The 139,721-nt window shown below is 40.8% G+C and overlaps 13 protein-coding genes across 23 annotated transcripts in view; 9 read left to right on the top strand and 4 right to left on the bottom strand.

The window, feature by feature from the left end:
• LOC142948344 (E3 ubiquitin-protein ligase SMURF2-like) overlaps positions 1–5,946 on the top strand; it is a 50,350-nt gene extending 44,404 nt beyond the window's left edge. Inside the window, exons 15-20 of the mRNA XM_076090320.1 lie at positions 360–538; positions 985–1,122; positions 1,288–1,408; positions 1,514–1,715; positions 2,344–2,419; positions 2,516–5,946. Of these exons, the coding sequence (XP_075946435.1) occupies positions 360–538; positions 985–1,122; positions 1,288–1,408; positions 1,514–1,715; positions 2,344–2,419; positions 2,516–2,615 (816 nt within the window). The 3' untranslated portion in view covers positions 2,616–5,946. The remainder of the gene's footprint in view (positions 1–359; positions 539–984; positions 1,123–1,287; positions 1,409–1,513; positions 1,716–2,343; positions 2,420–2,515) is intronic.
• Positions 5,947–7,126: 1,180 nt separating this feature from the next.
• On the top strand, positions 7,127–20,179 carry LOC142948347 (uncharacterized). 6 transcript variants are annotated; one of them, XM_076090325.1, is made up of 10 exons: positions 7,127–7,335; positions 8,113–8,191; positions 8,501–8,582; positions 8,696–8,762; positions 8,922–11,977; positions 12,080–12,184; positions 16,322–16,510; positions 17,795–17,849; positions 18,598–18,643; positions 18,903–20,179. In XM_076090325.1, the coding sequence occupies exons 5-10, from the start codon at positions 11,411–11,413 to the stop codon at positions 19,240–19,242; spliced, it is 1,302 nt and encodes a 433-aa protein (XP_075946440.1). In that variant the 5' UTR covers positions 7,127–7,335; positions 8,113–8,191; positions 8,501–8,582; positions 8,696–8,762; positions 8,922–11,410; the 3' UTR covers positions 19,243–20,179. The 6 variants fall into 6 exon arrangements, with proteins under 6 accessions (XP_075946440.1, XP_075946438.1, XP_075946441.1 ...); XM_076090323.1 differs by having other exon boundaries at positions 7,127–7,514; XM_076090326.1 differs by lacking the exon at positions 8,113–8,191 and having other exon boundaries at positions 7,127–7,514.
• Positions 9,479–29,424, bottom strand: LOC142948343 (centrosomal protein of 95 kDa-like). Of its 2 annotated transcripts, none has more exons than XM_076090317.1 (21): positions 29,234–29,424; positions 28,266–28,394; positions 27,530–27,637; positions 27,147–27,257; positions 25,596–25,713; positions 24,775–24,893; positions 23,890–24,095; positions 23,176–23,242; positions 22,742–22,809; positions 22,352–22,548; positions 22,096–22,198; positions 21,774–21,891; positions 21,479–21,684; positions 20,968–21,063; positions 19,601–19,751; positions 14,275–14,444; positions 14,056–14,130; positions 13,696–13,848; positions 13,008–13,154; positions 12,816–12,887; positions 9,479–11,281 (listed from the first exon to the last, which is right to left on the bottom strand). In XM_076090317.1, exons 1-21 carry the CDS (start codon positions 29,256–29,258, stop codon positions 11,105–11,107), a joined length of 2,616 nt encoding a protein of 871 aa, XP_075946432.1. In that variant the 5' UTR covers positions 29,259–29,424; the 3' UTR covers positions 9,479–11,104. The 2 variants fall into 2 exon arrangements, with proteins under 2 accessions (XP_075946432.1, XP_075946434.1); XM_076090319.1 differs by having other exon boundaries at positions 25,596–25,710.
• Positions 29,425–29,982: 558 nt separating this feature from the next.
• LOC142948702 (hepatic lectin-like) lies at positions 29,983–39,467 on the bottom strand. Its single transcript, XM_076090837.1, has 9 exons — positions 39,380–39,467; positions 33,891–33,992; positions 33,582–33,798; positions 33,191–33,194; positions 31,846–31,933; positions 31,485–31,577; positions 31,151–31,290; positions 30,910–31,010; positions 29,983–30,531 (listed from the first exon to the last, which is right to left on the bottom strand). The coding sequence occupies exons 1-9, from the start codon at positions 39,465–39,467 to the stop codon at positions 30,378–30,380; spliced, it is 987 nt and encodes a 328-aa protein (XP_075946952.1). The 3' UTR covers positions 29,983–30,377.
• Positions 39,468–47,067: 7,600 nt separating this feature from the next.
• Positions 47,068–50,219, bottom strand: LOC142948701 (uncharacterized). Its single transcript, XM_076090836.1, has 7 exons — positions 50,078–50,219; positions 49,405–49,497; positions 49,165–49,308; positions 48,614–48,756; positions 48,379–48,479; positions 47,847–47,971; positions 47,068–47,126 (listed from the first exon to the last, which is right to left on the bottom strand). Exons 1-7 carry the CDS (start codon positions 50,217–50,219, stop codon positions 47,068–47,070), a joined length of 807 nt encoding a protein of 268 aa, XP_075946951.1.
• A 10,914-nt stretch (positions 50,220–61,133) lies between these two features.
• LOC142948340 (putative ATP-dependent RNA helicase DDX5) lies at positions 61,134–68,837 on the top strand. The gene is made up of 13 exons (XM_076090314.1): positions 61,134–61,312; positions 62,415–62,604; positions 62,697–62,793; positions 62,913–63,046; positions 63,351–63,416; positions 64,038–64,179; positions 64,295–64,455; positions 64,822–64,994; positions 65,509–65,619; positions 65,791–65,852; positions 65,952–66,011; positions 67,520–67,741; positions 67,996–68,837. The coding sequence occupies exons 1-13, from the start codon at positions 61,272–61,274 to the stop codon at positions 68,451–68,453; spliced, it is 1,917 nt and encodes a 638-aa protein (XP_075946429.1). The 5' UTR covers positions 61,134–61,271; the 3' UTR covers positions 68,454–68,837.
• Positions 68,838–68,970: 133 nt separating this feature from the next.
• Positions 68,971–74,222, top strand: polg2 (polymerase (DNA directed), gamma 2, accessory subunit). Of its 2 annotated transcripts, none has more exons than XM_076090316.1 (8): positions 68,971–70,518; positions 71,029–71,130; positions 71,735–71,835; positions 72,321–72,506; positions 72,868–73,005; positions 73,125–73,205; positions 73,377–73,477; positions 73,571–74,222. In XM_076090316.1, the coding sequence occupies exons 1-8, from the start codon at positions 70,035–70,037 to the stop codon at positions 73,734–73,736; spliced, it is 1,359 nt and encodes a 452-aa protein (XP_075946431.1). In that variant the 5' UTR covers positions 68,971–70,034; the 3' UTR covers positions 73,737–74,222. The 2 variants fall into 2 exon arrangements, with proteins under 2 accessions (XP_075946431.1, XP_075946430.1); XM_076090315.1 differs by having other exon boundaries at positions 71,029–71,134; positions 71,730–71,835.
• A 654-nt stretch (positions 74,223–74,876) lies between these two features.
• Positions 74,877–85,368, top strand: srp68 (signal recognition particle 68). The gene is made up of 16 exons (XM_076090313.1): positions 74,877–75,014; positions 75,473–75,539; positions 76,127–76,240; positions 76,568–76,763; positions 76,850–76,932; positions 77,051–77,160; positions 77,323–77,402; positions 77,740–77,880; positions 80,855–80,953; positions 81,120–81,184; positions 81,442–81,595; positions 81,942–82,036; positions 82,174–82,303; positions 82,537–82,612; positions 82,737–82,789; positions 83,666–85,368. The coding sequence occupies exons 1-16, from the start codon at positions 74,927–74,929 to the stop codon at positions 83,891–83,893; spliced, it is 1,779 nt and encodes a 592-aa protein (XP_075946428.1). The 5' UTR covers positions 74,877–74,926; the 3' UTR covers positions 83,894–85,368.
• Positions 85,369–88,712: 3,344 nt separating this feature from the next.
• On the top strand, positions 88,713–103,748 carry evpla (envoplakin a). The gene is given in 23 exon segments (XM_076090748.1): positions 88,713–88,771; positions 93,335–93,434; positions 93,525–93,679; positions 94,291–94,414; positions 94,585–94,716; positions 94,881–94,922; positions 95,142–95,303; positions 95,434–95,541; positions 95,692–95,787; positions 95,925–96,035; positions 96,533–96,679; positions 96,792–96,943; positions 97,044–97,141; positions 97,300–97,472; positions 97,657–97,832; positions 98,085–98,223; positions 98,328–98,521; positions 98,859–99,009; positions 99,135–99,218; positions 99,463–99,570; positions 99,665–99,757; positions 99,882–102,568; positions 103,058–103,748. Coding segments are annotated over 23 exon segments (5,982 nt in total).
• A 476-nt stretch (positions 103,749–104,224) lies between these two features.
• ten1 (TEN1 subunit of CST complex) lies at positions 104,225–107,205 on the bottom strand. Its single transcript, XM_076090312.1, has 3 exons — positions 106,901–107,205; positions 105,930–106,087; positions 104,225–105,404 (listed from the first exon to the last, which is right to left on the bottom strand). The coding sequence occupies exons 1-3, from the start codon at positions 106,987–106,989 to the stop codon at positions 105,265–105,267; spliced, it is 387 nt and encodes a 128-aa protein (XP_075946427.1). The 5' UTR covers positions 106,990–107,205; the 3' UTR covers positions 104,225–105,264.
• Positions 107,195–112,042, top strand: LOC142948337 (peroxisomal acyl-coenzyme A oxidase 1-like). The gene is made up of 6 exons (XM_076090311.1): positions 107,195–107,367; positions 108,060–108,219; positions 110,405–110,565; positions 111,383–111,490; positions 111,702–111,821; positions 111,918–112,042. Exons 1-6 carry the CDS (start codon positions 107,259–107,261, stop codon positions 112,040–112,042), a joined length of 783 nt encoding a protein of 260 aa, XP_075946426.1. The 5' UTR covers positions 107,195–107,258.
• A 569-nt stretch (positions 112,043–112,611) lies between these two features.
• On the top strand, positions 112,612–118,440 carry LOC142948699 (peroxisomal acyl-coenzyme A oxidase 1-like). The gene is made up of 9 exons (XM_076090834.1): positions 112,612–112,665; positions 113,224–113,393; positions 113,687–113,849; positions 114,315–114,505; positions 115,326–115,505; positions 116,168–116,273; positions 116,527–116,670; positions 117,086–117,292; positions 118,062–118,440. Exons 1-9 carry the CDS (start codon positions 112,612–112,614, stop codon positions 118,110–118,112), a joined length of 1,266 nt encoding a protein of 421 aa, XP_075946949.1. The 3' UTR covers positions 118,113–118,440.
• A 7,635-nt stretch (positions 118,441–126,075) lies between these two features.
• LOC142948336 (peroxisomal acyl-coenzyme A oxidase 1-like) lies at positions 126,076–139,451 on the top strand. 4 transcript variants are annotated; one of them, XM_076090308.1, is made up of 14 exons: positions 126,076–126,237; positions 127,337–127,496; positions 128,916–129,076; positions 132,016–132,123; positions 132,335–132,454; positions 132,544–132,659; positions 133,157–133,326; positions 133,622–133,784; positions 134,020–134,210; positions 135,016–135,195; positions 135,765–135,870; positions 136,118–136,261; positions 136,677–136,883; positions 137,139–139,451. In XM_076090308.1, exons 1-14 carry the CDS (start codon positions 126,129–126,131, stop codon positions 137,187–137,189), a joined length of 1,986 nt encoding a protein of 661 aa, XP_075946423.1. In that variant the 5' UTR covers positions 126,076–126,128; the 3' UTR covers positions 137,190–139,451. The 4 variants fall into 4 exon arrangements, with proteins under 4 accessions (XP_075946423.1, XP_075946422.1, XP_075946424.1 ...); XM_076090307.1 differs by lacking the exon at positions 128,916–129,076 and adding an exon at positions 130,792–130,952 and having other exon boundaries at positions 126,077–126,237; XM_076090309.1 differs by having other exon boundaries at positions 126,077–126,237; positions 128,985–129,076.
• Positions 139,452–139,721: the final 270 nt, after the last annotated feature.

The raw sequence follows: 139,721 nt of genomic DNA, 5'->3' as shown, positions 1-139,721 counted from the left end.
TTTTATAGGCGTATAAAACTTAGTAAGACATGTGATGATAAAGTATGTATCCAGCCAGTCATCGGATGCAGACAGAAACGGGACATTTATTTGTACACGGGTGCTGTTTTGATGTCTAAACTAGAATAAAATGAAATAAAGAGAGATTTTATGAGAGATTTATCGTTATGGTTAGTTTCATAATGATTTATTTAGGTCAATGGATTTTTTAAAGGAGCAATGGCTCTCCTCTCCTGTATGTAACTCTTAGGTCCTGGCATTGCGTAAAAACTGAAGCTGTGTAATCTGAATCTGATATACTAATAAAAATATGACATGAATGACAGCCTTCATAACAACATCCCTGTTTTAATGTGCAGGAGCACCTGTCGTACTTCCACTTCGTGGGTCGCATCATGGGCATGGCGGTGTTCCACGGCCACTACATCGACGGAGGCTTCACTCTGCCCTTCTACAAACAGCTGTTGGGGAAACCGATCACGCTGGACGATATGGAGTCTGTCGACCCGGACCTCCACAACAGCCTTGTCTGGATCCTGTAAGACTTTTTTGGATTCTAGGCAACCCATTATTTTTCTAAATTCTCTCACTGGCAACCCAAAAAAAAAAGAAAAAAGTTGGAGGAAATGCATATGGAAGTGATACTGCTGTGATGATATTTTGTAGATTTGTAAATTCATTCAGAAAGCGGTTGTTTGCAGGTGTTTCATGTCGTAACAGGAAAGAAATTCATACATATATACATACAAAGCATAGGGACTTCTACTTAAGATGCACACACAAGCTGGACCACACTGTCATCTATTGACTGTGGCGCCCTCTTCTGCCAGTGAAGCTAACGACATCTCATCTCAAAAATATACTTCCTTGCTGGAGCCCGAGCCCGAAAAGTGAAATTAAGAGAAATCATTTCTGCAGAAGCTGAGAGCTGATTGTTATTGCTGCATACCTTCTCTCTCTAACCTTGCCCTCCCTCATCTTCAGGGACAATGACATCACCGGCGTCCTGGACCACACTTTCTGTGTCGAGCACAATGCCTATGGAGAAATCATCCAACATGAGCTCAAGCCCAATGGCAAGAGTGTCCCAGTCACAGAGGACACCAAGAAGGAGTATGTCAGGTGAGCAGGTTCAGTTTCAGCCCACACACGTAACATACAGCATTGTCACGACAGTAATTCAGTGTCATGGGGATGAATCTGTATTTGCAGTCCCTCAAGTGTTAAATGAACTGACACACTCCCTCTGTGTTTCCCCCTCTCACTCCTCTCTCATGTTCTCTGCAGGTTGTATGTGAGCTGGCGTTTCCTGCATGGCATCGAGGCTCAGTTTCTGGCTCTGCAGAAAGGCTTCAATGAGGTTATTCCTCAACACCTGCTCAAATCCTTTGATGAGAAAGAACTGGAGGTACAAGACGAACAACATCTATTTCTTCCAAGATACAGTTATTACCTGAGGTACACTTGTCTCTCGTAGTCTTAATTAAGTTTCTATCTCCCTCTTTACCTTCAGCTGATAGTGTGTGGTCTGGGAAAGATTGACATCTCTGACTGGAAGTCCAACACCCGTCTGAAGCACTGCACCGCCGAGAGCAACATCGTCAAGTGGTTTTGGAAAGCCGTGGAGTCGTTTGACGAGGAGAGGAGGGCCCGACTGCTGCAGTTTGTTACCGGCTCGTCCAGAGTCCCACTGCAAGGCTTCAAGGCTTTACAGGGTACTTATCTGTCTCTGTGTATGAGGACATGTCTCTGTGTATGAGGACATGTCTCTGTGTATGATGATGTGTCTCTTAGCTGGCTCTCGATCTCCAGTCCTTAAGGTTTTCTCAATCTTAGCTTTAGAGAGTTGAGGTCCTGCCCTACTTCTGGTTTAGCTTCTGTTCCACCAGCTTTCACTTCTCACAGAAGGATTCTTTCATAATAAAAAAAAAAATGATCATTTTCTGTCCATATTCTAAAATAGACGGGTATCTTTTATATCTTTGTCTTGGAAAGCCTGCAAGTGGACAAGGCTGCTAGGACACGGTGTCGCGCTCTTTGTGGTGGAGTTCACTGCTGTCATTCCTCGTTCAGCTTGACCGAACCTTACACTTCACTTTAATTCAATGTATTTTGATTTAACTAATGAAAGTGACTCTGGTGCATTCAGTGTACACAAGGAGCATATTTTTGAGCAGCAAAAGAAACCCTCTGATGAAACAGTGGTCCGTCCTTGGCTAATGCAACAGAGGCTAGATTAAAGAGGTGTCAGGACTTTGTTAGTGGAGATGATGGTGGGTACGTTAACAGTGCAAGTTGATGCTGAACTACACCTGATGCGTCCCGTTTGTGTTTTGACTGCAGGTGCTGCAGGGCCCAGACTCTTCACCATTCATCAGATCGATGCCAACGCCAACAACCTGCCCAAAGCCCATACCTGGTGTGTGTCACATACACCTGCAGGCACACAAACAATACCTCTGTCTCTCACAGCTTCATTCATATGATTCTCATTCTTTCTCTCTCTTCTCTCCAGCTTCAACCGGATTGACATTCCGCCCTACGAGAGCTACGAAAAGCTATACGACAAGCTGCTGACTGCGATCGAGGAGACCTGTGGCTTCGCAGTGGAATGAGAGATGCGTTGGAGAGAGAGAGAGAGAGAGAGAGTGTGTGTGTGTGTGTGTGTGAACATGTGTGATTGTGTGCAGGACTCTGATGGACTATTATTGTCACGGCGACGCACCGACAGGCTCACTCGGAGCCTGCAGTCTTCCTCTTCTCTCACCGCTCTCCACATTCTTCCCTTATCGATGTCTTGTTTGAACAGCTGCTGGAGAGTCCTCCCGTGTCATTTAATTTGTATTCATTTGTTTGTTTGGGTTTAGTTTTGGTGTAGTTTGTGTGAAATACGGAGAGCAAAGTACCAGCTGTTCAGTTAAGAGCGGCTGTGAGTCGTGTTGTGAGTGAGCAGGTTGTTTTTGACGGCTCCTTCTGCATTCGGAAAAAGAAGCGGCACCGCCCGGTCATCTCACTTTGAATATTGTCAGATCAGGAAGTAGTTTGTCAACTTACAGTTTAACGTCTTACAAAAGTGTTTTCCCAAATTGTCCCTAGGCATCTGAGAGCAGTGAGTCACTATATTGTTTTGCAATTTAAACTGATTGAATTGTTCCTTGTCATGCTACTGAATCTTTAACACTGCAGATAGCCATATCTTGCCCTTATTAGCCATCTTAACCTCAACCAATACACCTTCCAATCCTCATGGCGGCAGAGTTGGTGTGCTTTTATTTTGTAGTAGCGCCACAAATTCATCCTACCTCTGTGTAATTCTTTGATATTTGAAGGATTTCATTCCAAAATGGTGTATTGATCGCAAATTCGCTGATTCAGAATACTTTTTTTTTTTTTCTTTTTTTTTTCTTTTTTTTTTTTTTTTTTTTTTTTGCAACGATGCTTGATAATTAGTCTGATTTTATTACCAGCAGTCATTTTGTAACTGCAAAACCATATCATTGAAATTCTCATGCAGACTGTCTTGGATGTGGGTCTGATGTTTTGGGGTCGAGCTCATGGTGGGTTGTTAAAAACAATGCGGGACGATGGAGGAGTGTGTGAATCTTATTTTTCTACCCATAATCACTGCAGTGTGGCCATAAACGTGTTTCTGCATGCTTAAACATTCGTGTGCGAGGAAGTTAAACAGTTTATAGATGAGTTCCCCATCATCTCTACTAGCACAGTGTCCCATATTTACAGCTGCAGAGATGATTGAACCTCACTTTTCGAGCCTGGTTCGTCTTCCTTTTCTCTCACATTTGTCTCCGGCAGTTACAAGTATGCATGTTTTTCTTTATTTCTTTTCTTTTATCCAACTCAGAATAACCCAGCACACCTCCCGTCAGATCATATTTTAAAGGGGCACATCTGTCCAGATGGGACCAGGCTTGATGAGGAGCTGTTCAAGTCAGGTGTCTATCTTCAGTCCCATCCTCAGTTTAAAAAGGCAGAAGTATCTTTCTCTCTCTCCCTTGTCACTTTAGAGCACTTTACAAACTGAGCAGCGATGGCAGGAGTGCTTTCGTCACGTTACATTTAAATGTATCATTTAATTTGCTATGTGACTTCATTAGAAATACACGGAGTAAAAAGTATCTATACACCTGTCATCTTTGAGTATATATGTACAAATGCATAGCTATTTTGTATATGGTTGCTTTTTCTTTCTGTTCGATTTAAATGCAAGCATGTTGGTGTCTGTCACGGACCTCTTTGCATTCTCAGGTGAAGTTTTGTTTTTTGTTTTACATTTATTAGGCTCGTGTGTGACGAGAGGTAAATCTGGTTCTAATGAAAACTATATTTCAAAGGCTCAGTCTTTCAACCCATGATGGAGCCTGAAGGTTGGCAGTTCAAAGTGATATTTTCTTTTGGTCAATCGCTTTCACTTATTCACACACACACACACACAGACACACACACACACACACACACACACACACCTTCATAGGAGGACATGTATGGCCATATTTGCTGCTCTGGAGGTCTGTGTCGCTGCTGGTTTCCAAACGGCAAAGACAACAATGTTATTTCATTTGCACAGGAGCGGTCTGGTTGCAACATGAATTTTTTTTAAAGCGACTGTATGCTGATGGTGGCCTCAAACCTTTAGAGCTGCAAATGTTGGAGGTTGAGTGCTGCTGAGCTGCTGGGTGCTACACGGTGAAAATGTTCAACCAAAACGAAAGGTCCCCAAAAACCAGTGAGGAGCAGCGCCATCGCCACAGCCTCCAACCAAAGAACCTCTCTGCATGAATGGACGCTGAAGATATGAAGCCTATTTATTTGCATAATTATTACTCTTTGAACACTTTTTGAATTGGAAAAATCTGTTAAATGTTCTTTCTTTTTTTTTAAAATATGTATACTGCCTGCATTTACTTGTAACCATGAACAGTTTGTTAGCTGATACTCAATTTTGTAGTGATCATGAGACAAAACGGAGAAACAACATGAAATTGTCGTCTTTGTACAGTTAAATAGGATTTATTTGATTTTACCTTTAATTACCGGACTCGGAGGCAGAAAAGAAATGCATTCTACATTTTGTTATTTTTTTGCACACATTATGCATACTTGGGCTCCAAGTTATAATCAGACACTTCCTTCTATTTACCGAATACTTAATGGACTGATCAAGTTTTTTTATTTTTTTATTTTTTTTTTAATAATGTAGATAACACACATACATATATTCACACACACGTTCTTGAGATGCACACATGTATGTTTGTCCAGTGCACACAGTCCACTTCTGCTCCTTGTAACTTTTTGTTGGCACCATGTTTTCTGGCTGGTTCAGTCTTCAGTGCAAACGTTTTGGGGGTTGAGAGCTTCCAGCCGGGGGAGTTCCCACTTTTCCCCAGTAAAGCGGCAACATCGGTCAGACATTTTCAAGAATTTAGCAGGTTGTGAAAAGGTGAAGGAGAAAAAAAAAAAGGTAAAGCGTTAACTTTTTCAAGCTTTGAACACCTGCGACAGGAAGAGATTTGTGTCGAGCCTGATCTGATGAACCTGAATAGCTTGAGAGCCAGTTCTGACTTTTAATTGGTTACAAACCAGAGCAAGCTGTGTAATGTTCAACTCTCGCCCCACAGTTTAAGTACAAATTAGTGTGAGAATGACTTTATTAAATTCAGTACAAAACAGTAAAAATAATCGTTTTGTTTTTTTTAAAACGGCACCATGTTTTATTTCTTTTGATTTCCTATCTGTTTTTGTATTTATTATTACAGTATACTGTATGTGTTCATAGTTTTTCACATCAGCTGCTCTGTGAGCGTGTAACTGACACCTGTACATAAGTACAATAAAGAAGCAAAGTAATAAACTTCTTGTACCCTTGCAGAAAGCTGAGCAATAAAACTATGCTGTTTGGACCTCACAGCATTATGTTTTATAGAACCATGTGTACTCCTGTCGTCTTTTCTGCTGAAAGTTTAAAAGGCTAAAAAGTAAGTGAGTCGTTGAATCTACAACACATTTTATAGGATCGTCATGTTTTTTTTATTTGTACTTTTTGTAATGTAAGCAGTAACAATAGCTGTCAGATAAATGTAAAGTATTACAGTTTCTCCCTCTGAATGTAGCGGAGTAGAAATATTTAATGGCATAAAATGGAAATACACAAGTAAAACAGGAGTAGCCTTGCCACAAAAACTCTAGGCTACTTAAAGAACAAGTAGTTATTTTTTACTAATGTTCACCTTTCCTGAAAATGGCCATTTGAATAGTTAATGCTGGATTTTATGTGTTTTGAGAGACATGCTGGCAGAAATTCAAAGGAAAGTGGTTTTGTCCAGGAGATCTGATGCAGGGATGAGATTTCGATGCCAGGACTGTTGGCTGGATCTGTTCCTTCACTCCGAGTGTTATCAGCTCCACCAGCAACTGCAGCTTCTGGTTCCGCCACTGGAAGGAGGGAAATGAATCACGTCTTGTTTTCTTAGGTTTGCTAACTTACAAATTAGTCAGAATAATGATAGATGCCTAGCTACCTTTGTCTTGTTATGTGTATCAAAGTTAAAAATAAATGTTCTGACTTATTGCAGACGGGAGGATCTGAAAAGTCTAAACGGGAAAATAACAGACTGTATGAAATAACATGGAAAATGGTTAATAGAGATAATGGAAGAATTTGAAGACATTAAAGAAAGACGTTTAAGAACTCCTGAACCAGATGTAATAAAGACAACCAAAAAAGTCACAGGTTTCAGGTTCTTGAAATGTGTTTTAGAAGAATGAACATATAATCAGCATTCATTGTTGGTGTATTTCTGTCAATTGACTAATTAATCATCTATTTTTTTAATCTCTACAAATAAACCATTGACTATGATAGAATAACATCAATTTGAAAGGTGCCATCCTGCATGATGAGGTTATTTTAGTTTAGGTGACGTCATGTTAAAGGTATTTACGGTAACATTTTTATGTAGACCAATAATTCAAACGCAGTGTTGATTTTTCCTCAGAAAATATTATGATTGTGAATTAATTATAATTTAAAAAAATGTGAATGGTCCCAAATACATGTTTTGTTTACATCTGCGGGAGACAGGTGACGTTTGGTTCCTGCAGCACCGGAAGTGACGTCAGTACGCTGTGAATAACAAACATGGTGGATAAAAAGTCGGTTATTGAGAACTCTTCCGGTAACAGAAGGAGGATCGGAGGAAGGCCAGCGAGCAAAAAAGAGAAAGTGACAAAAGACGACAATAACCATCGGTTAATACGTTAAGAAACAATGTGGGATTAAAGCAGAGTCAACGATGGCTTTATACTACTGGACATGTAGGTTAGCTCTGTGTCGTTGTAACTGACTGTAATGTAAACTAACGCTAACGGAACACAGCGTGGAAACGTGTTATCAGTCATATCCCGTTATGTGTCCATAAACCCGCTAGTTAGTTAACTGACTCTCTGGTTGTAACGTGTTACCTTCGGACCGGGAGCTCTTCTACTGAAACCTGGTGAGACACAGGCCATGTGTGTACACGTGTTTTCATTTTAGTACCGCTTACCACTGGTACAATGTAACTAAGGACAAGTACTACCCAAGTATTTTACTCGTGTACATTTTTGGGTACTTTTACACTTATAACTCCACTACATCTCAAAGGGGAAATAATGTACTTTTTACTCCAGTAACGTTACATTTATTTGACTACATTTAAAGTTATACATACCATTCTGAAAGTATTCTGCACAGTGATTACTTTTAATTTTGGTACTTGAGGTATATTTTAATGCCAATACTTTTTATTTTAATACATTTTTGAATGCAGGACTATTTCTTGTAACAGAGTATTTCTACACTGTGGTAGTACTGCTTTTACTTCAGTAAAATATCTCAGTACTTCTTCCACAACTGCCACTCTCTCATACCACGGTGCCAACACTTTATTTAATTAGTGAAGACCTTTCTTATTTGAGAAGTAAAAAGTATTTTTGGACTACAATGTAATGATGAATATCAGTATGACGTGTTAATCCCACAACCTGCTGATATACATGCACGTGAAGGTGTAATGTAATGTATAGCCTCGTTTTAATTCGTTGTCTGTTTAGTGAAAGTGTGCATCACGAAAACCAGTTGACGATGAGTTCACCAAATGAAGTTGAGCGGAAAACTTGCGAAAATGGAAAGGTAAATGTGACTCAGAATATGAATGCCTATCTTTCGTATTTCCGTCAAATAAAGGAATAAATTATCCAAAAAATGAACTTTAAAATTTAAACAATATGCATACTTAATGTAATAAAATAATTTAAAAAAACTATTTTAGCTGCCTGTGTGACAAACATTTGAATTTACTCTTTTTTTTATTATAATATAAAATAAGTGTTTTTGATTTTATTTGTGAAGCTGTAGTGTCCGAATGTGCTATATAAATGAAATTGTGTTGCTTGTTTTGGGTTGTGCTGACGTGTTGCTGCTTCTTTTCCTGTTCTTAAGGAGTCCGGGATTAAAGACGCTGCGTGTCAAAAACCAAAGAGTCAAGACGAGTGGAAGACAACCAACCCGTCAGAAAATACAGGTGAGTCACCTTCACTTGAGCAAAGTCCTTCTCCTGCAAAATAATCTAAAGATTGCAAGCAAATTGTTAACATGTAAAGTAAAGTAATACGTTTAAAATGGATCCACACCCAGATATTCAGGAAGAATTCATCACCTCGTTAAGCGTGGGAGACGGGCGCTACCTGGTGGATTTGGGGAGGTATGCCGATGTTATTAATGCCAATAACGATTCAAATTGAGTTATTTGTTAAAAATGAACATGTCACCTACTTCCTCATGAAGATTTCCTGAGTTGATACTCTTAACAGAACCCGTTGAAAATAAGCTTGCTCCTACGCCTCTTTTCTGACTCCCTCAGCTCGTCAGAGTTCATCGTTGATGAAGAGTGCATCCTCCAGCTGTTCAAGTCATGCCGGGAATGCAGCAGACAATGTACAGTTAGGAAACGTGTCAAAGGGCTGAAGCTTGTGGTGAACCAGGCGTGCTGCTTCTGCGAAAGCCGCTCTAAATGGACTAACCTGCCGGACGATGATGACAATGACGAAGACGATGGCGATTTGCAGATAAACGGAAAAGATACAGCACATGAACAGACCAACTCAGCCAAGCAGTAATCCTCGTAGAGCGTTGTGGGACAGTGGCTGTGTACTGAGATCATGTTGAAGGAGCAATATGTTGTTACAGTGGACTAAGCGGCTCGAATTCTGGTTATTGTCACACGTCGGTGGAGTTTGGCCGTTATTCTTTGGACTGTCGTGAAGCGGTCCTCAACTTCCGTGTATGCTTTTACCATTTTTATTTCCACATCAGAGAACCATCGGATTCAAGTGAGAGGTCTGTTAACCTGCACACCACAGCCAAGTGAGACAACTTGATTTGAATTGGCAGGTAAGACAGAGTTCGAGTGAGCCGAGGTAGAGATGCATCCCTGAGGGAAGATGGACTTTTCAAATTTATTCTTACTTCAAGAGGTCATTCATCTTTTGATTAGCTTCCATCCTTTGTGCCAATATGTATTTTCAGAAAACAAGCAGCTGCTCAAACAATTGTCAAATTTTCAAGCAATATTGAACATTGTTTTAATGCCACATCCTATTCATTGTGAGTTGTTAAACTCAAGACCCCACATGTAATCTGTAGCAGGATATTCTGTCTGGGTAATGCATGTTCATGCCCAACGTAAAATGCATGCAGGCTGCATTACGATCGTATGCCATCACATCTTGAGGTGATCAGGATCGGATCTGTGCCCGGCGTAAATGCTATCTGTGCAGGTAGATCATATTCTTTAAAAAAAATACTGCCTATTAAGATGGACACTCTCCCTGCAAAAAAAACAACTACATATAGTAGCTAGTAAGTCTTCCCTCGCAGAAAGTGAACAGATAACATGTTGATCCCAGGTGTAAGCTTAAATAAACATGTGAGCCACGATTAATAAATCATTTTGGATTCCTGTCCACAATCGAATCGAAACACCTTTTTTGCATCATTTAAGGCCCAGTTATAGTAAATCTGTCATCAGCATTCAATAAGTACAGGTATAACTACAGATTATACATTTTATAAATTCATTATCATTTTTAGATTTGATCTTCAGCTTTGGAATTTGAAATGTCAGACTTCATGTTATTGTCGTGCTACAAATTGAAAAGCCTCATTACAGGATTTGTTCCGTAACTTTATACGTTTGATACTTTTGTATTGGATCAGCCTTAACCTCAGTAAAATACAAAAACAGTAACCTGTACCGAATGCAAATCACTTAACCTGCAACTGAGTTCAGGATCCCACACATTTAATGGATGACGATAAAGGGGCATTTGTGCGCTCATTAGATACATTAGGACAGTGCTACCCTTTGTGTTGGTTAAAAACTACAACACGTTTAGTTCTGACAGAGTGAAAACAATCAGTGTATCTGAAGAACAGGAGGAGTCATGAAAGACTTGATTATCTTCGCCACTGGTGATCGGACAGCACAACACCAGGTTCATTAAAAATCAAACATTAAAGCTTAAAAATAAATAATCCACTGGAAGGGTTAAATCACAAAAGCAAGACATCACACGAATAAGGGGGAAAAACGGAAGTTAAAAATGTCAGTGTGGGACATTCATGCTCGTTAACTTTGCATCGGGGATCCCTGTTTGGCAAGAGGAAGAACATGTTCACTACAATATCAGCACAGTGAGGGAGCCATTTCAAAACATTCTTATCAAGTACTAAAAACCCGTGGAAGGAGGATACTTGGTCCAAGATGTCGTTAAGGTCACGTAGAGCAGCTGAGGTGAGAGGAAGTTAGCTAAATTAGCCAATAGCTACATGTTGTGGAGTGTGTTCAGTTCATTAATAACCATCAGGACTTGTATCTTAAATTCCTATTTTGTGCAAATCTCTGAGGGAAGATCTCGAGGAGACAGTATTGTTCAGCCAGAATGTCGTACCCTTAGTTGTGAAAAGCAGAAACAAAGTATTTTGCAGCATGTTCCTATGATGTTAATCCAGCCTGGATTGAGCGGAGTTTAAAACAGCCCCGCGTCAGTGCAGATAGCTAGTGTTGTACTGGAAGGACGCCATCTGGACCCGACTGCGCAGCGCCTGGACCTCCAGGTCCTGGAAATGGTCGTCCTCGTCGTTCTGGATGATGATCTTCTGCAATTCACCGATTTCACGCTCCATCCTGGAACGCAGCTCTCGCTTCATCTTCAGCAGAGCCTGTGGGAATGGCAGTGAAGAAGAAGCACTCAGATTGTGTTTAACTTTAGTGAAAGTAAATAAGTCTCAAAATATATTTTGAGTACATGTTTATATGCCATATATACATACATACATACATACACACACATGATGGCAAATGTAGTCAATAGAGGAATAAATTCCTCAGTGTGTGAACTATCGACAGAGCCGTGCTGGCAGTGCCTACATGTACCAGAAAGCATTGCGTGCGAGCGTCTGACGCCCAACAACAAATCCTTCCCGAAAAACCCGGTAGCTCGTGGAGGTGGGCATTTCAAACGCGAGTGTGTCCAAAAAGTTAAAGGCGTCTCAAATACTGAGACAAAAATGCCGACGTGGTGTATCGTGCCTGGATGCTCCAGCTACAAGAAGAAGAGAGAGGAGCTCGTGAGCGTGAACTACCACCGACTACCGACAGATGTTGTACGCTGCAAACAATGGCTCCGAGCGATTAAAAACCCGAAATATGACGAGAACGCACCGACCTCAGCACTGGGGAGTCTTCGGGTGTGCTCACTGCATTTTGCAGCAGATGACTACAACCGGGACATGCGGTCAGAGCTGATGGGAGGGCCCATCAAGAAACTGCTGAAGACATCCGCTGTGCCCGCTGTGTTTACAAGCGATGTGGGCCGTGGCGAAGCAGAGCCCCGGGAGGAGCGAGGCCGGACAGATGTAAGCGGTTTATAGCCAACGTTAGTAGAACACATTGCTAAAAATGCCACATTGTGTCATGTACTGTTGCTGATCATCGTTATTGTTACTCTGCCATCGTAGACTGAAGAACAACCCGCCTGTACTTCTACCGTCAGTGCGTCCAGCTGTGAGACAGAAACACGGTCAGCTGCTTCAGCCCACGGTCACGGTGGGCTCGTGCCTGAGGTAAGACATTACGGTAATGGAGATTCTGATTTGGGCTTTCATTAAATAGTGATGCGTTATAAACTTTAATAATGGTGTCCACGTTTATTTACCGTTTTAGGAAATTGTTGCGTATTTTATTTATTTTTTAACTAACCCCCAAGCATGTCCAAGAGGTATTACTGTAGAGTTCTAGCCTGGCTGCTGTCCAAACCAGGACACAATAGTAAGATCTCCGTGCTATAATAAAAGCAGATAAAAACATTCAGTAGAGCTGTCTAGAGCTTTTATTGTGAAATGTAAGAACGGAAAGAGTGTAGCTGTAATGAGCTGCAGTTTACAGTGGGAGGCAACACAGAGTTGGCTGTCTTGGTTCAGACTAGGTAGCCTCTGCTAATATTTTATTACCATCATAAGTCTTCAATAGACGCAATCATTAGCAATTACATTGTGCAATCAGCATTTACTTAATAAGTTAAAGCAAAACACTTCGTCTATTCTATGTAAAACACACCGCTTTCTAACACGAGAGTCCATTCAAGTTGGTGATTTGTGGCATTTTAACTCATTAAAAACATATTGCTCATGTTGTGCACGAATAAGATTCAAATTTAAAGATTTTTGTGACAGCGGTACTAAGTCAAATGTTTACCTTTTCTTGAGATTTTTTCCGGACCTGGATATCCTGCCGCTCTTGGGAAAGTTTTTCAGCAAGTAGTGAAAACTGAAAGAGAGGAAGTGCATTAAAGATTCATCCTGGAATGCATGAGTAGGTCCATTTTAAAACTATACAACAGTGTGTGTGACTTCCTGGTTCTTATATAGGTCTGTGTGTGTGTCCTACCTGGTCTTTGTAGTAGTTCTCCATGGACTTGATCTGGTCCTGGTGTCGTCTCTGATGTTCCAGCCGCTGCTCCTTAGCGTAGGCTTTCTGCTCTCTCAACCGGACTTTCTGTAGCTCCAAACCCTCCTCAAACAACTGCTGAAACATCTAGACAGACACACAACCACACATCACGCAAAAGACTAACGCCAGATGTTCCCATGGTTTGTGATTTAACTTATATTACTTAATATCTAAGGTTATTTACTCTACAGCTCTGATTCCTCTCAAGCACCCACACAAATATGTTAAAACAGGGACCTAACTTGCCTAATAAAGTTTGGGTTTCAGAAGAGATGGACAATGTCAACAACCTCAAGTCCATTGCATCCTTGTAGTTTGTGGGAGCCATCAAAGTTGCCAAACATCAGCTGCTTTTCTTAGTTTTTTTTATCATTGAGTATTTTATATATTTGGGTTGTGAACGGGACTGTTGGTCAGACAACACAAGCAAATCCTAGTTGTCATATTAAGCTCTGGAAAGATTTGACCTTTTTTGTGGCACTTTTCAATGCTTTGAAACCTTTAGATTTTATATACAAGACATTAAATAAATAAATTGGATGTAATTCTATATTTGAGTAATCGTTAGTCGCTGCCATAGTCCTAGAACTGGAGTGCAGAGTTGCGACCGGCCTCCACTACCCACCCTCTCCTCCTTGGTGCGAGCCCTCATCAGGCGGGCGCGGTGCTGGACATGGTAGTCGCTGTGGTACTTCTTGGCGCGTGCTACCTGCTGCCTCTGTTCCCTCTGTCTGTTCTGGGTCGACTTCTGCTGTTGGATACGCTCTTTGAAATCCCTCTGGAAGATAAACATGTTCAGCTTGCAACTGGTCTGCCGTGTTTCACAAACACCGCTTGTCCAGAACAGGCAGGTGAAGTCTGTCTGCATGTGGGTGCACTGTTTTGTAAAAAAATATGATGACACTCTAAACATCCATTGTACCCGTTGATAAGGTTACTTAAATGTGAAGGGACCTTTTGAATGTGTTTATGTGTTGATGCTCACCAGACGCCTGTTGTGGTCCTTGTCTTTACGGATGATCTCCACCAGCAGGTCATGTTTCCTTTGGGCTTCTTCCACCTGACAGACAAGCAGGCGTTTACATATTCATTCATCAGTCCTTCCACCACATCGTAGATTCCAGATTGTAAAGAGCACACAGACACCACAGTCAGGCCCATTTGTCCTGCACATGGCAGACTTGCAGTGGCCACATCGTCCTACCTGGCTTGAGAGTTTGCTGCGACGCTGGCTGTGAGGGGATGACAGGGCATGGAGTCTGTCCACCTGCTGCATCTGCTGCTCCCACATCCGACCCAGGGCGTGGGGGGAGATGTGAAGGTGGGGCAACTCCTCAAGGAGCACAGGAAGGAGTTCATTCTCCTTCACCTTCACTGCAGAGAGAGGACAAGAAAAGGAACATTACAACCATAGTATAATCAGACTACAATTGGTTGAAATCTGCAACCTCACAGCTAGAGGTCACCTAATCCACACTAGTCCTTTTTAAAAAGGGAGCTCCAAAGTTAAAATGTCATCAAATAATAATCTTTGACCAGTCACAAGAACCTTTCCTTCATAGGTTAGCTGCAGTTTACAATAGATTACTGTTCAAGATGACCCAACTATGACCATACAAAGGTTCATATGGTACTGTGCAGTTTTGGGGAAATTTAAAGGAAAAGTCAGCAAAAATTGCATTGTAACAGATTGATAATTTCTTTTTTTATATATCCGTCACAGATTTCATGAATTTACCATTAAAATAATTGATATTGTATGAAATTTTCATTGCAGTCATGTTCAGGATGACCCCCGACTATGTCCGCGTAAAAACCCCATGGACATAATCAGGTCAGCCTAACAGGAATCCTTCGAGAATGTCATACAAAATTATGAATATCTTATGTCATGTGAGCTGACTGCCTTCATTTTTTTTTTTTGGAAAAAAAAACATGTACAGTAAAATAACTTGACATTTGACATGGGTGTAGTCTGGGTCATCCTGACTGGAAGTTGCAGGTAACCTGTGAAGGAAACCTTTTCTAAACAGGTCAACGGTGATTAATTGATATTTTAACTTCGGAGCTCCCTTTTTTAAATACAAAACAGTAGAGAAGAAAAAATATATAGTTTTATTATCAATGGACTTCATATAGCCTGATGTGCAATATAATGTCGTCTTTACTTGGTATATCAAATGTGAGAAATACAGATCCTTCGTCCTTTTTGACCGTTCCAAGCTCCCGTACCGTAACACCACAAATAGACGAGCATCAAAACCCAAGAGGCTGATTGACCGCTCTTGAGTGCGGCGAACATTTCGATAGTAGACGTAGACTACGCCAAAGGATCGAGCACACCTAAACACTACTTCCTGAAACCTACAGCTGTTCGTATAGTCCTGAAAACACATGTACAGTAGATGGTGGTCGGCACGCCCCCAGTGTACTGACACAGAACAGTGTACTGCTTTGAATGGGGGCAACTAAAAGAATGCCCTACCTAAAAGCAATATTAGTTTAAGTGTTAGCGATATAAAAAAAATATTTTCACTGCTTTACCTTGCCGTCTGACACCCCTTTCATTTGGCACTATATTTTTTCAACCGTAGAACTACCGTAGTCCTATGTATGAGCGCAACTGTGCCACGCACTGTATTACGCCGCAGCCCAACTGTCTGGGTCAGGTACTTCAAGAAATGCAGTTGCGCAATCAGACCGAAATCCAAATTCACTCTTGTAAATGTCTAAAAAGATGGTGCGTCCTTGCGTTTTTCCGGGCTGCTCCAACAAAGAAGTGTCCTGGTCACCATATCGATTTCACCGGGTTCCGCTGCATGAGATTGGCCTTAAAATGCAGTGGCTAGTTACACTGAAGATAGACAGCGACACTCCGCTGGCAAAATTGAGACAACTCCGCGTTTGCAGTGATCATTTCTCCGAAGAGGATTATTTGAGACCACGGCCAAATAAACTAGATAGACACTTGCTGAAACGCACCGCTGTACCCAACCACCAGGTAAGATAGCGCTGAATACCAACATATACCAACCCATGACAGAAATGCTTATGCTTTATTTCATTCATTAAGAATCTACCATTGCAGCACACCTTTTAACAAAATATTTACCGTATATGATGTATAGGCTCTAGTGGGGGCAACTCGTCTTTTTTTGGTTTGTGTTTATGATTGAGATGTAGGCCTACATGCTGTTTAAAAGAAATGCATATAACGACTTAAGGCTCATTCATGATTTGTATGTGCACAGGCATGTACTTCACAAAGCACAATACAAGAGAAACACGAGCAGCTTTCTGGCGTCCCAGAATCCACTCCGAAGCAGCCGCCAGTAAAGAGCCACCAGGCCTCCAAATTAGCATCACAGCTGAAGCTTGAACTGTCTCCCCCCAGAGAACCACCATCAACCTCTGGAGCTCACCCTGCTATTGAGTCAGAGGTAAGCTGATGGCTGCTGTCTGCAGTTCATTGCTACTTCACCAAAACGTATGAAAGTGTTACATAATGAGGTGTAATGTTTTGTAGTATTTCAACTTATTCTCAAGTTATCTTGTACATATTCTGACCATTGTGAGTACACACTAGTTTGTGGCATTCTTTCCAACAATTAGTCCATATTCACACATGATAAATAATAATAAACTTCTGCTGTCTAATAATCAGTCATTATTCAATGACATGTAGTGAGAGACACAACCTTGCTGTGAAGACACATTGTCATTAGGTCCTTCTGGTCTGGGACGTTTTTTTAATCTTTTATCTTCGGAAAATGGTCTGCAAGACACCGGTGCTCAGTAAGAGGAACTCTGCACGGTTTGTGATGCAGACTGTATGTGAGGCACTGGCATCCTCTGATTCAGAAAGATCCTAAAATTGTGTCATAACCGAGTCCTACTCATAGCAGCAGTAGCTCTACAGGTCCACATCTGCACCACCACATAGCTTGTGCTCTTTCTTGGCCTCCAGCTTCCACAGACGTTTCCCCTCTTTCAGCCCCGTTTAGTCTCCCTCTGCAAAACGTCTTCCTCTGTATACTCTGGTTCATAAAGGTATCCTCTTGTCTCCACAGTGAACGGCATTTTTTTCGTTGTTGTCATAAGCATGAACTGTTTATTTTATTTATTCCATAAACTCAGACTTCTTCTCCACGAAGGTCTGACCCATACAGCTGATCTGCTGAGTAATAAAACAACTTAAAAAGTACAGTGGACAGCACATTGGACAGCACAGTGGCATTTATGCGTAGGAATATGGAAGTTCTACAGTTGAGGAAATGTAGTGCCAAAGGAAAGAGCTGTCTGATGGTAAAGAAAAGCAGTGAAAATATTCTAAATATGGCGTACACCTAAACCGATGTTGATCTTTTTAGGTGGGAATTTATTGTAGTTGGCTGAATTACGTTGCTGCTGCTGCCCCCGTCCAAAGCAGTACATTGCTCAGCTTCCATGTTGTTACTCCTGTCTGTCTGTCCTGTTTGTAATACATTGACTATGGATAAATCATACAACCTCACTTCAGAGAATCAAATCAATGCCTTTAAGATAAAACGTGTGGGTATGCAGTGTTAGAGGGAAAAGTTACATACTAGAAATATAATGGTTGCCCTGAGGAATGTGGCGGATATTTTGCTTCCATGCCATACTACTTTCTGTTTGTAGTAGCAAAATATTTTTGTATACAACCAGTTGTTTGAAGTGCATCTGTTTTGTGTGGTATTTTACAGCTGCATGACACCTGGGCAGTAATTGACAGACCACCAGGCCAGGTCACAAGCACAGGTGAGCCAGTGAATGATCTTCACCATCTATTGTGGTTAGGAGGTGCATGTGTGATGAATAAATAATACTAAAGGTTCTCTTGTAGCGACAGCTTATTACGGTGATGTGTGGCTGCTGTGATGTTCACGGGGGACCTCGTTGATGCAATGCAGACGATGAGCAGTTAACATGTCTTAAGATTTGTGGCAGAGACAGGTATTCATATAAGAACGTCTGCATTTATTTATAGCAAACTGATGGTCTGTGCACAGTGTCTTGTATAGAAAACACTATTGAATGCGCAGACTAAGCCCTTCATGAGCATACTTCATGTCATACAGCAGACCATTCACTCGAAGCAGCAATACATGAACGTTGAGGATTAGTCAAAAAGAAGAAGAAGAAGTATTGCTTCAGAGGCCCTTAATGGTTTGAATGAAGACTTTTCATTGACATGTTTTTATGAACATCTTTTGCAATTCACAAAGGAAGCGTTTTTGACATCTCACAAAACAGATGTGCCAAAGGACACACATCTCCTGCAGTTACCATGTAGTTTTCTCTCTGTATACTCCTTTAAAACATGTGTTTGTCCTGTAAGTTTCTGATGTTCCTCAGCCCGGTGAAGACAGTTTGTCAGTCTGCTGTTGATGTAGTAAAAGTTGTCCAATAGAGTCCTCTCTATTATAACTTCTGTATTTTTTTTGGTTGGTTTTAACTTGAACAAATATAAAGATCCTTTTGACTGATTACCGATTTGAATTCACAGGCATTCAAGTAAATGTACCCGAGACGTGCACTGCCACCATGGAGAAGTAAGTCAACGAATAACTTTGATCATGTTCCCATAATGAGGCGAGTAAACCATGTAGCTTAAAATAAAAGGCAGACAGTTCGGATACAGTACATCAGGTCAGAGCTTCAGCTTACCCAGTTCAGTTTTTAACGCCTTTAACTACTGTTGCACCTGCAACATCCACAGAGACAACTTGTGCATGTTTCCAGCTGTAGCCGTGCTCCATACAACAAGTGTGTCATTATCATTTCTCCGCTCTCTCTTCTGCCCCATAACAGACCAACAGTGCAGCACATTGTTGATGAGGAGGCCATCCTGCAGCTGATGAAGAACTGCCCGATGTGCGACAGAAAGTGCCGCTGTACCAAACGCACCTGCGACCCTTACTTCATAGTCTACCAGAGCTGTTACTTCTGCAATTATCAACGCAAGTGGGCCAACCAGCCTGAAGCCAGAGATATGAACATCCAAAAGGCAAACACGCCGCCGAAGAAGAAACTTCGGCCAAAGAACAAGGCGTCTGTAAAGGCTGCCAGGACTCAGTCGTCACAGCTTCTTAGTAAAACGAGCACTCCTGAATCCTCAGTCTCAGAGCCCCACTGCTCATTAGAGACCTGAAGTGTGTTCACTCTGTCTTAGATGGGACTGACTTACATGAAACTGGGCACGAATAAACTGAGTTTCAGATGTGCCTTAAGGTGGAGCATTATTATGCAGTTGGAGATGTTTGACGAGGACGAGAAATATTGTAAAGTTTGTCTGTTGAGCTGAAGCTTCAGTCCAAACTAATAACATTTTGTCTGCTAATAAGGAACACAATCAGAGTAAAGCAGTAAGAGAGGCGATAAGCATGGCTTTGCTTGCTGGTAGTGGAAATACTCATTGTGTTGTGGAGAAAAATCCTTTTAAATACTAATCATATGTGTACAATAATAATAGAAAGGTCCATGTGGTGAATATACAAGTCTTGACCTACTTGAAGGAGCTTTCCTGGGGGCCTCCTGCCGTCTCCGTCCTGCTGTTGTTTGTACATTACGTTGTGAACTACGCTGGGCCTTCGTTCTCGCTGGGGACAGTCTGGGGGCTTCGGAAACATCCCTTAGTATGCCCTCTCTGTACTGGCGCTCCTACAAACACACAGTCACAGACACGCTTAACTGTTAGCAAACTATGTATTATTATTTCCCATTTGACATTTAATATATAAGTTTATGCCAACTGTTGGAGGTAAAAATGTTCCCCTTCAGTTTACTCTAGAACACAACAAATGACGTGATATTTATATTTTTATAGTGAAATGAAAATTGAGGAAACTTTATTTGTGTTTGAATGCATCGTAAAGTCTTTAATGCATTTTATACGATACATTATTCTATCTGAACAAATGTGCTTTCACATATTGATTTTAGTAGTGCAGCAAGTACAAGTGCACATTTTATTTCACTTCTATTATCTCAAGGCTGTGATTTGAACCGTTTGAAAGTCAGGTCACTGTTGCATATCTGCCTGTAGAACACCTCGGTTACAGTAAAATCTGTTAAAGTGATCAATGTGATCTTTCTCTTGAGTCACTCATTTCCACATAAGTAAAGAACCAAGCAGCCATAAACTAGCACAGAGCTAGTAGTCACAAACTGATGCTGTTATTTTAAGCAGAAGTTAAATAGATGGAACACAGTCACAACAGTTAGAACCAATGAAAATCATCCCCTGACTCATATACTGTCTAAAACCCTATTCGCTCGGGACTACCATTACCCGGGGGGGACTCTAGTAATCTGTAATAATTACGGAGGTCGTCTGTGATCTTAGTTACATGCGAGTCTGTCATGTCCATAATTTGTTAAGTGGAAACTTACACTGCAATCTAAATACTATATTTCTCCAAACATAATACTAAATGACTATGATGAAAATAAATGTTTTGATAGCATCTCACTACATGGTATGGAGACCCATTCTCACCGGATCAAGAGGTCTTTGGGAATATTACATGAACATAAATAGGTCTATATAATCATATTTATATTGTTTTTTGCAGATAAGAGGATGTTACACAGAGCCTTGACATCATATCTTGGAGATAATGTCTGTGAATTTGAGTAAAATACAGACTTTGCTTATCCCCTGCAAATGCGCCACACGAGATAGACTTATGGGGGTGGTATTTAAATCACATGAGGTCACTATTAAGAAAGCCAGTCTTTAAAATCTTGTGATGAGAATTATGTCAAAATGAGAAACAGACTAAGCTCTGTAACAACTTAAACAGGGTTGTTCTGTAGAGAAAGGAGGAGGGCTGAGAGTATTTATACTATACTAGACGTCATACTAGTGACTTACGGCTTGTTGAGCCTTGAGGCGTGCCTTCTCTAGATCTGCCCGTTCTTTGTCTTCATATCTTTTCAACTCCTCCTCATAGGCCTCATTCTCCAGATACTGAAAGAGAAAGATTCACTTTTACTTTAAACATAAATGAGATCATGAGTAGAATCATTTAATAACTGAGATTATGATTATTGAGTGATGAAAAAACAAGGAAGCAAATACACAATGTCTTCTTTTTCCTGTTTAAAATATGCAATTTATCAAGCCTAACTTGGTCTTTATTGTCCTTAAATTACAGCTAAAATCCTCCCAGTCAGGCTTCAGTGAAGCATTTTATTCTATTGAGCAGTCTGCAAATTACAGCCAGTTGACATCGTCAGCGTGGTGGAACTTATTCTTGAGTTCAACTAAAGTAATATGCTGTAAACTAAACTGTGTCTGCAACGTGCCCCATTAATAAACACGCCTTGCCTATATGGTACATTTAAAGTGGCAGCACTAAGGAAAACAATAGCTATGGTAATACCTTGCTATGTTTTCTGTGAGACAGTCTGTGGTGTAGCTCTCCTCGCTTTGAATGATCAGAAGCTGCAAGGTTGGTTTGTCTCCCATCATCCAGACTCAAGGCCTCTGCCATGGCATCTTCTAACTGTCCGTGCAGGGAGCGACGGACCCGTGGAGGGGAGGGGGATAAGGAGCGTGTCCGGTGGGTGGATTCGCCGTCAGGGTTTCCTAAAACGAATACATGTTACAATTCAATACATGTATTTTTAGTGTCAGCAGCTCTTAAAGGATAATGAATGTGTTAACTGTGTGTTTACCTGTGTGTTGTCTGGAAGTCCTGCCACACTCCATGATGCTGTCACTGTGGTGGGACTGCTTGTCCTCGTCTCTGACTTCACTGGACTCTCCGCTTTCCCCCAGAACTTGTTTGAGCATCTGTAGCAATTACACGTTGCAAATGTAAAAGTGATAATTCACAAATATGTATTTAACCTAAAGCAAACTGCATTGAGCTGACCACAACATACTCCAACCCAACTCCAAACAAAACAGACGCACACTTGCAGAAAGGATCAAAATAGCTTTTGCTTGAAAATATTAATTTAATATGCTGGTACCTTATACAAACTACACACACACCTGATCGAGTTCCTCAAGTCGATGGGAAAGGTTTTCAGATAAGTGATGCAGCTCCTCTTCTGCTTGCTTGTTCCTCTGTCTGCGATACGACAGAGGCTCCTCCCTGCTCAGGGAGACGATTACAAAGACACCAGACAGCAGAGATAGTTAAGACAGTCAGAAACATTGTCCCCTCATAAAATAATAATGTCAACGAGGACATGCTATTCCTTAATCTGTAGCTTCCTACTGTTCTCCGGCACTCCACCTGTCTTACCTGAGGCCTGTCCCAACTCTGTGATCTATCCTGCTCTCCAGTTGTTTTAGTGTATAACCTAGATACTCCTCATCTTGCTCTTCCTCCTCGGTGTCTGGCGGAGAAGGGGTTGTGACTGTCCTCCCATCCTGCAGGGTGAGGAAGAGCACATCTGGCTTGGTGCGGAACAAAACCCTCCTGGGTTCCCCATTGGTCGGCTGAAATTAGACAAAAAGTCATTCAAGTTAATTTGGATTATGCTCAGGAAATATTTTCAATAAGTCACTTTAGACAGAGCAACCCGGGTTGCTGGAGATAACACAATACTTAAACAATACGGATCCAAACGTGTCTGTGTGGGTTTGAGGTTGCTGTAAAACTGGTACAAGTGAAGGCATGTTACTCTCTTACCTCAAGTGTCTCCCCCTCTACTTCTGTCCCGGCTCTTTGCTGACTGGACAAAGACTTTTCCCTCGCACCTGGAAATTGAGCAAAACACAACATCGAGAACAAAGTCACACTTCAATCTGATGGGCGATTTCCACTTGATAGCAGTCACACAGGCAAAGCAGATTCAATTCAATTCAATTTATTTTTATATAGCCCAAAATCACAAATTTGCCTCAGAGGGCTTTACAGTATGTACACATTTGACATCCTCTTGTCAGATAAACAGTACAATGTGCTAGATGCCCCGGAGATCCACCATGCAGTCATAACCATCAATCCAATCAAGTGCTCAAGCTTTACTCCCACAATGTTTGATGTGATTCAAGATATCAAACCGTTTAACCCCTTGACATTTTAAACTGAATAAGAATAAAAGGTACATTTATTTTACTCACATGGAGGCTGGGGAGGAGGAGACTGTAGTCCGTTGGTAACAACTGTCTCAGCTGGCGGATCAGAGGTCTGTGTGAGAAGGAGAAAAGAGCAAGAAATTAATGTCTGTGAAGCTGAGCAGACACCATTACCATTTAGCTACAGAGGGACACAGCTTAGTACTGGACATATTGTGCACCTCAAAAGAAGGTACATTTTCTAAAATCATCTATGTCTCTCATGGACCACCAGAGACCAGACACAAGACTTTTAGAACATAATGACACTGGTGACGGGTCAAGTCACTACAAAGGAAGGAGAGGAACATCTTAAAGCCATAACTAAGCTGCGTGCGTAAGTAGCCACGCAATACCAAGCTGTTGTGCATGTCAGGGCCTGCTATTAAGTAAGTGTGCTGAGTCAGTCAGACGGCAGTTCCTGGTTTCAGTAATTCCCTTATGAAACTATAAATATGTGCATGTCTGTACTTTTTCTGTGATGTATTATATTATCTTGAATAAGGTATTGCTTAACCCTTTGAATGATCAGTGAACATATACAAAACAGAACAGCGAGACAGTCTTGCATTGATGTCACTGCAGTAATATATCTATATAATATATTGCCTCTAGAACTTTGGGAAGATAAAGTCTGCATGTCCTTTCCCTGCATGCAAATAAGAGGTCAATTGGCCGTAAAACAATTGAACCTCATCATGCTGAATTGAACAAGGCTACCTCTGTAGTGACAGGAGCGGCTCCTTCCTCTGCCTGCCCTTGGCTGAGGCCAGCAGCTGTTGGCGATTTGCTGGGCGAGTGTGGATCTGTGTCGGGTTCGCGGGGGGTGTTGCTCTGAGCGGGAGGCTGCAGAGCGATGGCTGAGGACAGCGGTTCAGTCGGTGGAGCGTCCTGGACGTCCAGAGGACCAGAGGTGGTGACTGCGTCTGAGGTTTGGGGAGGGACGGACAGTCATGGCAGATTAATCTTGCGATTTATTGAAAGAGTTACAACAGCTGCAAATTAAAATCTTAATAATGGAGCGCCTTGGTCGTCGAATGGTTACAGCGCATGCAAAATAGCGTCAACATTGCCAGTTCGGTTCTGAATTCATCAAAATATGCAGTCAATGACTATTTATCACCAAAGATATAAAAATCTTACATTTCTGCATGTTAAAATGTCTATTTTAGGAGTTTTCTGCATCCAAGCTTTGACTGAGATTGATGAAAATGTAAAAAATAAATAAATAGTTTAATAATAAATTAATCAAAATATCAATGATACTTGGAGGCAACATGATGTGACAGAGCAAACATATATCTGTAATTATTTTGGTTTATGTAGAGAAGGTTAGGCTGTGGTTTGCAGTGAAGCAACACTACCGGTTAGGTAACTACTGTGACAACCAAACCAACAGCATTAAATCAGTCCATAAAACAATGTGGGCGCTCTCAAATGCCTAAAATAGTTTCAAACAGCAATGCAAGGTCATTTGAGAAATCTTCTAGTCAGGGAACATGATTTCCTGACACACCTTATTGTAAAACATTTGGAAATCAAGGGGGAGACAAACCATTGATATGTATGCATATAAGTGGGGTAGAGATGGGCTGCGCGTCTTACCTTCTAGTTTGGCTGTGAATGTGCGTGCTGAGACTCCCAGCCCAATGAGCTCACTAGTTGATCCCATCTCCTCAGCATTCCAGGTATGGAGGGAATCTTTACTGGAATGGACAGCGGACCTGAATGATACGACGAGATATTATTTACCCAAAGTTCACACAAGTACTGTACAATAAATTACGGATGTTTTCGAACTGACAGATTTAAAAAAAAAAAAAAAAAAAAGGAGTCAATGAGTACTCAGCACCAAAGACATTAAAATCATTAGTTTTGCATGGTAAAATACGAGTTTTCCAGATCCACGCCTTGTCTTAAATTGGGTCATAGCATTCCTGATTCCAGCGCCGTCATTTGACGTTGCAGTGACATAGCTGATGGCAAGGAAGAACCACAGAATAGTTCAGCTTGTATTTCTCTGGGTAGTCAGGCGGCATGCTTAACAGAACTACTTTGTTCTCTTGTGTTGCACTAACTAGTTACGTTTCCAACAGAGGAAATTGCATCGCAAAATATGAGTGTAGAGGATGTTATGGATGAGGATACATTTTACAGAGTGAGAACTCCACTTTATCTGTAAATATAGCAGGCATTGAGGAACCTATTGCTTCAATGGAATACATTATCCCTTTAATATTTACACTACTGCTGAAGGTTTGCCTAACTGGCTGTTGTGTCAACAGGATGTACAGGCCGGATACGCCCTGAAGCTGAATGATATGGTCGCACTCACGTGGAACAAATGGGCCTGTGAGCAATATTTATTTAACTCCAATGCAACTCATCTTAGTGTTTGGGGGAGTATGTGTAGCAGAAGATCTTACTCTCCACTGGAAGACAAAGATCCTCCATCCAGTTTAGTCTCCTGCTGTGTGGCATTGCAGCTTGTGGGCTCCTTGGTTTCATCCGGCACATCCTCACTCACACTGTCATTCACTTCTTCTGAAAGAAAAGATGAACAAATGACCACGAGGGAGAGAGAAAACAAAAAAAAATGTATATATAGAAAAAAAACACAAAGAGAAAGCAATACTTGTGATCACGACACGTAATGACTTCCATGGAATATTAAAAGAGGAACGAACACATATGGCCTTTAATTCTCACTCTCAGTATTACACTGCTGTTCAAAAAGACAAACCTCAAAGACACAGCCTACAAAGTCTGACAAACAACTGACACCATGTTGTAGTTCTGAGCACTAATGTAAACTCAAAAGCCAAATACAGCAACTACTAACCAGCCGAAGCACTAACAGCAGAAGCACAACTCTTCATTGTTAGACACTGAAGAAAGACATCGCACTGCACCAATGTCACCACAGCTCAGTACACGGACAGCTGTTAGCGACATTCTACTCGGTACCAATCTCAGTATTGCACATCCAGGACGTTTAATTAGGCCATTTAGAAGTTCGGATCACTTGTGTGTGCAGACACAGTCATTAACTACTAATTGCTGTTTGGCAGCGGTCTGAGGGACGGGCCACTCATACAAAGGCATGCTCAGTTCTGGCACATGAAGAGAGCCGATTGTTCTCTGTCAAACTCCGGCACCAACTGGTTCTAAACTGGGTTCAGGACACATTATATCCTATTCATGCTGAAGGACAAACAAGCAATCTATCCTAAACAGAGACTTATGTCTCAGTCCGTAAAAGTAAAAGTAGCTGATTCAGGCAAACTGAGGACACTCTGGCCACTGCTCTGTGAAGCATGATGAGATTTAAAGATGTTGTATTGTACGTATGATTGATTGATAACAGTTCTGATAATTAGGGCTGCCCCCTCTAAGTCAATTAGCCAACTAATCGGTCGATTTAGTCCTAGTCGACTATGATTTCTTCAGGAGATTAGTATTTGTTTGTGCTTTTTCATGATGGATGACTTGTTTCCCAGAAACTTATGAACACATCTCTGGTAAACACAATAATTAGAATGGTGCTTTTGTGTGATTGTTTGTAGAGAAACTTAGGCATTATTATTAGTTTTACAGATCTGTCGATTAAATCAACTAATTGATGAGACAGCAAAATCGTATGAGCGTTAGTCGACTAACAATTTCTTTGGCCCTACTGATACTCTAATGTTTATGTCAAATCAACAAGTATTTTGTTGTGCATTGATGTAATGTAATTAATTAATTAAAACTAGCATGTCACCGGCTTTTTCGAGTTACTAAAGCTGAATCTTTCGGAAAAACATTTTGGCAAGTTTCTATACATTATGAAGCTTCAAAACATGTGATTAAAATTATACGGTACTGATTTGTGACATAAAACAAAGCCCTTTTGTGTGCAAAACTTTTGTTAGAGATAAAAACATATAATTATCTGTCAGGTTGATGAAGGAAACGTGACAAAAGAATCTGCCTACCACCGTTCTGTGACTCCTCGCTTATCTCCTCCTTGAGATATTCCAGGAGGCCATCGAAGATTTCCAGAAGGTTCTTGATAGACTCTTTGTCGCCTCTGACGACATTTTCTCCTGCAAACACACAGCCATTATTATTATTCTCAGGGCTCATCTGTTTTATTGCTGAAGAACATTTGTCCTGCAATTGTCCTCGCGCTTCTGCAGCCCCCTTCATGAAATTAGGAAAACGGGCCATGCAGCCCAAAATAAAGATACTTGACGGGGAAATTCCGATCTCAAGTCGATCCATGTTTGAATTTACGTAGCAGTTTATCATAGTTGCTCTTCTCTTATAGATACACATGACTTAATGTTGTTGTAAAGAGTGATCGTGTTCATCATACCTGTGATGTGTGAGAGACTGATCTGGAGGTAATCCAGGGAAAGTGAATCAATCACAGACTGAACGTTATGGACGTTATCCTCTTGACTGCATGGCGCTGCAATGTAATCTGAACAAATACAAACGCAGCAACGTGAATAACCAAAGCATGTACGAGACCAAGGAAATGCACAACAATGCCAAGGGCCACATGCATTCACGCACTTCCTTGAACACAAGAGGGCCTTCACTTTAAGTCTTTCTCGAACATAACAATGTATTAAAGAGCTCAGCGACATTAACAGTCGCATGATTGCATGTTTAATGGTCTTAGGAAACATTCCTGATACACTAAGCACACTCAGGCGATCATGCTCTAAAGTAAAACCTCACGGCTTGTTAACCGCCAGTGGTTTTGGCCCTTTGATTTGAATATCAATGACCTTGTTAGGGCTAGAAATTATGGTTGTTTTCATCATTAATTACTCTGCTGACAATTTGCTGAATTAATTAATCATGTGGTTATTTTGTCAGTTTGACCAGCAATACTAAATCTGTAGATACTCAGCTTATTATCGCATTTGACAAAGAAAAACAGCAAATCATCACAACGGAGAAGTTGGAAATGGAGAATATTTGCCGATTTTACTTTAAAAATAATAACCTACACAATGACTTATTGAAATAGATGCCTACCATGTTTCTGTTGATCTACGTATCGGTCGATCAACCAACTGTTTGGCTGGTCTGAATCTTACCTGGAACTTTCTCTCCCAAGATGTTTTCATACAGAGCAATGAAGACATTTGCATCACAGTCCGTCAGTTTCCTCAGCCTCAGCTTTATGGGACACTTGCTGAGTAGATCATTTGCCACATCTACCCAATCTGTGGAAGAATGCAACAGTCTTCAGAATCATCTAAAAGAGTGAAGTCATCATTTGACTTCAATATCTAGAAAGTATTTCTACAGAATAATAAAAATAGAGAGGCATGGAATGGTTAAACAGAATACTTTCTTAATAAAGAAGACATCAGTGTATCATGAAGAAAGACTTGACTTCTAGAGCTCATTATGGAGACATTCACTGTGTTTTAACGTCTCTCACCAGGTTCAGTACCTCCTCTAGGGGTGATAATGGTCACTCATGATGCTCATCCGCGGCAAACTTAAGTTTGAGAGCGGGGAGTCATCTCTCCCCGTCTCACACACAATAACTACACTTTATATTTCAACGTAACGTTATGTATTGTACCTTATTTGTGTTGTATGTTTCTCGAGTCTGCCAATAAAGATGAATTGAACTAGCTAGCTTCCGTTAAAGACTACTGGTGAATGACATAGTTCTCAACAAATAACACCGGTGGCCATGGGTTTGGGATGTTAAAACAACAGACTATTTATTGTTTACAGTTCATTGCCTGCTTTAAATCCCCTCTGACGTGTTTCACCATAACTTCACCGGTTGAGTTCACTCAAAAGTAGCCAGCTAACGTTGCTACTTCAGCGTGCTAACGGGAACATCATCAGATAACGTTAAACTGAGAGCTCCAGTCAATCTTTAAATTAAAAAGTATATCTAAAGTGTAGCCCGTGTATGTTATTGTGATGACAGGATCGGTGACAGCAGCAGAGCTACAATAACCTGAACGTTAGCTGAAAGTTAGCGTTGACGTTACGTGTCGCTAGCTTTCTCCGGGTCTGGAGCACGGTCTCGGTGCCTCACCTCTCTCTCCCTCCTGGGTTCCCATGAAACAGCTGTCGACGAGAGGCAGCTGGAGCTCAAAATCTACGGACTAAGTGAGCTGGAAAAGAGTCTCGTGTAACCCGGAGCCCCGACCTCACAGCTGGGGTCAGTTCTGGTGTTTGTTGTGGGTTTCTGGGAGAAGGAACTACCGTCTCTCGTTTAAAATTGAAGTCTTGTTTGATTGGACGTTAGGCTCGTTCTTTGTTTCCGGGTGTTCCCTTTGGTGAGCGCGTACCGCCCTCTGCTGGTTAGTGTGTATAACGCAGGCAAAAGGCCGCATTTTAGCCTCCTTTAATCAAGTCAACTGACAATATCAAAGCTGAAAATACAAGCTGAGCATCACATTTCTCACTTATTGTCCCCAATACTTCCTCACTCACTGACTAACCTATGAAATAAAAAGCTTACAAGACGCATTCAAATCTACCTTGAGAGATATGTAGGTGAGAAATTGAACTGCCACAGTGTGGACAGTTTCTCCAGAATAAACATCTATTTCTCAATAGCAGAAGTGAAGACTGGCCTTTAGAGAACGTTCACACGCTACTGTGTGAGATATAGATCTGTTTTTGAACTAAAAAGTGCAGGATGTCAGTTATTTTTTTCTTTGACCATTTAAGGTGAAGAGAGTTCAATTTAAAGAGGTAAAGAAATTAGATCATCAAACATATAAGCAAAATGTTTTTTTATTTTTACGATGAATTGAATTCAGTATTAATTTGGACCACATCTTCACAGTGTTTTCTATATTATTTTTTATTTCTTATTTGCAATCAACCACAATAGTATAGATTCAAAATGGGAATTCACATTTGATTTATACAGTCACCTTCAAAAGGTAGCCAGTCGCCTCTAAATGCCATTTATGTACCCTACAGTGTACACAGCAGACTGGTACAGGCTTTTTTTTATAGTATATGTTTTAGAAAAACAACCATGATTAATTGTTATGGTTATTACTTGTTATTATTTACACATATGGTTTTCCTTGACATGTCAAAACTAAATGGAATGCAGCCATCATTAATGTTAATATTCACATCCGTGCTTTTATTACGGTGACGTGTTTGTGTCTATGATGAGCACATTCATGATTAACAGTCTGGTGGGTTTGGATACAAAGTTATTGAGCCACCACCTTTTCACAGATCCAGAAGTTTTTGTTATTACATTGTTCATCATTCCAGCTGTTTTCTTCTTCATAGTACTTGATTTCTCCACAGTCTTCCTCTTTAGATTGATAGCTATTGGGCTCCCCATTGTGCCAGTAGCTGAAACTAAACAACAAACAATACATTTTTTAACAGAAAACACAACCAAAGAAACCACAAAAAAAGGCCAAATGCTTCAGCCCATGAAGAAAGTCATAAATATATTACTGAACTGAAGTGCCTTTGAACAGTGAGCTGTTTGCTTTGCTTAAAAACAAAAAGCCAAGTGATCCATAACTTCCAACTCTAGAATATATCAACAACATACAAAAAAATCAAAAGGTGGCGCAGGATCTCTTCCTCACTCGGTGGAGTGCTGCCACTTCTGGCTGAAGGGTTTATGAAGATGGCTACCATTGTATTCGGTAATATTGCCCTAATATAGCAATATTAGATTATTAACGATTGATTTAATTAAACAAGGAAAAAAAGTAAATTATGAACCTTGTTTTCAGTGCAGTCCCATCCACCCATTTCCACACCCCTTCTGTCTCTCTGTCAGTAAATCCAATCCACGTGAGCCGTTTGAATTGTCTTGCAAATTCCTTGTGTACAGTAAAATAAAAACATTACCAAACATAACTGAAATATAATCAATTTCAGCCACCCTCCATCTCAGTGAGCATTGATCTGATCTCACACTTTTTCTCTCATGTCTCTGACAGGCATATTTCACTTTACACACCTGCTCTTCTTTGCTGTTGATGATCATCAGGTCTGCACCTCTTTGCAGACAGTCATCTCTGCTTTCCTGCCAAGATTTCTCAGAAGAAGAAATGTAATAGAAACTGGGACGTAAATAGACCCAGCCTTCTAAATAGCGATCTGTTATGGATAACAACAAAGACAACCTTAATATCTCTCTCTTGCCAGGAGTTGTGATTAGATTCGAGGTAGTGATCTGCTGAGGATAACGAATAATAAAAAATAAATGTTCACATTTTAGTCAAAGTGAAGTATTTTGTATTTTTTTTCTTTCCATGTCATAAAGGTTTATTCAGGTTCATCTTCATACTGACCAAAGGTGCTCAGCTTCCTCTTTAAATCTTCTCCCTCTTCAGTCAGATTTTTGATAATGGCCTCAAAATCTGGCGTCCTTGCACTGGAACTGTCTGAAAGCCCAGAAAGATACGCTTTTGCCACTGTATTATCACCGAGGTTATGGTAGCATGTGAAGAGATCCCCACCCTTGTGTTAGTTCCACTTTTAAACACACTATGTGTGCGTTTGGTCGGGGGATTAGTTAATCTGATCTGTTTTCAATGCATTACTTCTAAACCTGAGTCGGTTACACGGTAACTGCTTCGGTCCATTATATATTTAAATATAGGTCACAGGAGGCACAGGGTGAAATAAGAGAGAAAATGTAAAATCACTCACAGAGAGAAAGACGCAGTCCAATGTTGGCAGCAGCCTGTAGGATGCACAGTAGTCCGAAGCTCACAGCAACCAGTGTGTAGAGTTTTTCCTCTGTGTGCAGAAATCAGAAAGACTCATGCAACATTATTATGATCAGGCAGCAGGCGTGATGTTTATTTCACTTTTTGTACACTGTCTCTGTATTCAATTGATTACAAATTTGTATTCACATGTAGTTTGTTGCCTGATTGTTTTTGTTTTCTGAGGCAGAACCCCCGCCTGATTCTGAAAAAAATTCTACACCCAAATAGAACAAGATACAGAAAGTATGATGCTGTCAGAAAACATTAAAGTTACTTACTCCTGGATGAAGCGTCCAAAGTCATTTCTGCCTCCTCTTTCAAGACACACCTCTAAATATTTGACAAAGAAGTGTAATAGCTGCACTATTCTGTAGGCTGCTCCTCCTTCTTCTCTTGTGAAGACATGAATCTGCTTACCATATTAAGCAACGCTCTCACAGCAAGTTATTATTATCGCCGCTCACACTTCTTCATTCTGTCTTTGCTATCTTTCTTGCAAATTCACGACGGTTTCCTCCGCCTATTAAAATGAAGTGGGGAAAAAAATCAAGAGGTCAGCAGGAGGCACACACGATCATATTGCAGGTGCTTTGTGACAATGATCTGCACAAAACGTTGAAATTCACACTACTCTGTTCACTTTTTCTTCAAAAAAAAAAAAGCGTGACTGTATCAAAGTTTCAAACCTTTAATTGCATCATATCATTTTACTGGTCAATTCACAATGAGTTCTTTAATAACAATCTAGAGACAGTGGGATTCTCAGAAAATCTCTTGATCGTCATAATACATAACAAACATAAGATTGTGGTCATGTTCAGATCACAAAAAAATTGAGAAACCAATGTATGTTAGTTCCCCTGAAAGGTTTTGAAACAAAAAAGCTGCACTAAACAACACATGGAGTGTCCATAGTGTAAATTATTTTTCAAAATTCTTTATTTAAACAGAATTTCACAAAATGTTAAAAAAAAGGGCTCATTTGCATTTGTTCATCATAAACAAAACACTGCGATTATAACTCTGGATTTATCTATGATCACAGTCCTTCTGCCCACAATTAAACCTTCAACTATCAACCTATAATAAATGCTGTAATATCATAAGAGCCATTGTGTCATAAAATAATCAATTTGCAATTATTTGCAAACTATCAGAGCATGTTTGGCCTAAAGCACATCAGTTTAAACAACATAGACCTGTTGGGTGTCCTGCTTTTAACCAGGAGTTTCTGACAATTCTATTCCTCACCTTTCTGAAATGTATACGCAACAACAGCTAACCTGTCTGAAACACATGACACAATGGCCAACATCTTGTTGTTAAACCACACTTCGTGGACTTCCTCAGCAGAGGAAGCCCAGCAGTTGTAGCGGAGATAGTTCAGTTGTTATCACGTAGTTTGTTTGTAATATGGGTGTGAAGCGGTTATCCCTGTCCCTGTTCAAAGAGGGTATCGGTCGGTCGGATGTGGGTGTCCTTGATCTTTCTCCAGCCAATCACTGACTCCCGGTTATTGGCCTCTGGACCTCTTTCCAGGCGACACGGTGACCCTTTTTTTGCTGTTGAGAGTAGTTGAGAGCAAATGATGATTGATGGGATCTCTGGGTAACAGCGATTTACAACAGCCAGCAATTCCACAGCAGTTTCCTCAGTACTAAGTTCTCTGTTTACCTTGAGGGTCTCTTTGGGGGCTTTTTCCTTTTGGGCAGGGTTTTTTGGAACTGATCTCTTTCTTTAGTCAGGTTGGTGTTACTGGTCTGTAACTGGTCTCTTTCTTTAGTCAGGTTGGTGTAACTGGTCTGTAAATGGTCTCTTTCTTTAGTCAGGTTGGTGTAACTGGTCTGTAACAGGACCATCTCCATTTCCCGCTCAGAGTTGCCTTTGCTGTCTGTGTTTGACACATAAACAAACAAATAAAGAGACACTGTCAACCAGTATTTTCATCTCAGGGCTTCATCAGCATGCTAACAAAATACTCACACAGGCAAACTGAAGTTATGAGTCCAGTCAGAAGGAGGAGACACAGCAGACCCAGAACCACTGCAGCAGCTCTGCAGGAACTCTTCTTCACACCTTCAACACCTGAAGGGTCAATGCAACATTTGTCATTTGCTTGTTTGTATTCCAGTGTCAAATAAGATAAAGTCAAGTCAGCCTTTGTATTGTCGCTTCTCATAATACAACACACCAGAATTCAAAAGGATGCCTGGATACAGTAGTGTTCACACAAGTAGGGGGAATTGTGTTGGTGTTTAATGGTGGTCAAATGAGCAAAAGTCACCCATTGAAATGCAACTATGCAAAAGCATGGAACCTATATATTTTTTGTATGAGTTGACATAATTTATATTCAAGTATACAATTTCATATGTGTATGAATTTTCTTCATGCACTGGGTGTTAATAGTCCCTTGCTGCTTGACTCTTTCCACATTATTGTCTCTCACAAACATCTTTTGGTTTTTGTATTCCTTTAAGACAAGTTTTTTTAATTTTCTTTTCATTTCTGTATGTGTGTGCCCATGTGTACATTTTTTTTTACATGTAATGTGTTTATTACCTGAGAATGCAGGTCCACTTCTGTTTGGCCCAGGAGTGTGGATCAACACATTTCCATAAATATTTTTTAGACATTATTCTGTCCCTTTCCATCTTGCTGGGATGTCCTGATGGTCCCTCTACATTCACATAGACATTCATCATAGCAGTTCATCTATGATGTTCAGCTGTCCCGGTGGTGCAGTTTGGCCCTGTGGTGCCTGGAGCCATCAGAGTCTGCAGAGCATGCTTTTGAAATGCATCGTTCTGAACTGTGCACAGAATAACTCAGAGGCAGTTTCTGTTGATGATATCTTTCTCACATAATCAGGAAACTGACGGTGGTGTGAAATATTTCAGGTGATCAACTTTACCCAGTTGACCTATTAGTTGCAGCTGCGTGACGGGGCTTTCCATTTTGGTTTTTCCAAATATCTTGAATGTCAAATTTAAAACATCCATCATTCTATCTATTTGTAGACTGAAAGACAGACATGGTCAGAAGGCCAGTATTAAGCTGCAGCACGGACTTCATTAATCATTAGTCCGTCATTGCACCATAATGTAATGGTAAATAATCTTCTGCTTTTCCACACAACCAGGTAAACTGTTACCCAAGTTTAAAAAAGTGAACTCTGTTGAAGTATAGTTTCATAAAGGCTGTCAGTGCATTTTTGTTTTAATTAAAAGCCCAAACTCTTGGAGATGTACCACATCCGAATCATTCCATGATGGCTTATTGATTAATTTCAGTCGCAAAACTTCATTAGCCATTTATTGTCCCAGAGGCTAAATTAGATTTTTTTAGTATTCCTCTTCTCCCCTTGATTAATGCCAGGGAATCATCTCACTCACATTAGAAGACAAATGGTTTATTATTAGACGTGGACATGTTGGTAAATTAATTAGTTATCCGTTGGATGGTCAGGTGGTGTTCAATCACATAATCACATAATATGCAAGAAACCGGTTGATATTTTTGTTTCAGTGGTGCAAATTCACAGTCGATCAAATTCACAACAACTTGTGCTTGGACTTTTTTTATTGTGTGTGTATATATATATGTATGTGTTTATATATATATATATATATATTTCACTGTTTAATCTTTACAACAATCACCAATCTGTTTTTTTCTTCACGTAAAGAAAGATTAATGATGTTTAATGTCCTCACTTTAATAATTCATTCATCAAAATATAAACGAGTCACAAAAGGATTTTTTATTAAAAAACAGCACAAAAGAAACTGTGAAAAGAGAAGTTACAGAATCATGAAAATGGAGAAAACAAACTCTTTTGTAGGTGAATATATTTTTTGTTAAAGTCCACAAATATGGGATCTATACAGTATTTATAAAAATGTAAAATATTTTCGGGATCACTGAAAACTCGTAGCACCAAACTCGGCCTCGTGTAGAAACTGCTGCATCTTGGTTCTGACCCACGACTGTTAATATTTTACATAAAACAAACTTAATGTGATGCATTGTCAAAACATAAATGTAACTCCAGCTGAATATAAGATAATATTTATAATTTTGCATGCAAAGAATGCTTCACAAATGTAAAGATGTTCTGCTTTTCCCTTAAATATGTTATATTGATTCATGTATTGTGTGAAATACAGGAATTCTTCTTGATGTATTAGATTACAGTAAAACAAGTGAAGATAAGTGCTTCATCTCAATCTCAGATCACACTCAAGGTGTTTAATTGGTTTGTGGGACAGTTTCATAAAGTCTATGAAAACATACGAGAATGGTACCTTGGCATTTAAGTATTTATTTACTTATATATTTATAAGATTGTGAGCTGCTTTATCAAACCAAGTAGAACGTTTCACCAAAATGGAGAAGCATCTCCAGAGGTGTTCACCCTGCATCTTCACAATCACTTATATAGACTTTGTTAAGTATGGAAACCAACTCAACTTTAATTTGGAGGAATCAAACTCACTATATCACTCACTTTCACCGTCAAAGACTCGTCAGAAGGTGGACTTATCAGGCGACAGACTTTAAAAGCATGCAACTTTAGAACTGAACTGGCTGACATATCGTTTTAAATCCTGTGGCAGAATCTCATGTTCCTTTAAACCAGTGGTTCCCAAAGTGGGGGTCGCGACCCCTAGGGGGGGCGCGGTGGTACTACAGGGGGGTCGCGGCTTCATCACCAACCCACACACACAGACGCACACATACACCGGTAAAACAATATAAAATAACCGACGTGACATGCACTGTGTTCCAACCACGCCACCAGAGCGGCTCATGTCACAGACCGACTGTGGCAAAACCAGCGAGAGCGAGAGCGAGCGCGCGCCCGAGCGAGAGAGCGCGAACGAGCGAGGGAGAGAGAGAGTGAGGGAGCGCGAACGAGAGAGAGACACACAGCGACACAGAGCGAGAAAGATACGGAGCGACAGAGAAAGATAAAGATAAGAGAAGGAAGTATGTACAAAGATGGACAGATTTGTGACTGGTCTAAAGCGCAAAAATATTTTATACAGTTCATGCATTATAATGCAATTCATTAAAAACCAAGACAAATTTGGGGTCGGGTTGCGGGGGGGGGGGGGGTCGTCCAATGTTCCTATATCATCAAAGGGGGTCTTGACAGAAAAAGTTTGGGAACCACTGCTTTAAACTATGTTTGACTAGATGGGAATTGGATTTGTCTAAAAATGCAATAACAATGGGTCCGTGTACGTTTTGATAGTCTGTTTTACCGTTCAGTCGAAAAGACGACAATACGGAAATACCATGGTTTTCTCGTTTTTCGTCTCAAACCGAAAACGGAAATGGGCCGTCGTATTTCCGTTTTTGGTTTCTGAATTCAAAAACAGAAAAACCACAGAACCAAAGTCAAATAACGAGCCGAGTTTCGTTTTTGAAAAGCACAACAGGTAACCCGGAAAGAAGAATATTTCAAAATAAAAATGAAGGCAATATAATGACCGTATCCAAGAAATTAATAAATAAATAAATAAACCTGGGCCGATGAGAGTGTGTTAGCAACAGTAGTTGACTACATGCTGTTTAATATGAACGTATCCATGTACACAGCAATAATCAACTTTTCGATTAATCGGTGCATTGTTTGATGCAATACAGTTCGTGATATAGTCAAAGTCATTTTTGTGTTCACAATGTTGCTGTTGGCACTGATATTTGTTTGTCCACTGTATTGTGCTGTTGATTTAGTGAACGCAGAGTGTAGCCTGTAAGGACATTTAACATTTAACAATAAACAATAACATTAAACTATCACAATCAGCACAGTGCAAGAAATAGAAACATGTAAAAATTTACAATAAAATATAAAATACAGAATAAAGTGCACAACATCAGGACTGTAAAACAAGTGAAGTGTAAGTGAAAAGTTAAAAGTGATGAGTGTGTTGAAATAAAGAAACAGGGATGTGCAGGGGAGAGACCAGAAGGAAATGTCCTGGGGATGACAGAGTCAGTGGGGGACCCGGGCTTTGTTAATGAGCCCGACTGCGGACGGGAAGAAACTGTTTGTGTGGCGTGAGGTCTTGGTTCTGATGGACTGCAGCCTCCTGCTGTCACAGTTCAGCTCCACACCCTCCTCACTCTTCTTGTCAGTCACTCCCTCCTCATCAGTCTAAACTCCCTTCACCTGTTCACTCACCTGCCTCTGATCAGTAATCAAGCCCCAATATAGACTCCTGCCTCCCAGACACATTTGCCAGATTGTTCTTTGGTTTTCCATGCCAGACTCTCCAGCACGCTCCCACGGATTAATCGCCTGTTGCCTGCCCCTGTTCTACCTGCCTTGCCTGACTCCCGGTAAACCCACCAGCCTTCTGATCCTGACTCTGATTAACTCTGCCTGCTGTATCTGGAAGTTTGTAATAAAGCCAAAGATCCCTGGAATCTTGTGTGTTGCATTTGGGTCCATATACAACCGGTTACACCTGCCAGATGGAAGGGGCACAAACAGATCATGTCAGGGTGAGAGGGGTCGGCTACAATCTTACGTGCTCGCTTCAGGGTCCTTGAAGCGAACAGGTCCTGGAGGGATGGCAGATTGCAGCCAATCACCCTCTCAGCAGAGCGAATGATGCGCTGCAGCCTACCCTTGTCCTTGGCAGTGGCTGCAGCGTGCCAGACCGTGATGGAGGAGCAGAGGATGGACTCAATGATGGCTGTGTAGAAATGCACCATCATTGTCTTTGGCAGGTTGAATTTCTTCAGCTGCCTCAGGAAGTACATCCTCTGCTGAGCCTTCTTGGTGATGGAGCTGATGTTCAGCTCCAACTTGAGGTCCTGGGTTATGATGGAGCCCAGGAAGCGGAAGGACTCCACCACGTCGACGGGGGAGTCACACACAGTGATAGGGGCTGGTGGGGCTACGTTCTTCCTGAAATCCACAACCATCTCCACTGTCTTTAGAGCGTTGAGCTCTAGGTTGTTCAGACCGCACCAGGTCACCAGATGGTCAGTCTCCCACCTGTAGGTGGACTCATCCCCACCAGAGATGAGTCCAATGAGGGTGGTGTCATCTGCGAACTTCAGGAGCTTGACGGATTGGTGACTACATACACACAACATAAGTGCCTGTAGTTATCTGGATAATTTGAGCTCTGTTGGCAGTTTGGGTGGACTGTATGTGAGGATGTGCGCAGGCCATAGTCAGGTCGCTCCATAAACCATTATGTACTTGAAGGTGAACCATGTCCATTAAACAAGTTCAAACAAAAACACAGCCTGTAAATGGCTTTTAGTGTAAAAATAACTCAACAAACTGACGTCTCAGAAGCCGACAGATAATATTTGTGAAAATGTGAACTCAAAAATACAAAGAAATGGATTTTTCCTCAGCTTTTCCACACTGAAATGTTCTTGAAATTCTGAATTATCCATTAAGATCTTTATCCATATTATTAAAATGTTTTCTGTCACACCAGACACTGCGGCGTCGCTCCTGGCCTCAGGTAGATTCACGTAGTCCATAGTGATCTCAGATTGCTCTTTATGGATAAACCTGGCCATGTTTACCAGCTGACTGGAGAGGGACAATGCTGAATAGAGAACGTGTTTTTCCTAGAAACACACTGTCTAATCCACTTCTTCTTTTACATTTTTGTTTATTGTGACACGTCATTGTTCTTCCTCATTTTCCCTCGACTTAAACAGCTTCTTCGATCGCTTCTCAAACCAGAACACTTCAAAGAGGACTCTTTTAAAAGATTTACTTTGTTTTACATAAAAAGTTCATTTGACTTTTTAAAATTACCACAGAGTTTAATCCACACAGTAATTAGTGTCTTTTTTTTTATACAAACATCTTTCTTGTTTTGTTTTTTTTAGTTATGAATTAACTTTCAGATGAACTGAACTGTTTGGAGAACAGTCTTTTTATCCTTAATTTTTCTTAAATATTACACAACTATTACACCTGAAAACATTACTTTTTACTACTACTAATACTTCATCAGCAGTCAGTTCAGTTTGTGAACAATTGCATGCAATTAAAGACAAACTTTGTGTGAAGCCTAAACCTTCCCCTCTTCAAATTATCACCAACAGATCATACAATTGAAATGAAGGACTTATGTGCAAATTAAAATATCTGATAAAACATTACATTAGTGGAAGTGATATTCCAATGGAAAACCTAAAATCTGCGTGGAAAGACATGACGTGTATACTCTAATAATTCATGTGGTCTATGTAGATGTGACATGTGAGGCATTTAGAACAAGAATCACAACATGTGCCATGTCGAAACACCAAACGTCATCACTGGTAGAGCTCGAGATGACAATTCCAAACTTTCAACATCGCTGCCAGCTCTGGGACCTAATCTGTTTCCTAATACAAAGCAGAAGTGTGCCACAACAGAGCAAAATATCTTTTACTATTAAATTGTTATCCCCGATGAAGCTGAAAGTCTCTTGTCAGGTTTTGAACCAGTGTTTTTCCTTCCCTCCATCTGTCTCCTGCCGTGGTCAGAAATTATAACTATTATAACTCAGGCTAACGCAGTGCTAAAGGAAGGGGGAAAAAAGCAAAAGAGCATCACACACGTTACTGATTGATAGAGAGTTTCATCTGAGCTGATATACTGTGGCGTTCTCAGGTAAACTTTATCAGCTAGGACAAGATGTATAAACAACACAAACAGGAAAACCACCATTTCCTACACATAAACTGATTTTTATTTTATTTAAGTAACATGCATATACAGTTTTCTAGAGTGAGCTGAGAGTGATGTGACGAAAGCCAATTACACTTGTATGCTGTACTTAATTAAATTCTGATATGGCTTTTTGAGGTTCAGGGTTGATATTGTGTTCAGTACCGGTTTCCCTTTATGTGATCGATCTATATCTATCTATCTATCTATCTATCTATCTATCTATCTATCTATATATATAATCTCATCTCTGTTTTGGCAAACAATACCTGGACAGCAGTAACAAAGAAGACTGTTTACATTTCTATTGACCTTTTCAGTGCAGATGAAGATGACAGTTAAGGCAATTTGAGAAATTATACTGCATAAGTACAAAGGTAAAGAGAAGATGAAGAAATGGCATATATAAAAGGTTTTGATTTGTAAAAGTATTAATAGCTTTTAAGTCATTCAAGTGAGACAGATTAAAGTGTGAGTCAGATGTCTTTTAACAGAACTGTTCCTCTATTTGACTTCCTCTGAATCTGTTAAATAGTTGGGTTTATTAGCTCACTCTTGACAACAGACCGAAAGACAGAAGACACAGTTTACTGGTTAAACTGCTCTGAATTTGACTCCTCTCCAAATATCAAGGAAGGAGGATGCAGCAAATGGAGGTAGCAGATTATGCCAACGAGCGACCAAGACCTGAGCGCAGTGGGGGACAAATCAAACAGGTAATTACGCACATCATTGTATTGTATATGAACTGTTAAATAACACAGATTGAATTGTACTCTATCAAGCCGCTAGCAGCATGGCCCAATACCCTGTCAAATGCCAGTTATGTTGTTTATATATTCGCCCACTGAGTATATTTACAAAACTTTTACTGACAATTTGTCAACAATAGAATACCCGCTCATAGCAATGCAATAGTTATGTTTAGCACTTGATTGTGGTGTAGGTTGAATGTAGAAAAAAATCCTTGCTGACTTGAATGTTTGCTGTTCAATATTTGCCCAGAACCACAATCTTTGCCTAAATTTAACCAAAGTGTTATTATTCCTTAAAGATGACCTCCCAAGACGTTAACTAGTGTCTATTATCACAGTCCTGTAATGTACGTTAATTACTTCAAAATAAGGAAGCAGTGATGGGACCATGGGACCTCTAAATGCTGACATAACATTATAACATGCTATTGTTAGTGTGCTACACGAATATGAGTTTGTCATGCTTAATGCAAGCACGTTTAAAAACTCGACCCCAGTAACGAGAGTTATGAGAGTCCTTTGTTATGACTCGTGCATTTTTGTAGGTTTGGCCCGAGACCATTAGACCAATATTGGAGAAGGGTCTAGCTGCATTGTCTGGCAGACTATCTATCCTTCCTACACAACCTCCCTCACCACCACCCCGGACATCTTTTCCTAGCCCTAACTGTAGCTGCTGTGTCTCCAGACAGACCTACAAGCAACATTGTGTTCATCAAGCTCATATAAAGTTCACTATGCCCCTCCCCTGAAAAGTGATTGACATAAAACCATTAACTTGTATACAACCTTTCTGATTGTCACTCGTGTTTCTTGCCCCATTGAGCGTCATTGCAGCGATGGCAATAGTTAACTTGGAAATAATAAATGCCAGAGACAATTGACAAAGCTTTAAAAATAGTTCAACTTTATACACTAAAAGTAAACGTGCTAAAAAGCATAAGAATGATCTATGATGCGTCAACAAGACATGGCAGCCTCACACAGCTGCCACTGAGGTTACAGACTCTTATTATTGTTCTGTGTATTGGTTTTGCAGAGAGAAGAAGACTCTGTCATCTGCTTTTCCTCGGCTTTGGCGTGCTGTTTATCATCCAAGTCATTCTCAGCGTTTCTCTACGCTTTACATGTGAGTTTCTTGGCCTTGCGTAACTTAAAATGTGCTAAGACAGTTGAATCAACAACACAGCAATATTGCAAATACACTCTCAGTGAAGTAATTTGAGATGTTGCTGTCAAACCTGTTTCACAATTTGCTGTCAAACAAAAACCTAAAGAAAATATTTAGATTTAAATGAATTTATAATTTTTTTTTATGTAACATTTTTTTAAATATATACCCCATCAGTATACTCAAGCAAGGAGTGCAATGCAACTGATGTCAGTGACCGAAACCAGGTGAAGGAGGTGCAAACGGATTATGAGGGAAAGAGGCCTGGTCACTGCAACGGACTTCAAGAAACAATCAACGCCTTGACCGGAGACAAAAACCTGCTTGAAAACAGAAACGCTGAACTCACCAACATGATACAGACGGTACAGGAGGAGAACAACAGGTTGAAAATGAACCTGAGTGGTGAGAACAAATCAGTCTCCTGACTTCTTCATGTCTTCCTTTCATTCTTCATCATTCTTTCATTCTTCATCTATTTCTTTCAGTTTGTTTACGGTCACGTCTCCTGCTAATACCCAGCGCTTTGTGTTTATTTATTTTTTATTTTTTAAATAACCAATGCCATTCAGAATAGCAAATATGAAAGCGTTAACTGTATGGGCGTTGGATGCATGTTAGGGACAGTTAGTGCCTTGTAGTGTCTTTTCTGACCAGGAAACCTCACAGTCGGGAGTTTTATGTAGGAAATGATTAGTTATGCTTACAGTTTCAGTTTTCATTCTACAGAAGATGTCTTTATTTAGTTGTATTCTGTTATGTAGGTACTAATTATGATTAGTGTTTTATTGTCACAGACGCATAATAAAATATTGATTGTCTTTAAATCAAATTATTCGTCAAATATGGAGTTCTATTCTAACTTTACTGTGCTTGCGTACGTAACATGTGATGTGTCGTTTGTTCATTTCGTCCTCTAGAACCCAGTAATTGTGTGTCCTCGCAGCCGTGTCCTGCAGATTGGAGGGAGATCAACTCCAGATGTTACTTTCTCTCCACTGAGAAGAAGATATGGGAGCACGGCAGGAAATACTGTCAGAGTAAAGATGCTGACCTCGTGGTGATCAGCAGCCAACAGGAACTGGTACGGGACAATAAATCTGGGTCTGGGTCTGATTGTATGCCATTCTGGATGTTAAAGTCATAGTTTAATTGTCTATGATCTTAATCAACAGAGGACCTTGTACCGCCTGGATGGGGATGCTGATCTCTTGTTCTGGATTGGTCTGTATGACAAAACTGGGACCACTGGCTGGAAATGGGTTGATGGATCTGCCCTGACCAAACTGTAAGGCCTTTAGATTAACTCTGTGTTTTTCTGCTATAGGCAGGTTGATTCAAATAAGACCGCAGTATAACAGTAATCAATGCTGCAGTGCCTGGCTCTATAGAGATCTCCACAGGTCCACAATTTTGGAACAGATCTGAAAAAGCCCAATTATTTTCAAAGAGGGCTGATCTGACAGCAAAGGCTTTTTGTATTTCACTTTATTTTTTAGTTTTTTTTTTTAAGGATGCATCGATCCAACTTTTTAAATGAATAAGCTGTATGTCTCTCTGTGTGGAATACATTAGGATCATTCTTTTATGTGTAAGAAAACATCAAGCTTGACTTACACCTTTCTTTGTAAAACAAAATGTGACAAAAGAATACATTATTGTACAGAATTGTTGTAAATTATCAAAATGATAAATCATACACTAGCAACTTCAAAAAAATATCTTGGCAATTAAAAGGGATTACAATTTAAGTGTAAACATGTTTAATGCAGCAACATATTGGTAAAAACAGGAATTAAAATTGCTTCAATTTAAGCATTTTAAATCCACTCCGACCCAATGTGAATAGACCGGAGGACAATTAGACCTGAATGTGATTAACCTGAATAGACCTCGTTAAAGAGAGGACATCAACACTAGAGAGGGGGAAGTTGAGAAGGGGGATCTGGGTCTAAAGTTGACACACAAACAACATCCAATGTGAATATTCAAGCTTCATCTCTCCATCACTGTACTGTCATTTAGATTTTGGCAATCTGGTCAGCCGGATCGCAGTCCCAACAAGGTAGAGGACTGTGTGGAGATGTACCACCACAACCCAGTGCTGGCCAGCTGGAATAACGCCCCCTGTGGAGTCGAGCGTCGCTGGCTGTGTGAGAAAGATCCATGTCCACTGTTGGAAAGGGCGTAAGGTTATGCGAATCTCCCATAGACTTAATGCCCTGGTCATAAGATTAGGTGTCAGAGACATCATATTGCAAAACAATGAACATAAAAGACCAAAAACAAACACAAAATGTAACCTGGAGTCAATGGGATCTGTGGCTCTCATATGTAGGCCCCAACTGCACAGTGTTCTAAACGAAGTGCAGTTCAACACACACACACACACACACACACACACACACACAGAACTCTCCCCCTCGAGGGGACTTCCAAACGGCCATTATACGCAAGGGGCTCTGCACGTAGCCTCTCGCTGGGTTTGCAGGGACTTACAAGATGTCCTTGTAAGTCTATGGTGTTTCGCACGAAGGGTTGTGCTGCGGTGATTGATGCATAACGTGCTAATCCAGGCTCTTGTCATCTCCCGCCTGGACTACTGCAACTCACTACTTGCCGGAGCCCCGGCGTCGGCCATCAGACCTCTGGAGCTTGTCCAGAAAGCTGCAGCTCGCCTGGTGTTCAATCGCCCCAAGTTCTCCCACACAACTTGCCTTCTCCGTTCTCTACACCAGCTACCTGTAAGAGCTCGCATCCAGTTTAAGACTCTGGTGCTAGCCTACAGGACAATGAAAGGAACAGCTCCTTCCTATCTCCAGGCCATGGTCAAGCCCTACACCCCCGCCCGACCACTTCGCTCTGCTGCCTTGGGGCGATTGGTTGCCCCGTCGCTCAGAGGTCCCTACGGCCGATCAACCCGGTCGCGGCTGTTTTCTGTCCTGGCCCCCAGGTTCATTCCTGGTGGAATGAACTCCCCACTGACGTCAGGACAGTAGAGTCGCTGCCCATCTTTCGGTGCAGGCTGAAAACTCACCTCTTCAAGAAGGCCTACCCTTAGCCTTCCACTTAGCACTTACTCAGCATCTATTGTATTCATACTAGCTTATTGTATTCATATTAGTTTGTGGCACTTATTGCATTCGTTTGTTTCTGTAATGTACGTTGGCTCTGGTTTATGCTCTTAGATGCTTGTTTGAAGAAAGGACATGCACTTATGACTTCTGGTGACTAGTTGTTCTCTCGAAAACCGATGTTGAATACACTTATTGTAAATCGCTTTGGATAAAAGCGTCTGCTAAATGACTGTAATGTAATAACGATAACCTCAGGCAATGTTTAGATTATGTGTACTCAGGGCCCCTGCATGTTCGGGCCTATTTATCACAAGCAACATCTTCTCACTCACATTCACACAGGCCCATGTTCACAGCAAACCACGACCAGGGCACGGTCGGGGACAGTATTGCCATATATTATTTTAATGTGTCTGAATGATCATATAGTTATAATTTGTCATTTGTGTAATCAAACAAGCCACAACCCTCTTCCATATGAATTGCATGTCAGTACTGACACCCTTATTTATTCCCATTCACTCTATAGTTAACTAACATGGTCTAAATGCAGTGAAACAAGACATGAGGTAAAACAACAAAGGAAAGTCATATATGTCTGTTTTGTTGCTTGTGATTGCTTTGCAAAAACTTTAATAAAACCACAGCCTTACCATTTGTAAGTGACTGGACCCAAACTAGAGAGACTGAGTTTTTTTTTAGACCAATTTGACTCTCTTCCCCTGTCCATCAACCGTGTGATACAGAAGTGACGACTGACTCTACCAGAGGAACTTAAAGGTGAGTATTCTGGGTGAAGACTTGGCAGTGTTAGTCATAGAATGGTGAAAAGTTCACAATAGGCAATAGTAAAGTACAGACGTTCTACATAACTATTCATACTGGGTGTTAGGGTTACATCCTACCGAGAGCGTCTATAGGGTGTAGCCGTACAAGACAATAATTCCGAAAATCCTAACGATTTAGCTACGGGGTGAGATAAAAGACGTTCTGATACCTCCGTGAGGAAACTAACTCATGCAGGAAGGACAGCCGTAAGGAGTAACCACCGTGTTAGGTGCGCAAGCCTGTCCCGCTTTCCCCGGGGCGGGATCCGTTCGCGCTACAGTTTGGAGATATGAGTCCCGTAGCACTCTATGAATTCATGTTGGAGTGAGATACTCATCTTTATTCCATAATTATACACAAAAAATCTGTACAAGATAATTGTGCTGTTTTTAAAAATAATTTATGGGAATTTGGAGGCAGCAGGTATATCAACGTGCACGGAGGGCCGGACGTGGGGGGGTGGGGGATCAGTGTGAGCCCAGCAGTAAACTTTGTCTTTGGGGCTGTCCACATGGCTCCATGTGCGTCATACATGAAAAAGATGAGATTTATCTCTTAGAGAATGGAACAAAGTAGACATTCACCCACTGAGTCACTGAGGAAGGTACTTTCTCTTGAACAGTTATGGCCACTGTTTGGAGAAACTGTTCTCCATCAGGATGTTGAGTAAGTCCTCACCACCTGAGGGTGCAGCAGAGCAAAACATGTGATGCAGAGAATCACAATGTGGGAGCTGAATTATGAAAAGAGTAAAACCTGGAGAGGATCATGGACCTTCACGAGAGCAGATGCAAACCTAACTTGATGAATTGTTGTATTGGAAGATATATACAGGCAAAGCTTGACTCATGCAGAAATGAAATGTGTCAATACTTGTATGTAGAAGGAAGAGAAGTTAAAGTAGAGCAGGAAACTTAAAGTAACGGAACGAATCATTTTTATTCATACATTTATTAAGCAGTGAATTAAAATATGAATAACTATTTATTTTAATGAGCAGAAGAAATTCCATATACTTGTATATTTTAAATAGAAAACACAAAATAATAATCTGTTGGCATAATTGAAACAAAATGATCCAAAGCAGTCAATCAATCACAAAAACATTTAAAAATGAAAAATTATATTTTATGGATTATGATTACATCGTTTTTAGGTTCAGATTTTGGTGAGCCGACAATAATAATACACATCATTTATCATATTCATCATTTAAAGCAATGAACCAGGCTAGATATGTATGTCCACATTAGACACTTTGCTTATATAGTAGCTTGCTTAGCATTACGTTCGTGCTGTCTTGTCAACTTTAGCTGAAACTGGAGAACGCGATACAAAGTATCTCCCTGTTTTTTGTCATTGTTTTGTTGGTTTGGAGTTATGAAGGCAACGTCTTCTCACATATCCAGAGTTTCTTATGGTCACACCGGTCATCATTCCAGTTCTTTTCCAAAATATGGTAGCTAATTTCTGCGCAATCTTCATCCCTTAACTGATGTCCATTTGGCTCCGAAGGGGCCCAGAAGCTGAAACCCCAAAACAATAAAGGAACTTCCATTTTTAAAGAACGCACACCAAGAAACAAGAAAGCAACCCAACATCAACTCAAAATCATAATGTTTCCTTAGAAACAGTGTTTTATTGAGATTGATAGAATTATCAACATAGATTAAAGATCTAAAGTCTATCAGCTGTGTAATTTGACTGACAGAAGTCTTTAGATCTGTATCAGATTAACCCTTTGAGATGCATCATTTCGTTTTTTAAGGAGTCCCAAAATGTTGTTGTAATGTTCATAAAGGTTGGTGGGTTAATAACATTTAACAGTTTTTGTTAAACTACCACAATAATGAAAGAAAGATGAATAGAGCGATAGTATTGGTAAGTGGCTGGCCACACTGCACCATGACAACAGATAAGTTAAGTAAAGTACCTTTTGGTCAGCGGAGTCCCATCCACCCATTTCCATCTCCCCTCTGTCTCTCGATCAGTGAGTCCAATCCACACGGGTTTTTGGAGACGTCTTATGAAGTCCTTGTTGACAGAGAGAAAAAGACATCAACATAACTACGATATGCACAGTTTCATGCTGTCATCCACTTCTGTGACATTGCATTCATTTAGTTTTTTCGCTCTTCACACACACACACACACGTACAGACAGAGACCTGCTCTTCTTTGCTGTTGATAACCACCAGGTCTGCAAATCTGTGCACACAGTCCTCTCTGCTCTCCAGCCAGGACTTCGCCAGTGAAGAGATGTAATAGACACTACTGCTGAAATACACCCATCCCTGTTTGGTATACTGATCTGTTTCAAATTGAAAAAAATAATAATAATTTAATTGGACAAAAATCTTGAAAGAAATTAGTAAAAATAGTTAGTAAATACAAAGTTAATTGATTAACAATACATTTGCATTTTGACAACAAAGGGCAGAGATAAAATAGATTGTACCAGACAGGGTGTAAGTGAGTTGAATCAGAATACACAATAGAGTTGCCTCGGCCACTAAATACCCATGAGCCTCATTCAAATACTACAATGTCAAGATTTAGACCTGAATCCATCAACAACAATACTAAATACCTTTACATTGGTTTTCAGCTGAAAAAGGTGATTTGGAGGTTAAGTTACTCTTTGATCACGAAGAAGAGTGATAACATTAACTGAGGTTTAAGTTATTAATTCGGCCTGCTAATTAAGAAATAAACGTACCCCGAATTTTTCTCTGAAGATCATTCCTCTCTTTGGCCATGTCTTCAACTCTTTTTTGGAGCTGGTCTTGTACTTTAGTCAGGTTGGTGTAACTGGTCTGTAACAGGACCATCTCCATTTCCCACTCAGAGTTGCCTTTGCTGTCTGTGTTTGACACATAAACAAACAAACAAACAGAGAGACACTGTCAACCAGTATTTTCATCTCAGGGCTTCATCAGCATGCTAACAAAGTACTCACACAGGCAAACTGAAGTTATGAGTCCAGTCAGAAGGAGGAGACACAGCAGACCCAGAAACACTGCAGCAGCTCTGCAGGAACTCTTCTTCACACCTTCAACACCTGAAGATAGAAGTCATGCATTTTATTTCTCAATGGAAAAACACAGGTGTATTTACAATGATAAAATGAATGATGGCTGAATTCCACTCAGTGGAGAATCACTGGTATGGTGCGTACTGACTCACTGGAACAATAGCTTGCAGTAATGAAACTGAGCCTTCATTAATGTTCTTAGTTCCAGCTTTGCTTCTCCGCCTGCTCTGACAAGTCAACATGTTAACTGTGACAAAAGAAGACTGATGTGAGAATTTCCTTTTTCTCTATTTTTGCTCATCAGTGACCATGTTGTTCTTCATGGCGTTTTATGTTTAGCTGTAATCCTTAAGTTTTTTAGCGCTAATAAAAAAAAACATTAATCACAGTAAACCAGACTCTCACTCTCCCCTTCCCCTTCACTCTCTTGCTCTTTGACCCTCCACATTATCGTTCCTGATAATAGTCTTTGTTTCACTGTAAAAAATATTTAGTCGTTCCTGTGCTGCCTGTGTGTGAAGAATGTTCACATATTTACATGAACCTGCAGTCAACATCCTAAATGTGTACACATGACCAGTTTGGATGTATTTATTACCTGAGAGTGACGGTCCAGTTCTGTTTGGCTCCAGAGTGTCGATCAACATATTTTCATAAACACTTTCAGAACTTTTTGACAAACTCTTCCTTTTGCCTGATGATTCCTCTACATTGGCATAGATGTCCATCAGTTGATCCATGTTGTTCAGCTGTATTGACTGCACAGTTTGGTCCTCAGTGTACCAATGTCTTGAGAGTGTGCTTCTGATATGACAAATTATCGTTCTGAGATAAACTCAAACGAAGCGACAAACACAAATAGTAACACAGATGGCAGCACACCATTCACGCATGTGATTCTCAGCTTACTGTGACAGGAAACTGAGGGCTGGTGGGATGAGTTATTTTAGTTGACCACTTTTACCTGTTTGGTCTTGCAGGTGCATGATGGGAATCAAAAACTATCATTGCTAAGAATGAGTAAATGAGTATTCAAATACATGTGATGGTAAAATTATAATGATGGACGGATAGACGGATAGATAGATGAATGGATGGATGGATACTCTTTACTTAAGGGAAGTTGAACTTCTAAAAATCTATGACCACATGAAGTTTCTTTTGCCAGTACAGCATGTACTCTATTTTTGATTTACTTAAAGACAGGAAAGAAGACAATAACCCTCACAGTATATATGGTGTTGTATTACTACTATAAGAACTGAGTTTAACAATCCACTACCACAGTTGTATGTAGTTGGACATAGTCAGAGTAAAGAAGAAGGTGAATCTGCAGGCTTTTAGTTAATAATAGTTGAACAAAGAAGAGGGAAGTCATTACAGTAATTATACTGCATCACAGCCCAGTGATTTCCTCTCTTTTCTTCCCTTTAACAAAACCCATATGAGCTCTTTTTACTTCCCTGTTTCCTAGGGCAACTGTACAGTATATAATCCTATAAATGCAAAAATATTGTGGGATTGTTCCAGTCCAGAGTTGAATTAGGTGAAGTGAGAAGACAGCATGACTGAGGATATATATGCCAAGCCAGACCTCACCAAAAAAGTTAAATTTCAGAAAGGCGTGAAGGAGGACAGAGACACAGACGTCTGTGATGACATCGACAATGTGAGGATTTATGACAACTTCAGGGCAGAGGAGAGTACGCCACCGGAAAAATCAGAGGACAACATCACTGAGCAGCCAAGTATTTATCTGTCCTACACACATAGCATGTTGTATTTACTGTAGGATTAGACAAATGAGACATAAAAAAAACAACTGAAGTTTATCTATAAGGCAATTTTTAAACATGGAAAATAACTAATTGTTCAAGAGTATGGTCACTAATTCTCAGCTCTCATCAGTACTGTTAATTTGTGCCCACAGCCGTTTCAGTCAATGTGAGTTCAGAAAAGAGGAATGTGTTCGGAGCCGCTGCGATGCTTCTGGGCCTGCTGTGTCTTCTCCTCCTGGTGGCGGTCATTGTCCTGGTGGTCCTATGTATGTTTTACAAATGCATCTATTCTAGCCAATGGTTGTAAACGTATAAATATATATATATATATATATATATATTATATACATATAAATAAATATATATGATGTAAAATATCTGAGCCCTTCACATGTTGGACCCTTGCTGTGGCAGATATTCTAGAGAGAAATCGACTGGAGGTGGAAAATGCCAACATGACCAGCAAGAGAGAGGAACTACGGACGAGTTTCAACGAAATGAAAAGCCTCAATGTCAACCTGACCAGCGAGAGAGAGGAACTACAGACAAGATACAGTGAAATGAAAGGCTTCAATGTCAACCTGACCCTAAAGATGAACCAGTTAGAGGAGGAGAAAGACCATTTGAAGGCAACGAACAACAACCTCACCAAAGAGAGAGATAAATTACAAGACCGGCTGGATGGTGAGTGAAAATAAGAGGATTTTAATCAAAAGGATAGTTTGACATTTTGTAAATTAAATCTAAGCACGTTCTTGCCGAGAATTTAGCCTTACGGTAAATAGCTGGAGCCAGCAGCCAGTTAGCTTAGCTTAGCACAAAGACTGGAAGCAGGGGTAACAGCTAGCCTGTCTCTCTCCAAATATGTAAAATAAAATCTGTCTAACACTGAAGCTAAAGCTCATTAATTAAAAAGTTATATAGCCCAGCGTTTGTTTAATTTGTTGAAAAAATAAGTTTTTTTCTCTCATTTAAGTTTTTAATCACATACAAAAACTAGGCCTGTCAGACTGCAAAAACTAACAACAAACAACAAACAAAAACAACAAAAAGGAAACATGACAAATAACCATGAAAATAAACAAAACCACAGAATTAATTAAATAAAATAGAAAACAAAGTTTTGCAGAATGAGCCTTGCTGCTACAATAAAACCATTAATGACAGCCTGATCTCTGTTTTGGTAAGGCCTGGTGGCATAAGCGATTTGTCTCTGAGTAGACATCATTTTGGGGATTCCGGTAAAGGCTGTTTGAGTCGCCCTAGTTTATTCCGTACCACCTTCCAAAAAGGCATCACCTTCAAACACCCCCACAGAGCATGTAGAAAAGTGTCCATTTACTTTATTACATTTCCAGCATTTGCGATCCTGCTTTAAGCCCATTTTATACATTTTCGGGGGTGTAAAGTAATACCTATGTACAATTTTGTAATGGATAAACTTGCTTCTTGCATCCCTTATAGACCAGCCTACATTTGATATTAATTGTTTCCATACATCTTCTCTAATCTCATTGCCAAGATCCTTTTGCCATATCAATCTCAGGCCTTCGCACATATTTGACATTTTCCTATAAAATATAGAGGCAGAGTGTAATGTACGGGAAGCACTAGAAACTCTTGAATCTTATTCTCTTCTGTCTCTTCTCTTTTCAGTCCAAACACTGACCCTATGCTGCTCCTCAACTGTAAATACTTCCAGAAATCCATTCATTTCAAATGCTATGTTATATATTTCCATATTTGGAAGAGCTAGTCCCTCACTAGCTCGTGAGGCAAAGAGTTTTTTCATACTAATTCTCGGCCTTTTGTCATTCCACAAAAAAAAACTTAATTAGATGATTATATATTCCCTCAGAAATGGTTTCTGGTATCATCATAGAGATGTAATGAAATTGTGGAACTACCACCATCTTAATGATGTTATTTTTTCCACATAAAGTAAGATTTATCAATTTCCATTTGTTTAAATTTTACTTAATATTTTGCATTAAAGGGACCATATTGATAGAAATTATATTTTCGATATCTGAACACAGCCTAATACCCAAACATGTCAGTCATCTTGGGATCCATTTAAACTGGAATGTATCGAGCATTGATCGATTACATCCTCTTGATATCGGCATGCATTCCGATTTTTGCCAATTAATGTTATACCCTGATATTTTTGAAAAGGATTAAATTGTAGATAGGACATTAGGAATTAACATCAAAGGGTCCTTGATCAGTAGTAAAATGTCATCTGCGTAACAGACTATTTCTTGACTGGGAGCAATCGCCAGGCAACCAGCAGAGACTCCAGTGTTAGGGCTACTGTCCCGGCCAGAAAATAAACAACCTAACTCCCATAAAATGGCTATTGTCATTTTTACACTTTGATTTTTGTTTCATCTTCAGTGGTACGGATAGGCAGATTGTGTTACCCTCAAACAGAGCCAAGCTAGCTGTTTACCCTGTTTCCAGTCTTTATTCTTAAACTAAGCTAACTAGCTGCTTCATATTTATAGTGCAGACACGGCAGTGGTATGAATCTTATCATCTAACTCTCAGAATTAATATGGAGAAGCTAGTTTCCTTTCATGTTCAACTACTCCTTCAACAAATTTTCACTTTTAGCTTACCATTGTTTAGATATTTAGCTAATTCAAACAGATGAGAGATGACCAACAGACAGTACAGGATATAAAAGCAAAAAAGTGATGTTTGCCTAATGCTCTGTATTGTGTTTTGTCTTTTATCTTGGCATGGGGTTATATACAGTATTATTTGACAGAAGGCGAATAATTTTTTGTTGTTAAACAGAGAGAACATGCTGTCCCAACAAATGGACAAGGTTTGGCAATAGTTGTTATTTAACATCCACCTCAATGGAAAACTGGTTTGACAGCAAAAAGAACTGTAACGATGATGACTCACAGCTGGTGATCATATCAAGCAAAGAGGAACAGGTGAGTGGAATAAAAAAATGTCTCTTTCATTTGAACTTGAGTACTACTCTTTTTCTTTTACATTTTTTGTAAATGCTACCAAAATACAAAACCTGCTTCCCTTCACAAACTCATTCCATTAATATTAGGAGTTACATTTTACAGTGTTATTGATGTTCAAGATTTGCATCAGAAATACATGTAAACAAAGGAGCCAAACAAACCTATGTTTTTTAATAACGGAGTGAGAAACATATATGTTCACTTACTTTAATTTTGTTTGACAAAAGCAGGCATTTGGCCTTTTCAAAAGGTGGAAGTAGTAAAAAAAAAAAGAAAAGGTTAGTGCAGGAAAGCAGGTTAATTTCTTCCTTAAATGTACGAAAAGGGAAAAGAAAGTCTGTAGTGACTTCTGCAAAGCTGCAGAACAATGTGAACAATTTAAGAAGGAGATAAAAAAGGGGAAATGATGCATTCAAACCTGTGAATATTGTGGAAGCAGACAGCAGACATTTTGACACGTCACAGTGTGAAAGGCACAGGTGTTACTAATAACATTAACAACGGCTCCGTTGAAGTGGTAAGACATGACAGTGTGACTGTGAGCCAGCATGCTCAACTCCAGGACCCTGAAACTCAAGCAGCTAAATGTAATTCAGTCGTCATTCATTATATTATTTACACCAGTGCTTCTCCTACAGTGACATGTCAGGTAGGTGTCATCAGGAAGGCACCTAATCTCTTTGGAATAACAATAAATAAAGAATAATAAATAATTGATCATTATCTTTGAAATCTAGGAATTCATCAGCTCGTTTAAACAGCGGACGTGGATTGGTCTGACTGATGAAGAGAGCAAAAATGTTTGGAAATGGGTTGATGGAACGCCACTTACCGAAATGTACGACTTTTTCCAATTTCTTATTCATTGACTGTCACTGTGCCACGTTCAAATTGTGTGTCAGAACAGGAAAAGAAACAGTGCCTATTCTATTAACTGATCAATTTACATTAAAGCTCAGGGCTTCCAGCAGTCTTAACTTAACACAGAGAAATGATCCAGAATCTGACTCTCACAGAAACATGAGCTTGTTTGTTTATATTTAATTTTTTGTTAAAATGATAATGATGTGGGACCTCACCTCATTATAACGTGCTCTGAGAGAACAATGTTAACAGTATTCATTTGTAATGGTTTAAATCTTTGTTCATCTCTAGGTACTGGAGAATCAAGCAGCCGGATAATGAAAACACGGAAAACTGTGTTGAGATTTCAACGGGTTATTCAATTACAAACTGGAATGATTTGCCCTGCTGGTACAGATTGCACTTTACCTGTGAGAAAATACTTGAATAAAATCAAATTATTGTTAAATGTACTTGTATTTATAGAGCACCTTTCTAGTCTTCCGACCACTCAAAGTGCTCCACACGACATTCACCAGTTCACACATGCATTCACACACTGATGGCCGAGGCTGCTGTGCAAGTCGTCACCTTCCCATCAGATCTAAACTCACGAACACTCACACACGGATGGCACGGCATTCGGGAGCAATTTGGGGTTCAGTGTCTTTCCGATGAGTGGACCACCCCGCTCTTCTTCTGAGCCAAAGCCACTCCATTATTTATTATTGTGCATTCTTGAACTGGTTCCACATTTGTTTTGCTCTCAGACATGGACTATGTCAATACTGTACATTCTGCTCCTCAGAGTACAGGGGTGAATCTCTGTGCTGTATTCTTTATGTACAAGAAAGACCCTGAGCTCTGAGTTCAGTAATAATAAATTCAATTTATTTTTGTAAGGGAGCCTGACCAGAGTAGCTAGGAAGGTATAAGGAGGCAGACAAGACAAACTGTGTCCAGGTATAACAACAACTGGCCCCATGCTACACAGGCTAACAAATAATATGTACAAACAAAAGAAAACAAATAAACTGTTAATATCATTATAACTGAGGGAAACCTAACTCAAAGTAATGGATCCGATATTTACATCTGATGCACACCTGGCGTCCATTTTATTGCAAGACAACCTATATTAGCTTGCCCTCAAGTGGACAGAGGTACACACTGACATCCAACCCCTTTCACAGTCAAACAGCTACTGCTTGGGTAGACCCATCCATCAGCTGTACCATTCCTGCAGGTAAACTCTCATTCATCAAACCAATAAACATTAACAAACTTAATGATGGTAATTGTAAAAAGAAGTGTTCATGATATATGAACTATGGGGAAGCAACATGGTAATGATGGTGAAAATGGGGACAAATGACCCATTCTCACCCACTTTGTCAAAGTGAACACCAGTGGAAACATCAGAACACAATGCAGATCACACTAACAGCACAGTGCATGCTGGGAAGCCATCAGACTACATGATGCTAAGGTGCTCTGGCACACCTGCAGTGGGTGGCTCAGACGAACTTGTGTTCGTTCAGGTCCAGTTATGCTCGCAGCTGTGTTTTAAACCTTCAAACTTGAAGTTTAATGGACACGTTCTAACGCGCAGTTCTGCTAGTGAGAAGCTAAAGAGCAACAGCCCTATGTAGTTTTGATGCACAGGTATTAAAGGCTCTGGACATCCACACAGGTGTTTTGACTTTGGCTGATTAGACCTCTAGTTGGTTGGAGTTCTGCTAGGGATCACGTGACGTCCGCATGAACTATAGGTCTAATTAGGCCACCTGTGTGGGTAGACTGTGGGTGAGCAGGGGCTGTAATGCTGGAAGAGTAGGTTATCTGAACAGGAATGTACTACAACACATTCACCACATATGACTTGTCATAGTAGTGTAAGTCGTGCAAATGTCACTTTATGTAAATAATTTCTTTACATTGTAGAGCAAGACACAACAATTTCTGTGCAAAGATAAAGATAAACTAAAGCCTTCAAAAGTAATCATGAAGAATATTTCACTGTGAATATTAGTGATTCCACTTTTGTTTGTTTACATTTTCTGTTCTAAATGCCTGTTATGACGGTTTCTTTATCAGGTCATAGTTTTGTTGTTGTATGGCACAAGATAATTACCATATCAACACATTCACCACATATGACTTTTGGATATTTTTCTGAGTGAAGAATAGAGAAAATTGTTGAACGTAGACCCTAGATCTTTTAAATCTATATTCAAAATGTCATTGGTTTGTCTCAGCCTCCTTACAATCACTCATTGTTGTCTCTGTTTTGGTTAATTTATTGTATGTTTTGCTTTTCTGTTAACAATAATTGGTCACTGAAACGTGACCATTTATCTCTGGTTATAGACAACAAATCAAATGTCAAAGCTCACTGATGACCAGGTAAACTTAAGAGGAACAAGCAGATGCCAAAACTGTAATTACTCCCAACTTCCTGTTTCTCTGCTCTTCCCCTTTTGGCGTAATCAGTGTGGATGTCCATCCTCATTCAGAAAACAGACACAACTATTATATCAAGATTTAAAACAAACTCTGCCATCAATCGTTAAGTTATATTAGCCATAAAATGTCGGGGGACCTGTACGCTCAGTCTGGCATCATCAACCAGGTTTACTGTGATCAGGACGACACGGAGAATATAGTGAACATCTATGTCAGCGCTGAAAGCCTGAGAGTGTATGACAACCCCTGGGTGGAGGTCACGTCACCAAATGCACCACCTGCAGAGGCTCAGCACCCAGGTACGGAAACGACGAGCATGAGCAACGGATTTTATTCTCTTCATTTTTTATGTTTCAATTTCATTTAATGTGTTCAGTGTTCACCTTCAGTGTGGTTTGGTAGTGTGGTGCAGCAGTGGTTTTATGTTGATTTTGAAGAGGTGTTAGTGAAATTTTCTTGTATTTTATTAATTGCAGCATTTAGTACTGTAGAGCTAAAAACAGTAATAGATGACTGTATCCTCAAAATGTATTGTTTCTTTTTGTCAGTCATCACCAGAAAAAGGAATCATGTCAGAACTGTTTCAATGTTTCTGGGTGCGCTGTGTCTTCTCCTCCTGGCCGGGATTATTTTTCTCGCAGTCCAAAGTGAGTTTTTTCTCATTCTGTTTTGGTGTTAGTAACAAGAACGTTAAAGAAATCAACACTTCACATGTTGATGAATGTGATGATAACTTGTAGGAATATTCAGTTGCTGTTTTGTTGTTCCCCCAATAGGGAATAAAGACAAAACCAACTGGAGAAGAGAGAGAGACCATTTATTGGCAGATAATGCCAATCTCAGGAAAATAATTGACCAGTTAACAGCCAATAACACTGAACTCAGCAGGGAAAAAGATGGCGTGTGGAGGAGGTTTTGTAGTAAGTAAAAATGCTGTGTCTTCACAACAATCTATTACCATACAAGGTCCTCTGTTTCAGACATATTTGGGTTTGGCCGGCTGTAGCTCAGTGGGTTGAGCGGGTCGTCCTTTAACCACAAGGTTGACGCCAACTCCTGCTGTCTGCATGTGTCCTTTAGCGACACACTGGACACTATGTTGCTCCCCGGGGCACCTCACAGCAGCTTCTAAATGCTTAGGATGGGTTAAATAAAGATGTCATACTTCATGTATGTACCTGAGCGTATGACGATTCTAGTAGAGTTTACGTAATGTGACTGACGGCTATGATTTCTAGTGTTGTGATATGTGGTGGCATTTCAGATAGCAAATAAACAAAACACAATACACACCTATGGCAGACAACACAACGGCACCTTACAAACTATTTGTATTGATCCTAACCCTGGATGAATGTAAATGTACAATTTTGAGGTACTTGCCATTTACTCAAGTATTTCCCTTTTATACCACTTTATACTTCTACTTTTTAATCCATTACATTTATTTGACAACTCTAGCAGCATTGCAGATTTAGCTTAATGCAACAAATAAATCAACAAATACAGGATCAAGTTTTTTAATAAATTAAGCTACTCTGTTATATAATGTATATTATTTAGAAACGGGCTCCTCTGTTTGACTACTTTTACTTTTGGTTCTTTAAGTATATTTTGATGCTATATTTTGTACTTTTACTAAAGTAACATTTTAAATGCAGGGCTTTTATTTGTAATAACGTATTTCTACGTGTGTCCCAGATGTTTCTGTCCAAAACAAAGGCCTTTTTACATCTGTCAGACACCTGAAATGTATAGCAGAGCTGGTGATATTGATTAACATGAGGTGTCTTTTCTGTGCTCTGAACATGTGATTTAGTGTTCTGCTTTTGAGTGTTTGGACAGTATTTTGTTAAACGTAAAAATGTAGAATGTCAGTTTGGCTCTTTGTATTAATTAAGATTTTAGGGCTTAAAACTTGAACTCCGTTGTGAAAACTCAGCAACAACAACGATAAAATACTGTAATGTCTCCCTTTGAAACACAGAACGGAAGCCCCAGAAATGTAAGAACCTGGATGATTCCTGATGCAGAAAATAACTGGGATTGGTCTCCTGATGATCACAGAGAAGTATGTGTTGAAATTGTTGTTCTAGGACATTTTAGAATTATTTCCTTTTTTATTGGGTTGTATCACGTCAGAGTGGACATCCTGAATGTAAAGGGGTACTCAGTTTTTGTGACTTTACATTAAACAAGTGTGTGATGCCTGGAAATGTAACTTTCTAAAAATGTCTTTACATTGTAGACCAAAACACATTCGTTCCTGTGCAAGGCTACTTGCTGTGTTATAAAGCATACCCCAGATCAAAATGGGTCATTGTTAAGAGTCTTAAGTGAAGCTTAAAGCTTCAAAAGCAACCATTAAGAACATTTTCATTTCTCAACCACTGTGAATACAACATTTTCCTGTTCTAAATGCCTGCTATTGTAGGGTCTCTCTATCAGATGTAAAGGAGGTAATATATGTGTTGCAGATTTTGTATCAAATTTTGCATCTGCATGACTCACTATAAATGTATTTCCTCAATCTCTGTGTCCTCATTTTAGTTGATGTGCTTTTGTGGTATTGCACATGAAAAATACCATTTGTAAAATAAAAGGGGACCAGATTAATTGTCAAACTACTCCTTTGTAAAATAGATGTTTTGTTTTAAGAGAATCTCAAACATAATTATAATCACCTCATATGTTGCCATTATTTCAGAAAACAGCTTGCATGTTTTATATATTTAAAATATATATATATTTTTGTTATTTTAATTTTATGTGGGTGTTTTTGTTCTCTCTCTGCAGGTATCAGCATGTCATTTACATCAACCAAATGAAGACTGTTGTAACTTGTGATGGAAAAGCCACATGATGAAAATGGAGATCAGTGGGATGTTCAAACATTGTGTGCCAGAAGAATTTACTGAATACAACCAATTTCCACATTCTGTCACTGTTCTAATTGTGTTGCATTAGCACATTTTAATAAATGTTTGTTTGCACTGGAGAGTTACCTGATCATCTGACTGGACTTTGTTGCTGCTTTGTTCTTCTGGCAGAATATGTATTATAGTAATAACCACACACAGAAAAGGCTGAGACTCCTTCTTCCACCATGATTTTTGAAAAATACTTCATATTTGGAATATGTACCTGGATGAAAGTTGAAAGACTCATGGCCAACACGCTATGGTCCTTTAAATTAATTACAAATTTTCAACCAAATCTCTCAAAATCTCTTAGTATTTGAGATATTCTGGTAATTGACAGTGAAACAAAAAAACAAATAGGACCAAAAGACTTGACTGGAATAGGCGAGTTAAGATTAAGCGTCCATTTGTGCTGCCAAATTGTACATGACTTAAAAAAAATACAACACAAATCGTACAAAGACAAAACATCATATACAACTATTGTAAGCCAAATATTTATTTTTCACATTATATATATATATAACGTTATATCACCCTCTTCGACTGAATAACGTCACTGGTGTGCAGACACAAAATAGTACCACGGGTGTGCCAGTTGTGTGACGCGCATTGATACAATGTTATCCGCCCAGTCTGACCTCACATCCGTCCCTCTAGACAGATTTTTGTCTGCCGGCATTTTCTTTTTGTTTTGCTTGTGCCGACTTTAGCTCTTAGATTAATTGTGTTGTTGACCGGGTACAGGGATTTATACAAAGTCTGCTTCTACCACAGTAGTCTGCTGCACAATGCCTGGATTTTCAGACCGAGATCGTGGCAGAGATAGAGGGTAAGCGAAGGGTCAGCTCTGGGTTTCTTAACGTGAACGGTTGACGTTAAGATGAGCAGCTTAGCTGTCATGTCCGCGCTCTCATAACAAGACCGTTGTCTTGTAACGCTAGTTTATATCGCCACTACTTGTTATTTAGCTGCAGTCGTGTATTAAAAAGAGAAACGCTGTTTTTATGCGTTTAAACGTTCTTGCTCTGGCGTATCTGTAATGTTTTGCGTTTCCCTGCCTATTGGAGGTAAAATGGCAGCTAATGACAGCTCTGTGTCGGCCTGGTTGTTGTCATGTGACGCAGCGGTGTCTCTTCTGATGCACATTTGAGACGGAAGTTTTTTTTGTCGCAAACGAGCAATTTATTTTTAACGAGTTAGTTTTCTAACGACCCTAATAACCCTGTCATGCTTCCTACAGGAGGTGAAGCTCAGCCCCATAATGTTCTCGTTGTATCGTGAATATAACGTTAAATCTGTCTCCATTCAGTAATATGACAGTTTATCATGAGCCCTACTTACTGGTGAGTGTTTACCTATACGGCAATAATCAAGAGCTATACATTTAGACTTGGGACTGTGCACAGTGTTGGATTTGTCTATATCAACACTTTGTACACTTGTTTGCTTGATAGCAAACTATTAAGCGACTGTTTTTATGCCAGAGATGCTCAGTGTTTAAAAAGCAAATAGTATTCAGTTCCATGTTTGCCTCGTGGGTATAAACTCTTTTTCTGTTTGGAAGATTGTGCCCTCATACACAGATGGTGATTAAACTGTCTTTAAAGCTGTTCACTAATTTATAGTCCCTATCCATTTTGTGTGATTTCTTTATGTGGCGCTAGAAAATTTGGGAGGAAAATGTATTTGATTTAGTAGTGCATGTCCATACATTTGGAGGACTGACTGATTTGGAGTAATTTTTTTGTGTAGATATCCCTAACACCAAACCCTATGCTACCTATCAAGCAATATCCTCATTTCGTCTTTCAAGCCATACCAAGGCCTCGAAGAACAAGCTGAGGTGATCCTGATGATGCATGGTGATCATCAGGTTTTACTTTTACTGGCTGTGTAGTACGAACCACATGTGTCCTGCTCTTTTACACAAGGTATAGTGGAGGACCTCCTCGTTTTGGTGGTGGTGGTGGTAGTGGTGGTGGTAATAGGAGCGGACCTCCTCCGGGGAAGTTTGGCAACCCCGGTGAGAGGCTGCGAAAGAAGCACTGGAACCTTGACGAGCTTCCAAAGTTTCAAAAGAACTTCTACCAGGAACATCCAGATGCAACTCGCAGACCACCTGTAAGATTCACTTCTCGTCGTGTCTCTTTTGAATTAGTTTTTACTCATGTGGTCTTGCGAATATGTGTATTGACTGTGTTCTTCAATTGCAGCAAGAGGTTGAACTGTACCGAAGAAACAAAGAAGTTACGGTCAAAGGCAGAGATATCCCCAAACCAATTATACAATTCCACGAAGCTGCATTTCCAAGTGAGTAGAGACGAATGCGCCACCACACAAAAATTACAAATATTTCTTTACCTACTACTTGTGTCATTGACAGAAGTTTTAAAGTTGACAGTTTAACTTGCATCATCTTACTTTTGCAGGCTACGTCATGGAAGTTATTGTCAAACAGAACTGGACTGATCCAACTCCAATTCAGTCTCAGGGGTGGCCAGTGGCCCTGAGTGGCAAAGACATGGTTGGCATCGCACAAACTGGTTCTGGGAAAACCCTAGCAGTAAGTGAAGTACTTTTTAATTATGATTTTTCAGAGCTTTTCTACCCAGCACCCATATGAGATTAATTTGTTGTCGCCATTCGGTAATTAAGACATAACACTTTTGCCAAGAGTGATTGGCTCAAGATCGAACAGATTAATGTGAATACAGAAACAGACATTTGAGATAATACTGCAACGGCTGAGGGAAGAAATAAATCCTGCTATGTTGTGGAAGGTAATGACTACCAGGAACACTGATACATATGCACTGTGATTTGAGGTGTATATTTAATGTCGGCCCTTTTGTTTTTATTTCTTTCAGTACCTTCTGCCTGCAATTGTGCACATCCAACATCAGCCATTTTTGGAGCACGGAGATGGACCTATTGTAAGTACGCTTAAAATGATTTGTCCGAATGTGTGATCCTCTATTAGTGCCGGATACTATTGAAAGTCCTTTTGTTTTATTACTATTTTGGAAGAACAGGAAACAGGAAAACTAGAGGCCTAGATGATGCCCAGGCTCCATGTATCAATCTGTATATCACTAATTAGACAGAATTCAATACTGTGTGCCCCAAAAAATAAATAAAAAAACGGTGAAGCTTATATCTTTAATGTTAACTAACTTTGTGTTTCACCTGGCTGCAAGAATCATTTTCTCTTCGGTGAATAAGTTGCCCAAGCAGTGCCATAATGTTATGGTATCAGCAGGGTTATCTCTCTCTTGGGAGGGACCAGATATATTGCTTGAGTTTACAGCTTGGCATGCTATACAGAGCCAGTAGAAATGGGGCAGTTGTGGTCTTGGTCTACACAGACCATTCTTTGTTGGTTGTGTTAAAGGTACTTCTCTCTGTCTAAAGATTGTCCTACATGAATGGATGAACATAAAAGTAGTTGTAACAGCCCAGTATGCATGAGTCTTACCTATTCAATCTATTTATTTAATGTTAAGGATGCAATACACAAATATTGATTCTGATCATTTATATCCATCTTTCTTTAGTGCTTGGTACTGGCGCCAACCCGTGAGCTGGCTCAGCAGGTGCAACAAGTGGCTGCTGAATACGGCAGGGCTTCCCGTCTCAAGAGCACCTGCATCTACGGGGGTGCCCCCAAAGGACCCCAAATCAGGGACCTTGAGAGAGGTATGCTTACTTTGTTGCTCTCACTATTTAAATAGATTACTCAATTCATTCAACTTTGCCATTAGGGATTTGCTTTAAGGTTAAATATATAATACTATGTTTTCTTGTCTTTTAGGGGTTGAGATCTGCATTGCTACTCCGGGTCGTCTCATTGACTTCCTTGAGTGTGGAAAGACTAATTTGCGTCGTTGCACCTATCTGGTGCTGGATGAAGCAGACCGCATGCTGGACATGGGATTTGAACCTCAGATCCGCAAGATAGTGGAACAAATTCGGGTATGTTGTGTTATTTTCACACAATTGACATTATTATTATTGAGAAAATCTCAGAGTCAAGTAAATTGTCACATCACAAACATGACTACTAACCAGCTGTTATGTTTATGAGAAATATTTTGCCCAGTACCCAAATAAAATAAAGACTTAAAAACAAAGTTCTCCAGAGAGAGGAATTCAATTCATACCCACACAAGTTGACCAAACAGCCTGTGATCAATACTCGTTCTTCAGAACTCGATCAGATTAACTGATACTAAATATAAGACTAGTACATCTTTAAACGTGTTAACAATTATATATGAGGGTTACATTTAATTTGAAGCTTCAAAATAGGGTTGAGGTCCTCCTTTTTGTCCTCACCAGCCAGACCGTCAGACCCTGATGTGGAGCGCCACCTGGCCTAAGGAAGTTCGCCAGCTGGCTGAGGACTTCCTGAAGGACTACGTCCAGATCAACATTGGCGCGCTGCAGCTCAGTGCCAATCACAACATCCTGCAGATAGTTGATGTTTGCAATGACATGGAGAAGGAGGACAAGTGAGTAGATGATTCCAACCTCTTTCTTAGCATCGGTCAGTCAACTGATGTGATGTCAAACCTACTCAAGTAGAACAGATTCTGTATTTAATCTCAAAACAGTTGCTGAATGTACTTGCATCAGTAGAAATGTAAGGATCAACAAAAAGGCCTGGAGGATTGCCTAGGACAATTTAAATGCCACATGTGGCTTGTAAATGCAGCAACTAAAAGATAATTAAATGCATAGTTTTGCTAATGATGGAGGTAGCTAAGCAGTGTTCTGATTCATTTCCTTAAATAACATTAGAAAATTAACTTTAGTCTTTGTTGTTATTTTATACCTGCAAATAAATACAGCAATCTCTATCGGGGCAGGTTAAATTGACTTGGTGCAAGTGGATATCTAAAAACAAATAACATTAATGTTGAACCCTGAAAGTCTGTTGCTGTGACGGACGATTTTTGTCAAGACAATTTAGCATTTTGTCAACTAAGTTTTGTCTCAACGTCCTCTTTGCCTCGTCTCTGTTAGACTGATCCGTCTGCTGGAGGAGATAATGAGTGAAAAGGAGAACAAGACCATTATTTTTGTGGAGACCAAAAGGCGTTGTGATGAGATCACCAGGAGGATGAGAAGAGATGGGTAAGGATCTCCTCGTTCCTCCCCTCAAAGAGTGTCTCTTTTCCTTATTTTAACTCTTATGTTCATCTTGAAAGTTAAAATTGAGGCTACGTTAAATGATGCCTTGTTTTTCCCCTTATTGCTCCTACTTGTTGTTGCATTCGGGTTTATTGTTCAATCCATCTGTCACAGGTGGCCAGCAATGGGGATTCATGGAGACAAGAGCCAGCAGGAGAGGGACTGGGTCCTTAACGGTTAGATTTGATAAATCACATCGCAAGTTACGATTTTAAAATATTTAACCATCACAGGCTGCTCTGTAACTGAATTAAATCCCGTCCATCTCCCTTCAGAGTTCAGATATGGCAAAGCTCCAATCCTCATCGCTACAGATGTGGCCTCCCGTGGCTTGGGTCAGTATGCCATTGAGTATCACCACTTTCTTATCAGTGTTACACTTACTTTAAAGAAAGTGGTTTTGCTTTCTTTAACTTTTCTATGCATTTTCTGAGTTTTTCTCACCTTAAGGTGGAGTCTTTGTGGCAGGCGCTAGGCATGACAGTCCCAGGCCTCGAGAGGGAGAAGGATGACATATTGGAAGTGCTCAACTGGCTTGCCACCCAGTGGGCCTAGAGAGGTGAAAGCTCTTGTGTGCCAGTGAACTTCAAAAGGCTGCGTGGCTAAGCCTTTGGCTCTATGTTGGTGAAATACACACACATCTGTTCTCTGTCCATGGATTTCACCTGACAAACGGCATCCAGCTGTTTCCAACTCAAACGTTTAAAAAAAGAAAAAAAAGAAAGATATGCTTGATGTTGTGACTTTTGCCTTGCATGCTGTTGTGTTAGAGAGCGCTGTATTGCAAGTCACTTGTTTGAGATTTGGAACAATTGTTACCTTTCGGAGCTTGTATCACATAGCATGGGTGCTTGAGAGCCTGTCTTAAGCTTTCAGTTGTTTTCTTTTCCCGTCAAAGTGCTGGATTTCTTGAAATGGAGAGAGCAGTTTGAAATCTTTTATTTGTCTCTGAAAATTGACGAGACCTGGCACATGTGTTTTAGGGGGTAGTGAGAACATCTAGTGAGAGGAGAAAGAGAGTGAGACAACTCAAACCAAAGTTCCTCCCTCGCCTGCGTTTTAAAGTCATGTCGAGACCTGCCAACGAGAGACATTTTCTCAAGTGAACACTGGCTTCTTGGAAGATCTTGCCTTGATGAGACGGATGAAGTGGGTGGGGGGAATTGTGCCGTGCTCGGTGAGGGGTCCCACGAGGTTCATGTCTTGGGCCTTTTACATTTTATTTTTTTTTTTTTTTTTTTTTTTTTTTTTTTTTTTTTTTTTGGAAGGGGCCCCTGTTCAAATTAGCACTTGGTCTATTTTGTCTTGGCAAGACGTGCAGTGCGGCCTTTAATATCAAGCTTCTTTTGAGAGTGTACTGGGAAAAACGGACCTGCAAAAATGTACCCCTGAATGGTCCTATATTGGCACATGAGGAGGCCCCAGTGCATATCGTGGCCCGACTGCGTAGAAGCTCCTGGATGTCACTTGACAATTTGTGGGGGATTTCGCTGCATTGGGAAAGGACTAGTGAATGCATACTCCTTTATGGTAAGACTTAAATCCATTTGTTTTTTTCTCCCTTGGTTAACAAAAGGGAGAGTGAATGTCGTTTGGATCTTTTTGATTATGGTAAGCAATTGGAGTGTGCATCGTTTCTCTCTTCCCACAGTAGTATTCCCATGGAGTAGATGTATGCACAATCTTATGTTGTTTTTAACATGTTTTCCCTCCACAGCCTCATGACCATTTTCTTCCCCAGCCTCCACAGTTGCTAACTTTTCCCTTTGATCTGGCTGTTGTGGTGTGCAAAATCCTGTGTGGCCTCCATGTTTTGTTTTGCCACACTGCAACACTTTCACAGATGTGGAGGATGTGAAATTTGTCATCAATTATGACTACCCTAACTCCTCCGAGGATTATATCCATCGCATTGGACGCACAGCCCGAAGTCAAAAAACGGGCACAGCCTACACCTTCTTCACCCCCAACAACATGAAACAGGCCAGTGACCTGATCTCTGTGCTCCGCGAGGCCAATCAGGCCATTAACCCCAAGCTCATCCAGATGTCAGAGGACAGAGGAGGTAAAATCCGACACTTGTTTACATTAATAATGTTTTTTAAGGAAGGACTAGTATAGCTTTTAGTAGTCAATACCCCTGCTGATTCATTTGTCTATTTATATTACTGATTCATATTGTATGCTGCTTTATTTGGAGCTTATACCCTCCTTTAAATTAAATGATATAATCTTTGACTTGTCTCAAAAGGCCCTTTTTTAGACCTCTTCACGTAATGTCTTCCCCTTTTGTCCCTGTCTTGTCTTCCTCTCATGCAGGTCGTGGTAGGGGGGGAAGAGGTGGCTACAAGGATGACCGTCGGGATAGGTATTCTGGGGGCGGGAGGAGCAACTTTGGCGGTAGTAGCTACAGGGACAGGGACAGCGATAGAGGGTTTGGCAATGGGCCGAAGAGTGCCTTTGGTGGCAATAAGGCTCAAAATGGTGGCAGCTATGGTGGTAACAGTGGTGACTCTAGTGGTAGCTATGGTAGCAACAATTACAGCAACAGCAATGGACAGGGTAATTTTGGTGCTCCGGCAAATCAGGTGGGTGCCTTTGGTAGCCAAAGCTTCCAGGGGCCCCCTCAATTTGGGGCCATGCAGAGGGCCGGTCAGAATGGTATGAACCACCCACCATTCCCATTCAACTCTCAGCCACCACCACCACAGGCCCAACAGCCACCACCTCCACCACCAATGGTGCCCTACCCCATGCCACCACCCTTCCCACAGTAGATATGATATACGCACAATATATGGAACCAACATGATTTTGGTTTAGTCTTGAAATCTTACAGTATGATGCTTATTATTATTATTATTATTATTATTATTATTATTATTATTATCCTTTGTACTGTTTAACTTTGTTTTGCTTACAGCAGGGTTGGAATTATTCCGTAAACCCAGAGCATTAAATGGAGTCATAGACAGGTCTCCTAGTGCAATTATGATTGCCGCACTTTTTCCTTGACTGTTTTTTTTGGGTTACATTCCTCGGTAATTTATTTTTACTAGGTAATGCAGTGTTTTCAGTTAGTGGTATGTTTTTAAAGTGATGTTATGAATCATATAAAAAGGGTGCGTGAGGCCCTTTTCAATAAAAATAAGAAAATTGGACCTGTGTGTTGTGTTGATTGTGTGGAATTAAGAATGAATTATAGAACTGACCTGGTGACTGTAAACCACACACGTGTGAACATGGCAGTATCGGTGTTGCTTCATTCATGAGCCAGAGGCCTGAACACATTTGTGATGTCACCTTAGAGGTTGCACAGAGGAGGATGAAAGAAAATTACACTTTGCATTAGTACACCAATATTGAACAGACTTATAAGAAACAATGCAGCACAGCAATTTAAGCTAAGCACATTATTAAGCATCATGAAATAATAAAATTAACACTTTAGTTTAGGGCTGCAGTTACCATGTAGGACACTGAAGTCATGTCCTTAATTAACTGTTCATTGGTTTATGTTTTGTTGTCTGGTTGCAGTTTTACTTTAACTCTTCATTTTTAAGTGAGTACTAAAAGATCTTGATCCTACTACTTTTAAGCAAACAATAAATAACGTATTTCCTCCCCAGCATTTTACTGTAGACAAGAGACGAGGCTTCTAAAACCATTGTAGAAGAAGTAGTTTGTTTATTGAGCTCACTTTGAATATTTTTGGTGTTCATTTTTTATCAAAATTATGAAAAGCAACGCAAAAGTAAAATAATTGTGATTTATTTTTTATTTTTGAATAAATAAAGACTTATTTTTTTTTTCAGTGAACAAGACACCAATACACCGACTGTATTTAAGTTTGGTTATTTCAGAATGACACTGAATGCATCACGTTGCCATAACACCTGACTGAAGCATTTGTAACCCGGATGTAAAGATATCACTTCCGGGTCGTACATCACACGTAACTCCTGTGTGAATTCAAACAGTTGTCCACCGGCCATCATCATTGAACATTAACTGTGTGACCAAAAAAAGTGCCAGGCGAGTGCATTCTGTGTTAAATGTACCGGTATGCTCCAGCATTTACGTAATGTAGCCATGTAGCATTAATACCGTGAACTAGTGACGGTATGCGACCAACGCTCAACAGGCAGATGATGAAGGCACCTCTCACTGAGCTCGTGTTTTTGTGTTCAACAGAAACAGTGGACTCTATTTTTGCTTCAAGTGTGATTGCTTGCTCGATTAATGCCTAGCTAACAGTTTATTTTACATTAGCATTTAGGGTTCACTTGGACTTTACTCATGAGGAGTCATCACTTCAATAGACAATCTTTGGCTTTACTTCTCTCAAGCTTTTCGTCATGTTATCTTGCTGTGTCAGAAACGTCCTATGCACATTAAAACCCCCACCATGCATTGCAACACTGGCTCTGCAACACTCCAGGAGACACTGCAGCACGTCGTCAAGTGACGACTTGGATCAGGTCAGCACTTTGCTGCAGCTCTGTGTGGACAGACACTATGTCTCACCCGGTCAGACTAACACCGAGCTGTTCCAGCGGGGCATGAGCTGCGTCTATGGGCCTCTGGGCACGGAGCTGAGGAGAAACCTGCTGGAGCAGTGGTGGCACTCTGTGACCAGCTCCTCGGCTCAGGTGTTTGGGATAAACACCCTGAGCAGCAGCAAGGACGCAGCAGCAGATGGACGGGGGCAGCTGAGGATTGTTGAGTCTGACTATTTGAAACACATTCTTGAACAGCAAGAACTGAGCAAGGAGCAGCTCATCCAGGAGGTACAGGTGCTCATTCAGAGGTCCCCCTCTCTGAGGACAGACTTTCTACAAGGTAGAGTGCTGCATATTCCAGAGGGACTCACTGTTTGATTGTTGTGACATTGATGTGTTTGCACGAGTACTTGCACTACTATACTGTATGATGATTATATATAGACCACCCTTGGTTCAGAATAAACGATACAGTGAAATGATGAATAATTGGTAGTCTTAAGGGACTTTCTTGGCCTTGGTTGAGTCTATCCTAGTTCAATCTCCACATATCAAATATTATATTTAGGTTAAGGGTTAAGATTAGGACTTTGTGGGTACTTGGGTTTGTACACATCATCATCTTAGATGATGTCAGTCTGTAAACCACTGCTTAGAACCACATTCTTCAGAGGGACAAAAGGATAGCGCATCTCTCTTTGGAACATGACTGATGGCACCTATCCTCAACTTGTAGCAAAACAGTCAAATGAAACAATGTTTGTCACCTAATTGCCTTCTATGTTGGAAGTACAAAATTAGAATTACTCGTATGCAAAATGAACAGCTATTAAGTCTCGTTTGTTCTCAGGTGCGTTGGAGCAATTTGTCCCCTCGTTGGAGCTGGTGAACAGGAAGCTACCCTTTGGCCTGGCTGAGTCTGGTCTGTGTTTCCAGCCCTCGGATGGCTCTGGTTGGTGAGGCTTCATCTACTGTCCCTCCGTCCGCATGTGTAGACACACACTTGTGAAAAAGTTTATTCTCTCACTACAGCTTCTCCATATGAAATTATGGAACTCGTGCAAATACATTTTGCTCCTTCGTACTTATTGTTGCTTGATGATTTTATGTTGATACCACCTGTGTGTGTGTGACATGAAGGCAAGTATTTGGCCACAGTAATTAAGTGTCTTCACTGGCAAAATAATAAGCTTTTCAACCCACTCCTCTTGGGGATGCTAGCAATATGCCCAACTCACTGACTGCTAATCCTATGGTCCATCAATTCGAACATGTATTATATGTATTCATATTACATACTCTTATTTTTGGGGTTTTTTGTCGCCATTTTGATGGATATGAATGATATCAATAACTGTTTGCATTTAAGTTGTTGTACGCTGTTCATTATTTAACCACTAGAGGGCGAGCTGGCCCCATTTTTCTGAGACAGTAGACATTTGTGCTTTGTATTTCATAACAAATTAGTGCTATTTAAATACAGTAAACGACTAAAAAAAGAATATGAGTAGTGCTACTGTAATTGTAATGTAATGGTTCTGTTTCTGCCAGCCCAGCTGAGGTGACCCAGACGTCTCTGGTGTGGTTCTGCTCTCCTCGGACCTCTTCCCACTGGCTGGATCACTGGGCGAGACAGAGACTGAAGTGGTGGAGGAAAGTGAGTGTTGTTAAATAAGAGGAAGTATTTCACAAGTATTTCAGAGCACTGAATGTAAGCTGAACAGATCCCCACCATCACTCAGATACACACAGCTTACACATGGTGAAAACAGTATGTAGAAAATATTCTTGTGTTTTACTTGGATTACAATATATTTATAACCACAAGGTGGTTTCGGAGTGCATTACTTGCATGTATTGTGCAGCGCTAACTGGAGCACAAAAAGGGTTGTTTTCCTGTTTTCATGGGCTATTTACATTAAATGAGCAGTCTAACCTTATGACTTCCCATCATTGATACTTATTTCTATTACTTGAAGATACACTCCCTGATATACCTGGAGGGCCCAAACACAACATTTCTCCCCAGAGGGAGACTAGATAGGAGGAGATTTGGGTCGCAGTTGAGCAGTGTATCTTAAATTATTACTACATTAACATAACTTCCGTTACATGAAATCAGGCCAACCCATGTCTTTCCAGTTCGCCCGGTCTCCATCAGACTTCAGCAGTAGTGACGTCCCAGTGGAGGAACTCGAGGGGGCGGCGTCTCGCGGTGTGAGGATCAGCTACAGCTTCCCGTGGGGACAGGAGCCCCTGGAGACGCTGTGGAGCAGAGGACACGCCGAGCTGCTGCAGACACACAAAGGAGTCCGTTCCAAACTACAGGTCAGTCTGCTTGTCTTCATGTGCATACTGTCTTTTTTTTGTTGTTGTTTGCATACTCGCTATGTCTGCATTCAGTTTCTTACCCCGTCAGGCTGCCATTGCCAAAAAGTCACATAGAAGGTGTAGAAGCTAGCAGTCAGCAAAACCCCAAATTATGTGGCCCTCGCAATGAAATCAGAAATTTCCCTGATGGGCCTTTTTTCACAGAAGACATTTTGATACGTCAGGAAAAGCACAGGATGAAAGGAATGAGTAGATGAAGCCATTGATGTTTCAAAGTTCGATATACACAAGCACCTATTCACTGCTGTTGTTGCCTTTCTTCATGGTGACCACACGCAGTTTCTAAACACAATTTCAGTTTCGAGATGGTCGTAAGTCGGTTCCTCACGTCGTCTCGGTAAGCGGGAACATGGACCGCGGTGTGAAGGCCTTTCTGTCCAACTCACTCCAGCAGCTCAAGAAACAAGACAGCAAGCAGAAGCTGCTGAGGAGAAAGGTGATGACCCACGTGTTAAACACGATGATATACTGAATTCCACTGTCTCACTTGACACTTCCCCTTTCTTTTGTGATGTGAACCTTTTGTCACTAGTTTTGTTTCGCTGTTGATTTCAGGTCCTGAAGCTGCACCCAGTGTTGGCTCCGGTCAAAGTGGCTTTAGACATCGGCAGGGGAGCCACTATGGAGCTGAGGCAGGTAAGAAACACATCTGTAAACATCAATGATTAATTGATTTTTCTAATATTGATTAAACCTGTGAATACATATGTATAAAGTGAGTCATGTGCTCTGTGAAAAGGATCATTCAAGTGACTGTGATTTAGGCGATAGTGACAGTCGATTAAAGAGCATTTGATTGTTTTGTAGGTTTGTGAAGGGCTGCTGCAGGAGTTTATGGAGGCTAAGATCCCTGCGTGGCCTGGGTATCTCGAAACTCTGCCAACGTCAATGGAGCAGCTGAACGCAAAGTAAAGTGCAAATTCAGTGTTGCAAAGTTCCTCATTAGGAGCGAATCATCTCTTGCTGTAGACTGACTGTGTCTCTGTGTCGATGCGTTGTAGGTATGACGAGATGGGAGTGCTGTTCACTGTGGTGATCAGTGAGAACACGCTGGAGAGCGGCCTCCTCCAAGTCCGCAGCAGAGACACCACCATCAGAGAGACCAAGCACATCTCTGAGATCAAGAACTTTCTCTCCAGATACATTTCTGCTGCCGACAACATCTGAGTGGACTTTGTGTTTTGGCAACTAAAAGGAAAAGTCTAAATATTGTGCTGCATCCCTTCCTGGTGAGGAATATTTCTTCAGAGCAGAGCATTTAATGGAAATTAGACTTTTCCAGAATTACTTTTGGCTCAGTGTGATCTCAGTGTGTTTAGGTGAATTTCACTGATTGGTGGTAATTCTGTACCTCGTTTTTTAAAAGGCTAAGAAACTTTTTTTGTGACGTGAAAAAGAAGATGTGTGTAAGTTCATGTGGACTTACCCAGGGTGCATGTACCCCCAGTTTTTTATTGGGTATGACTTGAGGACTTCCACTCACCCTACGGTGTCCCTCAGTACTTCCAAGGCAAAGATGTGGCTCAGTGCATGTCTCACTGTCTGAATTCAACAGGGTGGTATTTACATGATTGGAGGAGGATTGGGATCAGTGTTTGCTCAGGTTTCTGTCTCACTCTGTATTAAAGTACACAGTGTCTCTTAAGTATCAGATTTCTTTGTTTGTCGGTTTGTTATTGTCCTTGTGCTCCCTGTTAGTTGTCGTACATTAGTTTATTATTAATGTGCCACTTGTGAATCAATGCTTCTCTTGAGGTTCAAAGATCGTTCTTGACCCTGGAAAAACAGTCTCCCTCAAAGTCCATTTTGTAGCTCTTCATGAGCGTTCAATCATATTACATGATCTTCATCATATTTCATATATATCTATAAACTCTATGCAACAGGGACTTTGAATTAATAATCATCTATAGTCACTCCAGACAGATAGTTCATCATATGTATAATGCTGAATAGTGGGCTAATATTTAATAAATACTTTCTCTCTTGATTTCCTCTTTTGCTGTACTCCGTTATGACCGAGTTTTACTTAATTATAGATGATATGCTGCTTATCAGTGCTCTGTGATATGTAATGGGGATTTTGTTATATTTCAGTAGCAGCCGTTAATGTATATGCTTCAATCAAAAATGATTTACTTATTTTTGGGAGCTATGTCGATTATTTTCCTGTGGAGGTAACACTGCACAGTTTTGAGCCAGTAACACGCGCCACGGTCTGACTGAGACACACAGGCACATCCGCTAAATCTCGCGAGGTTTGGCGGTAGCTTCGCCCCTCCCTTTGCCGTCATTGGTCCCTGGTCCTACCGCTTACTGAGCATGTGTATGCGCCGCTTAGCTGTTAGCATTTAGAGATGGCCTCAGACAAGCAAAACGACGCTAAATTGTCCTCCACGGATGAAAACAAAGGAAAGTCATCGGATGGAGGACTTGGACTCGAAAGTATCCTTCACAGCACCAGACGTGCAGCGGTGGTTTTGTTTTTGCTACAGTTTATCTGTGTCAGGCTCAGAAGCCGCAGGTAGCTCGCTAGCTAGCTCTGTTATAGTATAACGTTAGCTCGCGTTATTAGGCTACGTGTCATACTGAAGCAGGCTGTCAGTGGCTCTCCTGAAGAGCATATTCATTTGGCTTATCTCAAACTTTGTTTTACAAGTCCAAGGACGGCAAATAAGTCAAGCATGCCAGTAACCGTGTACTGCCATAGACGTGTTCACTTGTCTTGAGTTTCAGTAGCAGCTAACTTACGTTGCCGTTTCTGCAACATATCACAGCACCAGTCACACTTTCTGGGGGTGTAAGTGCAGTGCTAGCATGGCTGACATACTTTAATATGAATGACAAATGTACTACCGTGTGTGATGATAAAGAGAAGGTTGTCCCTTAACATTGATTCGCAGTTTTGCAAATAATCAAGGAGTCCCAGCAGCAGCATGGTCTCCGACACGGAGACTACCAGAGATACCGGTGAGCTGTGCTCAGTCATACTTCCCCCATAATACTGCATTCACTGTAGCTGTGTGGATGTCTGTGGTGAACTGTCGAGTAGTGTGTTGCTTTTCACAAAGTGGTGCGCAGTTTTTCAATGATCACAAGCCCTTCATTGGCTATATCTGTTAACTTTTTATATAAACAGATGTTAACTTCTATTAGTGACATTTGTTCTCTTAATTACTGTTTTTATTCTGGAGACCAAATCCTTGTTTTCTGCACTTAGAATAAACTGTTTTCATGGAAACCTCTGCTACCATATGGCTCACATGAGACTGGTGTACAAATGTCTCTTAATACTAATTTAATTAACCGCACTTGTACAATCTAACAGTCTAATACACATGTTCTACCGCCACTACTTTTAACTCAATTAATAAATCAAGAAAGAAAATACCAAATCTTCCTCAATTTAGGATATTTTTTCAAAGAAATCCTTTACTTGTATTTGTGGAAATTGATTGTGTGGTTGTTGTGTCCATTGAGAAAAACCGAGATGGAAATGTGCACGTATGTGTTATTAATTTAATGTAATGTAAACATCTTTGTGTACCTGTGTGCAGGGGTTACTGCTCCCGTAGACTGCGTCGCCTGCGCAAGACTCTTGGTTTCAGGATGGGCAACCGACACAAGTTCATTGGGAAGAAAATAACTGTCGAAATGCTTTCTGACAGCAGGTGAGGAATGGAAAGTCTGACCTTCATGTGCAGTTAACTGCCTGGTATACAGTAAATATAGGTTAGACATACAAACCCTGTGTTTGATGCAGGATAATGATTGCACATCACACAGCAGTTTGTCCCCTTCCTATCAAAATGTGTCTTATCTACATAAGAGGTTCTCAACCTTTTGTAGCTTAATGCTTTGTGTTCTGTTAAAAAAGGTTGTCTAGCTAACAGTGAAAGCATGTTTGTTTCCAAGATAAATTGCTGACTGTCGACTTCGGATATAAATTGTGAAAATGTGCGTCCAAGGAACTGATGCACGGACCTTCCCTTCTCCAGGTATTTGTTGCTGGTTTTGATGGAGGCCGAGCGTGCGTGGAGTTACGCCATGCAGCTGAAGCAGGAGGCTAACACGGAGCCACGCAAGCGCTTCCACCTGCTGGCACGACTACGCAAGGCTGCCAAGCACAGCGAGAAACTGGAGAAGCTCTGCGAGAGCCCGCGCGTCGACGCCAAGACCAAACTTGAGGCGCAGGTACACAGTAAAGCGCCTTCAACCTGCTTTAAGGGACACATAATTTATCATTTGAAATGAATAATGGCGTGTGTATTTCATTTCAGGCCTACACTGCATACCTGACTGGTATGGTGGAGTTTGAACTGCAGGAGTGGAAGCTCGCCATGGAGGCCTTCAACAAGTGCAAGTGAGTTTTAACAGCGCTGCAGTTCCTTAATACTTTGGCAGAATAAGTGTCTGTTTGACATGTTTGAATCTTTATGACTTTTGGGAATTTCTAAACAACCCCATTTTGGTCTTGTTAGGACCATCTATGAGAAGCTGGCCAGTGCTTTCACAGAGGAGCTGGCAGTTCTGTATCGCCAGCGTGTGGACGAGATATCACCCAACATCCGCTACTGTGCTTACAACATCGGTGAGTAACGCACAAGCACACGTACAGGAAAAACTTATCCCTCTCAACACAGCTGCTGCCCGTCTTAGACTTTTTTTAGGAATCCAGAGACGTATCACTTTCCTCAACACACACACACACACACACCATGTAACTGGATCTTATTTTTCTATCCGATTGTAGGTGACCAGAACGCCATCAATGACTTGATGCAGATGAGACTGACTGGAGGAGGAGGAGGCATGATGGCTGAGAAACTAGAGGTGAACAAACAGGAGTTGAACATTAGTTTATGTTCTTGTATCATCAGTCATCTTTCTTATATCGGTGATGCCTAATATCATGTCAAGGTCCAGCCAACACACACATTTGCTCCTCAACTTTATTCTCAGTAAAAAAAAAAAAAAAAAAAAAAAGCTGAGCAAATTTGTGTGCATATATATATATATATATATATATATATATATATATATATATTAAACATTGACTATTCAGTGATGAAATCGTAAGACGTCTTAGCTCCTGTGGAACAGATAATCTTATGTTTTTTATAAAAACATTTCATACATTTTTTTTTATTTTTTTTTTACTTCTCCTCAGGCTCTGATCACTCAGGCAAGAACCAAGCAGGCAGCCACCATGAGCGAGGTGGAGTGGCGAGGGCGGACGGTGCCCGTCAAGATCGACAAGGCCCGCATCTTCCTGTTGGGTCTGGCAGACAATGAAGCCGCTATCGCTCAGGTCAGTATATTTAGTTCCTGCTTTGTAGGGGATCAAAACAAACTGCCCTGCACTCGATGTGAAGCCGTTGTTGTTAGCAGCTCTTAAAATCCTCACATGCCAGCGCTTAAAAATACATGCTAAATGTGTTCCTATGGTCTAAAGCCCAAATGATTCGAAGGTACGTGTGCTGTAAATTGTCCACATGCTTCTCAAAATATACGACTGTGTGGACCATACATGCCAGAAAACATGAGACCGGAATCGATTGCTACGTTTTGTCAAGGGTGAATTAGCTTTAGTGTAACTTAGCCATGTTGGTAGGATGGCTCAGTATTTGTTGGTGTGTTGATTCTTCCTTCGGCAGACTAATGACGCTGATATGGTTTGACTTGTAGAAGTGTAGCTGATGTTTTTACTTAGCTGCCAGTAAAGGGTTTTTTTGGGAGGAAAGAGCAGTTTGTCCCTTTTTTTTGTTTCCCGTCTGTTGGGTACTTGTTTGGGGCTTTGTGATGGGTTTTATTGGAGTGTTTTGGGGAGGAGTGCCTCTCTCCCTGTTGGGCTTGGCAGCGGGTTCACCTATGGGATTGTGGGAAGAGCTCTTCACTTGGGAGCATCTCTGTGGCTTTGAGAGGGTGGCTAGTTTCCTTTTTATTTAATAACAGCAACCCAATTAAAGTGTATGAAACACATTTACACGTTCTTTAAAATGTATGAAGTGAATAAGAATTGTTATAAAATAAAATAAAATAAGCTTGCAACTACTTTGAACTCCCTCAAAGAATCGCAATAGAAATGTCTCAAAATGGGTGTATGGCCTAAGTTTTAGCAGAACAGTCCGCGTAGTTCCTACAACTTCCAGTAGGTGGCCCGCTCCTCTTTAGGGTCTCTTCTGTCACCTCACAGCCACCTCAGCTCATTTCTCATGTGTCCTTATGCCTGAAGGCTCAGCACACCCTGCAGACATACCTGTCACACCCGCATCCACTCAGGTCTGCGGCATGCAGCCTCTCTCATTGCACGACTGCATTCTGTGCATTTCAGCCCACACATGAATACAGGGCGACACCCAGCAGGTCCCTGTGGACCGATTGGTATTATCGTCTCTCAACACCTTCAGTTTCAAATGGGCCCTTTTGGGACTCAACTGTAGCGTTACAGTCCATTGGTAAGCCAATAGTGGTTGTAACTGAACATGTGGGAAGCTGAATTATTGCAGTTTTTTTTGTTTTGTTTTTGTATCATTTATATTATAAAATAAAGTCCTCATCAACTGTCTTTAAGTGACGGAATGAATGTTGTAAAATTAGCAAGTCTTGGGTGCCATTTGTCCCATATTGCTCAATAGAAAGTCGAGAGTAATTCACACTAACGACTGGGAACAGGAAACACCATATTGGGCCATACGTCAGTCCTAGTGGCAGAGCTCCGTCCACTCCCTACTCTAATCGGTCTATCCGTCCAGCCCCCCCCCGCTGAACAAGAGAGGATGCTCGACGGGTTGAGCCGGTCATGCTAGGCGTTGCCAGGGTGTTGGCATGAGTGAGTTGCACTAAATAACATCAGCTTCCTGGTTGGATGAGAGCAGCCGTACGACCTGTCTATTCTCACTGCGAGGAATTTTCTCGTAACATTCTTCCACTGTGTTGCCTGAGTTTTTTTAAGGTGAATAAGTGACAGTAATGTCATCCCTAAAGGTGTATTGACATTTCATCTTACATTTACACTAAACCAGCATGGCCTTTTTTCTTTAAATTTGAACATATGTCCTGTAGACATGGGAGACTATCGTAGAGTAACACAGGCCTGTTGTATACAAGTGTCGATGAAAGAACGGTGAGGTGAAGAACAATCCTGTCACTCACAAAGATTTGAACCCTGAAACTCCAGAGTGAGATGATTGCAGATGAGTTGTGTGCAGGAATGTATCGGCGGCCTGCCGGGCCACATACCTGTGCCTTTCCCCCAGTTTGCCACAGTCCCATCCCTGCTGAAACTGTTGCTCTTTGCATCAAACCATCACGACTTCTAAACGGATGAAATAGTTACGTTCGCATGGTTAACTTTTTAATTTTTTTATTAGCGCAGGTGTCGTTGAAGAGCGTGTCTGAGTTCATATATTGAAGCCAATGTGTGTACATAATTAGTCCTTCATTAATCTTCATTTTTAAGATGTTATTGGTGCAACCACTCAGAATAGACAGGCGAAGTCCCGCCCCTTTCTGTGGACCACCACAGGACCTTATTTCAGAAAAACAATATGTACGGTAGTCCACGGCAAGAGACGCATCATTTTTTGATCTCGTTTGAATTGAACCATGAGTTATGCATATGTTTGTCAATTTAAAAGTCGTTAGTGACGTTTTTCGCTGAAGCTACGATGGCTGTGTGTTTCGTAACGAGATTTACTCGCACAAAAAACGGGTCTTGCGCGTTCATTCGCTTCCCTGCTGATAAAGAGTCGCTGGATAAAACATTTCAAGTAAGGCAACACATTCGTGCGTGGAGCATAGCTAAGTTACCTAGCTAGCTGGTGGGACTTGTACTGTGCGAGGTCGAGAGATGTTGTTCACACAAAACTAAGATATTCTACGACAAACTGCGACTGTCTTGACGTGCAAAATTAGATTTTAATTTGGCAGACATGTAATTCATGCCACAAGTCAAACGGGATAAAAATTACAACTATTGAACATGTTTTTTTCTGAAATAAGGTCCCATGGGGGACACTGGAACGGGCGGGACTTTGCCTCTCTATAGGGGATCACATTTGACCCTGTTCTTTTCTGCAGGCTACAGTTCAGTTTGCTGTCAAGTTGTTTCATGATTTCTTTTTCTACCGTAAATCTTTCTGCACCTTTTGTCGTTTCACTGTAACAGAATTGCACCACGGCTACATATACGGCACTGACTGCACCACGCATGCGTTTAGACCGTTAGGGATTAACTAATCAGATCTGGTTAATAGATCTTAATTATTGTTTGTGTTGTGCAGACGGCTAACGAGGAGACCAAAGAGCATCTTTATGAGACCCTGCTGGCCGAGTGCAGAGACACCATCCAGGCTGTGAGAGAGGAGCTCAAGAGTGAGGCGGTAAGATACTGCAGGTCAAAAAGTTGGAGAGGGATGTTTGTATTTTTGACCTAGATTTTGGCTAACGGTTACATCATTAGTTTAATTTACAGCTTACTAGTTAAGTTAAGACATAAGAAAAACAAGAATGGGAGAAATGTTCAAATCATATTGCTTGTCTTTGTAGAAGCAGCGAGAGAGAGGCTCCGACGGTGACAGCAACAAGGTGTCCAACCTGCAGTTCCTGCACAGGTAAAAGAAACGTGTTCTTGAAACAGTGACGTCATTGGTGCTGAACTGTCTCGGCCCGCCGCATGCAGAATACATGGTTTGATAATTGATGCATGTAATGCGTACCCAGAAACTCTTAATCGTACCCCCGTAGGAGATGTGAATGGAAACATCCAACTTGCCTTTTTATCCAGGCCAAAGCATGAATAATTATTTCTCTCTTGAATTTATCTCCCTAATAATCGAATAATAAATATGCTGTTGCTCTCCTCCCCCAGTTACCTGACCTACATCAAGCTGTGTACGCTGGTGAAGAGGAATGAGAGCATGGCCCATACTCTGCAGGCCAAACTGAAGGAACCCGAAGCAGACGAGAGTAAGAGAGGGCCCCGTCCACAGGATCTCATCCGCCTCTACGACATCATCCTGCAGGTACATTCAATACATTGTGATCTTTTCAATCAGAAGCTGTTGCATGTATTGAGAAGATAGAAAGAAACGTGTTTCTTAGCTCATATGTCAAAACAAAGGTCACTGCCTTTTAGATACATTAACTGTCCATAACAGCAGCATATATTTCGGTTAGTATAATACTTTAGACATTTGTTCTCATTTGCCAGTTTTCTGGTTACTGATTTGTTTGATCTGTGTTGTCGACGGTGAGGGCGATGTGTACAGATGATGTCAGATGATGTCACTTCCTTTTCAAAGTGTTAACTCACCTTCTGTTTCCCCCCCATCACCTCCCTAACTTTGCTCTGTTCGTCTATCTCTCAAGAGTCTGGCTGAGCTCTCCACCCTGCAGGGCCTGGAGGATGACCACACCTTCCAGAAGGAGGTGTCCCTCAAGACGCTGGTCTACAAGGCCAACAGGTCAGACCCAGTTCTTAACTTGACGTCGTTGAGCCCACAATGTCTTGCAGTTGCTGTCCTCTTGTGTTGATGTCTTTTTGTTGTCACTTTCTATACATGTGTTGTTAATGTGTTCCTCCCCTCTGAACCCCTCACAGGTGTTTCTTCATAGCTCAGTCGTATGTGCTGGTGAAGAAGTGGAGTGAGGCATTAGTGCTGTATGAGAGGGTGCTGAAATATGCCACGGAGGTCCAGTCTAAGACCAAGAACCTCAACAACAGCCTCAAGGTTGGTCCTATTTAAAAACAAGACAAACGATCTCTTAGTTCCATGCGATTTAATCTACAATCCATCATGAAAAGGTCAGTTTACACGTGTTGACCATAAACACAAGCAAATTAGAAATGAAATAAACTCCACAGAGATTTCTCTGGTTTTGAAAGTTCGTCTGAAAGATTATGTTGTCAAATAAGTCCCCGTGACCATCTGTACTTGTCCCTGTTGTATCTGTGTTTCTGCAGGATCTCCCGGACGTTCAGGAGCTCATTGCTGAGGTCAACGCCGAAAAATACTCCCTTCAAGCTGCTGCTATTTTAGGTGAGCGCACCTTTTGAACTGACAAGTTTTCTACTCATTTGTTTTTATGAGAACCCGTTTAGTCCGGCCTCTTTGTTCTGATTCGTTCTGCGTACAACCCTTCAGAAATGTGTTTGTGTTTCAGACACTGATGAGACTGCTGAAGTTCCCTCTCAGCAGCAGGTCAAAGACAACACGGTAAGAGAACAAAGTCAAGAGATAAATATTGTCTTTCATCATGGAACGAGGCAAATCCATCATGAAAACCGCATTTTTATTTATTTCAAAGAGAAATTACTTTCTAAGTGGTCCGATAACTGTTCACACTACACAACTCACTGTCTTGTAATCCTAAAGTAATTGTGGTTTTCACACTACTTGACTTGACACACAACAGGGGATCACACAGGAAATTATGCGATGGCATGCGTGAGACATTTTCGTTCAAGCAATCAGCAGAACTTTCCTTGTAGCCATGTTTGTTGATGTTGTCGATGGCACACGTGTTCACAAAATGGCCTGTTTTTACTGTTTGTAGCCCGTTTCCTCTACTGGAGGTGCAACACCAGCCCCATGTTGCAAATGTAACTCATACAGTTCAGTTCCTATTGTACAGGTGACCCCTAGGCCAATAATCCCCTCAATCCCTGTCCCTTGCCCTCATTGGCTGTAGCTCTCCGACAGACTCCCAACATTTGAACAGTTCACATGTAGCGCTCGAGCGCCGATATGCCTGTGAGCTGGGGCTTGTTGTCGAGGAGCTCCAACATTTTTGTGAACTAGGCATTAGTTTCAGGTCAGTGATTTGAATTTAACAAAATTAAACCAAAACCATTTAGTTGTCTTCCACAAATGTTGTTAAAGTGAGAGTTTGTGGCACAACTTCAACTAATTCCAAGTTGAATGACAGTCTTAAGAGGGCAAACTCCAGCAACACTTGTAGTTCATAGAACAGCTTTATTGTCCTTTATGCTACGTGTTGCTGGACTTGTGACCTCTTCGATAAATGTTGGGTGTTTTATGCTGGATATCTGAGTTATTGATCGAAGCGTGCACTTCTTCTCCTTCACGCAGCCCCTCTGCAACCGTCTGGAGACGTTCCGCCTCGAACCCGCCCTCGTGGGGAAGCAGCCCAATTTGGTCCAGTTCCCTCCCGACTTCCAGCCAATTCCCTGCAAGCCCCTGTTCTTTGACCTTGCTCTCAACCATGTGGCCTTCCCACCTCTGGATGACAAGGTGGAGCAGAAGGGCAAGGGGGGTCTCACCGGCTATATCAAGGGCATCTTTGGCTTTGGCAGCTAAATCAACCCCCGAGGCTTTGGATTCAGCAGGACAAGGTCCCGAGTTCACTACAAACAAGCAGACTTGGGTCAGTCGTTAATTAGAATAATTTAAATTACTTTTATGTCTTTTTCTTTCTTTTTTTTGTGCCTAAGTGCAAGATGGGTGGAGTTTGCAGCTCTGAGGAAGTGATCTGATCAATTTTAAGTAGCAATATGACCCAAGTTCACCTGCCACCTTTAGTAAAAACATCAGGCTGCATCGGTCTCTAGCATACGGCTCCCTCTTTCATTTGAGCTATGGAGTCTGTCTTTCAGGTTTTACAGGGTACCATGTCTGTAGCTACAGCCAAGTTGTCAATCTCACAATCCCGTCAGAGCAAACGAAGCCACTTGGTCGTCATTAGTAGTGTTTCTTTTCCATTGTCATGTAAGCGCCTTCATGTAATTACGTCAGTTCTTTCTTTATGTGAGATCTTTTTTTTAACATAGAACTTCCAGCGTGCAGTTTTGTTATTGCAGCTACTTTAATTAAAAAAAACAAAGTAGTGCTTATCAAAACACCATAAATATTCTGTGAAATGGAGTTCCAACAAACTGAAGCCGTTTTATCAATCATCATGGTTTTCAGAAGACTTCTGCTGCGATCCAATTCGTCCCTCCACCGCTGCTTTGGTTTCTCCTGCTTTTGACTGTGCATTCATTTTTTAGTTGTCAACTACAACCGATACGGGTCATAATGCATATGTTGTCCTGTATGACATTAGGCACCAAAAGCGCCACCATGTTAGAGAAGTTTTCAACTTTTTAACGCCCCTCACTGTGTCGCGTTTTCTACCAAAGGGCCTGCTCGCTGGTGACCGTACGATACCAGTGCAGCTCTTCACACTGTAATCAATTCATGTTATGTCTTTTTTTAAATTTAGCCATTTTTATTTGCATTTCATCAGAATCGATGTCGTAGCAGAGCAGTCGACATTAGTGAATGTAGGGAGTTTTTAGCAGCCTTTCATTCATTCACACAACTACGCCTGTTTGTCATGAGTAGGACTCAAATGTTTTCATCAACAATGACGTGTCTATGGATATTGTGTAACTATAAAGAGGTTTAGAGGTATATTGTTTGCCAGTCATAATGTCCACGTCAAAGTCGCTCGTTTTCTGTGATCCTTAAGGGACCTTGTTTGCCTGCGATAGCTGGTTGAACATGAGCTAGAGCATTCGGTCAGTGTCACACTTTCACCCCAACAGTTAACTGTTATGCTTACTCATTTCTATCAATGTCTTTGGTTTGAATTTAAGTTCTTTTTTTTTTCTTTTTTCTTTTTTCAGTGTTTTTTGTTAAATAATCGAGATGGAAGTGTTGGAGTAGTTCTGGAAAATAAACTGTTACGATCAATATTTGTTGGAAACATAAGTGGAACGAGAAATGAACTGATTAAAATGTATGATTTGATCTCATTTCCAGACCTATGATTAAAATATATTTGCACCAAAGACTGATCTCTTGACTTTCTTTGTTCACTTCTATTCTCTTAAAATTCATTTCAACGTACTTCCTTGTGATTCAGAGAAGGACCGTGATGGAGGAGAACAAAGGGCTTTCATTGTTGCATGATCTGTGATTTTGTTAGAATTAATTTAAAATAAACTCATTTAACAAAGTAAAAACGTCTGAAGGAAGTAAAGAGGAATGACTGTCCTCTTGTCTCGGGTGTGGGTGTTTTAGCTGGAGTGCGTCGGATGCCTGAGCAGGGTGTGAATGTGTTTAGGTCTACTTTGCATATACGCGTTTTGATTGAATGACATAGGTGTGTTTGATACTCAAACACTATTAGTCTTACAGATTACAGCATCAAAGGTCACAAGTATATTTGAATATATGAATCGACACACAAGGCCTCTCTACCTGAGGACTTATTGTTGCCTCTCATTTCTTTTTAACATGCGCTTTGTCACTCCAGGAACACAAAACTGCTCTGCTTGGATGAACTGAAGACATTTGATGAGGTGGAGATAAATATTTATGCAGGAAAAGAACAGATAAGACAGTATCACGAACAAGTCTTTTAACTTAATTCATTTATTCACATTTATTTTGCTGTTGTAAGATGAAAAGGTGAAAGACCTGGAAGTTAATATTTTCACAGATATGAAACCATGAAAAAACAGTTCTACACGCACATACCTTTGTTATGCAGATTGGACAGCACGTGTACTTTTTCCGGGGAATAAAATGTCAAAGGTTCAGTACGAGCATTAAAGCTTTTGTAAGATTGCCTTTTTAAACCAGACAACCATGCTGTTTGTCTGCTGCCGACACACCCTCACTGTGTTTCCACCTTTGTTGTTTCCTCTCAGTTCAAATGCTATGTTTTATGTTGCCATGTTAACTACCACAATGAACTTGAGGTTGTTTTGAATCACAGTTAGCTATGGCTCTATGGATGACAACGTCTGTCGGTTGGCTCCACGGAGGGCAACAGGCATGCACTTGGGTCAACGATAACCTCACGAGGTCGAAGCGGTCACAGTTTTTAAAGGCAGGCGCCGCAGTTGCTCTCCCCCGACTGCATGACCCAGGGCATGATGGGGAAGCTGTCAACAGATCAAAGAGCTTATTGGCTTTTAGATTTGGCAACAAACACCAAGTTTTGTAGAAAATCATATTTTTCTGTGTAATTGTAATTTGTAACCCTGGATTGTTGGCTCCATGAATGGCAACAACTATGGATTGCTAATAATTTGGTTCAGATATGCATGTAGTCCTCAGGATGAGTTGTAAAAACTTTGATTTCCTGACTTTTCATCTTGCTTTTAACAGGTCAAATACAATGCTGGGCTATGACCAATAATTAAACTAACTACCAGGTAATTGCAGATTTTCAGAACAATTTCTGTCCACGTTGGATTCACAGATCATTTTTTACTTTGGCAGCAGTTGATGAAACACTCACCATGAGGTCTCTTTAGTAGCTGTTCTGGAGCTTTCGTTCTTATCAAGAATTATTTAAATAAAAAAATAGAATGAATAGTTTATCTGGACTTTAAAGGACATCTACAACGTCATCTGCTGAGGAAGACCATGTGTTTTGATCAAAAGTTCCTTTAAAGTTACTAAATGGACCTTGTGATGAGACTATCTAAGTAGCCCAGATCTTGCCCAAAATATTTCCTCATTAAATATAAAATATTTAATAAGAAGCTGTTTTGGGTGTATTTATGGAGTGGAATGTGGCTCCACATACATCTCTAAGCAACAGAAAGAGTATCTGTTTTTTCAGACAACTAGACGCACCCAGAGAGAGACACCGTATGACTGGCCTGATCAAAAATGTGTGCTCTCTGTGCTGTTCCCCACTCTGCTGCAAAGAAAGCGGCCCAACTGCATTCCTCACCATGATTTCCTTTTGTTGATATGCTGCAGAGAGACGCCCTGATCCTGAACGACTCGCCTGTCTGTAAGATGCTACACATGGTACTTGTGTGGAGCCGTCTTTTATCATCAAAATAGTTTTTACATGTGCTTCTATAACGGTGTTACATAAATAGTCAAACACTTTCCTTTGTTGACTGTATACACTGCGTCTGTGTTAGCAGCGATGAGTTCAACTGTCAGGGTGATGGGTGTGAAGTCAAAATTAAAAAAAGACAAATTAGGATGTATGAAGGTTAACACAAAGCTAACTGATACACCTAACATTAGTGTCTGGTTTACAAAAAAACTACAGCACATTGTGTGGAACTGGAAAAAGAAGGGGGGGGGGGGGGGTCCAGGGAATTCTCCCCTTCCACTTTTAAAAAAATAAACAATCTCTATTTTGATGCATTTTTTTGCACTCTGGCACCTTATTTACATTAAAAGTACAACAAAAACAAACAATGTTTATTTTCATTGTGAATTAGAAGAGGGTAAGTGGGCAGGCGGCAACATCTGGCTCTGAAAAGTGAAGCCAATGCCGAAGTGCGTTTAACTTGTATTCTCTCTACTGGCCATCAGGGGGCGACTCCTCTGGTTGCAAAAAGAAGTCTGATTGTATAGAAGTCTATGAGAAAATGGCCCTACTCCTCACTTGATTTATTAAATTAGTCAACATTATAAACGTGAGTTTATGGTCTCAATTGCTAGTTTTAAGTCTTCTTCAATACAGCATGATGTGCATTCAGTACATTCTGGTCCATTTAGAGTAAAATAGACCATAAAGCAGGGTATGCTTTAAGGTGTGGCTACCTTGTGATTGACACTCAGAGTTATCTGGGTTTTTTTGTCTTACAACTTTAACCCTTTCACAGTTTTCATTTTATGAAAGTTAATTGCAACATTTTTGGTCACCTAAAAATGTCTTATACAGCATTGGGTTGTGCTTATAGCTCCACCCTCTCATGTCACTTCTGGTTGCAAAAAACCAAGATGGTGGCGGGCTACCTGGTGAAAGAGATGTGACAGGAAATGAGGAGAGAGAGAGAAAGACTCCAAGAGATATGTATTAATGGTAATTAATGGGGCCCTGCTCCCTGTGAGAGATCTGAGAGTGTGTCAGAGCCCAGATGAAAAGGAAGGGCAGGGCTGAGGGTGGGAGGAATGGTAGAGAGTGCAGGGAACAGGTCGGTCCAGTCTTCCTCTGCAAGGTGGATGTCTGGGCGGTGACACACCTGCTAACCTGTCTGGGAGGAGCTGCCATCGTCAAACCCTGCTCTGACGTGAGTGTGTGTGTGTTTGAGAGGAACCAAAGAGAGAGGAGAGAAGAGTGGGAGCCACAGGGTGACGAAGACAAGGACGACGAAGGAGTAAAGGAGAGAGAGAGAGATTTTTGTTTGCCTGACCCCACACAACCTCCAGGATGTTTAAGAAAAAGGAGAGTAAGGACAGTACGCTCAAGGGCTTGAGCAAGCTAAGCAAGTGAGTTTTTTTCCCCAGAAGACTTTATGAATGTAATGCACGCATTAATGTATGTGTGGTGGCATTGTATCTCGGTCATGTCACCCCTCCTCCTGTTCTTCCCCAGCCCAAAAACTGTGTCATGTTTCCTGTGCGTGCCGTTGTCCTCTTTCCCTCTCAGCGTTGCCCTCCTTTTGCATTATGGCTGCATTGAAAGTTTGCTCAGGCAGTTTCTCCACTGAATTCAAGTGCTGCGTTAAGCCAAGGTTAATCTTCAGTGATGGAGAAAGCTTCACGAGATGTTTGACAGGCTGTTTGCAGGGCCCTGGGGTCAGGTTTACTTTGTAAACATGAGGTGGGACAGTGTGCTTAAAGACAAGAGGTGGAACTCGGGAAAATAACTGGAGGTGGAAATCACAGAGAGAACAAATGTCATCAGCTCTTTTCAATCTGCATGGGCTTGTTTTCACCAAATCGGAGTCGAGACTTACACTTAAGGCGGGTAGCAAAACATTGTTGTTGGTGATCATATTTCAATGGGGAAAAAAAAAATCTCTATCCTCTGAGAAGTGTGTGTGTGATGTGGCTTTTCTTGTGTCTGGCTGCTGTTTAAGACGTAGAAAAATATGTGTCGCTCACACAGTACATGTTATAAAATAGTTGGGTGGAGGAAGAAGGCTGGTTGCAACTTGATGAAGTAAAGTTGTTAAAAAAAAAGAAGCTTTTAATTTGATGTGAAATGTCCCTTTCATGTATCAAATGTAAGGAGACAGACAGTAAGGAGACAAATGTTCATTCATTGTAAAGCGTCAAAAGAAAGTTGCTGATCACACTGCAGGTGAAGAGAAGACAATTTCACTCTGTCCTGTACTTCTCTTTGTAATGATGAGAACAGGTTGTATTTGTATTCTCAAAAACCATGAGATTTATTGACATAATGGCTTTTAATGCACTTTTAAATACACAGTGTGTGACAAGACCATCAGTTTGTCAGACGACGGAGAGAGAGACACATTCAGCTGCCAAAATGATTCAAACATTCCACCTTTTTTGTCCCTGTTTGATGTCACAATACTGACGTGGTTTCACAGGCAGGTGGTTTCGCCTTCCTTCTATACCCTGGACATGTTGTGTGAATGCCGATGTGTGAGGGCTGGGCAGTCTCTACTGCTCAGCTGGTTTCTTTCTCTCATGAGGGCGTTGGTTCCCAACTGTACTTTACGACACAGGACATGTTGCTCACTCCATTCAGCCCTGAAGAGGTTCCAATCAGCAATTAAATCAATGAAGACAGTGATGAATAGGGCTGCGACTAACGATTATTATTATTGTTGAGTCATATTTTGTTTTTTCAAATTTTTGATTCCTAATTTGGTTTATGAATTGTCCGCAAGTCCACAGCACAATCTCCCAGAGCCCACGTTTTGTTTTTTGTCTGACCAACAGCCCATAGATAATTATTTTTTATTCCAATTGAAATGATAGAAAACAGAGAAACACAGCAAATCCAGCAAATATTTCACATCTTTACATGACTTTGATTATTAATCGATAATCAAACTTGTTGTTGATTCATTTTCTATCCATCGACAAATAGATTGTCAGACTGAGCTGAGAGATGAATCAATAATTATTTTCTTTGGTTTCATACCAGCAGAAGTGTCTACACTGCTGAGGACTGTTAGCATTTAAGGTCAACTGTTGTCTTTGTGGATAGTCAACGGGCAGATCGGAGCTTTTAATGAACTTATTCCAATAAAGTTAAATTCCTCTTTGTGCTGTGATTGGTGCTGAACCTGCTGAGAATATCTCCAGCTTTGTGCTGCTTTCAACCGCTTTGAGCCCCAAAATTCAACACAACTGAATTTCATTATCTAAAACTGGGAGCTGGGAGGCGATTTACAAGTTATAATTAAATAAGGGAGTGTTTTGTGGTGCACATTTTGTCAGAAAATGCAGGCAAGCCCTTCTAATTTATGCGGGTTATCCAGTTTTGCCAAATGAGCCGTACCTGCTCGCCATTCATGTATGCAACCGTACACTCATTAAGTCATTTTTAACTCACTATATTATCTATATTTTAGTGTATTCTTTGTCATCGGAAGTTGCCATTTAGCTCACTAAACACAAAACTTGTGCTTGTTGACAGAAGTGTTCACTTTTAAAACTCACACAAGGGTTTGAGTAAACAAGGCTCTACTGTATTCAAAGGAAGCACACAGAGGAAGTGTGCTGACGCAGACACACGTGTCCCCATCATTCAGCTCCTTGACCATCGTTAATGTTAAACAACTCATGTCCTCCACAACCTCCCCTCCCTCACACCCACTAGATGTAACAGACAGGTGTAATGAACCTTGTGTCACTATTATTTTACCTCACCAGAATAAACCGCCTTTATTTTATTCATATTGTTTCTCACAGCAGGAAAAGGGACAGACCTCAAATTTAATGACAGAGTTTTGTTTCTTTCTTTTCTTTGTTTTGCTTTATTGACAACATTTTACTATGTTTTATAAAAATACATCATGTCAGACAAACCTTTATCAAGATTATTGTTGTCATTAGAAAATAAAGACGCTTTTGATTTATTCTCAGAAAGCAAACAAGTTATTAAAAGAATCAAAGACACCCCAAGAAAGAACAGGTGGTATAAAAGCATGTATATCATAGTATCACACCTCTCCATTAATCCATGGTCTGCTGACTCATATCAGTCCTTGTACTCATTGTCTCTTTCTTTAATTTGTTTATTTGTTTGCCAGCAGAGAAAGCAACATCTCACTGATTAGGTGGTTTATACAATAGCACAAGTATTCATTTGGATGAAATGTGTGTGTGTGTGTGTGTGTGTGTGTGTGTGTGTGTGTGTGTGTGTGTGTGTGTGTGTGTGTGTGTGTGTGTGTGTGTGTGTGTGTGTGTGTGTGTGTGTGCGCGCGCGTGCGGCACATACCTGTCTCTCCTGCTGAGTGAGCAGGTATAGGGAGGCCATTGTTAAAGCAGCCACGGAACCAGATCAGCTTGCAGCTCAGTGAGTCAGTGCAGGAAGAGGAACTCTGCATTCCTCTGTTGCTCCATTTAGGCCGTCGCAAATCTACCTTATATGACATTTGCTTGCATCTGTCAGAGAGACATGACTTTGTACTTTGAGGTATAGCTTTGGTATGAGGGTCAATTAACCAGCGAGGTCCTTGCCAACATTCTTTGGGTCGGTGTTACACATCAGCGTTATTTCAGAGAATTTGGTGCATGAATGAAGTCCTGGCAGGTTGTAAATTCAGCCCTGTAGCATAAACTCTCGGGAAGAAAATTTTAACATGTTAAATGATTTGCGATAGGTCGGTGGAGAGGTGTTTGTGGGTTTTTTGTGCAGATGAAACTGACTTTAGAGTGTAATGATGCATGTTGTGAGGATTTTTCTCAGCGTTAAAGGGTATTTTACAAAAGCCACAACTGGTGCTAAAGAGCAACTAGCAGGTGAATGAATGTGTGGTAAAAACAATATGAAAAATATATTTCTATAATCACGGTACAGTGACACGTTTTTTTTGTAAGGCAGTTTTAAATGGAGACACTGGACCTTTGGACACCTAAAGCATTAAATACAGTAATGCATTCATCCTGCAAGTTGCTCATTAAATGGGATGCAAGTTGATAACTTGATTTACTGTGAGTGAGTGGATGGAGAAAACCACAAAGTTCACCACAATCAACAGTTTGTAAAGCTCCTCTTATGTCGCCTCTTGTTTAATCTCATTGTATTTCTCACCTGTTTGCAGATGATTTGATTTAATTTAATTTGCATCCACTGGATTGGAATCATCATCATGTGTTATCTTTATTCTAATATACTCCACATCACACATAGACCTCTTGTTTCTAGAAATTCATTTAGAATTATGGGTATAGTTCATCTTTCGTTGTCAGCGTGCGTGATTTGTCGGGTTAGGTTTGGTCTTGATAAACAGGCATCAGTCAGATAACACAAAAGAGTGAAACAAATAAAAAGAGAACTTTGCCAGTGCAGATTTGTCATAGTGGAGATCTTATATGTCCTTAAACCTTATTGTCTTTCAACATGTCTGGGCTCTTTAGTTCATATTAAAAGAGGTTGAAAAAAATATAAACCAGTTTTACTTCTGTTCTTGAAAATGTATCTTTGATGGTATGAGAAAATATTATTAGAAATGTCCGCTCTTTCTCCCTAACTAAGCTATATAATATCAAATTAAGGAACCCAGACACTCCCTAAAAGTAGTTCATTGGGTTTTTAATAGTTTCTGAGTGTAAACATTGGAAACGTTGTCGAGCTTATTGGGAACATGTTTCCTTGTTCTTATCACAGTCTTTAAGTTGTGTCTCTACCTGAAGTCCATTTAAATTCGGAAGCTGTTTTGTCGTCAATATTTATGATCAATTAGACTATTCACTGAGAGCCCCAAAAGACAAACTGAAAGACATCCTCTCTACTGGTGAGTCTCTCAGAGGGGGGGATTGTGGACCATGAGAGTTGAAATGCTGAGCTCAATCTCGGTAATGCACCGTCTGATCTGTTTCCCCCTCCTCCTCCTCCTCACCCTGCAGGGCCAAGGCCAGCAGCATTGCCTTGCTGGTCGCCCAGATGCAAAAGAATGCCGACACAGTGGAGAAAGACATCCTCAAGTCCGAGGAACTGCTGGCTGTGGTGAGAACACGCACTGAAAGACGAACACAAACAAATCACTTTTACCGGCAGCCCTCCCTTAATGAAATAACTGTTGTCTACTTCCACCAGGATGCTGAGAATGACAAGAAAGAGCTGCCCTGTCAGCACCAGGATGAGATATCCAAAAGGCTGGGCGAGGCCGAGGGCCTGCTGAAGGACCTCTTCCTGGACCTCGACAAAGCCAAGAAGGCCCAACATCCACAGGCCAAAGAGATAGAGAGCGAGTGAGTAGAGTGAGAGAATAGATACAACATACAATCACAACATTGCTGCCCAAAGTGTGGCGCCGCTGCAGACCTTTACTGAAGGTTTAAGGGGAGACACTACAGGTCATTAGGGCAAATAATGTCACTAAAAGATGTTACCATGAAATTTCCCCAGTTGATTACTTGCATTAAGACAATTCATTTTTGCATTGAAAATTTTCCTTAAATATGTAAGTGAGGCAGTATCTAACGCAAACCTTTGGTGAATTTAGGAAAAACCTACAGACGCAGATAGACAAAGTAGTAAAATAAACAGCTAAATGTGTATTTTGGATGTTTTCTTTCCACTAGTCTGAAAGAAGGCATGTTAAGGAAGCAAAGTTGATCGGTGCATGATAAAAAAAAAATCTGATAAACTTGCTTTAAGAGACTGGCGGTCTTTGTCCATTAAACTGGCAAAGTTCCTCTATATTTTCATTTGTAGATCAACTGTTATTGCGAAAGAATTTGGTTTTATTTAGTCTGCATTTATTCGTATGATTACTTCACAGTGTAATTTAGACTATAGGTCTCAATAAACACAAACTTCTTTGTTTCTTTGCATCTCTTCTGCCCTCTGATGACTCCAGTGTCCTCCACCTCCACGAGCGCTGGTTGAAGGACTGCTCCTTCTACCGAGTCATCTTCGAGCAGGTTGACGACGTGTCGCGGATGCCCAGAATCGACTGGGCGCCTGTTTTCAATGAGAAGCAAGTGCGTACAATAACACTGAACAAAACAAATCCTTTAAACTTGTTGTAACATAAAATTGTTGAGCTGAGCGAGTTAAATTACACAACCAACTAAAGAGTGTTGAGCCTGTCAGGCCTGGTGGTTATTTGTGTCCACACGTCATTAACTGTCTTCCTCCCGTGTGCTCTCAGAAACTGGTGAACGCGGAGGAGTACGGCCCCACCATGGCAGACTTGGAGAAGCAGGTCGCTTCTCACAACATCCTGCACAAAGAGGTCGAGGCCTACAACTCGCAGCTCTGCGTCAGCTCGGCAGGCAGCAAGGTCAACATATATAAAAATATTCTGGGTGTCTTCACTTGATTTTTGAGCGCTCTGCATTCACCACAGCAGCTGATCTAAATCCTTTAATGTGTTGCCTTCTTTCATCTCAATGAAACACGGTTTTTCAGCAGCTCATGAGGTTTGTTGTTGTCTTGTTTTTATAGGAGAAATATGTTGAGCTGAAGAAGCAGTACACCAATCTACTGGTGAGTAGTGTTGTTGTAAAAGCCACATTTCTGTTATATATATTTGAGTTGACTATAAACACAATGAGTGAACATCTATTTGAGTGATTTTGAGAAATGTCTCATCACTTTTCTCTTTAAAGTTACAACACATATACTATTTCCTTTTTGACCTTTAAGACACGTTTATACACTCGGAGCTTCTCAGGTTTAATTGAGTGTCATTTAATTTCGCCTCAGGACAACTCCAAGTGGCGTCGCCACTATCTGAACAGCCTGTACGAATACATGCACAGCAGCAACAAAGAACTGGTCTTCCTGGGAGAAGAGGAAGATAAGATCAAAAAACAGGACTGGAGTGACCGCATGGTGGACCCACCTGACGTCCGCAGGCAGTACGAGGTCAGTGAACCATTAACGGCCTCATTAATTTGATGACGTTGCTTGTGTGTGAGTAATCCAAACTGAGTTAGTTCTTCTGTATTTGGATAACCGGACAGCTTAATAACAACACTAATTATACCTCAATCAGAACTTCAAGAACAACAGCCTGCTGTCCCACGAGAGCGAGGTGAACAGACTCCAGGACGAAGGAGAAAGACTCATTGGACTGAAGCACCCAGCCAGTGACACTATACAAGTAGGTCTCATTACCCAGAAGGCACAGCTTTCCAAGCAAAGGCGACACTTTGAAGGCCAAAAAGTCTTTCAATTTCTAACCTTTAAACTCATTTTTAATGCCACTGAAATGCATGTTAGGATAACTCATAATATCACGTCCCATCTTCAGGCTCAGAGAGACGCTGTTCGAAACGAGTGGCAGAAATTCCTCAATCTCTGCATTTGTCAAGAGACACACCTGGACAGTTTGGAGGAATACAAAAGGGTAAATATGGGAACACCGTACACCACAATTTGTCATTATGATGATCTGCGTTTGAGTCACGTTTGTGTGAGAAGACATTAAGGGTGACCCATTCAGGTTTTTAACAGAAGAAATATGCATTTGTGCTATTTTTACAGTACCAAATGGAGACTGAGCAGCTGTCAGAGACGCTATCCAAACTCAACAAGAGTCTGGACCCCAATTCCATCAGCAAGAAGAGCAACTCGGAGACATTGATGCAGCTCGAGGTACAGAACAGCTTTTAGAGACAGAATCAAGGACTGCAAGTCCATGCACATAACAAATTCAACTTGCACCTCCCTGTGGGATAAAAAAAAAAACACTGTAGCACCCACTTCTCTTATTGTGAATGTTATATGAAGAACTGAAAAACAACACATTGGAAGAATTATCTATTTCTTTATTATTGTATGTTAAACATTTGTATACCTACCTACTTAAGGTACAAGGTAGGTATACAAATATGCACAAATACTACAGTACACATCCATCAATAATTAAAGCCACATTCTTTCTTTTTGTATTTTTTAATATTTTTTATAAAGGCTTGGATACTGTTTGCTTTTATTTAGCTGTGAATCTCACACCTTCCCCTCAATTTAAAAGAGGTAAAAGAAGTCCAGCTCAGTTAGTTTTTTCCCACAGTTCACACTAACAAAAAGATTTAAACATTTTGGACACTCTACCAGGAGATGAGTATTGATAAGATACTGTTTCCCACCAGGCCGAGGAGAAGGCCGTACAGAACAGTGAACAGCAGCTGGCCGACCTGAGGAGACGCAGCACTACCATCGCTCCTCTGAAGCTGCGACGCATCACCCCCAACAGACCCATCACAGTGGAGTCCCTGTGTGACTGGGAGACAGATAAGGTGGAGCTCCTCAACCGGCAGAAACTGTCAAATATCCACAGCTGAGATGGTTCAATTCATGTTTCCTGTCTAAACCTTTTGCGTGTGCGTTTCGTTTATTATCACCATCCAGGATTCTCTGGAAAGAGGCGAGAAGTTCACCCTGAAATCAAACTCAGACGAGAACTGGGCCTTAACCTCCACTAATGGGGCAACAAAAAAATTCCCGGGAGTTTGCTTCCAGATCCCTCCACCTGATCCAGAGGCCATCGACAAAGTGGACCTGTAAGTAATGCAGGCTTGTATTATTATGCAGATACAACAAAACAATGCAAAGATATCAATCAATAATACTGTGTCTATTCACCTTTTTCCAATTCATTAGGTTGGGTAGGGAACTGTCAGACATCAAGAAAAGAAGAGCTAGTCTGGCGGCATCGCTGAAGAATCACAAATCCGAGGTCTCCAGGTTCCAAAAATCAGGTCATTGTCTATCAGTTAAATAGTCTCATTATGAGGCATCAATGCTTCTTTAAACCATGATGATGATTTAACACAAATTGCACAAATAGTTGCACATTTTTATCTCAAGGCCACAATCAGACAAGGCAACTAATAAACGTCCCTGTTTCCTCTTTCAGCCCCAGTGTCTTCTGCCCCGCTGGATCCCAAATTGAAAGCCCTGTCTCAGCAGCTGGACAAGCTGGACGGTGACCTGGCCAGCGCTGAGGAGAGCATGCTGAGCCGCCTGCGAGCCCCGCTGAACCGCAACGACCCGGCCGGAGATCTGGCCAAGAGGCTGAGGGAACAGGAGGTGAGAGGACTGAAGTCACAGACAACCAATGTTATTCATTTAATCCTTATTCACTGGAGCCAAGATCGTTCCCGTTAGCATGTTTCTGCCTTTATTCTCTGGAGGATTTGATGTCTGATATGTGATGACTGCCCTACAGTTTATGAGTGCAAGTATCTAAAGCATCTACATTTGTCCCTGATAGGAAACTGCCAGGACTCTGAAGGCTCTGGAGCAGCAGAAGCAGGCAGCTCAGGCTGACCTGCAACCCCTGCTGTCCAAAGATGCCAACAGTACCTCCTCTGCACTGCCACTCAAGCTGAGCGATGCCAACAACAAGCACAACAGCATCGCAGCACTCGCTGACCTCTACACCAAGAAGTAAGTGTTTTGATTGGGAAGTTGCATGTACGCAGTGACACGGTGGAAGGGATTTGTCTCCAACAAAAATCTGGTTTTATCCCTGTTTAAAAACTGCAAGTTCAAACTTTTCCCTCAATAAATGATAAAAAAAAAACATTAACACCAGTCATATTTTTATAGATATACATCTGTCTGTCTTTGACGAGCTGTGCTACCGTAACAGATAATCTCAGGCCGACACTTATCAATGCATTCATCCTTTTTTTTCAGAGCTAATGCTTCTCTCAACCTGGAGAGTCAGATTAAGCAGGTAGACGGCCTCGTCTCTGGGTTTGAGAAAAATCTGAGTGACGATGGTCCAATCCCTGAAGTGCCAAATGCAATCCAAGCCCGCGCTGAGGACATTCGGGTGAGGAAATCTTACCTCTTTCACATAAAAGGTGGTTCTTTTTCTCATTGGTTCAACTTAGAGTTGACTGATTATAAATTGCGTGTCTCCTTTGCCGTATTCAGTACCAGCGAAGGTCTGTGACGGCGGCTCAGGACGACATGAAAAAGCTGAGTCAGGATCTGGAGACCACGGAGCAGCTGTGCAGCTCTCTCCAGCAGGGCTATCAGGAGTACTGCCCTGACATCCGGCGCCAGAGAACAGAGGTCAAGCAGCTGCAGACCCGCTACGCCACCTTGGACAACCAGCTGAAGGAGAGGTACAGCAGTGTGTGTATTGGTAGTTCCGTTAGCTGTTAGTCAAATTTTTTTTTCTTCTACTCTTTGCTTGATTTTGTGAAATCCTTTACTTTGATGAGTTTGTGTGCAGTATAATAGTGTATACAACTTTACTTGTTTCACATTGTTTTTCATTATATTAAAACACAGAAAGCAGATACATTAATATGATCAGGCAAAGGTTTAAGCTAATTACACCTCAGATAAAAATATGTTTTAAGGAAAAGGCACAAAAGAAAACAAAACCTTTGAATTAGAAAACAGAAGTTTTACAAAGTCAATTGTTTAATTTTCTGTCATATTGATGTATTCTCTCAGAGAAAACATCTTACAAGAAGCTGGAACCAAGAACCAGGAGTTTCAGAGTACGTCCCAATCCCTGAAGTCCTTCCTGGATCACCTGCCGCAAAACACGATAAACTGCAATGATAATCTGTCTCAGGTTACTGCCAGGGAGAGCTCCCAAGAGGTGAGCCTGATATTGATTTACACACATGCTTCTCTCCATGCAAATCTGAAAAATCAGCTATAAGTAAATGATAGATGATATAAATAACTCACAGTGATTAACGTCTGTTAAACTTTTCACCACAGAGGGTGATCGATGACCTGAAGAGGAAGGGAGATGACATGGACAGAGTGACGGACCTGTCTCAAGACCTGCAGAGTCTCCTCAATGTAAGACTCAAATGAATTGTAACACAATGCTGTAAAATATTAGCAAGGGACTGAATTGGTGATAGGAAACTAAAACATCCCAATTGTTACCATCAGTGATGACGTAATTGTATCAACTTTCTAATTCATTGTCTTTCAATTAAAAAATAAATTGCAAATAGTCCACTACTGGGAAAACAAGCGTACTTGACTTTGTGACTGAGAATGACTTTGTGCTCTAAGCCTGATTCTCATGTCTGTGCAGGATTACGAGGTCAACGTTGACAAATACAACAGTACACTAGAGAACGCTGGAGCCACTGTTGCCAAGAAACCTGCTATGATGACACTGGCTGATGGTGTTCAGAGACAGGTAACATTTAAACTCATTAAATTAATGTAAATTTGTTACATTCATTAGAAGATCAAGGTGGCTGATGGTTTGCTGTCTCTCTTGTTTATTGCAGGAAAAGGATCTGGTCAACCGATACACTGAAGCAACAGCTGAAAACACCCAACGCCAAAAACAGATGGGCTTGGCAAAGAATCTCATTTCACAAGTAAGAAAGCAGGTCACCTTTTCAGTACAAAACATGTTTTCTATAAAACTACTTAAAGCTACAACGCAAAACAAATCATTTGTCAACTTATTGCTATCCAACTAATTTGCTTTTCCTGCTGCAGAATGAAGAGAAAGTCCACCTTGTGGCACATCAACAAGTGCAGCTTGAAAGCCAGCAAAATAGTGCTTTTGAGCTAGACGGTCTGTTTAAAGAGCTGGACGAAGAGAAGGAGAGGAAAGTTCATGCCGAGGCAGACCTGAGAACCTTTAATGACAGGTTGGTGTCGCTGAAGAGTCGCAGAGGAGTGGAGCGTGTTGAGGAGAAAGAAGTACTGCACTATTACCGCGACCCAAAACTGGAAACCGATTTGTCTGATCTGAAGAGAATACTGCATGAAGAGTCCCTGAGTCGTAGCACCACCCACACTGAGGTTGAGGTGTTCAACAAGAAAATCATTATCCTGGAGGAAACTCTCAAAAGCATGCCACCCAAACTGTTGACCAGAGAGGTGACTGAGTTTGAGAGAGATCCTCAGCTGGACGTAGAGGCCGCTAAGCTGAGAGACGAGATGGCGAGGATGAGAGATGAAGTTCGAGTGAGAGATGGGGAACACATCCAGATGAGGACAGAAGTCACGATTCTTCAGCAGAAGAAACCGACCATCAAAGAGAGGGTGGTTAAGAAGGAAGTGCTGAAAGTGGAACAGGATCCGGAGATGTTGAGAGCGGTGCGGACATTTGAGACGGAAATTTCTGATGAAAGCAACAAGATCAAGCTCATTAATGATGAAATCTTCCAGACGAGGAGCCAGATTAATGCACTTGAGAGACTGATTCCTAACATTAAACCGAAGGTCATCACAAAGGAATTGAAAAGGATTGAGCAAGACCCTGAGCTCATCACCGAATCTAAGAGGATTCGAACAAGCTTGGATGAAGAGAGGATTGAAAACAACTCCTTGTCCACAGAGGTGATGGAGCTCCACAGTCGCTACCGAGAAGTTCAAGGCTGGAGGCCAAAAGTTGAGGTGAAGGAAATCGTCAATGAGATCTACCGGATAGACCCCAACACAGAGGTGGAGATAATGCGGCTCAGGAAAGACATACAAGACTCCAGCAAGCAGCGCTCTGATATGGAGAGGGAGATCACCCAGGTCACCACTGATGTGACTATCCTTCGCTCTGAGAAGCCCAAGGTGGAGATGAAGGAAGTTCTCCAAGAGGTGGTTAAGGAGGAAAGGAGCCCTGAAAATGAGAGAGAGATTCAGAGGCTAAATGAACAGGGGAACTATTTACGCACCACCTACAACTCCCTCCACGACCAGGTGATACTGCTCAAGAAAGATAGAGATGAATGGAAGGCTGAGAAGTCCAAGATCGAGACAAAAGTCCTCACCAGAGAGGTCATCAAGTACGAGGCTGATCCTCTAATGGAGAAAGAAGCTGACCGTTTGAGAAGAGATGTGCGGGAGGAGGCACAGCTGCGGCGCAACACTGAAGAGATGGTGTTTGACCTTCAAAACAAATACATCCTGTTGGAGAGGCAGAAGCCTGAGGAGAAAGTGGTTGTGCATGAGGTTTTGCGTTTACAGAAGGACCCAAGGCAGCAGATTGAGCATGAGAAGCTCGGCAGGAACCTGGATGAAGAAGTACAGACCCGCCGTCAGCTAGATCTAGAGTTGCAGCAGCTAAGAACAAAGGTGGAAGACAAAGAGAGGATCCTCAGGGAGAGTGATGAGCGCCAAAAGAGGATTCAAGCCGAGTTTGAACTCAGAGAGATCCGTCTGCGCATCACACAGCTGGAAAATGCCCCACCTCCTGTTGAGGAAAGTATTATTGTCGAGGAGGTACTGAAGGTTGAAAGAGACCCAAAACTGGAGAGGATGACAACGGGCCTTCGGTCAGACATGGACAAGGAAACCAACGATATGTTGCGTTTCCAGAGAGACATCCGTAACATCACCCTAAAGCTTGAGATTCTGCAGAGGGAGAAGTCTGGTGAGAGGACGGTGTACAAAGAGATTGTCCGCGTTGAGAAAGACCAGGCCGTCGAAGCCGAGAGGGATCGCCTGAGGGAACAGGTGACTCAGCACAAATTTACCAGACAGGACATGGAAGTTGAAATCAGACGTCTCAGTGATAAAATAAACTTTCTGACGGCCAACAAATCCAGCTCTTCAAGAGAGGAGAATACCCTGAATTTGAAAAAAGATGACTTACAGAGGGAGAGGGACAACCTCACCCGAGAGCTCAGGACACTTGAGGCCTCGAAACACGACATCGGCCTTTCTTTCCAGCAGCAGAGCAGGCTGATGAGCGAGAGAACGCAGAAGAGCAGGAAGAAGAGCATGATGATGGGGTCTGATACTCAGCGCCTGGAGAATGAGATCCTGGACGAAAAAGACAAGATCCATCAGCGAGACAGCACCATCCGGGAACTTCTGCTGAACGTGCAGAAAGAGGAGCATGCAGAGACAAGGACCAAAGAGACCAATGTCTCCACCAAAATCACCATTTTGGATCCAGATACAGGCAAAGACATGTCCCCGTACGATGCCTACACGCAGGGCCTGATTGATCGTCAACAGTACGTTCAACTGCAGGAGCTCGAGTGTGACTGGGAGGAGATTACTTCCCTGGGACCCGATGGAGAGACATCTGTACTGCAGGATCGCAAGAGTGGAAAGCAGTACTCCATCAAAGATGCCCTGAGAGATGGCCGGCTGACAGAGTATGATCTACAACAGTACAAAGCAGGCAAGATTCCCATCTCGGAGTTTGCCTTGCTGGTTGCGGGTGACAACAAGAAGCTCAACTCAATCTACCAGGGGCGTTTCTAGGATTCAAAGAAAGGGGGTGCTTAGCCCCAAGGGGAGTGGTATGTTTGCGGCAATTTTTTTTGGAGCCCTTTTGGGGCCGTGGATATCCATTGTTTCAGACAGTTCATAGATTGGTTCAATCACAAAGAGTGTGATTTTGCTCTGTAGTTTTGCTTGCATTCAGTATATGATAACACAAGAGACAGAATTTCAGGGGCATCGTGAAATTTGACAACACAAATATGAACTTTTCTCAAATAAAGAGAGAAATAATTTTCCTGCTTGTAAAGGAAAGACGGATACACTAGCTTTCATATCCGCGTCACTCCCAAATCCTAATTCTTAAAGGGACCGCACACAATGGATGGAGAATGGACCTGACAGTGTCAACCTTATATCGTTAAGTATGATGATAGGCTATTTGATTGTAATTTGAAGGGGAGAAAACATACAAACCAGCTTCAGCCCCCCTAAAATAGGCCTAACGACGCCCCTGCAATCCACAAGTCCACCACACTAAACCAAGCCTTTTCAGAGCTCTCCACTGCCAAAGAAATCTTCCCAATTGCTGGAATAATGGATACAGACACTGACTCCTGCTATACAATACGCAACGCCACCTCGCGTAAACTGATCGACCAGACCACCGCCCAAAAACTTCTGGAGGCTTAGGCATCAACAGGCAGCATCATTGACATCAGCAACAACCAGAGGTACACAGTTCAGAAGGCAGCACTCAGAGGCCTCATCAAGGAGAATCAACTCCAGAGGCTACTCAATGCACAAAAGGCCTTCACTGGTGTTGAAGACCCCATGACCAAGGAGTGCTTGTCTGTGGGAGAAGCTGTTCAGAAAGGCTGGATGCCGAAGGACACTGCCATTCACTACATGGAGGCTCAGCACCTGACGGGAGGTCTGGTCAATCCCAACACCGGCCGCAGGGTGAGCATCTTTGACGCCATCGGGTCCAAAATGATCGACAACGTGATGAGGGAGTTGCAGAATGAGTCGACCTACATCAAGGATATTGTAGACCCCATTACAAAGGAGAAGATCAGCTACAAACAAGCTCTGGATCGCTGTAAGAAAGACCGAGTGTCAGGCTTACCAATGCTACTTACCCACTCCAAAGAGTCTGGTAACAACTCTCCTAGATATGCAAGATTCTAGATATGTTTACAACATAGTTGGAGTTATCTGGTCTGCGGAGTAATGTGGTAAAAACTTAGATCATGGTAAATCCATACATTAATTACAATGTACAATTTGACTCAGGAAAAGTCTTCTGCAAAGCTTTCTGTCTAGCCAATTGATTGCCGCTGTGTTGCCTTTGTTTACCAAACATGTCTGATGTGGGCAGATGTTTTTTTTCATGTAATTTAAAAACAGAATATAAATGCAGTTTATCTTTGATATTATTGTTTTATTAGGGACACTGGGACAAGGTGCAATGCTATTTACAATTATTGATTTTATTCTGTATTACTCAAAGGCTATCGTTGACACTGTTGACTTTAAACTCAATCTTGTTTGATACTTAATGAAGTACCACATATCAATAAATTTAAATTATAATGGTTAAAGAGCATGGATTCCCTCACTTTCACAGCTGTATAGTCTTTTCCAATAAGACAAATGGGCCGGTACAAGCTTCTCAATATTTACTTTCAAGAACATATCATCAGATTCAATCACATTTTAAGAACCCAGTGAACAGCAGCATCACTTTTTATGCACCTGTCAGGCATTCCAAGTGTGTCAGGAGTAAAAGGGTATGTTCCTCAACACACTGATATCCTTCCTGACATCAAATGACAAATAATGGGCACCCACTCTGCCTGGTGTACATGACCATGCTGGTTTCAAATATAACCCATGGAACCTAGAAATAATTTTTGAAAGAAAGAAAGAAAATAATTAAACAATCAAAATTGTTCCTGGTTGGTGGACCAGTCGATTAATAGACGGATGATGTAAGCTCTAGTCCACATTAAGACAGTCTCACAAGTCAAAAGGTTGGGATCCGTTGCTGTAGAATGCAGCCCAGGACCTGTATAGCTCACTAATTAGACCGTGATGTTACTGTTCATATTGAATTCAAACACGTGTTCACAGAATATATAAACATAAAATATGGACCAGGCATGCATTAAAGTGCTTTATTTCTTTCATGGTCGTAATGTGTAATAGATAGAGGCCGATGCTTTGAAGATTACATTTTAACATGGATTCATAAACTATTTCAATGATAAAAATGATGCCAGCTAAACAAACTAGCTAAACAGTTAGAAGTATGTAACAGATGACATGATAGATATCTCTACAAGGTACAAAGTACTGAAAAGTCTTGCATTTCATATATCCATAGTTTGGTTTTAATCAATATCATGTGACCCATACATAACATATCTATTGTAACCGTTTTAAAGCATTTTTGAATGATATGGGACCACAAACTTACAATGACAATGTTAAGACTGGTAATTCTCACCATGTAAAATGGCAGCACAGAAAAACTACAAATCATTTATTTGTGGCTATAATTTTCAAATAGCAAAACCCGTAGACAAGATAGTCAACTGTCTTTTACAGTCAACCAAACAGTCTTTAATCTTGCACAACATCACACCATGGCAAACAGCCTCAGAGGCAGAGCTGCAGTCCTGATACTCATCGAGCCTCCTGATCAGGTTGCCTGTGCATCGTCACATGTGTGCTCCCTCTCCCTGAAGAAGCTCCTTTGCTCGTTGATGGCTTTCTGTAGAAGGGCAACGTTGACTCCGTCAACGCAGTTCAGCACACGGGCACGGACCATTGCACCAACCCCTGTGAGACGAGAAGATGCAGATAAGGGCAGGCGATAGAGGCCTGAGAGTTCTGGATGCATTTACATGAGTCCAGTGATCAAGATTTAATGACATGAATGAGAGTGAAATTTAAAGAGAGAGAGGCAGGCGCACACGCACACGCACGCACGCACACACACACACACACACGTGTATTTAAAGGTTTAAAGAGCTTTGACCTCAAGTTCTATTTCAACTATTGTTAAACCCAATAGCTGTTTAATACAATATTGTATATCTTCACCCTGAATCACGTAAGGGTGAATTAGCTTCTGTGAATTTAGTGTCCCATCACATTTACGTTTGCATGACAAAAATGACTAGACGGCTAAATTTTTGTATTTTCCATTCCTCAATTAATATATATAAATACATTTATTTTTATTTATACTATACTACTTTCTGGTAGCCAGTCAATTTATTTTTTGATAAGTATGTGGACCCAAGAAAAACAAAGAATATTAAATGATTCAGCATTCCCACGCCACAACAGATCCTTCCTTACCCTCAGCATTTTCAATCTCCCCCAGAACTATGTACTGGGCCCCAATTATTGGGTTAAAAGGCTCCACAAACAAGGTGTGAACCGCCACATGGTGCTCTTTTGAAGCATGCTGAGCTGATAGCGTAGCCCTGGACTCCTCCGGCTGATAGCAGACAAGTCTGGAAAATAAAACAGGAAGGTTTGATGAAACAATTTCATCTTTTCTTAAGGCGTATTCCTATTCATTTATCTGACGGCTATATTTACTACACATGACCATCTTATATATTATGCTGCATTATTACAGATTACACCCCACAAAGTAGAAACAATCAGCTCCAGTTCGACTAGTTAGAACATTAAAATACTGCTATCATATTAATAGTGCAACTATATTATGTGTAAAATGACAGGAGCCGTACTGCTGCATAAACAGTACATTTACTGTTATTGTACTTGCAGTTACTTTTCTTAAGTAGATTTTGAAGACAGGACAGGATATTCTGAGAATGATTCGTTTTTTCTCCATTTAAACCACATAAGACCAGGTTTAGTTCAAAGTACCTAGATTTGTCTCAGGAGTGGACGTTTAATACAGCCTCAGATCTGTGACACCTTTATTCTCAACGTGTGAAAACGGAAAAAAAGGGATGATTGCACTGTTAGCTGATCCACACCACATTAAATCAGGTCAAATTAAGACCTGGACTAGATTACCAAGTAGACACAAGAGACAGTTTAGAGAAATTATTCATCAATTTGTGACAACCCAATAAAGGATTATTGCACAGCGTTTTCTCTATTTAGATCATATAAAACCAGATCTAAATAAAACGATTGTACTTTGACTTGTCAAACGTGGATTGCTACTTCCGTCACTATTCATTGTCTCATAACGCAGGTATGGACTTGTACCACAAACAAACTCGTTGAAAAATAGAAATCTTATTTTAAGTCACAGCATCCAAACTATAGTACGAAACAAAACCCACCTGCCGAATACCCTCACTGATTCTCCCTCCCGCACTGCTCCAGAGTTTACTTCCCAGGGGAAATGAAAAACTGCAGCTGCGGGAAGCATAACGTCATTGGAAAGAAAATTCTGAAATAGTTGAACAACTGTACGTTGGTGAAGAGGTGTGGAAGTCTTGTGCGCTGTCGTTACCCATCATGGTACTACCGGGGTATATGTCACATGACTTGTCTCCGCCCCTCTCTGCGGCTGCGTCAGGAGGAGGAGGAGGAGGAGAACCCAGGGACCCATCAGGTTGAGGTTGCAGGAGGTTATAAAACACATTTGTTATTATACTTTTCACACTACAGTGTAGATATCCAGTCAGATACAGAACCATGAATCCTGATATTATGAGAGAGCGGAAAAACGCCACATTTGACGTCGAGAAACTGACCCACATTTTAGATGGGGGGCCTGAAAAGACCAAAAGACGGCGAGAGATTGGTGAGTTTGAAGTTAAATTTTAATTGCGATTGACACCACAAATACTGTCTTTGGTCAGATCTGGTCATGCCAATTCATGGACAAATGAAGACCATATTTATTTATTTTCATATATTTGTAAAGAAAGAGATTTTTGAATGTACCAAAGTGTCGGTGTGTATACACACATTTAAAAATGTTACAAGTGTTTTTTCCAAATTTAACACAAAATTCTACTTTCAACGAATACTGCAGTCTCAAAATTATTAAATTCCCATAATAGAATCCCTCATAACAGCGCACATATGTAAATCAGATGTTGTCTCAAGCACACCTGATGCAACTTATCAAGGGCCTCATTAGTTGCATCAGGTGTGTTTGGGATAGAACACATCAAATACCTGGGGTACATTCCGAGTCTCTTAATTGCATCCCATGAAGGGGTTGAGTCATTTTGAGACTGCAGTAGTCATTAAAAGTGGAATTTTGTGTTGAATTAGGATCGTCTTAGTTGTGTTGACCTATTCAAGTTGTTCTTGTTTGAGTTGTTCATTGAAAGCAGCTGAAAGTTTGTACATTTTGCCAATAAACCTAATTTGCAATGTGAGTTGTATAATTTAGAGTGTAACTGTATGATGTATTTGGTCTCAAAATGTGGACTTTGAGCAGCTGTTTAACCAAAAGATACATTTCTGATTTAATTTCCACTATAGAGTCGATGGTTCTCAGCGACCCGGACTTTAAGGAGGAGGACCCAAACTTCCTGTCCCGCAGTGAGCGCTATGACCAGGCTGTTAAAAAGAGTGCCCAACTGATCCCGAAGCTCAGAGAGTATGGCATTTCAGACCCAGTGGAGATCTACTGCTACAAGAAGTATGTGGTAAACAAGTTTACATGCGAGGACAACATTTAACTGGCGTACATGCATACTGTAGATCCAGATAGGTCTATGATGAGAAGGCAGCCAAAATACTGTCGAATCAGCTGCTAGGAGAGGTCGACACAACAAGCCCATGAGAAAAGGCGATTATGTCCTTTTTGAAGTGCTCAAGAAAAGATCTCATGTGTTAAACATTTTTAGCTCCGGCGCAATAATTTGGATATGAGTTGTGTACATCATGATACCTCCATATAAGAATTTTGGAGATGTAATGTTCTCCATTATCACTAAAATCATTTTTAGCAAGCAATATAAGGCACTCAACAGCCCAATCATTGTTTGTCCTTATAAACATGGAGGTTTATACTAGTAGTGCAGAGCCAGAAATACGAAATTCTACTGTGTACTTTGTGTCATTTCCAATTCAAATGAATAGAGGAAAGTGACAAACAATAAAATGTTTTTTCTCAGAAGCTTAAGTTTACAAACGCAATATGTGAATATACTTCTACTGAAAACATGTTTTTAATGTAAAGAAAACTATTATGACCTCGGTCAGGTACCGCCAGTATCGAAGGTTTGACTGACGGATACAAAGTGGCATTGCCAGTGATAGTTTTCACGTACCAAAGGTTGTCATGATGCAGCTCGGGCGGCGTGATAGGAGAACAGCCATTAAAAGTGGTGGACCATTTGAACATGTTTTTGCCACCAGTTCCATAACTGTCCGATAACTGTATCCAATAACTAAACAGCAGGGTGGTTGAGACATTTCCTATGGACAATGTGTCATATTTATCCGTTTAGCTTCGATGCCAATGATTGCAGTTGGAGCAAAACTCAAGATAATATTTACCCCACACAGACATTTACTGTGGACAATGTGTCATATTTATCCATTTAGCTGTGTGGCCTCGATGCCAATGATTGCAGTTGGAGCAAAACTCAAGATAATATTTAGCACACACACACAGAGAGAGAGAGAGAGAGAGAGGCTACCTTTGTTTGTCTGCATGCACACAATGTTCAGAGAAGTGATACAAGTAAATACAAAAAGAACATACTGATAAATTGCCACAACAAGATTAAAAGTAGAATCATGTAGAAAATTAAAAAGTAGTTTCATGCGTGTCGTGACAATTGTGTCCATATGTTATATTTTGTTCGAGCAAGACATGATGAACTGTGGCTAGTTTAGGTGTGCTGTGAATTGTGAATTGTCTGAAATCAATATGCATGATATGCTCAAAAGCCGTTTTAATTTGTCTTCACTGCTTTCCTGCACAACCTCTGTCTTTATCTCTTCCATCGCTTGTTCTTCATCTGAACCATATCAACTCTTACCCACAATCCCTCCTGTGGATTTTTAAAAATACTTAATCCAACATCCTAGGAGTGGGGATCCCTAGGCACCTCACGATTCGATTACAATTCAGAGGGCAACGAAACGATTATAAAACGATCAATTCATCTTGATTCATCAAAATGTTTGCATACATGAGTTATATTTTCTCACTGACTTTCTGCTATTTAAAATGCTGCATATTTGTAATGATTCATAATTTAAATAACAGATTCATTATATTGTATTAATTCAATTTTAGTAACAAATAAAAGAGATGTGTTAACTGGGGGTTACATTTCCCTGCATTGCAAAGGGAACCAACAAGAAAAGCAATAGAATTGGGCCTAAAGCAGCACCCACTGTCTTATTCACAAATGAATAATAAAGACTTCTCTTCAAAGAAATCCCCTTGTTGTAGGCAATGAGCATTCTGCTGTCTTACAAAAATAAAGCCTTCTCTGAAACATGTGGTTAAACTATACATACAGTGATAAAGTGCGCGGCTACGATTACACTAGATTCTGTGGTAACAGATGTCCATGCATAGCAAGGACAAGAAAGCTCTGATTCTGATTCGGGGTGCAAATCCTTGGTAAAAAAAGTTGCAATCTACTTTGGGATTCGCTTCGCTCTTTCCGAGTTGGGTGGAAGAAGGGCCCCCCCCCCCCCCCCAACAACAACAACAACAACATCCTCTCCATTGATCTGCAATAACATGTTTCAAACTTTCCATATTGCTTTCCTCAAAAATCCCCTAAGCATCTCCCTCCTTGCCCTCTCCGCATCACCACCTGCTTCTTTTTTCCGTTTGCCCCTGTCTTGCGTGGCCCTAGCTTTGTGCACCAAGACAGGCCAGATCCCTTGGATCTCCATCTGGGGATGTTCCTGCCCACACTGCTCATCCAGGCTACCCCAGAGCAGATGGACCGTTTCTACATGCTCGCCTGGAACCTAGAGATCATCGGCACCTATGCTCAGACTGAGATGGGCCACGGTAAAATGAACAGAGCAGTCCAAAATATCAGGCCTGTTTAGGCCAGTCAGACAAGGATTATTTGGTTACTTTATTACTGGCAATAGACCCCAGAATTGTTGCGTAATGACATTTACATGTAGGTGCTACATTTTTAGGATTGTGATAGTTCTCATGCTTTTGTTACATCTAATGTTAACCTTATTTGTACTAGTTTGTATTCATACTAAAATACTTCCACGAATAATGAGGTTTATTGTTTGCGTGACTTGCAGGTGTTTTAACATCTTCTCCATCATATTTTCCTTTTGTGTTGGATAAAAATGAAAATTAACTTGATGATGAATGCAGCCAAAAGTAGGTCAATTAATTTAGATGGTTAAACATATTTATACAAGTCTGACCACTTGTGTCAGTTGACCCACTGGACAAGTAAAAAGTTATCACAAGTTTGTACAAAATTAGATTTTCCGTTGACGTGCATGCCCAAACCTGAGAGTCTGTCACTAGGTGTTATGCTCCCTGACACACTACCCCGACAAACTACCTCTCCTACACTCAACATCTACAACGTGCACTGGTTTGCTCCTTTTTGTTGGCTTCATCCATTATATATTTTATTATTTTAAAGAGTTCAGAAACATATAAATGCATGTTTCAAGTTGTCATGGGCTAAACATGTCTTCTATCCATTATCTTATGTGATATTTTGAGTTATATTTTTATGCTTGATGCTAAAGTATTATATGATTCATTGATTAATCTTCAGTCTGATGTCTCAGTTAATTTCGTTTTTTCAATTGTGTGCGTGTTTGATGGGCTTTGATGTGATGTCTAGGCACACACCTCAGGGGGCTGGAGACCACAGCCACATATGACCCAGCCATGCAGGAGTTTGTCTTGAACAGTCCCACAGTCAGCTCCATCAAATGGTGGCCTGGAGGACGTAAGTACACTCACACTGTCGCGTCTCTGCAGGACTGGACCAAGAAATATTTTGCAGCCTGGAATTGGAATAATACCAGAAATCCTTAAGGAATATGTTTTGTTTTCATCTAGATGTTGCACTGCTTTTTTCTTGTTTTTCTTTCAGGCTGAGAACCTCGTTGACATTCAGAACAAACACGTTTTAACCCTCTCACTCCCTCTCTTTCTAGTTGGAAAGACCGCCAACCATGCCATAGTTCTAGCCCAGCTTTATACTCAGGGAAATTGCCACGGCCTACATACTTTCATTGTACCCATCCGTGACATGGACACACACGTCCCCTGGCCAGGTAACCGCCGTCTGCGATATATGTCTGGATTTTGTGTTTGTGGTAAAGTCACTCCTCATTTACCTTCCCGTCTCTGCCTCCCTATTTCTCTCCTAGGTATTGTTGTTGGAGATATCGGCCCCAAGTTTGGCTTCAGTGAAGTTGACAACGGCTTCCTGAAACTAGAGAACGTGCGAATCCCACGAGACAACATGCTGATGAAATACGCCAAGGTAACGTGACATTATGAGAGTTGATTGTTTCCCTGAGGACAGATGGGTTTAAGTTGAATAGATAGTTCTTGTTTCTGAGATTTGGTCTTCTTGTTTGAAACGATTGCTGACCGCGTAATAACACCTATTGTTACACTAAAATAAGTTTTATAACTTATTTCGGGAACAAGGACTACGCCCCGAACATATCTCATTTCCTCCGCACAAAGTATTTAAGCACAGGCTCTTTCTCAACCCTTCCAATAACAAACTGTTCGAAGATGACCAGCTATATCCTTAGTCCAAACTTCATTTCTTCACCTGTACAAATCCTTGGTACGTCCACACCTCGAGTACGCCTCAGTCATCTGGTTGCCCCCAAACTCAAGAGGGACAAAGATGCCCTGGAACAAGCACAGAGACGCGCCACAAGACTAGTTCATGGCCTCACCGACCGCTCATACCCAGAAAGACTTGCCAGCCTCAACTTGCCAACACTAGAATTTTGACGTCAACGAGCCAACATGGTTCAAACATTTAAGATACTGAAAGGAATCGACAGCGTACAGTCTGACAGATGTAATGTACGTGGCAATAGTATGTTCAAGAAATCCCTTAGCACCACCACGAGAGGCCACGACCTGAAACTACAGGTACAGCACCAGCCTGGTCCACGGAAACCTTTCTTTGCACCGACCAATAAACCTAGTGTATCTAGACACAGAAAACTACGTGTGTACCAATGTACAGGGTACCCCAGACTCACCTATTGTCCGCAACCTCTCACCACAAACATTAACATGTAGTCTCAGCATCGACAGAAAACACTCCCACTCTGCCGATTGGCCAGCCTGCAGTTGGTGCAACCCACGGAGCAGCACGACCAGCCCCCACAGGTGGAACCCAATCAACTGATTGACACCTGATAGGAAATGAGGAAGTTTTTTATCAGTACATCTCATCCTTCTTTGTCTATCCTACCTTTATTAAACATTCTCCAAAATTGAATCAACATCTCTGTGAAACGGCCCCAACAAAAACTCAACATTACCATCTTCATAAAGGTAGCATTTATTCCAGTACGGTTGTATTTGACTGCGTTACTTTTATTTAGGTGTGCCTTTATAAACTGTTTGCACTGTATTGCATTCATAGTGGGATGTTTGCTCCTCAAGGCATCTGCAGTTAGAATGGTTCTGTCTCTCCACTAGGTGGAGCCAGATGGAACATATCTGAAGCCACCAAGCGCCAAGCTGACCTACGGCACCATGGTGTTCATGCGCTCCTTGATTGTAGGCAAGTCAGCCCAGGTCCTCTCCAAATCCTGCACCATCGCCATCCGCTACAGTTCTGTTCGACACCAGTCTGAAATCCATCCGGGGTCAGTCAACACAAATGAGTGTACTTCAGCAAACAGCTGCACAAACATTTCATTACTCACAGAAGTTGCAAGGAAACACATGCTTAAGGTCAAGCTCAAAATTAGATTTGACCTTATGGCACTGGACATTCACAGTAGTCTCGCTGGTCAGGGTCGAGGTTCAGAAATGTCGACATAATTCCAACAGGAGATGGAAGTAGCGCTGTTTCTTACCACATTCCCATGTATCAAAGGGAAGTCCAACCTTTTATATGAGATCCTGAAAATCCAACCTGTGTGTTTGTGTCCCACAGAGAACCAGAGCCTCAGATCCTCGATTACCAGACGCAGCAGTACAAGCTCTTCCCTTTGCTGGCTATGGCCTATGCCTTCACTTTTGTTGGCCAGTATATGAGCCAGACCTACCACCGCATCACTGGAGACATCAACCAGGGGGACTTCAGTGAGCTGCCCGAGGTACTGACTGGACATGACCATGAAGGATGTGATCTAGGTTTGATGAGGACAGAGGATGATTCAGATCAGATCAGATTCAGATTCAACTTTATTGTCATTACACAGAGTACAAGTACTAGGACAATGAAATGCAGTTTTAGCATCTAACCAGAAGTGCAAAAAGAAACAGTAAGGTGCAGTGCAAGATAAATAACAGTATAGATAAGAGATAAATAATAAAGAAAGATAACAGTATATGAGTAGTATAATAATATGAACAGTGGATATGAAATGCAAGATATATATAGTTGATTCATATTGACTGACTGGGCTGTAGATTACTTACTGTTTCTCATATTCTAGTCAGGGCAATAGATCATCCATGGCAAATTAGTACAAACATTAAATTTTAATTTTAAATGTGTATAATTGGCAACTAGTGCCTCCATGAAGCTCTTTTCAGCCTCTTTGTCTTCCAATCTCCAGCTCCATGCCCTGTCTGCTGGCCTGAAGGCCTTCACCACATGGGCAACCAACTCTGCCATCGAGGTGTGCCGCATGTCATGTGGCGGCCACGGCTACTCCTGCAGCAGCGCCTTGCCGGACATTTACGTCACCTTCACCCCGACGTGCACCTACGAGGGAGAGAACACAGTCATGATGCTGCAGACTGCGAGGTAACTCGTCACACAGACTCGTATGACAACAAATCTGACACCTTACCAAGACCAAGTTCTCCACCCAACTCTGACTCAAACACACGCTGGAAAAGCCTGGGTGGTTTGCTTCTGTGTTGTTAGAGTGCTCATGGAGTCGGAGTTATGTCATATTTGTGTCTACTTTAAGCTGTAACATTTAAATTTATAGTAACATTGATATAAAACCAGAATTGATTTTAGTACAGGTACTCAAACAGCAGGGCTCTCACTGAAGTACACACATTTAGCTTTTTTTAACCGAGACAAATACAGACACACACAGGCATAAACATACACCCACTCAGCAGCCCTATCATACCACAAATGCAGGGGACACACCCTCACTCCTCTCACAGCATAAACAAACACAGGTGACCTTTTATAACCCTAAATGATAGCTGTTACTGTTAGTTACTACCAGCACTATAATGGTCAGTTTGAAAATGCTGTTATGTGATGTTTCCCTGGCAAAGTTGTGCCAACAGTTACTGAAATGTTTAATGACACAATGAGCTCTTAACTGAACATGAAGTACACACAAAGGCTGAAGGTGTTGTGAATGGGTACGAATGAGGAGGTTGATACTTGAACCACACTTGGATTTGGTATTAGCAAATTGATACACAATCACACAAGAAGAAATAAATTACGTTCTTAACAGTACCACAAGAAATACTGCATTTGGGTACGGCTGAGTTCCATGACCGTGAACACCAAATAGTTCACCAGCCAGCTCGTGCTCCCATGGTTTAGTTGTTTAACCCTCACCTGTGTGCCTCTTCAACTTTTGTCCATGCAGATTCCTGGTGAAGAGCTACCGGCAGGCTAAGGCAGGACAGCAGCTGAGCGGCATTGTGTCATATCTGAATGAACCAAAGCATCAGAGGGTCCAACCCCAGCCCGTCGCTGCCAGACCAACCGTGGTCGACATAAATGACCTGGCTAGCCTGGTGGAGGTCTACAAACAGCGAGCTGCCACGTAAGAGACAAGATCTAGTTACTTGAGTTATTTAACGCCTTTTACCATTTCATGGTGTTTTCCACATTTTTATCAGACACATTTGTTATTTATGTTAAAGTACAACAAAAAACATTTTTACCAAACACAAGTTATTTATTATCTTAAGTCAATGTACTACTGCTCTGATCCCTCCACTCTTGGCTCATGGTTCTGTCCAGATGTGCTGTTGTCTGCTGTCGACCATTTTTCTGCCTCTGACCATTTCACTGACATAATATGCGGGTCTGACCACATCCCCGTGTGCTGTCAGTCTTAGTCACATTCAAATTCATTGGTCAGTCAGTGACGAACACAAACAGTGACTAAGCCAGTCTGGAGGGTGGAAAAATGTGGCCTACCAGATCAGACATTAGGAACAAAGGACAGTTACATTTTAGTAATAATTTATTTATGTTTCTAAAAAAAGGCTCCCTCTGAAATATTCCTTCCATTAAAAAATATATAGATTTGAGTCTAACAGAGGTTCCAGATTTCAGGAGATCTGCTGTTCTTAAAACCCAAAGATAATTATGGTATGCCATGTTGTTAAAACTGAGGAGGTAAAAAGTGTCTTAATAATGGTGTTATTAATGTATATTAATAACATCTTTGGTTAATTCAGATAATGTTCATGTTTGTAGTCTCGTTGATCTGGCAGCTAAGAGCATCCAGCAGGAGTTGCAGCTCAGGAAGAGCCAGGAGGACGCCTGGAACAACAGTGCTGTTGACCTGGTCAGAGCCACAGATGTAAGTTCCGTCTGTCTGTCTGTGTTTGATCATCACATAGTTTAAAGCCTTCTGTAGCTTGTGATACACAGACATGGCTTGGACTTATGGGTCATTGTAGAGATTGATGCCAAGCTCCAAAGCCAATATGTTGTTTGTTCTGATGCAGCCTGAAGTCAAACTCAAATTCTGCTCATGTCCATCTCATTTCTTCTTTTTCTGTCCGTTTCCTTCTTATTTATTTACCTTCCCCCCGGTTTTGTTTTGTCTCCAGGCCCACTGTCACTATGTTGTAGTGAAGCTCTTTACTGACAAGCTTGTGGAGGTCGGTGACACAGCGATACACTCGGTGATGTCGACCCTTGCTCTGCTGTACGCCCTGAATGGCATCAAAAACAACTCTGGAGACTTCCTACAGGTCAGACAAATCATAACATACAGAAACAACATGGTCCACATTCACTGCTAATCGTATTGTAGGTGTTACAGACATATTGCGCAAAGCTGCCCCAGTTATTTGCATACTCCCTGTGCTGTTGGTCAGTTTTACTGTCTGCTTCCTTCCATGTAAAATACCAGCCTCAATTCCGTTTTTGTCTCTGAGTTAACAAAATGGATTCTTTGTGTGTCGGGTTTGTATATCTGGGCGGCTGGTAAAGAAATGCAAATTAGATTTTGTTTCATCAGCTGAGCTTTAAATTGACAATGAAATATAAGACTTCAGGCTTTGTTTAACAACCCGCTGTCTCTCTTGTCTGTTTCCTCACTGTTCAGGCGGCTGAGTGAGGTCCAGCAGCACGTTTTCATCCACATCTCCATCTGTTTTATTTCAGGCTGGACTGCTGAATGTGCCCCAGGTGCTGCAGGTTTCTGTTCGTGTCAAGGAGCTGCTGTCTCAGCTGAGGCCCAACGCTGTGGCACTAGTCGATGCCTTCGACCACCACGACAGGAAGCTGAATTCGGTCTTGGGACGATATGATGGCAACGTGTATGAGAACTTGTTTGAGTGGGCTCGCCGCTCACCGCTAAACTCCACAGAGGTCAGTCATATTCATAGGGATGAAATAAAAGTAGTGTCACGGCACAGGTGGTACTGATGAAATGCTCCTTTGTTAGGTCTAAGGGACTTAATAACCACTATGCAGTAAGGCTTACAAGCTACTAACAGGCTTCAATGTAGGCTAAATGCTAGCAACAAGAACCGGATGCAGGCCTTACCTGATCCCCGGCGAGCTCAGCCTGCTTCCTGCAGTCACTCCACTGGTTTCCTCACAGCGGTCTGCTCCCAGACAGGCTCATATGAGATAAGACCCGCCTTTTTGATGGTTGGCATCCAACCAAAAATAACAATTGACAACATGTGACTGTAACAGTAAAGACAAATAATTCTCAATAAGACTCTTAATAAGTTAGCATTTTCAGGTCTCCTTAGTTTCTCAAGATGTGTGTTATTATCTGTAAGAGAAGCTGTTAAATATGGCAGGGCAGTAGTGTTGCACAGTGATGCTTTTATTACTTTATTTGACACCATTACTATTTTTGTATAGAATATAAACATTATCACAGTTGCATTTAAATGGATGTGTATAGTGACATAGTGAGTATTTCTATCACAGTAAGTCGGTCAGTTCCATAGGTTACAGAAATGGAAGATAAGTGACTTAAATATCTTTCTCTGACTATCTAAGCTATTGCGTTAGTGCACTGTATGGCCAACAATAATGATGTGGCATCAGAGGAAGAAGTGTGTGAGCTTACATGCTCATTATTTCAGTTTGAATAATATTCCATTCCTTCTTCCTTCCCCAGGTCCATGAATCCTTCCACAAGTACCTGAAGCCCCTGCGGTCCAAACTGTGAGCGGACCCCTGGCACCTTGATTCCTGGCTGAGACCCATCAACACTGCATTTATAAGCACAACCTTAGCCACATTAACACATCATATCATTTCTGGTATTTACCAGTCTGCATTGATTTAGCCTTCATCTCTATAAGTGGTGAGTTGATCACCATACTCAGCCACTCTAAAGGCCATGGTATACTGCAACATGTTGGAGCTGTCTACATTGATCTCTACACAGTGGGCTGTAAACAGGGTGGACATCCTAAACAATCTAAAAGTAATTATTGAGGAGAATGAAAGCAAAACCAGGAATGAAAATTCAAAATCTCTAGTGAGATCGTTATTTTGTGCAAAAAAAATATTTTAAGAATACTGAAAACAATCAAGTATTTGCACTTTTAGATTACCATGTTTTCTCCCCCCATACCCCCCATGCCCTTCCATACCAGTGAATAATGGTGTATGACTGACTTGCATAAACATTCATGCAAATCAGAGCAGAGATCCAACAGAAACATCAAGTGAAGATATAGAATATCCCACATATCAAGTGTCTAATGAGGCCACATATGCACTGTATATGTGAATTAGTATTCTCCCTCCCTGCTGTGTGGCATTGATATATTATAAAGAAGGGTAAAAACACATTTCAAAATCAAATGTTCAAATCCTGCTGACAGTATATGATGAAATATCTTCTATGGATCTTTTTTTATTATTATCAATCTCTTACAGTTTTAGAAAAAAAACTAAAGTGACTCAGCAAGCAGAAATATAATATAATAATTAGAATGAGAGTTGGTAGATTTGTGATCTTGGTTTATCTCAGTGGGCAGAAGTTTATTTTGGTCGCAGTGCCACCAAATCCAACAGGCTGGTGAATAAAAGTAGCAACAGAACGACCCCAGTACAATGTAATGAGTTTTGTTTTTGACTGTAATGACACGATGATGAAAAGGAGAGCTTTAATCTAAAGCCTCACTGTAAAGATGATTTGTGAGATAATTATGATAAGATAACTAATTGAGTTTCAGTACAAGGCGATTAGTGCTTCATTTAAATCCGTTAATTTCTGCCGTGAGGGCACGATTATCAATATGTAACGACTAAGCTCTTTATTAACCATGTTTGTGTGATCATGGTTTATTGAATAATGATTTTAAACAATATGATTGTAATGGTTATTAAATAATTTGACATGTAAGTTATATTAATAAAAAACGAAATGATTAGTGTGTTTTGTGTTTATGTCTTGATCCTACAGTTAACCAGCTTGAACAGTATGAAGTACTCTTTGCAAAAGTCTACATAAAAACAAATGCATAGAAATTAGGCATTCGTAAGGTTGCGTTAAAAAGCCTGCTAAGGGTGGTTATTTATTTACGATTGTTACATTATTTTAACACAAACATGATCTTTTTTCTAACCTTAAAGGTCCCATGTATCAAAAAGTGAGATGTTCATGTCTTTTTATATGGTTAAAGAGTTCTTTAGAATTCTGTAAAGAATCAGTTTCATTATTCTTTTCTAGGTTGGTTCCAAAAATACCACATTTTGGTGGAGCGGTTGTCCTGTATAATGTCACAGACTTCAGAAGTCATGTCACGCTCTCAAGAGGACAAGTGGAGGTAGGCTTACCTACAGCATTTCAGGGCTAGATATAATAACTAAGATTTGCATTTCAGTTTGACTCTTCTTTGCTAACTAGGACCTTATGACCACGCTGGGACCACACTACATGAACAGACAGCAAACCAAACTACCTGTGTCTAACAGTGTTCTCGCCTGTCTGTGGACTCTGTCTAACCAGGAGTTATAGGGGTGTGGCAGACAGATTCAACATTTCAAAATCTACACTTTCAACACATCTCCATCACTTCTGTTGCCTGGTCACTACACATCTGTCCCATCGCATTTCGTGGCCTACAGGGGAACCACTTCACATGTCCAAGTTACACTTTCAAACAGCTGGATTTCCAAATACAGTCTGTGCTGTCGATGGATGTTGTTAAACTACATTGCAACAATCCCATAGCCTATTATAACAGAAAATTCTATTCCATCTTCAGCGGATTCTGTGACTGTGAACGGAGCTTCTGTCATGTAACCCTGGTAGCTGGCATGATGCCAGAGCATTTCGCAACATCGATGTTGCACCGCTATTTGAAGAAGATCCCCAGGCCCTGGTCCCAGAGGGAATGCACATCATCGGTGATTCAGCTTATCCTCTGTTGCGACAACTGATGAAACCCTACCGAGGTAATGGGCACCTAAGAGCCAGGCAGAGGCGCTTTAACCGAAAGCTCACTGCAGCTCGTGTGGCCATTGAGTATGCTTTAGGCATCCTGAAATCTAAATTCAGGAGGATCAAATGTCTTCACATGAAACGTGTTGCAAATATCAGTGCAACTGTCACCGCATGTTGCATTCTTCACAACTTTGGATTCAGATGAACAACATGATGAAGATGAGCAGGGTCTTCTTCATCAACTCAGAGAGGACATTGATGATCCACATCCACTTTTAGTTAGAATTTTTTTCTTTATACGTGTTGTGAGCTGGTGTGCAGTATGCCAGAAGGTGATCAAAGCACTTCATGTCAAATGCCAAGTGGAAAACAACCTGAATGTTTGAGGTTAATGAGTGGGGAAGACAGGAGGCTGGGTGACAACGCTGTTTTTAATACAAATCTGGTGCATCGCTATTTGTGGGTTTACTGCGGAGAAAGAAAGTCTAAACATTCAAAAGAATTATCCCTGTGCATTTAATTATCAATGTTTATCATAATAATTACATAATTTACTTACTTGCAGCCCGTATTTGCTCCAGTAAGTTGATGGCAAACTTGTCATCTGGAAACAGATCTAAGGTAATGATGGCCATTCAAATCAACAAAGTTATTAAGGTATCATGCTTTTTTTGATGTGATTGGCTCTTATATTGGACGACAAACACCACGTTTTGTAGAAAAACCTTTTCTTCTGTGTAATTGTAATATGTAATGCTCGATTGTTGGCTATTAGTCTCATGTTGTGCAATGGAGGTTTAATAAGACATATGCTGTCTGATTGATAATAATAAAGCTTATTTATATAAAAACTAGTGCTGGGCAAGTTAACACGTTATTATCGCATTAACGCATTCATTAATTAACACCGACAATTATTTTATAGCGCGTTAACGCATTTTAAAATTATTTTTATTGTGAAAGTCCGTTGCTCACTGGCAGCGGTGGAGGAAGTCTTCAGACTACGTTGATGCAGCGTGTGGGAGAAGTAGAGATAAACAAAAGCAAGACAAGCTAACAGATGCTACATAGAAGTGGATACAAACTGCAGCCGGTTAGTGTTGTGGAACAGGGGTTCTTAACCTTTTTGACCTCGGGGCCCAACTTTTCAAGTACAAAGTGTCCCGGGGCCCATTCAAATATTAACACTATTAGTTAAACTAATTGATCTCACTCTTGGTTTGTTTGTATTCAATAACTATATTGTTACCTGTTCAACTCCACCCCTATTTTGGAGCAAAACCGCCTAAAATGACATACCCAAATTAAAATGGCTGTAGCTTCTGAACCACTGTGACTATATGCATCAAAAGTGTCAGAAAACCTGTAGGTCATATAGAAACAGAGCAGTGGGCCTTTGGAGTCAGTAAAAATTGAAGATTTTTGTCCGCATAAAATAAAGTATCTTTCAGTATAAATAATGCCTGTGGCTGTATCTGTACAGGCAAATGACAGTATAGGGCTGTAACTAGTATGACGATTCTACAGTGTTTCTTCCATGAAGAGATCCAGGCGGAGCTCTAAAAGGATATTTGGAGACCCAAATGGACACATGGTAACCAAATGATATTCTGACACACTAAAGGTGTTTCTCCCTTTATATTTTGATATTATATTATTTTCCTTTTATTTTTAGCCTTTGCAAATTGCAAAAACTATATATATATGGTCGGAGATGGTATGTAAGTAGCGGACTTACTGTGCGTAATGGCTGCGACTGAGCACACGATTGAGTATGAGGGTAGCTCAGTAACGCAAGGTTATACGTTGGTTGATGGTTTACAGAAGAGGAAGATAAGGTTTGTACTTTAAGTACTAGCGTTTTCTGAAGCTACTAGCTCCATGATAACATCCGCTAGCACATTGTTGGGTCTGTAATGTGTCTTTTTCCGAGGAAATGCTGCAAGATCCGACTTGCGGCGGTTATGGCGACTTTGGACAGTGTGTGTTTGGGCTCCTTTTGTGAAAAATCCATAAGAAATAAAAGAAAATCGATGATTTCTTTGCAAAGATGAGGGTTTTGGGCATGCTGGGATACCAAACACGGCCATGTTTTGTGACGTAGTTTGCGCAAGCAAGCCGTAGGAACGGAAGGGGAGGGGATCGAGGACGCCGGCGTCCTCGCGGAGTTGAACAGGCAAAACCCTTGTCAAATAAATGAGATGATACAATGTGATGATCACAAAGACATTTATTTATCATGTGTATGTAAACCTGCATACACAAGAAGAAGCCCAACAGGCTTTCCCACGAGCGTTGGATGTTTCGTCGCTAGGTGTCGCTTTATTTTTGAAGGCTTCAGTGCTTCGTTTGATAGCATTAGCCCACATTCCACACACTGAAAGTGTTAAGAAAGTCAGGATTGTACTTGCGCACACATTTAGACTTTTGTGGGGGGTATGGCACCACTGTCGTCTTCATTTTTTCTACCACTACACTACCATTACACTACCATTAAATCGTGTAATGTTTATGATTCATTAAATGATGTAACACTGCTACCCTCTAGTGGTTAAATCGTGTAATGTTTATGATTCATTAAATGATGTAACACTGCTGCCCTCTAGTGGTTAAATCGTGTAATGTTCATGATTCATTAAATGATGTAACACTGCTGCCCTCTAGTGGTTAAATCGTGTAATGTTTATGATTCATTAAATGATGTAACACTGCTGCCCTCTAGTGGTTAAATCGTGTAATTTTTATGATTCATTAAATTATTTAACACTGCTGCCCTCTAGTGGTTAAATCGTGTAATGTTTATGATTCATTAAATTATGTAACACTGCTGCCCTCTAGTGGTTAAATCGTGTAATGTTTATGATTCATTAAATGATTTAACACTGCTGCCCTCTAGTGGTTAAATCGTGTAATGTTTATGATTCATTAAATGATTTAACACTGCTGCCCTCTAGTGGTTAAATCGTGTAATGTTTATGATTCATTAAATGATGTAACACTGCTGCCCTCTAGTGGTTAAATCGTGTAATGTTTATGATTCATTAAATGATGTAACACTGCTGCCCTCTAGTGGTTAAATCGTGTAATGTTTATGATTCATTAAATTATTTAACACTGCTGCCCTCTAGTGGTTAAATCGTGTAATGTTTATGATTCATTAAATTATTTAACACTGCTGCCCTCTAGTGGTTAAATCGTGTAATGTTTATGATTCATTAAATGATGTAACACTGCTGCCCTCTAGTGGTTAAATCGTGTAATGTTTATGATTCATTAAATGATTTAACACTGTTGCCCTCTAGTGGTTAAATCGTGTAATGTTTATGATTCATTAAATGATGTAACACTGCTGCCCTCTAGTGGTTAAATCGTGTAATGTGTATTACTCATTAAATGATTTAACACTGCTGCCCTCTAGTGGTTAAATCGTGTAATGTTTATGATTCATTAAATGATTTAACACTGCTGCCCTCTAGTGGTTAAATCGTGTAATGTTTATGATTCATTAAATGATTTAACACTGCTGCCCTCTAGTGGTTAAATCGTGTAATGTTTATGATTCATTAAATGATGTAACACTGCTGCCCTCTAGTGGTTAAATCGTGTAATGTTTATGATTCATTAAATGATTTAACACTGCTGCCCTCTAGTGGTTAAATCGTGTAATGTTTATGATTCATTAAATGATTTAACACTGCTGCCCTCTAGTGGTTAAATCGTGTAATGTTTATGATTCATTAAATGATTTAACACTGCTGCCCTCTAGTGGTTAAATCGTGTAATGTTTATGATTCATTAAATGATGTAACACTGCTGCCCTCTAGTGGTTAAATCGTGTAATGTTTATGATTCATTAAATGATTTAACACTGCTGCCCTCTAGTGGTTAAATCGTGTAATGTTATGATTCATTAAATGATGTAACACTGCTGCCCTCTAGTGGTTAAATTATGTAATGTGTATTACTCATTAAATGATTTAACACTGCTGCCCTCTAGTGGTTAAACCATGTAATGTTTATGATTAATTAAATGATTTAACACTGTTGCCCTCTAGTGGTTAAATCGTGTAATGTTTATGATTTATTAAATGATTTAACACTGCTGCCCTCTAGTGGTTAAATCGTGTAATGTTTATGATTCATTAAATGATGTAACACTGCTGCCCTCTAGTGGTTAAATCGTGTAATGTTTATGATTCATTCAATGATGTAACACTGCTGCCCTCTAGTGGTTAAATCATATAATGTTTATGGTTCATTAAATGATGTAACACTGATGTAACACTGCTCCGGTCTGTCTTTGTTCATCCTGCATCGCTCTGTTCTGTTCTTTAATGTAACGTTACTGGAGCGGAGCCTCTCCCAGCTGTTAGCAGACTGTTGTGCTAGCAAGCAGGCTCGCTCGCGAGCTGTACCCAGCATGCAGTTCGGCGGTGAAATTTTATATATGTACAATTATTAGTGTTACAAATTGTTTATGTGTCACAGACTGTTGTGTGCTGTTGTGTTTTTCTCTGTTAAAGAGCATTAGTTGTGGGTTGTTAATTGTTGTGTTATAAAGTTATGACCATGACTCGGGTTCCCTCTCAATACATATAAGACAACTAGCGCTGACCGCTGTGCATTAGCAGCAAAGAATATATTTAGCTGCCTGTTGAAAGCAGACAGCAGTTGTTTTGGTTATGCATCGGTATAATAATATGTGAAGAATTCATATCATACGGGAAACGGTATACTGCCCAGCTCTAGTCTTTATTATAGTTTGGACAATTTTGTACCAATATTTAACGGGCCGAATTAAAAAACCCAACGGCCGTAGTTTGCCCATGCCTGGGCTAGCGGCTAGCTGAGTGTCTTCTTCTGCTTATTGTAGCTTGTTAAACAACTGACTGACGCATTACCGCCACCAGGTGGTGGGAAGCTATATTGTAACTGAGCGTCTCATGGAGAACAGTAATATCTCTGGTGTCTTCAATTGATAACCTATGCGGTCCCGCGGCCCTCGCGGCCCACAGGTGCAAAACTGAAAGTTTTTTGCGGCCCTCTAGGTGGCGTTCGAGGCCCCATCGTGGGCCGCGGCCCCATGGTTAAGAATCACTGTTGTGGAAGATGCCGGTCTGAGGAACGTTCTCAATGTGCGCAGATCGGGCTTTGAAAGTTAGCGGAAAGATTAACGTGAGACAACATCCGGTTTCTTCAGACGAACATCCGGTTTTCAGAATAAGATGCCAACAAAGTATGAATTATATTCACATTAAGTCTAAAATATGCTACCTGCAGCTCGTGAGTTAAAGGGAAAATACACCTAAATTGTGCGTAAAGTGTCTTTATTCTTATATTAATGAACAGTAGAGCTGCATTCACATGCTCTGACTGTCATGAAGACAGAAGATATATATTTTGCTGAAACGTGCTGAAACATGTTATTCCTGTTGCACAGCAGTGGAACGTTTCACATACAGTCACACACTGAGCACAGATAGTGAAGAGATATAACTGCTACTGTGTAAAGAGAATACTGCTGTTAAAAAGCACCTGATGTGTTTAAAGTGTTTGCAAACCAAATGTTATTGCCCTTTTGTTCATATAGCAGTACTTTTAAAATAATAATTGGGCCTGTATGCTACCTTCACAGTCTATGGTACTAGCGGGGTATGTGTCACATGACTTGTCTCCGCACCTCTCTGCGGCTGCGTCAGGAGGAGAACCGACGGACCCGTCAGGTTGAGGTTATAAAACACATTTGTTTTTAAACAGTGTAGATATCCAGTCAGATACAGAACCATGAATCCTGATATTACGAGAGAGCGGCAAAACGCCACTTTTGACGTCGAGAAACTGACCCACATTTTGAACGGGGGGCCTGAAAAGACCAAAAGACGGCGAGAGATTGGTGAGTTTGAAACGTCTACTTTGCCCGAACGTGCGAGGAGTTGTTGGGCTCGTTACCGCCGACACCGACACCGACACCGACAACTTCATATGATGATGACAGTCCGGATATTAGCAAAACAATACTGTGGAGAAAAAGGAAGCTAGCGGTTAGCATGTGCTTTCATTGGCTGTTTGCTAATCTCAACCTAATATCATGTTAAGGGGGTATCAATCAAGTTAGTTATGTAAGGGGGATGTGGTGTATCCCAAAGGTTACATTGGCGTACACTGTTCCAATTATGTAACGTTCAACGTTACGTTACAACTGAACTTCACGCGTAAGAGGCCGTGCTACTTTATTCATATCCTCTTTAGGCAAGCCATAACATGTGGCTCAGAACAATATGTTTAATTTCAATGTTGACGAATGCCAATTCATGGAAAAATGAAGACTACATTTAAAACCCACAAATAATCACATTTTGCAAGCTGCAACCAGAGAATTTTGTATTATTTTCTCAAAGATTAATCGATTCTCAAGTTTCTTATTGAGTTTCTGTCCATTGACTTATTAATGAATGAGTTTGCCACAACATTCCACTGAACAAACGATTAACATACATTTGATTACAGAAAGCTGAGGGAAGCGAAATATGAACTGACAAAAGAAGGCTTCCCTTATCGACCAAGCATATATGATGTCTTTGGTCTCAAAATGTGGACTTTGCAGGATGCATTGTGACACAGCTGTTTAAGAATGGATGTATTGTATGCACCACAGTTATTTTGTGTGTGCATTGCTATTTAGAGGTAATCTGCTTGTAGCTTGTACGGCCAGAAGTCTGTGATCGTTGTCGGTCTGACTGTGAATGTTGTTAAACAGAAGGAAGTCATGGTAATTTAACTATAAGTCACTGGGAATATAAAGTGATGGCCAATCTTTATGTTTTCTAACAACCTACTGTACTTACTTGTTATCCCACTTAATACACATTTAAATATTGATACACATGTAACAGACTTTTAGAAATGTCCACTTAATTTTTAATATATGTATTGTATAGACTAGAGCAGCTGTTTAACCAAAAGATAAATTTCTGATTTCATTTCCACTATAGAGTCGATGGTTTTCAGCGACCCGGACTTTAAGGAGGAGGACCCAAACTTCCTGTCCCGCAGTGAGCGCTATGACCAGGCTGTTAAAAAAAGTGCCCAAATGATCCTGAAGCTCAGAGAGTATGGCATTGCAGACCCAGAGGAGATCTACTGCTACAAGAAGTATGTGGTAAACGAGTCGACATGTGAGCAAACTATTATGACCCTATGATGAGAAGGCAGCCAAAATACTGTCGAATCAGCTGCTAGGAGAGGTCGACACAACAAGCCCATGAGAAAAGGCGATTATGTCCTTTTTGAAGTGCTCAAGAAAAGATCTCATGTGTTAAACATTTTTAGCTCCGGCGCAATAATTTGGATATGAGTTGTGTACATCATGATACCTCCATATAAGAATTTTGGAGATGTAGTAATGTTCTCCATTATCACTAAAATCATTTTTAGCAAGCAATATAAGGCACTCAACAGCCCAATCATTGTTTGTCCTTATAAACATGGAGGTGGTGAAGTGATTCACACTCTCACACTAGTAGTGCAGAGCCAGAAATACGAAATTCTACGGTGTACTTTGTGTCATTTCCAATTCAAATGAATAGAGGAAAGTGACAAACAATAAAATGTTTTTTCTCAGAAGCTTAAGTTTACAAACGCAATATGTGAATATACTTCTACTGAAAACATGTTTTTAATGTAAAGAAAACTATTATGACCTCGGTCAGGTACCGCCAGTATCGAAGGTTTGACTGACGGATACAAAGTGGCATTGCCAGTGATAGTTTTCACGTACCAAAGGTTGTCATGATGCAGCTCGGGCGGCGTGATATGAGAACAGCCATTAAAAGTGGTGGACCATTTGAACAGGATTTTGCCACCAGTTCCATAACTGTCCGATAACTGTATCCAACAACTAAACAGCAGGGTCGTTAAGACATTTCCTATGGACAATGTGTCATGTATTAACCAACGATCTGTGTAGCTGTGTGTGGCCATTGAATGCAGTTGGAGCAAAGTTCAAGTTAAGATTAAAACTGTGTCAGAGGGTACAGTATGCAAGGTCCCAGCTTTCACTCGCTGCACAACGTAATGCAGTGTAATAGATAATCCATTTTTATTTTGTTTTCTTTTTAGGTTTTTCTCAAATTTTCAGTGTGTACTCCCAAGCTTTCTGTCAGCCTATATGATATGATATATACATGTTTTTCTAAATAATCATTTTAATTGTGGCTGAACGTTAGGATAGGATACGTATATATGTGGATCAGATTACTACTTCTTGAGCTGTCAGTCCCAGTAGTAATGTGATTGTTTTCCAGAAGGAAGCTCTAAAAGGTATTGTTAAATATGACAAATATGCTTTATCCACTCCAAGTGATGAAGTACCTCAACTGGAGACTTTTATTTAATCTGCAAGGCGACAGAGACCAGACATGTTACTAAATTGTATGTGTGTGATAAACTTGACCTCAGCCATAGCCAAAGTGCTTTTTATGGCACAAGTCAGCAAATGCATCAGTTACATAATGTCGGAGTAACGGCGAATCTCAATTTAAGCTGTGTATCCTAAATTTTCCTGTCACCCAGTATGGTGAAAGGCAACCAGCATGAGGCCTTGGGGCTACACTTTGTCATGTTCCTCCCGACCCTGTACAGCCAGTGTGACCCTCAGCAGTCCAGGAAATGGATACCTCTGGCAGAGTCCTTCCAGGCCCTGGGCACATATGCCCAAACTGAAATGGGCCACGGTCAGTCCTGGACTTAGCCCTGAACTTATTTACTTGCTTGTTGTTGTTGTTGTTGTTGTTGTTAAAGGCCCTCAAACACAACTTGATCGTGCTGTTTATGAAATAGTACAAATTGGCATTTGTGTTTTTAGATATTTAGCCAAAATGATATTTGGGGCCGGAAAAAGAGGCCCGTTACCACAGGTTTGGAGTTCCAAGAGCAGCTCTGGTGATTTCTTTGTATGTGTTTGACAGACCCAAATCATGTAGAAAATTCAAAAGTAGTTGCATGCGCGTCCTGACAACTGTGTCCATACGTTACATTTTGTTCTAACAAGACGTGATGAATTGTGGCTAGTTAAGAAGGTGTGCTGTAGCTTCGTTACTAACAACGCTCCTCTAGTGGTTGTCCCTTACACCCTTTAGGGTTAGTAGTAGCTTAATAAAAGATAATTGTAGTTTTGTCTCGTCAAAAACGTATTCCCGTCTACATTCAGGGGTTCTACTGCTTTCCTCCTCACAACTCTCCCATCTTAATTTCATGATAATGCACTGATGGAAAATAATCAAGACACAGTAATCCAAATGCACACAAGCTTTACCATCACTTTCTGCAACTATGCAAAGTTTTAATCATTCTGTTAATCTGGTCTGTCTTTTGTTTGGCTGTTGATCTCTGGAATGGTGAAGAAGTTGTTCTGGTGTGTGAATTAGTAGGTAGTGTAGACTTCATGCAATCTCTCATCAACAGCAGGTGGACATGTGTGGTCTGGGATCCCATAATGAGGCTGGGTTCTAGCTTCTCAATGTCTCTTTGTAATCGGAGAGACTGTAGGCCGTGCCAGCTGTTGTTTGTTGCCTTGCTGCAACAAAGTTTAATGGATGTTATTATGAATTAGTGGTGGATCTGCGCAAACTACACTGTAAGTTTAGACCCAATGACCCCGTCTTTAATGGATATTTCGTTTCGTTTAGTGTTCTAGCAGATCGGAGCAACACTTGGCCAAATCCAAGAGTATCACTTACGTATGTCGTGACTTGTGACTTAATGTGGCCGTGGTCACTTTTCTAGAGCTACAACTAACAATTGCATTCGTTAGCATTTTTTTCTTTTAATTAGCCTACCTCACAATTGTTATCTGCCAAGACTTCATTTTAATGTCCAAAATATCCATCTCATGTTCTCTAAACATGTGTGTTGTCTTCTAAACTGCATGTTGCCAGAGTAGTTGAACATCCAGGTGGTACTGAACAAGAAGTTTATATGTGACCACTTGGTATATAGGAAATGTGAGAGGCAGCTAAAATAGGAGTGCGTTTGATACTGAACCTTAATGCTTTGATTTGATCAGTTTATGGTCAGAAACAGTGACTGAAGTGCTGTACATAACTGAGGTATTCAATCACACGTCAGCAGGGGAACTTTTTTTGGTGCAGCTCCTAAAGACAGATTTAAATGAGTGGAGTTTGATCAAATCAATATGCATGATATGCTCAAAAGCTGTTTTAATTTGTCTTCACTGCTTTCCTGCACAACCTCTGTCTTTATCTCTTCCATCGCTTGTTCTTCATCTGAACCATATCAACTCTTACGCACAATCCCTCCTGTGGATCTTTGAAAATACTTAATCCAACATCCTCTCCTCCATTGATCTGCACTTACATCTCCCTCCTTTCCCTCTCCGCATCACCACCTGCTTCTCTTTCCCACTTGCCCCTGTCCTGCGTGGCCCTAGCTGTGTGCACCCGGACAGGCCAGAGCCCTTGGATCTCCATCTGGGGATGTTCCTGCCCACACTGCTCAACCAGGCCACCCCAGAGCAGATGGACCGTTTCTTCATGCCCGCCTGGAACCTAGAGATCATCGGCACCTACGCTCAGACCGAGATGGGCCACGGTAAAATGAACAGAGCAGTCCAAAATATCAGGCCTGTTTAGGCCGGTCAGCAGACAGGGATTATTTGGTTACTTTATTACTGGCAATAGACCCCAGAATTGTTGCGTAATGACATTGTCTACATGTAGGTGCTACATTTTTAGGATTGTGATAGTTCTCATGCTTTAGTTAAATCTAATGTTAACCTTATTTGTACTAGTTTGTATTCATACTAAAATACTTCCATGAATAATGAGGTTTATTGTTTGCTTGACTTGCAGGTGTTTTAACATCTTCTCCATCATTATTTTCCTTTTGTGTTGGATAAAAATGAAAATGAACTTGATGATGAATGCAACCAAAAGTAGCTCAATTATTTGATATGGTTAAACATATTTTACAAATCTGACCACTTGTGTCAGTTGACCCACTGGACAAGTAAAAAGTTATCACAAGTTTGTACAAAATTAGATTTTCCTTTGACGTGCATGCCCAAACCTGAGAGAGTCTGTCACTAGGTGTTATGCTCCCTGACACACTACCCCGACAAACTACCTCTCCGACACTCTTATCACCCCTTCTCATGTGTTTATGACACATGTGTTTCTTGAACTAACAATCTTAGATAGTTTGTATATGTTTGTTTCAGCCTCTGGCTTTAGTTGCAGACCAGTATAGCAACACACGTTCCAGTTTGATTAGACCAACCAGTTTGTTTCTTTTAGATTCAAACTCCGAAGCCATCAAGCACATGGCATGACATGGATACAGCATAGCAGAGTTGAATTATCTTAAAATATGATTGTTGCATATGTTTTTTGATCTGTCAAACACCTACAACGTGCACTGGTTTGCTCCTTTATGTTGGCTTCATCCATTATATTTTTGATTTGAAAGAGTTCAGAAACCTATAAATGCATATTTCAAGTTGTCATGGACTAAACATGTCTTCTATCCATCATCCTATTTGATTTATGCTGAAGTATTGCATGATTCATTGATTAATCTTCAGTCTGTTAATGTTGCATCAGTTAATTTCAGTGTGTGTGAGTGCGTGTTTGATGGGCTTTGATGTGATGTCTAGGCACACACCTCAGGGGGCTGGAGACTACAGCAACATATGACCCAGCCACGCAAGAGTTTGTCTTGAACAGTCCCACAGTCAGCTCCATCAAATGGTGGCCTGGAGGACGTAAGTACACTCACACTGTCACGTCTCTGCAGGACTGGACAAGAAATATTTTGCAGCCTGGAATTGGAATAATACCAGAATTCCTGTAAGGAATATGTTTTGTTGTCATCTAGATGTTGCACTGCTTTTTTCTTGTTTTTCTTTCAGGCTGAGAACCTCGTTGACATTCAGAACAAACACGTTTTAACCCTCTCACTCCCTCTCTTTCTAGTTGGAAAGACCTCCAACCATGCCATAGTTCTAGCCCAGCTTTATACTCAGGGAAATTTCCACGGCCTGCATGCTTTCATTGTACCCATCCGTGACATGGACACACACGTCCCCTTGCCAGGTAACCGCCGTCTGCGTCTGGATTTAGTGTTTGTGGTAAAGTCACTCCTCATTTACCTTCCCGTCTCTGCCTCCCTATTTCTCTCTTAGGTATTGTTGTTGGAGATATCGGCCCCAAGTTTGGCTTCAGTGAAGTTGACAACGGCTTCCTGAAACTAGAGAACGTGCGAATCCCACGAGACAACATGCTGATGAAATACGCCAAGGTAACGTGACATTATTTGCGTTGATTGTTTCCCTGAGGACAGTTGATTTAAGTTGATTGCCTCCATGGTAAGTTCTATGCAGAGACTTAAATTGTTAAGAAAATAACTGCAGGGCTGGGTTTTGTCTACCAAATAAGGAAGGACAAAGTTTTTTTTTTATCAGTACATCTCATCCTTCTTTGTCTATCCTACCTTCATGAAAGTTACAATTTTGTTTCAACTTTTTTGGAGAGGTGTTGATTCAACTTTGACGCAAACATTCTCCAAAATGTAATCAACATCTCTGTGAAAAAAGCCTCAACGAAAAACTGAACATTACCATCTTCATGAAGGTAGCTTTATTCCAGTACTGTTGTATTTGACTGCATTACTTTTATTTGGGTGTGCCTTATAAACTGTTGTGATAATAAACTGAGTTTATACAGTGTATTACATTCATAGTGGGATGTTTGCTCCTCAAGGCATCTGCAGTTAGAATGACTCTGTCTCTCCACTAGGTGGAGCCAGATGGAACATATCTGAAGCCACCAAGTGCCAAGCTGACCTACGGCACCATGGTGTTCATCCGCTCCATGATTGTAGGCGAGTCAGCCCGGGCCCTCTCCAAATCCTGCACCATCGCCATCCGCTACAGTTCTGTTCGACACCAGTCTGAAATCCGTCCGGGGTCAGTCAACACAAATGAGTGTACTTCAGCAAACAGCTACACAAACATTTCATTACTCACAGAAGTTGCAAGGAAACACATGCTTAAGGTCAAGCTCAAAATTAGATTTGACCTTATGGCACTGGACATTCACAGTATTCTCGCTGGTCAGGGTCGAGGTTCAGAAATGTCGACATAATTCCAACAGGAGATGGAAGTAGCACTGTTTTTTTACCACATTCCCATGTATCAAAGGGAAGTCCAACCTTTTATATGAGATCCTGAAAAGTCCAACCTGTGTGTTTGTGTCCCACAGAGAACCAGAGCCTCAGATCCTCGATTACCAGACGCAGCAGTACAAGCTCTTCCCTTTGCTGGCTATGGCCTATGCCTTCACTTTTGTTGGCCAGTATATGAGCCAGACCTACCACCGCATCACTGGAGACATCAACCAGGGGGACTTCAGTGAGCTGCCCGAGGTACTGACTGGACATGACCATGAAGGATGTGATCTAGGTTTGATGAGGACAGAGGATGATGCATATTGACTGACTGGGCTGTAGATTACTTACTGTTTCTCATATTCTCGTCAGGGCAATAAATCATCCATGGCAAATTCTAGTACAAACATTTCATTTTTATTTTAAATGTGTATAATTGGCAACTAGTGCCTCCATGAAGCTCTTTTCACCCTCTTTATCTTCCAATCTCCAGCTCCATGCCCTGTCTGCTGGCCTGAAGGCCTTCACCACATGGGCAACCAACTCTGCCATCGAGGTGTGCCGCATGTCATGTGGCGGCCACGGCTACTCCCGCAGCAGCGCCTTGCCCGACATTTACGTCAACTTCACCCCTACGTGCACCTACGAGGGAGAGAATACTGTCATGATGCTGCAGACTGCGAGGTAACTCGTCACACAGACTCGTATGACAACAATCCTTACCAAGACCAAGTTCTCCACCCAACTCTGACTCAAACACACGCTGGAAAAGCCTGGGTGGCTTGTTTCTGTGTTGTTAGAGTGCTCATGAAGTAGTTGTCTACTTTAAGCTGTAACATTTAAACTTATAGTAACATTGACGTAAAACCAGAATTGATTTTAGTACAGGTACTCAAACAGCAGGGCTCTCACTGAAGTACACACATTTAGCTTTTTGTAACCGAGACAAATATAGACACACACAGGCATAACTCATAAACATACACCCACTCAGCAGCCCTATCATACCATAAATGCAGGGGACACACCCTCACTCCTCCCACAGTATAAACAAACACAGGTGACCTTTTATAACCCTAAATGATAGCTGTTATTGTTAGTTACTACCAGCACTATAATGGTCAGTTTGAAAATGCTGTTATGTGATGTTTCCCTGGCAAAGTTGTGCCAACAGTTACTGAAATGTTTAATGACACAATGAGCTCTTAACTGAACATGAAGTACACACAATGGCTGAAGTTGTGGTGAATGGGTACGAATGAGGAGGTTGATACTTGACACCACACTTGGATTTGGTATTAGCAAATTGATACACAATCACACAAGAAGAAATAAATTACGTTCTTAACAGTACCACAAGAAATACTGCATTTGGGTACGGCTGAGTTCCATGACCGTGAACACCAAATAGTTCATCAGCCAGCTCGTGCTCCCATGGTTTAGTTGTTTAACCCTCACCTGTGTGCCTCTTCAACTTTTGCCCATGCAGATTCCTGGTGAAGAGCTACCGGCAGGCTAAGGCAGGACAGCAGCTGAGCGGCATTGTGTCATATCTGAATGAACCAAAGCATCAGAGGGTCCAGCCCCAGCCCGTCGCTGCCAGACCAACCGTGGTCGACATAAATGACCTGGCTAGCCTGGTGGAGGTCTACAAACAGCGAGCTGCCACGTAAGAGACAAGATCTAGTTTCTTGAGCTATTGGAGTTATTTAACACCTTTTACCATTTCATGTTGTTTTCCACATTTTTATCAGACACATTTTTTATTTATGTTAAAGTACAAAAAAAAAAACATTTTGAAGTTATTTATTATCTTTAGTCAATGTACTACTGCTCTGATCCCTCCACTCTTGGCTCATGGTTCTGTCTAGATGTGCTGTTGTCGACCATTTTTCTGCCTCTGATCATTTCACTGACATAATATGCGGCTCTGACCACATCCCCGCGTGCTGTCAGTCTTAGTCACATTCAAATTCATTGGTCAGTCAGTGTCAGCTGTGTGGTGAACACAAACACTCGCTAAGCCAGTCTGGAGGGTGGCAAAATGTGGCCTACCAGATCAGACATTAGGAACAAAGGACAGTTACGTTTTAGTAATAATTTATTTATGTTTCAGCAAAGATAATTATGGTATGCCATGTTGTTAAAACTGAGGAGGTAAAAAGTGTCTTAATAATGGTGTTATTACTGTATATTAATAACATCTTTGGTTAATTCAGATAATGTTTGTGTTTGTAGTCTCGTTGATCTGGCAGCTAAGAGCATCCAGCAGGAGTTGCAGCTCAGGAAGAGCCAGGAGGACGCCTGGAACAACAGTGCTGTTGACCTGGTCAGAGCCACAGATGTAAGTTCTGTCTGTGTGTTTGATCATCACACAGTTTAAAGCCTTCTGTAGCTTGTGATACACAGACATGGCTTGGACTTATGGGTCATTGTAGAGATTGATGCCAAGCTCCAAAGCCAATATGTTGTTTGTTCTGATGCAGACTGAAGTCAAACTCAAATTCTGCTTATGTCCATCTCATTTCTTCTTTTTCTGTCCGTTTCCTTCTTATTTATTTACCTTCCCCCCGGTTTTGTTTTGTCTCCAGGCCCACTGTCACTATGTTGTAGTGAAGCTCTTTACTGACAAGCTTGGGGAGGTCGGTGACACAGCGATACACTCGGTGATGTCGACCCTTGCTCTGCTGTACGCCCTGAATGGCATCAAAAACAACTCTGGAGACTTCCTACAGGTCAGACAAATCATAACATACAGAAACAACATGGTCCACATTCACTAATAATCGTATTGTAGGTGTTACAGACATATTGCGCAAAGCTGCCCCAGTTATTTGCATACTCCCTGTGCTGTTGGTCAGTTTTACTGTCTGCTTCCTTCCATGTAAAATACCAGCCTCAATTCCGTTTTTGTCTCTAAGTTAACAAAATGGATTCTTTGTGTGTCGGGTTTGTATATCTGGGCGGCTGGTAAAGAAATGCAAATTAGATTTTGTTTCATCAGCTGAGCTTTAAATTGACAATGAAATATAAGACTTCAGGCTTTGTTTAACAACCCGCTGTCTCTCTTGTCTGTTTCCTCACTGTTAAGGCGGCTGAGTGAGGTCCAGCAGCACGTTTTCATCCACATCTCCATCTGTTTTATTTCAGGCTGGACTGCTGAATGTGCCCCAGGTGCTGCAGGTTTCTGTTCGTGTCAAGGAGCTGCTGTCTCAGCTGAGGCCCAACGCTGTGGCACTAGTCGATGCCTTCGATCACCACGACAAGAAGCTGAATTCGGTCTTGGGACGATATGATGGCAACGTCTATGAGAACTTGTTTGAGTGGGCTCGCCGCTCACCGCTAAACTCCACAGAGGTCAGTCATATTCATAGGGATGAAATAAAAGTAGTGTCACGGCACAGGTGGTACTGATGAAATGCTCCTTTGTTAGGTCTAAGGGATTTAATTACCAAGATGCAGTAAGGCCTTACAAGCTACTAACAGGCTTCAATGTAGGCCAAATGCTAGCAACAAGAACCGGATGCAGGCCTTACCTGATCCCCGGCGAGCTCAGCCTACATGTTCATTATTTCAGTCTAAATAATATTCCATTCCTTCTTCCTTCCCCAGGTCCATGAATCCTTCCACAAGTACCTGAAGCCCCTGCGGTCCAAACTGTGAGCGGACCCCTGGCCTTGATTCCTGGCTGAGACCCATCAACACTGCATTTATAAGCACAACCTTAGCCACATTAACACATCATATCATTTCTGGTATTTACCAGTCTGCATTGATTTAGCCTTCATCTCTATAAGTGGTGAGTTGATCACCATACTCAGCCACTCTAAAGGCCATGGTATACTGCAACATGTTGGAGCTGTCTACATTGATCTCTACACAGTGGGCTGTAAACAGGGTGGACATCCTAAACAATCTAAAAGTAATTATTGAGGAGAATGAAAGCAAAACCAGGAATGAAAATTCAAAATCTCTAGTGAGATCGTTATTTTGTGTAAAAAAATATATATATTTTAAGAATACTGAAAACAATCAAGTATTTGCACTTTTAGATGACCATGTTTTCTGTCTGCTGCATGTGTGATGGCTCCTCATTGTGAGCCAGCCAAGATGGAAATGTCATCCTTTTTTTTTTTTTTTTTTTTTTTTTTCTCTCTCCAACAAGAACAAAATGTTATTATGAATGTTTCACATATTCGAGCGCTTTATGTTAGGAACAAACCAACAGCAAAATCTGTGTTAGTTGTTTCCCCTGACGACGAGGACCACCATTTTATTTGATTACACACTGTGCCATTTGTCATGATTGTTATTAAAGAGCTGTAGTTTATCAACAACCTTTATCAATTGCTGTAGGCATTAAGACGGAGATGAACAAAGTGAAGATATAGAATATCTCACATAAAATACTGAAAACCATTTTGAAACCATCAGTAGATAAAACCTGCATATACATCAGCTGTTCTCCAGAGCCGTAAGAATTTAAAATGCCTTAAATGTCACTGTCCTACATTGTATCAGACTGTTCCTCACAGCCTTAAGTTGATACTTCCCTTCAAGTGAATGCTTTGTACAATCAAATACTCCCTTTCAGGCCTTCTTTTGTAGAGAACAGCGGCTGGGATCAGCTTGAATTCAGTCACAATGGTCTTAACATTTAAAATCTTTCAATTATGATAAAGGTAAAACAATTTGCCTTTACTCTGAGCCCCACCACCCGTCCCACCTTGTTCCGTATAATGAATAACATAGTGATACTTTAATGACTTTACAGATACCAGCGTGTACGTTATATACACTTAACTGTACTTTGACAGAAGCTGAGCTCAATAGAGAGAATAGGGCCTATCAAGACACTACGAATGTGAGACAGTGGTATTATTTTCAATGACTTACAGGAGACGAAAGGAATCACTTTGGGATGATTTGTTCTAAATGCCTCAATTTCTGAGCTGTGGCGGCTCTCTGTCAAGCAGCGTGTTCTATCATTGGAATGAACGATGACACTATTCTGTGCGTCCACATGCTCCTGAATGGGTTTGTGGACAGAAAGCTTTCTGCAGATAATGGTGAAATATGTCAAATGTGTAAAGAGCACCTGTGAGGACAGGTTGTATGAATTTATGACCATTATCAAGTGTTTAATGAGGCCACATATGCACTGTATATGTGAATTAGTATTCTCCCTCCCTGCTGTGAGGGGTTGATATATTATAAAGAATGGTTAAAAAAAAAAACACATTTCAAACCACACACTTTAAATAAATCCTTTGTTAATATGCTGCACTGTTTAAATCCTGCTGACTGAATTGTTGTGGTTCATATATGATGTTCAGTAATGCTTCTCTATCTGTTATTACTGTTTCAGAAACAAAAACCGTTATAGAAAAAACCTGTAATAATAAAGTGACTCAGCAAGCAGAAATATAATAATTAGAATGAGAGTTGGTAGATTTGTGATCTTGGTTTATCTCAGTGGGCAGAAGTTTATTTTGGTCACAGTGCCACCAAATCCAACAGGCTGGTGAATAAAAGTAGCAACAGAATGACCCCAGTAAAATGTAATGAGTTTGTTTGACTGTAATGACACGATGATGAAAAGGAGAGCTTTAATCTAAAGCCTCACTGTAAACTGTAAAGATGATTTGTGAGATAATTATGTGCCTGAGGAAGTTGTCTTTACTTAATATAATTAACTAATTGAGTTTCAGTACAAGGCGATTACTGTTTCATTTCTCTTTGTATGACTTTTAATCTGTTAATTTCTGCCGTGAGGGCACGATTATCAATATGTCACGACTAAGCTCTTTATTAACCATGTTTGTGTGATCGTGGTTTATTGAATAATGATTTTAAACAATATGATTGTAATGGTTAGTAAGTAATTTGACATGTAAGTTGTATAAATAAAAAACTAAATGATTAGTGTTTTGTGTTTATGTCTTGATCCTGCAGTTAACCAGCTTGAACAGTATGAAGTACTCTTTGCAAAAGTCTACATTAACAAATTTTAGCAAATTACAAATGCATAAAAATGAGGCATTTGTAAGGTTCCGTTAAACTAAATGATTGGTGTGTTTTGGGTTCATCTGTCTTGATCATGAATGACAGGAAGTAAACATGGACTTGAGCTGTTAGGGAAAACGGATCGTCATTTTGGAAGATACTCGTTGATTTAGAACCTTTCCTTTAAAG

This window comes from Anarhichas minor, unplaced genomic scaffold, assembly GCF_050575085.1.
Source record: "Anarhichas minor isolate MPS153535 unplaced genomic scaffold, ASM5057508v1 ptg000012l, whole genome shotgun sequence".
NCBI lineage: Eukaryota > Metazoa > Chordata > Actinopteri > Perciformes > Anarhichadidae > Anarhichas > Anarhichas minor.
This window is presented reverse-complemented; position numbering and strand designations above follow the sequence as displayed.

What these genes read in the sequence shown, in the direction of transcription:
- LOC142948336 (XM_076090308.1), top strand. Translation starts at nt 126,129, where the DNA reads ATGAATCCTGATATTACGAGAGAGCGGCAAAACGCCACTTTTGACGTC. An exon ending in CACACACGTCCCCTTGCCAG is followed by an intron (nt 132,455 to 132,543) that starts GTAACCGCCGTC and finishes TTTCTCTCTTAG; the next exon opens with GTATTGTTGTTGGAGATATC. An exon ending in ACCTGGTCAGAGCCACAGAT is followed by an intron (nt 135,871 to 136,117) that starts GTAAGTTCTGTC and finishes TTTTGTCTCCAG; the next exon opens with GCCCACTGTCACTATGTTGT.
- srp68 (XM_076090313.1), top strand. Translation starts at nt 74,927, where the DNA reads ATGGCCTCAGACAAGCAAAACGACGCTAAATTGTCCTCCACGGATGAA. An exon ending in AACCTGCAGTTCCTGCACAG is followed by an intron (nt 81,185 to 81,441) that starts GTAAAAGAAACG and finishes CTCCTCCCCCAG; the next exon opens with TTACCTGACCTACATCAAGC. An exon ending in AGCAGGTCAAAGACAACACG is followed by an intron (nt 82,790 to 83,665) that starts GTAAGAGAACAA and finishes TCCTTCACGCAG; the next exon opens with CCCCTCTGCAACCGTCTGGA.
- LOC142948702 (XM_076090837.1), bottom strand. Translation starts at nt 39,467, where the DNA reads ATGGCCAGGTTTATCCATAAAGAGCAATCTGAGATCACTATGGACTAC. An exon ending in TCAACAGCAAAGAAGAGCAG is followed by an intron (nt 31,011 to 31,150) that starts GTGTGTAAAGTG and finishes ACTGTACACAAG; the next exon opens with GAATTTGCAAGACAATTCAA. An exon ending in GGGACTGCACTGAAAACAAG is followed by an intron (nt 30,532 to 30,909) that starts GTTCATAATTTA and finishes TTTGTTGTTTAG; the next exon opens with TTTCAGCTACTGGCACAATG.
- LOC142948337 (XM_076090311.1), top strand. Translation starts at nt 107,259, where the DNA reads ATGAATCCTGATATTATGAGAGAGCGGAAAAACGCCACATTTGACGTC. An exon ending in TCAGACTGAGATGGGCCACG is followed by an intron (nt 110,566 to 111,382) that starts GTAAAATGAACA and finishes TGTGATGTCTAG; the next exon opens with GCACACACCTCAGGGGGCTG. An exon ending in CACACACGTCCCCTGGCCAG is followed by an intron (nt 111,822 to 111,917) that starts GTAACCGCCGTC and finishes TTTCTCTCCTAG; the next exon opens with GTATTGTTGTTGGAGATATC.
- polg2 (XM_076090315.1), top strand. Translation starts at nt 70,035, where the DNA reads ATGTTATCTTGCTGTGTCAGAAACGTCCTATGCACATTAAAACCCCCA. An exon ending in GAGGACAGACTTTCTACAAG is followed by an intron (nt 70,519 to 71,028) that starts GTAGAGTGCTGC and finishes GTTTGTTCTCAG; the next exon opens with GTGCGTTGGAGCAATTTGTC. An exon ending in ATGGAGCAGCTGAACGCAAA is followed by an intron (nt 73,478 to 73,570) that starts GTAAAGTGCAAA and finishes GATGCGTTGTAG; the next exon opens with GTATGACGAGATGGGAGTGC.
- LOC142948699 (XM_076090834.1), top strand. Translation starts at nt 112,612, where the DNA reads ATGTTCAAGAAATCCCTTAGCACCACCACGAGAGGCCACGACCTGAAA. An exon ending in ACTTCAGTGAGCTGCCCGAG is followed by an intron (nt 113,850 to 114,314) that starts GTACTGACTGGA and finishes TCCAATCTCCAG; the next exon opens with CTCCATGCCCTGTCTGCTGG. An exon ending in TACAAACAGCGAGCTGCCAC is followed by an intron (nt 115,506 to 116,167) that starts GTAAGAGACAAG and finishes TCATGTTTGTAG; the next exon opens with TCTCGTTGATCTGGCAGCTA.
- LOC142948343 (XM_076090317.1), bottom strand. Translation starts at nt 29,258, where the DNA reads ATGGGAACCCAGGAGGGAGAGAGAG. An exon ending in GCAGCAAACTCTCAAGCCAG is followed by an intron (nt 14,131 to 14,274) that starts GTAGGACGATGT and finishes CTTGTCTGTCAG; the next exon opens with GTGGAAGAAGCCCAAAGGAA. An exon ending in AGAACTACTACAAAGACCAG is followed by an intron (nt 12,888 to 13,007) that starts GTAGGACACACA and finishes CCTCTCTTTCAG; the next exon opens with TTTTCACTACTTGCTGAAAA.
- LOC142948701 (XM_076090836.1), bottom strand. Translation starts at nt 50,219, where the DNA reads ATGGATCAACTGATGGACATCTATGCCAATGTAGAGGAATCATCAGGC. An exon ending in TCTTCAGAGAAAAATTCGGG is followed by an intron (nt 48,757 to 49,164) that starts GTACGTTTATTT and finishes AATTTGAAACAG; the next exon opens with ATCAGTATACCAAACAGGGA. An exon ending in GGGACTCCGCTGACCAAAAG is followed by an intron (nt 47,972 to 48,378) that starts GTACTTTACTTA and finishes TTGGGGTTTCAG; the next exon opens with CTTCTGGGCCCCTTCGGAGC.
- LOC142948347 (XM_076090325.1), top strand. Translation starts at nt 11,411, where the DNA reads ATGATGGCAAATGTAGTCAATAGAGGAATAAATTCCTCAGTGTGTGAA. An exon ending in ACGGTGGGCTCGTGCCTGAG is followed by an intron (nt 12,185 to 16,321) that starts GTAAGACATTAC and finishes GTATGTGCACAG; the next exon opens with GCATGTACTTCACAAAGCAC. An exon ending in ACCCTGCTATTGAGTCAGAG is followed by an intron (nt 16,511 to 17,794) that starts GTAAGCTGATGG and finishes GGTATTTTACAG; the next exon opens with CTGCATGACACCTGGGCAGT.
- ten1 (XM_076090312.1), bottom strand. Translation starts at nt 106,989, where the DNA reads ATGCTTCCCGCAGCTGCAGTTTTTCATTTCCCCTGGGAAGTAAACTCT. An exon ending in TCAGTGAGGGTATTCGGCAG is followed by an intron (nt 106,088 to 106,900) that starts GTGGGTTTTGTT and finishes TTTATTTTCCAG; the next exon opens with ACTTGTCTGCTATCAGCCGG. An exon ending in GGAGATTGAAAATGCTGAGG is followed by an intron (nt 105,405 to 105,929) that starts GTAAGGAAGGAT and finishes CTCGTCTCACAG; the next exon opens with GGGTTGGTGCAATGGTCCGT.
- LOC142948340 (XM_076090314.1), top strand. Translation starts at nt 61,272, where the DNA reads ATGCCTGGATTTTCAGACCGAGATCGTGGCAGAGATAGAGG. An exon ending in ATGCAACTCGCAGACCACCT is followed by an intron (nt 62,605 to 62,696) that starts GTAAGATTCACT and finishes CTTCAATTGCAG; the next exon opens with CAAGAGGTTGAACTGTACCG. An exon ending in CCACGAAGCTGCATTTCCAA is followed by an intron (nt 62,794 to 62,912) that starts GTGAGTAGAGAC and finishes TTACTTTTGCAG; the next exon opens with GCTACGTCATGGAAGTTATT.